The sequence below is a fragment of the Hypanus sabinus genome, chromosome 9, assembly GCF_030144855.1.
Source record: "Hypanus sabinus isolate sHypSab1 chromosome 9, sHypSab1.hap1, whole genome shotgun sequence".
Lineage (NCBI taxonomy): Eukaryota > Metazoa > Chordata > Chondrichthyes > Myliobatiformes > Dasyatidae > Hypanus > Hypanus sabinus.
Window position 1 is genome coordinate 35055781 of NC_082714.1, and position 127163 is coordinate 35182943.

The window sequence follows — 127163 nt, forward strand, 5'->3', positions numbered from 1 at the left end:
AACTTATTATCTCAAAATCACTAAATATTCAGTAAGTTCATCAGATGGATTTTGTGCTTCAACCAGTCTGTGAATGATTTAATTGTAAATTACTAGTGCAATTAATACTTCTATCTAAATGAATTGTATTCTCATTCATTGAAAGAGTGAATGATTTCAGGACATTACAAAGTAGAGAAATAAATTGCGATTGTAACAGGACATTGCAACAAAACCAGGTAGACCTAGTGAAATTTAGTCACCTTTGCAATTTCAGAAGCATAGTATGAAATCTGAACAGCAAATTGCTCCACATACAGCATTGTTATAATATTGACTTAGAAAGTGTCAGGCAGGGGACAAGTTCTCATGACAATCATTTAAAATGGACACAAGTTTAAAGACAAGGTTAAGGTCATGTACATCTGAGTTCAGAAGAATGAGTGGTAACATTATTGTAAGAATATTACACGATAGACAAGATGGATATACTCACAACCATGGACTCTGCTGCAGGGTCTGGGCACCCTCACAAGTGGACAACTGAATGGGTTGCCCTTTTCCAGCCATTTGCTGTTTTATTATGGTTTCCTTTCATTTCAGTCTTGTCAAGTCTTGACTAAAGCACAATGACAGCTACACTCCCTGTTCAACTTAGTTCTCATTCAGGGAAAGAAGATGTCAGGTTAGATCGACGCTGTAAAGGAGCAGAATTAATTTTGTATTAAGTTACAGCTTCTGAGCCACGATATTGGCATTAGGTACAGTTTGAGAGATTTAGTTACTGGCCCTATTGACCTAGCATTTATTGTCTTTTTTTTTGTTCTTCACAGTTCTTCAAATAATCCCCCAAGTTTCCTACTTTTGATCACCATCTGTCTTCACCCTCTTCCTCCTCACCCAGTACAGAGTCCATGGAGGAGCCTATGCAGATGGGTCACATGTACCTATCTCAGGAGGAACAATTTGGGTACAGAATAACAGGTTCCTGCCTTTTCTGTGGCACTCCAGGCCATTTCCATACATTATGTCAAGCCTCAGTAAAACAGAATATCCAGCAACAGGAAGGGAATTTTGACAGTTCGATTCTCCACGCAAGCATCTTCTCCTAATTGTGTAATGCTCCCAGCTTCCTTGTTGTGCGGATCTTAGACCTAATTATTGACTCCAGGGAAGCTGGAAAACTCATGGATATCTCTCTGACTCAAAGATAGAGAGTTCCAACTCAGCAATTGAAAGAGAATATCAATGTCAAGGCTCTGGGTCGCTGCAGGATCCACCTTTCCAAAGAACTCCTCTCACTTGTGCTAGAAGGCAACCATAGGGAATAGCTCTCCTTCTATGCTGTTGATTCACCAGAATTGCTACTGGTGCCTGGACTCCTCCAGCTATCTCAACACAACCCACAGATCCTGAAAGGCCCTCCAAAAATGGGGACCAGTGTGCCCATCTACCTGTCTGGATCCAGCTCAAGCCCCTGCAAGCTTATCCTTCCCATGCCAATTGCTAGTGTGGACCTGTCTTGTGTTCCAGCTGAAAATGTTTCTCTTCTTGAAGTTTTCAATAAAAAGAAGGCTAACTCTATGCCTCCTCATCGGCCATACGACAATAGCACTGACCTCTTTCCCATGCTATTCCTCTCCAGGGCTGCCTGTTTTCTCTCTCCTACCCTGACATAATGGTCATCAAATAATATCTCATGGAGACATTGGCCTTAAGATTTATCTGCTATGCAATTACCCTGCTTGCCTCTGAATTTGAACATCTCCAAGGAGCATCTATACACTTAACGATAGATCTGTGCAATGCTTGCAACCCGCTTTGCATTCAAGAAGGGGATGAGGGAAAAACAGCATTCAGCACCTCCATTGGCCATTATGAGTACCTCGTGATGCCATGTGGTCTAGCAGTTTCTCAGGCCCTGGTCAATGATGTGCTCCAGGACATGATGAAACACGTTGACATGTTTTTGTGCATTTGGTTGACATTCTTATCTATCACCAGGAACATGTCCAGCATGTACGTATGTTCACATACGGCTTCTTGAGGACAACCTTTATGCCCCGCTTGAGAGGTGTGAGATGTACAAAGGGCAGGAATTGTTTTTGAGCTATACTCTCACACTTTTTAGTGTTTAAATGTACCCATGTAAAGTTCAGGCAGTCATAAAGTGGCCAAAATAATCTACATTCAAACAGGTGAGGCACTTGATGGAATTTGCTAACTTTTATTACTGTTCCATTAAGGCACCCATCAGTACACTCACCAAGAAGTCTTCTACAGGATTCCCATGGAATGTGAAGCCAGTCAAGCATTCTGAGAATCGATGAAGATTCACCTCGAGTTCTATATTTCCCAGCAACTTCCTCCCACCTTACTCCAGTTATTTCCTGCCCATCCCCCCCTCCCCACTTGGAGGACGGATCCCCTGGTCTATTTGGTGTGCTGCCTCACTTGGTGCAAGGGAAGGTCTGGTATTTTGTATTTTGTCAATTGGGAAGCAAATAACCCTGAGGAATATTCTTGGGTTCTGGCATTCATCACTACCAGTACAAGCCTTTCATCCAAGATATCCAGCAGACACCGGTCTCTGGCACCACGGGTGCTGTGCCTGGGGAGGGGGTCCCTTTCACCACCATGGACTCTGCTGTGGAGCACAAGTGAGCAATGGAATGCCTTTGGCAAACACAATTGAGAGTATGCATGTTCCAATCAATTAGTGTTTCATTGTGGTTGTACTTAACTCCCTTCTTTTCATTACAGTCTGTCGAGTCTTGACCAGTGCATAACGACAGCTATGCTCTCTGCTTACCTTAGTCCTCATGCCAAGAAAGAAGACTACGATTTAGATTGACACTGTAAAGGAGTGGAAATAATTTAGTGTTAAGTTACTGCTTGCAAGCCATAGTGTTGACATTAGCTTTAGTTTTTTAGTTAACTGCTCTGTTGGCCTAGTATTTATTATTTTTCTTTTTGTTCTGCTCAGTTCTTATTAACATTCAATGAACTGTTCAATCCACTTTAATCAAGTCAAGCATCAAGTGCTGTTTATTCAACAACACACACAGAATGCTGGTAGAACACAGCAGGCTAGGCAGCATCTATAGGGAGAAGTGATGTCGATGTTTCGGGCCGAGACCCATCGTGATGAAACGTCGACATCGTTTCTCCCTATAGACGCTGCTTAGCCTGCTGTGTTCTACCAGCAGTTTGTGTGTGTTATTGTTTGAATTTCCAACATCTGCAGATTTCCAAGTGTTGTTTATTGTCATGTAACTACATACATGTATATAATGTATATAACCATATAATGCCTATAGAAACGAGACACATTTTTTCGAACTCGGGTGTAAAGCACGCTGGTATACATACGCACACAGCACCATGATAACTTATGAGAGTAAGGATAAAATCTACAGATGAATCAGACATAAATAAGAAACTGAAATGCATTAATATTAAATATTGTAAGGTATGGCACAGATTAAACAGAGACACGTCGAATATGATGTGGCCGGGAGTTCAGAAGCCTAATGGCCTGGGGAAAGAAAGAGTTTCTCATCCTGACTGCTCTTGTTTTTATGCATCATAGTCTGATTGTAGAAAGTCAAAGAGGATGCTAGATGGATGGGTGGGATCCTTAATAATACTCAGGGCCCTGCTTATGCAATGCTCCTGATAAATGTCCCCAATGGAAGATAGGGAGACCCCTGTGATCCTCTCAGCTTTCTCACAGTCCTTTGTAGAGAATTCTGGTCCGATGCTCGACTGCTCCCGTACCAGATGGAGGTGCAACTTGTCAGGATGCTCTCAATGGTGCTCCTGTAAAACACAGTTAAGGTGGGGGTGGGGAGCCTTGCTTGCCTCAATCTTCTCAGGAGGTAGAGGCACTGCTGTGCCTTCTTGTTCAGGGAGGTGATATTAAAGGACCAGGTGAGGTAATCCGTGATGTGAACTCCCAGGAACTTGATGCACTTCACTCTCTCTATGGGGGAGCCATGCATTTGCAAAGGGGGATGGTTTGTCTGCATCTTCCTGAAGTTCACAATGATTTCCTTTGTCTTCTCCACACTCAGGCTTAGGTTGTTCCTCTCCACTTCCTCTCTATACTCCGTCTCATCATCATTCTCGATAAGGCCAATCACTGTTGTGTCATCCGCAAACTTGATGACACGGTTTGAGCTGGATCCTGTGACACAGTCATGTCTCAGCAGCGGGCTGAGCACACAGCCTTGGGGAGCGCCAGTGCTTAGCATAATAGGACGAGAGATGTTGCTGCCCATGTAGACTGACTGTGGCCTTACTGTTAAGAAGTCCTGTATCCAAGTGCAGAGTGAGGTGTTAAGACCCAGCAAGGACAGTTTCCCCACCAGTTTCTGGGGTATGATGGTGTTGAGTGCTGGACTGAAGTCTATAAACAGCAGTCTGGCATATGAGACCCCATTTGCCAGGTGGCACAGAACAGAGTGGAGGCAGAAGCTATTGCATCGTTAGTGGATCAATTTGAGCAATAAGCAAACTGGAATGGGTCTAGTGTAGCCAGGAGAAAGGCTTTAATGTGCTTCATGACCAGCTGCTCAAAGCATTTCATAATGATTAATGTTAATGCCATCAGACAATAGTCATTTAGACACATCACAAACAAGAGAAAATCTGCAGATGCTGGAAATCTAAGCAACAAGCACAAAATGCTGGAGGAACTCAGCAGGCCAGGCAGCATCTGTGGAACAAAGTACAGTCAACATTTTTGGCCGAGACCCTTCAGTAGTACTGCCTTCTTTGGCACTAGAATGATGGTTGCCACCTTGAAAATTAAAGTGACAATGGACTCTTCGAAAGAGATGCTGACTATATCTGTCAGCACCACCGTCATTTGGGCAGCACAGTCTTTCAGAACTCGACCCATTATATTATCGGGTCCCACAGCTTTGCATGGGCTGACTCTGACTAGGGTCTTTCTCACCTCAGTTTCAGCCAGACGGAGTGGGCGGCTTCCCTGGGAGAAGGGGTCCCTTCTTCACCAGTACTTTGTTCTGCACATCAAATTGGGCATAGAAGCCATTCGGCTTTCTCTCCCTCTGCACCTGGGCCATCATCCATGTCAGGTAGAAGATCAAATGTCTTGAACTTGGGGGGGGGGGGGTGACAGTATCAAAGTAAGACCAAGATGGAAGAAATGTTTTCAGTGCCAAGATGGTGAATGTTTCAAATTTCCAGCACTGAAGATACAATATTTCCTTATAACATGGGAAGTCACTGGTCTATCGAGGCTCTGGTTGCTCTCTGGGCATTCCCATTCTTTCACTAGGCTTTCCTGTTCTCCAGATGCTGGCTGTTGAGCTTCAGTTGCTATGTCCCTTCATGGCAGACCATGAGAAGTTGTAATTAAGAAGGAATTATGGCATGTGTGATCAGTGGGATCATTAAATGCACAAGTCAACTCCATCTTACTGAATGGTAGAACAGGTGAATGGAGTTGACTTGTGCACTAACTTAGGTCCAATAGCTATCAGACTTAAATATCTATCCACATTGATGTTCTGCATTTTAGATGTTGGTTGTGGAATACTTTTGGAGGAAAAGACCCAACTCTGCTTTAACCCAGTACCATTTGATTTTGTGCATCTCTGTGAGTGAGCAGATAACCATCCAGATTAATGTCTAATCTTAATGGCAGTGTCTCCAAAACAGAATTCCTGCACAGTATGCAGAGAAGTATCAATTTTCACATAAGTACTGGGGCTGGAACCCAGAATCTCAGACTGGTGGTAGAACCAAGGCTAACATTTAGAAAAGATGATAATACTTTATAGAAGTGTGTAAACTTAGGAAAAGCATATATTTTGCTCAAAGATCTAGCTTCAGTTTTCTATCCCTGTTTATAAAGAAGCCTTCAATAATCTGATTACCTTGCCCTTTGTGTGTTTCCAGATTAAATTAGAATATTTTATCTAAAGCAGTTAGTTATTGATCTGTCTGGTTGTTGACATTAAGACATTCACTTCAGCATTTGTTCTAAATGAGAATCTGCCTATTTAAGGAGAAATAATTTAACAATGTTGGGACTGTATAACAAAATAAAAAGGCATTCAGCAAATTAGGAGCACAGCATTATGACGTTTAGTTTTCACACAGATATGAATTATGGATAAAAATGAATCTGCACATAAAGAATGTGTTTTGCTGAGATCAGATAGCCTGAGAATATCATTAACACTTGCAGTAAGATTTGATTACAGAAAATTTATGACATTCATAAAAATGTCAATGATTTTTGATAAATATGACGACAGTTTGGAGTTGTGACGGATAAGAATCCTTTATTTCAAAATCAGAAAATTTAAAGCAATTCATCTTTAACTTACATAAAATATATTTCATTTTCTGTATCTATAAATGTTGCAACATTGACACATCATAGGGATATCTATATATTTGTAGATAAGCCACATGCCTGTGCATCACGTCTTGGTATGGAAACACCAATGCCCAAGAAAGGAAAAGCCCACAAAAAGTAACGGATACAGCCCAGTCGATCAGAGGGAAAGCCCCCCTCCTACCACCTGAGCATATCTACAATCAGCACTGCCACGAGAAAGCAGTATCCATCATCAAGGACCCCACTTTCCTCCAACCATTCAGGCCTTGCTCTCTACTTGTGGCTGCCAACGGGAAGGAAGTAGAGGAGCCTTAGGTCCCACAACACTAGGTTCAGGAACAGTTATTATCCTTTAACCGTCCAGCTCCTGTACCAGCATTGAAAACTTCTGCACCTTAACACTGAACTTATTCCACAACCGATGGACTCACTTTTAAGAAATCTACAACCCATGTTCTCAATATTATTTTTTTTTAATTTTCAGTTTGCCTTCTTTTGTCAGTTTTTGTTTGTGTATAGTTTTTCATCAATTCTGTTGTAGTTCTGTTGCAGAAAAATAAACTTCAGGGTAGTATATGATGACTAAACTTGGCATGACTGTTTTTACTGACAGGAGGAGGAGAAGAAGTAGGTTATCGGTGCCTTAAAACCAGTGACTTCAGGCATGTGGGGTTCATCAGCTGTGGTTGGCAGCTCAACTGGAAGGAAAACACTGAGCGCTACAGCCTCAAGAACTTAAAGATCACAGGAGGATCGGGATAGGCTGATGCCGAGGCAGCATCAGTGTTCCCAGAAGAGCTAAGATGGTTGCGTCTGTACTGAACATGTACAGACTTTTTTCCTTGTCATTATTTCCTAAACAATACAATATAACAGCTATTTACATAGTATTTACATTGTATTAGGTATTATAAGTAATCTGGAGATGATTTAAAGTATACGGGTGGATGTGTGTAGGTTATATGTAAATACTGCACCATTTTATATAAGGGACTTCAGCATCCGCATTTTTTGGTATCCGTGGTGGGGGGGGGGGGGGGCCCAGAACCAATCCCTCGAGGATAAGGAGGGCCGACTATACTGTTAAATGTTGTGAAATTTTATAGTTCTACAGCAGAAGTACAGTGCAAGACAGAAAGATGACAGTAAGTTACAGAACATATTGTAAATAGTTAAAAACGAAGAGTAGCAAGGTAGGCTTCAAGGATTCAAGGACTGTTCAGAAATCTAATGGTAGAGGGGAAGAAGCTGCTCCAAAAACATTGAATGTCTATCTCCTCCCTAGTGGTGGAATGAGAACTGGGCACGTGCCAGATGGTGAGGTTCCTTAATAATGGATGCTGGGTTCTTGAGCCACCACCTCTTGGGGCTGATATCAGTGGTGGAGAGAGTCTTGTCTGTGATGGTGCTGGGTGAGTCTGCAGCCTCTATCAATCCTACATATTGGAGCCTCCATGCTTATCTGAATGCTTTCCACCATATATTGGTAGAAATTTGCAAGTGACTTTTGTGACACACCAAATCTCAGTCAAACACCTAATGAAGTAGAGACACTAGCTTGCCTTTTTCTTGCGTTTATCAATGTGTTGGCCCTAAGTTAAATCACCTGAAATTTTGATGGCCTGGAACTTGAAGCTGCCCACCCTCCCATCGCTACCTGCTTAATGAGAACTGGTGTGAGTCACACATCTTCCCCTTCCTGAAGTACACAATCAACTCTTTTGTCTTGCTGACATTATGTACAAGATCGTTGTTATGACACCACTTAAGCAGCAGATCTGTCTCACTCCGATATGCCTCCTAGTCCGCATTTGAGATTCTGCCGACAGCCATGAATTTATAGAATGGCACTTGAGCTGAATTTGTAGCAACTTCATTACAACAGAGTAAACAACATTAAAATAACATGACACTTAGAATATGAGCAGTTCATCCTGTTCAAATCATTCCCTTCATCTCATAAGTTATTGTCACAATTATATTGTTTATGTAATATAAATACTTAAGGTTTGAAGTTGTCTTCTCCTTTAAAACCTTTTTTCTTCCAATTCATATGATATCATTCAAGGGAAGAGTATATTAACGGGTCAAAATATTTACTGTTTGGAAACTAGATAAGGTATGAACTAGCCTATCATAAAGCTGGTATGATAAAGCCTTACGTGCCACACACCAGGTTCAGAGACAGTTATTACCCTTCAACCATCAAGCCCCCTGAAACAGCATGGATAAGTATAATAAGCAATATTATTATATTTTGAATTTTTTTTATCAGCTAAAACTGGTAAAACCTGAGATATGGGCATAGCCAAGCATGCTCATTTCTCAATTGCTAGGAACTTTCAGATTAGTGATGTTTGGTTTGTAGCTTTCTGACAATTTACGTTAATATTGTTGTGTAGGCCTAATTGTTAATTGCTTTCGTCTAGAGACTTTGGGATGATACCAGTTGTGGATATTGCTATTGGGACAATGTCTACCCTATTCATTGCAGTATTTTTCTGGTGTTTTTCACTTACTGATTTCTGTATATTATGTGTGCTTGGAATGACGATATCTATTAAGTAAGTTCTTCTTGCTTGTTTACCCTGTAATATTATATCCAGATGGTTATTATGGATTGTTTTAATGAATCGGTCATTATACAATTTGTAGGACTTCGACTTTAAAACTGGATTGGCTTGTATTTATAGTAAGGTATGGTGCCTTTTATAAGTTTGTATTTTGAAGCAAGATTTTGGTGAATGATGTTTGTCACACATTATGCCTGTGTAAATAATTAGATTGGTTAAACTGCTACAGGATCCTGTAATGTGTTGGATTGTTTCTGATTTCTCTTAGCATTTTCTGGATTCATCATCCTGAATGTTGTTTTATTATGTACATTTGATGGTATTTTTGTGTTGAACACCTGGTCCTGGATTGGTACAAGGAATCCTTCTGTTTCTGAGAAGAGGTCTCCAACTCTGTGCCAGGCATTCAAAACTTCCTTGTCAACATTAAGTCTGCTAGATCATGGGGTCATCCTCCACAGAGGGATATGTTCTTCCATTGGTTAACTTTTTCTTCTGTAGTGATAATTTCTTCATTCTTCTGGTTTGTGCTTCCATTTAAGTTCAGTGATATATACTTCTTATCAGAATTGCATAGGCTCATATGAAGTGCTGAATACTGTATTTGTTGATGGAAATATATCCTTTAGAAGTTTTATTTGACTGTTGTGTAGTTTTTTATGTCTACCCTTTTCCTCCTTCTGACCCAGGTAGTGTTAACCTAAGTGAGTTCGAGTGCACAGTGTTTTCTAAAATTTATCATTTCAGTTCTTATCTTTCTTTGTAAATTCTCCAGATCAGTTTTGGACCAAGATATTATGCATAAAGGATACGTTAATATGGGTATAGCAGAAGTGTCTATTGCCTTTGTTATATTTTTACTATTAAGCTCTGTTAGGCAGATTTTCTTAAGCCTTGAAGAAAATTCTGTTGAACCTTTTCCCTTTATCACACTATGATCTGATTCTTTGCTTATTGATATCCCAGAAACTACTGAAGTTTTAAATTCATCCACTGGTTGTATTGTATCCTGCTGCTCTGTTTTATATTCTACTAGCTCTATTGCACCTTTCTTTATGTTTAATATTCTGCACTACCCAGTCCAAATTTCATTTGTACATCTTTAGAAAATAGTTCTACTATTTGTATTATTTGCTTTCGCTTTACTGATGAAGGAGCATATAATTTCAAATTGTCCATGTGTAGAATTCATGTCAAGGTATAATTCATTTGGTTGTCTCTGATTTGATATCCTATATTTATCTGATTCAGTAAATTAGAGAGCGAGTTTAAAACTAAAGAAAACCATAATGTGTTTAGAGAGTTGTCATGGAAAATGCCTCGGTTCATTTTGGTTGTTCTATTTTGATTGTTAATAAATAGTGTGATTACGGCATGCCAATGCATCATAAGATCTGGTAGGATTTTCACAAGTATTGGGTGTAGTTTATACATGCTAAGAGCATCCATTAACTGTGAGTGTGGGGCAGAATAAATGATTTTTTGGTGTCATATAATAACAAGAAAGATTGCTTCTTTTCTGTGGGCTCGATTTAGAATTACAGATTCTATTATCACTTGTTCTTTACATCCTTTCATACCCTTATGGCATCCTTTCTACTCTTCTGTAAGTATATTGTGGTTATCTAAGTGAATGGTGTTTAGTTTGCAATCTTTTGTAATGAAATGATTTGTATGGATGGTAAACAAAGTTTTTTTTACTGTACCCGTTTAATTTATCAATACCAGAGGCTCAAGACAGCAAAGTCAGTGAGGGAGCTGGGCAGATAATTGAAGGGGCAGCAGACTGAAAAATTAGTGTTGCCTTTGGATAGTGATCAGAGTCACACAGCATGGAAAACTCTGCACTGGCTATCAAGCAACCATCCACTAAAAACATTTTATTTTCCCATCAATTTCCTTCAGATTCTACCACTCACTTACAGAGTAGAAGCAAGTTACAGTGCTAAATTAAACTATCAACGTGCACATTTTTGAGATGCAGGAATCCAGAAGAGTAAACGGAGAACATGCAATCTCCACACAGACAACACCGGAGGTGAGGATTGAACCTGAGTCACTGGAGCTACAAGACAGCTCCCTATTGCATACAGTCCTTGTTTTCTCACCTCACCTGCTTACTTCTGTAACTTAGCATATGTTTTCTCACTTTCCCAGTTCTAGTGAGGGTCTTGAGATGAAACATTTACCCAATTTCTCTCTTAGATGATGCTCCCTAACATGTTGAATGCCTCCTGCGTTCCTGTCTTTTTCTTGTTTGTGACAAAGCTGTTGAAAATGCAAACTATTGCAATTCTCCTATAGCTGGTAAATTTATTCCAGGAGACAAAGTGCTTGTAGACTGCTGAACAATTCTTCCCCAGGGAGGACTGAAAACAAATGTTAAAATAATAGTATTTCTAGTTCTGCATTAAGCAATTGTATTGAACGGACTGGCAATTAGCTGATCTATGCAAGGAATTAATCAACAAGTCTCTCTGGAATATTATCTCATTTTAAGGACTGGGAGTTTTGTGGTAAACCATGTATATATGTTGTAGCTGGGTTATCTGTCCAGACATGCCTGGACATGCCCCTCTGCTGACTGCTCCTGTGACTCCTCCTACAGACCCCTGAAAAAAGGCGATTGTGTCACTGCTCCTCCCACTGTCCAGGACAGACATACAGCATGGACGTGGATCGATTTTTCTGTTAGACTCGAAATATCTTTCTATGCTGTGTGTGGACTTTTGACAAAGTATCATTCAGCATAATACAGCATATCAGATACATAGATCTGGAAAACAGGGAAAGCAGTGCTGAATCTGACAATATCACACCAGAAAACCTGACAATGCTGTACATTAAAGCAACACACACAAAATGCTGGAGGAACTCAGCAGGCCAGGCAGCAACTATGGAAAAAAAGTACATTCAACGTTTCGGGCTGAGACCCTTCAGCAGGACTCATTCCTGCTGAAGGGTCTCAGCCCGAAACGTTGACTGTATTTCTTCCCATGGATGCTGCCTGGCCTGCTGTTTCCCTCCAGCATTTTTTTTGTGTGGTGCTTGGATTTCCAGCGTATGCAGAATTTCTCTTGTTAATGCTGTACATTGAACCTAGTAATTGAAGATTTTTATATATTATACTATTTTCACAAGCAGCATTAGGATGAAAGAGAATGATATTGAATGCCAAGAATATGACGTGGAGCCCTTTTAATAACATGCATTTTAATTTTTTATGTAACTTATATTACTGTGATAAAAATGTATTCAAAGATACAACAATTAGAGAGCATGATCTCAGTAAATCAAATTTTATATTAAAAAAATGCCTGAAAATTGCCAGAAACCCACTGAAAGATTATTTTGTTCCCTGCTTTGTGGCAATAGCTGGCTCTGAACTGAGGACAGCTGCATGGCAAACTCAAAATTAGGACATTCATGTGTCAGTTTTTTCAATCCTTATCGTGACGTGAATAAGTTTTCTGAACAGGGACTGGAAGTCCTGTGTGTTTCTCATTAGCACAAAGAAACAATGAGAAGGATGAATATGATAGGCAATCATCTGACAGAAGTGTGGAGCAGAGTACTTTATGTCATGTGTTCACCGGGTAGGTAGTTAAACCAAATTCTTGTCTGCCATTCAGATAACTGACATAATTAAAGTGGAGCTGATGAAATATCTGATGCAGCAGAATGGCATAGAGGGCTATGATTAAATATTTAGTGGAGGAAGGATTTGAGTAGGTTTGAGTGAAATGTAAGCTCCAGCACTGAGTGGATGAGTTAAAAAGTCTGCTGATATATATTTGTGTCACATATCTGATATAATTCTTTGACACATTAAATAGAATTCTACTGTCCCATGTCCAATAATTAATAATATTAATAGTTAATAATAATAATTCCTTTTGAATAATTAGTGAACTAAAATATTTAAAAGAAATTATGAGAAGTGTTTTTTCCTTCTGTTGAATATAGCTGCTAGCAATCTCTTGAAAATTATCCTTCAATACGTGGAAGAAGCTTGTTAACCGTGCATGGTCCAGGAACAGCTTGATTCTGGAGATGGTGCAGTATGGAGCAGGCCTCATGCCTCAGTACCTGAAGGCAATGAACTCAAAAACAACCAATTCTTTTGATATAATGCATGGCTTTTCACTTTAGACATCCTAGAATAGAAAAGAACTCAAAACGAAATGATAAAATAATTAAAACCCAGTGAGAACACTACATTGCAATCAAGAAGGAAAACTAATTTCTAAGAAAATCTGACTTTATATTAAGGTATACTTTATAAAAATCATTATTTTAAATTTGGAATATATTTGAAACATTTAAATTGAGAGGCTGAAGTTCTTTCTGAAATTTTCATACTGCATAGAAGCAAGCTGTTGAGCCCAACTTATCAATGTAAACCAAGCTGTCTAGCTGAGCCAGTCCCAAAAGCTTGCATTTTACCATATTCCTGCAAATGTTTCATATCCATGTACCTAAAATGCAATGGTTGCTACTTTGTGCAACAATGTGAAATTGTCAATTTCATCAACTTTGCCTCCAACTTTCACCCTGCTCTTAAATTCACTTGGTCCATTTCTAACACCCCCCCTCCACTTTCTCGATCTCTCTGTCTCCATCTCTGGAGACAAACTGTCAACCAATACCATTCATAATCCTACTGATTCCCATGGCTATCTTGATTATACCTCTTCCCACCCCGTATTTTGTAAAACTGCTCTTCCCTTTTTTTAGTTCCTTCATACCCTCCACAGCTGTTCCCAGGATAAGGCTTTCCTTTCCAGGACTTCAGAGATGTTCGTTTTCTTCAGCGAACATGGTTTCCCTTCCTCCACCATTGAAGCTGCCCTCACACATCTCTTGTCACATATGAGCAAAAGACCTAATGAGCTAATTTTAGCTTAGCAAGCGTTAATAAAATGCAACTTGATCAAGATGTTATAGAAAGTTTGTAAAGATGCAGATTTTCTTCATTAAGGGAAAGTCAGGTACTCCCAGAATTCACAGAATCTTAAGTGTGGAACAGAAAGAGAGCAATGCTTCCATCTTTGAAGGTTCTTCACATTGTCCCAATTATTTCCACTTCCCACCCTTTCCCAAAAGCTCTGAAACTATTCCCTTTAAAGTACCTAAAATATTACCAATAGATCATCTTTTGCAGCCTTACAAGCTTTGTACTCTAGATCATGATATGTCATTCCACAGAACAAAAGATCACTCTTCTCATCTTGGGTTCTCAAGGAATATGCAGGCTGACCACTCCTCATAAACAGCTCCTCCCTGGAGAGAGCTAGAAGACTAACTTCCTGTGAGTGCACGTAACAGACGATCCACCTGGTCTTTCAAGATCACCTCTTTAGTCAAAGGGGGACAGTAGTATCTCCATTTCCTGAGGAGATTGAGATGAAGAAGGCTCCCTCCCCCTTCACTCTAACCAATATTTACTGGAGCACCTTTGAGAGTGTCCTGACCAGCTACATTTCTGTCTGGTACAGGAACTGCAGGGCATCTGACTGCAAGACCATACAAAGGATTACAGGAACTGCTGAGAGGATAATCAGAGATAAACAAGAGAAGATCTGCAGATGCTGGAAATCCAGAGAAACACACACAAAATGCTGGAGGGGCTCAGTAGGCCAGGCAGCATCTATGAAAAAGAGTACAGTCAACATTTCAGACTGAGACCCTTCAGCAGGACTGGAGAAAAAGAGATGTGGAGTCAGAGTTAGAAAGTGGTGGGGGGGGGGGGGAAGAGGAGAGTGAAACACAAGGTGATAGGGCAGGTGTAGAGAAGTGGTGAAATAAAGACCCTCGCCCAGGTCTCATCAGATATGGAGTACCAGAATACTGTTTACTTTTTAAAATATGCTAAATGTCAATCATCTGAAATATATTTTATTATTTATTAATTTATTTGTTTTATTTTATTTAGCGAAACAATGCAGAGTAGGCCCTTCCAGCCCTTTGAGCCATGCTTCCCCAGCAATCCCACAACACCGATTAATCCTTACCTAATTTCGGGACAATATACAATGTCCAATTAAGTACATCTTTGGAAATATGCATTGATCTTGCACAGTCCATGGCAACAGTATGGTTCTAGCAGCCTCTGCCCATTTTCATTCATCTTTCCCACTATCTCTGATAGAGCCACTGTCTGCTAGACAAATCTCCTGAAGGCAGGTAAAGCCACAGAGGCAGAACCACTTGCTCTCAATTGACCATTTGGTTGAAGAAGACAAATGTCATGGCCCAGGGCACTAACTCCCTGCCATCCATCGCCAGTGATAATCATGCTCTAGAGGTGATTGACTAATTCACCTATCTTGGGTCAACCATCACTGTCTCTTGATGCTGGTCTAAGCAACAGAATAACGAAGGGTGTAGATGTTGTGGCTAGGCTAATCAAGAGTGTGTGGAGCAACAGCCACCTGAATGTGATAACCAAGCTGCGTGTGTACCAGGCTGGTGTTCCTGGCACTGTCTTCTACAGCAGCAAACCTTGCACAATCTACGCTAGCCAAGAAAAGAAACTGAACAGCTTTTACCTATGCTTTGTCGGACAGATCCTGCTCATACCTTGGCAGAGCTGGCCATGAACGAGCTGGCTGCCGAGAGAGCTCAATGGAACGAGAAGACTGATTCAACTAGAGACTCTTGGGAAAATCCCATACTTATAATACTGGGAAGACATACAGGGACTCCTTACAGAATGGCACCAAAATGGAATTCCATTTAATGTATCAAAGAGTTGTATCAGATATGTGACACAAATATACATTAACAGACCTTTTACCTCACCCAATCAATGCATGATACCCATTAATATTACGTGTGGTAATATTACTTTATATGTTGTTTACAAATTATATGTACTGTGTTGTGCCTTGGTTCAGAGGAACATTGTTTCATTTGACGGTATGCATGGATATGGTTAAATGACAATAAGCTTGAACTTGGAGATGAGTTTGCTTGGAAATACAGTACATAAGGCAGAGCTGTAGTTAATAAGCAATAGTTTGATGTACGTGCCTTTGCTATTTTGATGTTTCAGAGATGAATGTAGGGCCAAAGAGATTGTCTCTGTCATTAACCTGTTGCAGTGGTAGGTGAGGTTATCTGGAAGGCTAATGTTCTTTTGTGCCATGACCACCTCTTGAAGCACTTCATGATGTTGGATGTCAGAAGCACTGGGCAGTAGCCATTAAGGCACGGTTCCTTGTTTTTATTAGATACCGTTATGATAGATGCGTGGTGAAAAGAATGTTGACTGGTTGCAGCACAGCCTGGTATGGAAGCACCAATGCCCTTGATTAGAAATTCCTACAATAAGTAGTGGATTCAGCCCAGTTTATCATGAGTAAAGCCCCCACCATTGAGCACATTTACACAGAGCATTTTCACTGGAAAGCAGCATCAAGAACAGCCATCAGTGCAATCAGGGAGAAGCTGCAAGAGCCTCAAGATCCACACCACCAGGTTCAGGAACAGTTATTACCCCTCAACCATCAAGGTCTTGAATCAGAGGAGATAGCAACATTCAACTTCATTTGTCCCATCACTAAACTGTTCCCACAACCCATGGACTCACTTTCAAGAACTTTTCATTTCATGTCCTTGATATTTATTGCTTTTAAATGTGTACAGTTTATTGCCTTTTGCACATTGGTTTTTTGTCTATCCTGTTGGGTGCAGTCTATCATTGATTCTATTGTGTTTCTAATTTTATTGTGATTGCCTGCAAAAAACTGCATCTCAGTGTTGAATATAGTTACACATACATGTTTTAATAATAAGCTTACTTTGAAAGTGGTCTTAAAAGCAGGTGGGAACCACAGATTGAAGCAAGGAATTTTAAATATGTTTGTAAATTCCCCTGCCAGTTCCTCTGCACAGAATCTAAATACACGGACAGGGACACTATCCTGAGCTGATGATTTCTGTGGATTCAGTTTCCAGAAGACTGAACTTATGCCTGGTACAGTGATTGTGGGTTTGGATGCATTGACAAATCAAGTCAAGTCACTTTTCTTGTCATTTCAACTATAACTGCTGGTACAGTACACAGTAAAAACGAAACAACGTTCCTCCAGGACCCTGGTGCTACATGAAGCAACACAGAACTACACTAGACTACCTGAAACAACACAAAACAACAATAAACTTCAGACCTACACGGAACTACATAAAGTGCACAAAACAGTGCAAGACAGTACAATAATTAATAAACAAGACAACAAGCACAGTAAAGGGCAAATTACAATATAATAATAAATGATGTAAATGTAAATATAAACAATGTTTTAGCAGAAATTGAGAAAGAAATGAGCAAAAATTGCAAAGGGAGTTCAGTAATGTGTGTGTGTTTGTGTGTGTGTGTGTAAATTGGTAGCAGACTAGACTCTGGGAATTGAGGAGTCTAATGGCTTGGGGGAAGAAACTGTTGCACAGTCTGGTCGTGAGAGCCCAACTGCTTCAGTACCTTTTGCCAGATGGCAGGAGGGAGAAGAGATTGCAATGAGGAGTGTGTGGTGTCCTTCACAATGCAGTTTGCTTTGCGGATGCAGCATATGATGTAAATATCTGTAGTGGCAGGAAGAGAGACCCCGATGTGCCCTTCAGCTAACCTCACTATCCGCTGCAGGGTCTTGCGATCCGAGGTGGTGAGGATGGGGGGCGGTGGGAGATGGAATTTTCTCAGCCTTTGCAGAAAGTAGAGACGCTGCTGGGCTTTCTTGGCTATGGAGCTGGTGTTGAGGGACCAGGTGAGATAATCCGCCAGGTGAACACCAAGAAATTTGGTTCTCCTAAAGATCTCTACGGAGGAGCTGTCGATGTTCAGCGGAGAGTGGTCGCTCCGTGCTCTCCTGAAGTCAACAGCCATCTCTTTTGTTTTGTTCACATTCAGATGGTGGCTTTCGGTGTGGCTGGTGACGTGCCAATCCCCTTCTGTTCAAAATATTCACAGAATATGTTAAGCTCACTGCGAAGGGATGCCCTTGTGTCGTTGATGCTTCCTGTCTTTGCTTTATAGTCTATTATAACATGTAAGCCCTTACACAACTGCAACTTGATTCTAGATGAGTATCCCTGATAACTTTATAGAGGGCGTATCTCAGGTCAGGGTCACCTCATTTGAAAACTACAGCCCCAACCAGGGACTCTTGGCAGTATATACCAAGCAATCTGCTTAGAGGATCTCTCTGCAGTAAGATTAACTCTTCAGACACCCCTGCAGTCATTTAAAGGAGGCAACTAATGAACAGTGAAAATGTCTCAACCTTCCAGTGAAGCCAGTTGGTAAATACTCTTACACAAACATACAGCTTTTATATTTGGTGACTTCCAGATTTTCATAGATCAATCAGAATAGGAGTCAAAATAAATACTTTAATTTAGTAATCAGATTTTACATCACAGACTTCAGTGTTGCACAAAAATATCTGTGTTTTGTGATAGAATTTACTCTCTAACGCCACAAGGTATCCACATTGTCTTCGACTTTCACCCCATTAGAGATATTGCAATCCCTTTGTGGACATGTGAGATATTTTTCTCTGAGTCTTTCCATCAGTTTCTAGGTAAATACTGAAGAAAATAAACTGTCCGAATGCCAATTTTGTATTACAGTGCAAGAATGAAAGGGGATATATTCTTATATTGACTTGATTTGACACAGGGCAAAAGTTTAAAGAATATACTCTGTGTTTGATGTTTTATGTTGTGAGACTGTGTTAAATATAGAACTTGCAAGACTAGTTCACATACTACAATTTCAATAAACTACAGATATATTAAGCCAACCAACAGAGCTTATCACATCGCAGAGACCCAAGTACCTCATTTAATCTGGATGTAAAATATCACCATGAATACTATTTCTTTATTTACTTAGATTCACTTCTTTCTTTTGAACAGAATCAGGCAAATTCATTTGTAATATTAATTCATTTAAAACTCATCCATATTGAACACAGATCAATTGAAACTTGGAAATTGTGAACGCACCATGTCTGATCATGTAACTGAAATATTTAAGAAAAAGCAACATACGGTATCTTGCTCAAAGTAGTATTTCAATGTCCTGGACGATTGTGATGGCAGGAGATTTTGTACTGAGCTGAGAGATGAAATTACATTTTCATTTATAACTAAGATACTCCATGTGTAAAAAGCCCACAGCTTGAAAAATGCAACAAAACAGCTGCTCCACCAGAATGATGTAACAGGACAGTGTCAAAACAATTCACTTGGATACCATTTGAGGATTTTTTTTTCCAAGGCAAATTCAAACACTTTACAAAGGAAGAAATTTTAAAAGCAGCAAATGAATCTGACCTATTGAAATATTAAGTCCTTTTGATATTACAAGTCAAGTCAGTGGTCATGGTTGTCTGTCATGTCCAACAATGACAGGAGACCAGTGCGAGAGAGTGTATGAACAAGTGTCACAAACTGGAGTCTTCCTTGACTGCAGTTGATGACCTTGACTTCTTCAGTGCCTTGTCATGCCCTTCGCTCTCCATGGAGTGTTGCAGTCCCACCTTCCTGGCCGTTGGACCTCATTATCGATCTGCCGGAGGTGACCACATGTTAGGACAGGCATGTCCCTATCTCACCAGGGAATAACGCTGCCGGCTACCCTCACCTGGTTTAGCCCACTTGCCCAAGCAGTGTACCGGGGTGAGGCTGCTGATGCATGCAAGTGGCTACTTGGAGCTACAGGTGAGAGCTGAGTGTCCGGTGGGGACCATAGGTGAGTGTGCTGCCCCAGAATGGACATGACAAGCCCCTTCATTTGAGGTGCTAGCCCTCCCTGGACAGCCAGTACACCCCTCAAAGCAGTGGCAATTTGATTCAATTGATACAAGAAAGCTTTCATATGACAAAGTTCAAAAAGCTACTTAATGCAAAATGCTTATAAATTAAACAAATATATTTTCAAAGAAACAAATAATGATTTTAATTGTTCATAATGGCGAGCACCCTGATAGTGTTGTGGGTACTGCAATGCTATTACAGCTCAGGGCATCAAAGTTTGGAGTTTGATTCCAGCATCATCTGTAAGGAGTCTGCATGTCTTCCCCACTGAATACATGGGTTTTCCCCGAATGCTCTGGTTTCCTCCCACAGTCCAAAGACGTACTGGGTAGGTTAATTGATTATTGTAAATTGTCCCATGATTAGGTTATGGTTAAATCAGGTCTGCCTGGGGTTACTGAGTCGAAGGGCTGAAAAGTCCTACCCCACGCTCTACCATTAAATAAATAAATAAATAAATAAATAGATAAATACATTTGCAATGACAATGAGAAAGGAATGCAAATGAAATAATAGAAAAAATAATCTGAAAACAAATGGTTTTCTGAAAACACATGGTTAAGTGGCTTTTATAAAAGTTATAACACTTGAATGCCCAGTTTAAGATGATTAGATCTTTTTTCTCCGTTGTTTACAGGTACAGATCATGATCCTCAAGGGATTATGTTAACAGGAGAGTGCCACAGCTCAGAAAGAACCATTTGCTCCTTGGAGAATAGTCAGTGCCACACAGCACTTGGACCAAAACATAAACATCATGTAGTTATTTGACTGAACCAGGCAGGCATACTCAGTAATCAGTTTGATTGTTGCTAGAGGTGCACTCATCTGGGAAAGTAAAAAGTACTCTTCACACTCTTGATGGAAAGGCAGAAGAGTACTAAATCTTAGCTGAATGATACTTTGTCTCTCATCTGCTTCTATGAATACAGTATTTATGTGGCTAGTTCATTTAGTTTCTGGTCAAAGACACTCAGAATGGTGAAATTGACAATCTTGGTGATGGTGATATCATTGGACTTCAATGAGATGTTTCTTTAGGTTCTCCAAGTTGAAGACGATCAATGCTTGTCTATATGTTCCACAAATTTTATTTAAGACCACAAGATATAAGAGCAGAATTAGGCTATTTGGCCCGTCGAGTCTGCTCCACCATTTCATCATGACTGATCCAACTTTCCTCTCAGCCCCAATCTCCTGCCTTCCTCTCATATCCCATATGCCCTCACCAATGGAGAATTTATTAACCTCTCTTCTGCCACTTTTCACTCTACTGTCATTTACAATGGAAGACAGGACATCAATGGAAGTGTGAATATGATTTAGTGAAGATACTGATCTCAGACACTCCGGCTGCAATGCACTAAGACTCAGGTGACTCAGAGTTCTACTATTTGAACTGTCTCCCTCTAAATGAACACTTCTGTTACAGAATCCCTTGTACATATTTCAACACACCCAGACACTTTTATCAGTATTTTCTTAACGTCTACTCATAACCACCATTTGTCTAATCCTTGATCAAATCTATCCTGACTTGCTCTAAACTTTGTACATAGAACATAAAACAATACAGTACAGGAACAGGACCTTGGTTCATGATGTTCCACTGAACCAATTAAATCAGTTATTAACTGGCTAACTAAACTGATCTCATCTACCTGCAAACATCCATATGCTTCCATTTTCCTCACACTTGTGTGCCCATCTAAACGTCTCTTAAAAGTTCCTAAAGTTTCTGCCTCTACCAACACCCCAGGCAGTACATTCCAGGGACCTACAATTCGTTGTGTAGAAAACTTACCCCTTACATTTCTTTTGAAATTACTCCCTCTCACCTTAAATTGATGCCCTCCAGTATTAGATGTTTCAACACCTGGAAAAAGATATTGTCAATCTACCCTATCTATGTCTCTCATAACCTTATAAACCTCTGTGAAATCTCCTCTCAGCCTCCACCGCTTCCGAGGACAAACTTGGGTTGTTTGCTATCTCCCATTATAGCACATGCACTTTAATCCAGGCAACAGCCAGGTAAACCTTTTATGCACTCTCTCCAAAGCCTATTCATGCAGTGACCAGGATTGTAAGCACTACTCCAAAGCAGCCTAAATAGAGATTTATAAAGCTACACCATGGCTTCCTGACTTTTTAACTAATAAAGGCAAGCATGCCATGTGGCTTTTTAAACACCCTATCAGCATGTGTAGCCACTTTCATGGAGCTAGGAACTTGGACTCCAAGATCTCTCTGCTGAGCAGCACTATTAAGGGTCATGCCCCTAACAGTGTACCGTCTCTTTTCACTTGACTTACTAAAGTGCAACATATCACATTTGGCTGGAATAAACTCCATCTGCCATTTATCTGCACACATGCACAACTGATCTATATCCTATTGTATTCTTTACAGTCTTCTGCAAAGCACCATCTCTTCCTTTACCCCAAAATGCCCTAGCATATCAATATGCTCAGCTCTGATCTCCCTATCCTCCATGTCTTTCTCACTGGTAAATACTGATGTAAAGTACTCATTATGGTCCTCATCCACATCCTCCGCATCTGAGTAAATGTTTGCCCCTTCATCCTTCAGTGGTCCCTCCTTCTCCCTAGTTATCCATTTTCTCTTGATGTATGTACAGAACGCATTGGGATTCTCTTTAATCCTACTTGCCAAGGACTTTTCATGGCCCTTCCTGGCTATCTTCATTCTTTTTTGGCTTCTTTATAGTCCTCAAGGGCTCTGTTTATCACTCTAACATCCTAAGCTTTACACATTTCGCTGTCTTCTTCTTAATTAAATTCATCACTTCTGTTGACATCCAAGATTCTCTTACCTTACTATCCTTGTCCTTCCATCTGACTGGAACATATCTGTCCTGTTTACTGTGCAGTTGTCTTTAAATACCTTCCACATGTCAGATGAAGATGTGCTCAAAACAACAGTTTCCAATTAGCAATCCCCAGTTCCTGCCTAATGTTCTTGTAATTTGTCCTGCTCCAAGTTACATTTGCCAAAAGGTCCAAACTTTCTTATCTATAGCTATTTTAAAGCTTAAGGAGTTGTCACTGTTCCCTAACTGTTCACCCACTGAGAGGCTAAGCTCATTACACACCACCAGCTCCAAAACCGCCCCTCCTCTTCTTGGACTTGCTACATACAGTATTGATTTGAGAAACCCTCTTAGATACACCTAAGAAATCCTCGCCCATCTTAAAATCTTTCACTTAAAAGGTCCCAGTTTATATTAAGGAAGTTGAACTCGCCCATAACAACAACTCAATTGATTGTACACTTTTCCTTAATCTGCCTGAATATCTGTTGCTCAATAACCTGGTGGCCTGTGGGGCATCTGTAGTAAAATCCCATCAGAATGTTTGCACCCTTCCTATTTTTGAGTTCTAACCATATAGGTCAGTGGACTTCCTTCCATTATGTACCTCAGAGTGCAGTTCTGATATTGTCCCTAAGTAGCAACATAACTCCCCCTCCCCCACCTCTTTTACTTCTCTCCTATCATTACGAAATCATCAAAACCCTAGGACATTAAGCATTCATTCCTGTCCCTCTCTCAACTAAGTCTCTGTTATAGCCACAACATCATAGACCCCTGTACTGATCCTTCTCCAAGTTCATCACCTTTACCCAAAATACTCCTAGCATTAAACTACCCACACTTCCAACTACCCATTCCATCATATCTATTACTTTACTCCTGCTTGTTTTTACTGGTCCAGACATCTACCTTCCCCTCCATCTCTCCAGTTTCTCACCTGGTGCTCTGGTTCCCATCTCCCTGCTAAACTAATTTAAATCCTCCAGAGCAGCACCATGACCTTCAGTTTAGGTGCAACCCATTCCTCTTGTATAGGTCACCCCTGCCCCAGAAAAGGTTCCAGTTATCCAAGAACCTGAAATACTGTCCCCTGCATCAGTTCCACAGCTACTCGTTCATCTGTACTGTCATCCTATTCCTGCCCTGATTAGCACATGGCAATGGGAGTAATCCAGAGACTACCACTTTAGAGGTCCTGCTCTTCACCCTCTTTCTTAACTCCCTATACTCTCTGTGCAGGACATTTTCCCCCTTCATACATATGTCTTTGGTGCTAACATGCACCATAACCTTTGGTTGCTCACCCTCCCCCTTGAGAATATTCTACAGCCACTCTGAGATATCCTGGACCCTAGTACCTGGGAGGCAACATATCATCTCTTTTTCCAGCCACAGAATCTCCTGACTATCCCCCTGCTTATTGAGTGTCCTATCATTATCACTCTATTTGACTTTACCCTTCCCAGCAGACCCTTAGGACTGGCCACAGTGCTACTGGCCTGGCTTCTCTTGTACCCTAATAGGTAATCCTCACTGCAGTTTCCAAAGGGGTATTCTTGTTGTTGAGGGGAATGGCCACTGTCTGTTTATTCCCCTTATTTCTCCATCTCCTATCCGAAACTTGCACTCTAGGTGTTTTCATGTCGGTAAAAGTTACATAATTGATGGTTTCAACTATTTAGATACTCTTGAGTATAGCCAGCTCAAGATCCTTGAGCTTGCCCGTTAGCACATGAAGTTGAACACTCTTTCCACAGATGTGGTCATTAGAGAGACTGTTAGCTACCCTGCAATTCCACAACTTACAGGAAGAGTATTTGATTGTCTTAACTACCACCCTGTCAAGACTTGTTATACCTTTGGCTTTAACTTCACAGTCTTAAGTTCTAGCCTGCACCTATTCTTGCTGAGGCCTGTTGAGCCAAAGCCTGACCACTCTAACAATGGCCCACTGCAACAACGGCCACTCCCACAACAACAATTCTGCTTAAAACTCACTTCTTCTTATTGGCCCTGCATTAGCTACTAATAATCCAAACAATCTCCTACTCCACAGACTAGTTCCTACAGGCCCCACTTTCTTTTAAAAACTGGTGCATAAAGTCTACAAAGAGCCGTCTTCGACTTGCTCCGTGACCTCCCACTCTGCAGACAAGTCCTGACAGGCTGCACTCATCTTTTGCTAACGCAATCCCCATTTCCACTGTTCAACATTCACTCCAACCACCCTTAGAATCCCTTTTTTAACTCTTCTGATGACCCCCTGTTCACATCTCTTTAAAGCACTTTGAGGTACTTCTCATGAATACTAAATAAATATAAACAGTTGTTAACTGGAGAATGCAGTTTAGGTTGACAGGACCTTTATCAATGGCCTGTACCGTTCTTGCAACATGATGAAGTGTTTTTGGTCTTTAAACAGTTGGGATGAAGATGCCAACAGCATTTGCAGTAAACTCTTACCAAACATTGGAACATTGGTAACATTGCAGTAATTATTGTAAATGGCTTCAAGAAACTGTGCTGAACTCAATGCAATGAGTAACCACATATGTACAATATGTAGCAAACCAGCACAAAAATAACAATGCCCAATTTAATGTTGCCCATGTATTGTATCAAGTGAAATCTTGAATCTTCATGAAAATTCTCTTGTCATGCAGTTTAGCAATTTACGCTGGAAGCCAATTTATCTGCTTCCATAAGCTAAAGTCAGGGTAGCTATTTTGTTATGAATTCAATTTACCAGGAAGTGTCCAGGTTCAATACTAGACAAAGCTGACATCAACAGCACCCAGTAGGTTTAAAAGGATCAAACTTCATTTTCATCATTATGATAGGGGAAAAAAAGCTAGCTTTCCCCTTGAAGTATTATATAATGATTACTGTTTGCACTGTGCTTGCAATAAAAGAAAAAATTATATTTATAAAGTGCCTTTCATAGCTATTAGCTGTCCCAAAGCATTTTACAGCCAATGAAGTATTTTTGAAGTATACTCATTGTGATTACACTATACAGAAGCTGGTTACACATGACATTTTCCCAGGAGAACCAATGTAATAAGAAATAATGCAATAACCAGCTAATCTGTTTTTTAATGATTTTGGCCATTGTATCAGAGATATCAGAGAACTGTACATATATCCTTGAAAGTGCCAGGCTTGTTAAGTAAATAGTAAAGCATAACACAGGAGGTGAATTGCTATAAAACATATTTACAGCACAGTGCCATCACAATTGAGGCGGCTTGTGAAGGCAACACAGGGAGTTCAAATTAAAATTACCAGAGTGGCTCTACGGCAAAAGATTTCAATGAGGAAGTTAGACAGGGGAAGCAGGGTTGTTTAAATTTTTTGAAGAGGTACAGAAGATGATAAGTTTACTGTTGCTGGGCTAAATGTGTAGAAATCCATTGAACTGAAACAAAAACAACAAAGCATTACTTTATATTCCTCTCTTATTCTGTCAAGTGAGCTGCAGGAATCATATAAAATGCCCTTTCATTTCAGCTACTGAGAATCAGATGATTGTCTTCCAACCAAACACCATGTTCCATTATGCATGGTAAAAAAGTAGCTAGTGAGGAGACTGAACCCCAATTTCCGTCAGAAGATGATCCAAGAGCAATGAGGAAATTAAGATTTTTTTGTTAAATACAGAAGTTACGAAGATTATAGTGAGTAATTGTGATATAAAATATATTGCCCATTAGATTAGTAGAAACAGAGTCTATCAGGTTCTTATAAAGGAAATAGGATCTGAATTTGAAGGGAAGTAAGTTATAAGTCTCCAGGAAAAAGCAGGGAAAAAGAAATGAGTGGATTGAAAAGTGTATGTAATTATGGATCATCCTGTATTACTGAAGATGCAGATAGTCTTGGGGTTAGAGGGCTTTGTATGTGCTTGAATGCGGGAAAGGAACAGAGCTTGTGTTGCTGTTGTTGTTTTATTGTGTTCTCTGTTGTTGTGTTGAGCATTGTGAGCAGACTATGTTGGCATAGAAATGTGCGGTGATACTTGCAGACTGCCCCCAGCACAGCCTCAGATGTGTTAGTTACTGACACAAACAATGCAATTCACTGTATGTTTCAATGTACACATTATAAATAAAGCTGAATTTTGAATCTTGAATCTTAAATCTCACTGTATGCTCCAGTGTGGAAGCAGGTAAGTTAGCATTTAGACTGGCAAATGTACAGGCAGGGGACGGGAAAGGTATAGACCTTGCACAGATAGATGGGATTAGTTTAAAATGGCATCATGGTCAGCACATTCATGATGGGTCAAAGAGCTTGTTCCTGTGCTGTTCTATATTCTGTGCCTCTGGGCAATAATTCTATTGCAGATACAATATGGGCAATTATCTCGGACAGTGGAATCCAAATTTTTTTGGACTGCCACCACCTTGACTCCCCAACCACATCTTCAGTGCACCACCTCCCTTTCCGAACATTACATAAAAACTATAAAAAATTTAGACTTGCAATGCACAGTGAAGGAAAATAAGAAATGCATGTTGAAAGAATTAACAAATAATTGCAAAAATTATTCAAATCTATTTAAATCTACAAATAGAATTAATTCTTTATTTATTTACTAAAAACAAATTTCATCATCAGTTTTAGATTGTACATTAATAGTACAGCTAGTCACTATTTCATTGCTTTTTCACTGCTTACTGAGATGATGGGACTGGTGCAGTGACATCAGCTTTTCAACATCAGCTGAACGTCACTCCGAAGGAGTCTCAGATCCCCATGTTCAGTAATTTGCAGTCTGTTTCATTGCTTTGAATGAAGCTGGCCATCTGTACTGAAATCGCGCTCCACTAAATATGATGTTGGAAAAGCAATAAAGAACACCATGACCTTTTCCACAGTGCAAGATTGCATTCAGAGATTTCTTTCTGCAACCAAAAGTTTTGATATGTTTTTTTAACCTCGATTTTGTTGTGAGATAAGTTGTTCCTCCATCCTTCCTGTTAAAACCTTAGTACAAGTGTTCAAGAATGGATCTATTACTCAATCTGGAACTTGGATCGAGAGAAGATCCTGAAATGGCTCGGACATGACTTTATACAGCTCCCCCACATGGACACGGTACACTTGAAGATCATCATCTGGTATTCTTACTTTCTCTTCCAACTGAAAGAGGCTCAGAAATTGGAAAAGGTCCGATGGCCAATGGTGCACTTAAATAGGGTTAACTTGGACAGATATGTGGAGGCAACTGATTTGATTTTGATAAGATTCAGATTATTTGTTTGGAATTGAGTGTGATTTCATTAAACTGTGTGAATAATTCTGATAAGTAAGTATTCTTGAGTTGATTACTGATGAAGCATTTGAATACTTAAACAATTTTATCAGTTTCAAAAAGTGCTTTAATGTCCCCCAGGCAGTTTCCATTTGAGAGCCATCTGATTTCTGTGTGTAACACAAAGCATTCAAACTTTACATCATTTTCAATACAAAGCTCTCAAAATAGTCGAGAATTGAGATAATGGGACTTGATTTTATTTACCACTATGATAACTGTATTTAATGATTTGTGCAGCCGATTACTTAGGTTTTTTTGTGACAAGATGCTGTATGTGATGTTAGGTTCAGCTTTTTTCAAGAAAGCAGTAATCCAACGGTGGTATCATTTCATTGACGGTACCCCATCTGTTGTACAAGCAATAATGTTAGTGAGCAGGATGTTCTTCTCTTTGAAAAATTGCTCAACAACCCAAAATATTGACTCGCTCTTTGTACATTTCTAGTTCCCTTGCAAATAACAGCTCTTGAACTATGCTTTCAACTTTCATGAAGCAAACAACAAAATAGCAAAGATTTGTCATCTGGCAAATTTGACTAATCTGACTGCAGAGCAAATTCTGTCATCCCAAGTATGTTGCACAATGTGTCTTCCACATTCTCAGACATGTCATCTATTCATCTTGGAACAGAGTTGTTGCTGAGTGGAATCTCCTTAATTATTTGGTCTGGTAACTTACGCAAAACTGTACTCAGATACACTCCTACTGCTGGCAGAATCATTCTCCAATTTTACGGGTCTTTCCAGATTTCATAATGAGCAATGAAATGTTGCCTGAAGCATCAGTGTTTTGTTGTGAAATGCTGGCACACATGTCTCAAGGTGTCACAAACATGAAAAAATCTGTAGAAGATGGAAATCCAAAGCAACACCAATAAAAGCTGGAGAAACTCAGCAGACCAGACAGCATTCTGATGAAGGGTCTCTGGCTGAAATGATGACTGTTTACTCTTTTCCATAGGTGCTGTCTGCTCTGCTGAGTTCCTCCAGTATTTGAATGTGTTACTTATGTTTCAAAGTCTTTTCTGTTTCTGTAAGTTTTCACAAAGTAACTGAACATAAGCCAGGTTTGTGTTTGCTTCGCCAGACTGTATTCTCTTCAAATCTTGAGGAACCTGAACAGTTTCATTGCTTCATTTTAAGAAGTTTTTTTTCACACATTGGCTGTTGATGACTTCTTGATGCTGGTATCAATCTGTATTTCAGATATTTCACAGTATACTTTCTACATTTCTTTTTCATTTAGTCTGCTTTAGCCATTTTTGTTATGGATGAACGACCACCATCAATCACCTGATGTTTAAGTCCCACCTCAAGCTCTGCAATCAATAAAGAGGAAAGTTATGACATCATCATAGCTCAAGTACAACCTGACTCTCTGCTTAAAGGTACATAAAGTGGGGCAGCAATATCTCAGTTGTGCTGTGGGCTAGAGAAATGTGGTCAAGACCATTCAAAAAGGTAGATTCTGAATTTTAGCACATTGAATGCCATACTCTAATTCACAGGAATTACATCACTGCATGATTAGAGTATGGGAATTGTACTAGCTAATACTGTACAACAGAAGTGAATGGAAATAACACGACTTCTTCTCTTCTGCCAAATACAGAAGTGTCACATTCCTTTTCAGCAACTATAACACATTTTGAACAAAGTCTAAAAAAAATGGTGGGTTTGCAAGGGATGAGGTGACTTACGTGATCATTGTAATCAATTATGAGGCACCGAGGATCAATACATATAATAAATAATTAATGTCTTAAATTAAGCCTGTAATCCCTCATCTTTCGCCCCTTGCTACCAAGTGCCCCCGCTGCTTCTTTTATCTGCATTGCCCCCTTAGAAACCCCCACCAGCCCCCAAGTGGGGATGAGATAGCCCACGTTGGGAACCACTGATCTAGGATTATTCATCCACTAAAAATAGAACAAACTCACTGTATAAATTTGTCCTCCCATCACGTAGCTCTCAATACCAGCAATCTGAAACTGTTTACAAGGCTCTCAAGCAGAGCACCCTCACCAGTAATCAACCTGCTGACACACATTTTGGTTTCTGCACCGGCCAATTTACTTCCACTTGATGTTCAATGTCATTAGCTTTGGTTGAATGCCTCAATATATACTTCTTGCAGTAAATATTACCCAAATATTTAAATGTATTAGAAACATAACTGTAATGTTAGAGGTCTGTAGTGAAAGACATATTCTCTAAGTATCCAAATCCTTTCCATATCTACAAGAAACAATATAGGGGTAAGATAGATAACCCTCTGCTTATTGCATTCAAGAAACATTGAGGACAAAGCAAACTTTTGATTATTCCGTGCTTTTCCACTCCACCTCACTGTCCCCCACCTCCACCTCCCAATACATAAACATTTTAAATAGGCACTGTCTCCACTAATGGTGTACCATGACTGCAGAGTGATAGCATTTCCCATATTCATGACCATTAATGAACACGTGACCAGTAGTATTAAAAGACCAGTTGCTGGTTTTAAGTTAAAAATGTGATGCTCCTATTGGAGTATAAATTTTGCTCAGTTCTGAGCTTGCTATTTGCTATGCATGTATCCTAAGAATGTAAAAGACAATGGTGTGTTAGAGGAAGCTAAGAGATGTAAATTATGTGTCAGAAACACACTGAGTCTCAGCAATTTGCAGAACGGTAAACTTTTCGAGTCTGCAGAGTCGGACCCAACCAGCTCCTGCTAGATTGAGTGCCGAATTACACTTTGCACAGTTTTTTTATACCCTAGTTGTTTACGACTTTGTGAGTTGCACCCATGTGAGGTGCAGACATTCTTCCTTAATCTCATTACAAAATTACAAATGTGACTACCCTTTGGCCCACTTATCAGCCTCAGCGCATTAACACCGTTATTGTTCAACCGTTAAGCATGTCTTCCCGTTACCTGTATCGCTTCTTTAATCAGCAAGCTATTGTTTCATCCTGATTTTGCAAATTGGTTTATACGTTGCCCTGCAAGTTGCTTTGCACGTTCTTTCTGTGTCAGCACATTCTAAATGGACTCCTTAAGAATCATTTCTCTCAATCCACCCTTTTTCTTTTTAGAATGTGCTATCAGTTGGGCTTTTGCCACGGGTTTACATAGGCTTCTTCCTCTAGCTCTATTTCCCTTTGTAGGAGTACCTGAACAGGATCAGCTGGGGCCCCTGGTTGCATGACTTGTCTTGCCACCCGAGCTACTAGCTCCCGCAAGCAGGGGATCAGACATGGTAGCAGAAGGAGGACCATCAATCCCCCTCCTATAACCCCTAAAGCGGTTCGCCACCAGCCTCCTTTCAACCATCCGTCCAGCCAGTCCCAATACCCCAGCGGCTTCCAGGTCTGTACCGGCACGTGGGCCAGTTTCCTTATTTTATCTGATATTTTTTGAACCACCTTTCCGTTGTCATCTATCTTTAAGCAGCAGTTGGTTAGATTAAACTTTCCACATACTCCTCCTTTTTGTTGTAGTCATAACATTTCTCGTTTACATGAGAGTGTGATACAAAGGACCCTGGAAAAACCGTCATGCCCACCCTTACCGTCGTCCTGCACTTATCACATCCCCCTTCAGCGCTTCTCAACAATAGCAGTATATACATTACAGTCCCAAAGTTCATTCTGTCCGTCTTTTGAGCTTTAGCACCATCGGGTCTTCTCCCTGGACGCAAGTCCATTCTGCACCTTCTTCGGGCTTTACGGGTCCCTTGATTCTCGCGGCGTGGGTCCACCCTTTTTCTTTTGTCCTTACTGCAGCTTCGGTGGTCAGTAGCACCTGGAATGGGCCTTCCCACTGCGGCTGTAACTTCTCTGGCTTCCAAGTCTTAATCAGGACCCAGTCACCGGGCTGAGTTCGGTGGAGTGCGAAGTCCAGAGGTGGTGTTTGTGCGAGTAACCCCTTCCTGCGCAATTCTGCAAAAGAACGAGACAGTGCCTGTAAATAGTCCCTTACAAAGACATCTCCCCCTTGCAGGGAAGGATAGCCCTCCACCTTGTTCCAATATGGAAGGCCAAACAACATTTCATAAGGGGATACTCCTATATCTTTTCGAGGAGCCGTGCGGATTCTTAGTAGGGCCAGGGGTAGACACTTGGTCCAGGGTAGCTTGGTTTCCATCATTAGTTTTGTCAATTGCGTCTTCAAAGTACTGTTCATCCTCTCAACTCTTCCTGAGCTCTGAGGGTGCCAGGGGGTGTGCAGCTTCCACTGGATTCCTAAGGCGTCACAGATTAGCTGGTGTGTTTTTGAGGCAAAGTGTGTTCCCCTATCTGAATCAATAGACCCCATTATTCCATATCTTGGGACTATATTTTCTAATAGGATCCGTGCCACTGTAGGGGCGTCCGCTTCAGTGGTTGGGAATGCTTCCACCCACCGAGTGAAGTGATCCACAATTACTAACAGGTACTTCCATCTCTGAACTTGTGGTAGTTCCGTAAAGTCTATTTGGATCCGATGGGACGGTCGGTCGGCTAGTGTTTGTCCCCCCTTATGGGTGGCACGCATCATTTTCTTGTTTACCTTTTGGCAGGTGTAACAGCCCCACACCTCCTGTTGAGCTAGTGTGAATATCCCTTTACAAACATAGTCCCTTAGGATAGTGTCGCACATAGCTTGCACTCCCCAATGGCTTTGTTGGTGTAGTTGTTGCAGTATATGACGAGTTACTTCCTTATTCAGTACTTGCCGTCCGTCGGGGGTCTTCCACTCGCCTTCTGATGTTTGTCGGGCTCCCCTATTGATTCCCCGTATAAGAACTGTGCCGGGTTACAACTATTGTTCCTTTCAAAGCTTACATCATCCCCGACCATCAGAATGGTTTCGTATTTCAGTATGCGAGAGTCCGTCAACCACCGCTGAGCTTTTTGGGCTAAGAGGGTGCTAACGGAGTGCTGGGTATACACCGTCATTCTTCCCCCAAAGGTTAATTTCCGTGCTTCTTCGACTAGTACGGCTGCTGCCGCTACGGCTTGTATGCACGTCGGCCATCCCCGGGATACCGGGTCTAACATTTTTGATAAAAAGGCCACAGGTTGCCGCTTTCCTCCTTTTTCTTGGGTTAGTACTCCTAACGCAGTTCCTTCATTGTTTGTTGCATACAGCTGAAAGGGCTTTTCCAGTGCTGGCAGTGTTAATACCGGGGCCCGAATTAGTTGCCCTTTTATTTTCCTGAACTTCTGTTCTTCTTCTTCGGTCCAGCTGATTATTCCCCGGTCTTCCTTTGCCAATTTGTCGTACATAAACTTCACCAGGGGGGTATAATTCTCTATCCAAATCCGGCAATAGCCCACTAAGCCCAGAAATTGTCTTATTTCCTTCTTTGTCCTGGGAAGCGGTATTTTAGTTATTCCCGCTATTCTTTCTGGGGTTATTTGGCGGTGCCCTTTACTGACTCTGTGTCCGAGATATGTTATTTCCTTCTCGACAAATTGCAGTTTCTTCTTGGACACCCGCAATCCTTTTTCTCCTAGGTAATTCAGGAGTCTTATAGAATCGTCTCGCACTACCTCCTCTGCTGGTCCCGATAGTAGTAGGTCATCGACATACTGTAATAGTTGGTTCTTTTCGGTACAATGGAATCCAGCCAATACTTGCTCCAGTACCTGTTCGAATAGGTTTGGGGACTCCGTGAACCCTTGGGGCAAGACGGTCCACCGGAGTTGCTTCTTCCGCCCAGTGAATGGATTTTCCCATTCAAATGCGAACATATCTCGGCTACCTTCCTCCAACGGGCAACTCCAAAAGGCATCTTTTAGATCTATCACACTGAACCATTCATGTTCAGGAGGTATTTTGCTCATTAATGTATAGGGGTTAGGCACTACCGGGTATCGTGTTTGGACTACCGCATTTAAGCCTCTCAGATCTTGAACCATTCGATACGTGCCGTCGGGCTTTCGGACCGGTAGGATGGGGGTATTAAAGGGTGACATACATTCTTCCAGGAGTCCATCTGATACTAATGTCTCAATTACAGGTTGTAATCCCCTCCTCCCTTCCATGGCAATGGGATATTGCCGTCTTCTCTCTTCTGCTTGTTTGTCCCACTGTGGGTCGTTTACTGGAAATTTCTGGTCCCCCGGTAACTCATTCGGCTGTTCCCTTCCCCAAATTGATATTGCAGCTTGTCGTATCATTTGCCTCTCTTGTGCAGAAAATAGCGTTCCCATAATCGCATGCATTTCTTCCCAAGTGTAAACATTAGGTCCTAAGAATTGATCCAACTGTTCTGCCAGTCCCATTGGATCTTCTAATAAAGTTTTCATATCTTTCTTAAATCCTCGTACTTCGGTACTTGTCAGAGGGACGTTTACAAATCCTGTTCCTCCCCGTTCTCCTCCCATTGGAACCTCTCGAAGGGGACACAGCTGTACCTCTTCCTTTTTTAATTCGTCTTTCTTTTTCTTATCTGCTCCTGTCACACTCCTTGTTTCGATCCTTGCCTTTGCTTTTTCCCTAACATCCCTCTCTTCCCTCTCCGGGTCTATTTCTTCTGTTTTTTCACTTTCTTCACGTCCTCCCTCTGCTCCCGCAAGGGGCGCAGAAGGCTGGACATAGGGAGGGGGTAAATGATCGAGTGGGTCCCACTTCCGCTCCCCTTTAATGCCCAATTTAAAACTCTTTGTTGTTACTCCTGGCCAGGGAGCCCAACAAAAAGCATAAGCAATTTCTTCCGGTTTTACACTTGGTTTTGAATTAACGTAAATGTTTAAGGCTTGTCGTACCCAATCCTCCTCAGACCCAAGCCACGGCCACCAGACCGCAGGTTTTTCTATCGGCTGTTTCGACCAAATTAAACAGTACTGTATCATTTTTTTTCTTTTGTTTCCCTTTTAGTCTTCCACATCCCCAATTCTCAAACATTCTACCGAGGGGGCTATCAGGAGGAACCCCCGGGTATGGTCCCGGTCTTCTCCGTCTCCTCTTTCTTTTTAGAGCCACCCCCTCCCATCTTATTCCGCTCTTACTTAATCCCGCACCCTTCTACTGCAACAGTAGGCACTTTACCCGGTGCGTCCCAAGGACTTTTATCAGGAGGACCCCCGGGTAGCGATCCCGGTCTTCTCCGTCCTTACTTATTCCCGCACCCTTCTACTATAATAGTAGGCACTTACCCGGTGCGTCCTGGGGACTTCCAGTACCAGGTACTGTCCCCTTCTCCCCATTTACCGCTCTGCGCTGTCCGGATATCACTCGCTCAAGCCGCGTTGGAGCGACGAGCAAGGAGTCAGGGACCGCCAAACTCGGCGGGGTGCACCGTCTCCGATGTCCTTCCTCGTGTCCACCGCGGCCGGAGTGTGGATCCCGGACGAGCCCCCACGTTGTCAGAAACACACTGAGTCTCAGCAATTTGCAGAACGGTAAACTTTATTTTTCGAGTCTGCAGAGTCGGACCCAACCAGCTCCTGCTAGATTGAGTGCCGAATTACACTTTGCACAGTTTTTTTATACCCTAGTTGTTTACGACTTTGTGAGTTGCACCCATGTGAGGTGCAGACATACTTCCTTAATCTCATTACAAAATTACAAATGTGACTACCCTTTGGCCCACTTATCAGCCTCAGCGCATTAACACCGTTATTGTTCAACCGTTAAGCATGTCTTCCCGTTACCTGTATCGCTTCTTTAATCAGCAAGCTATTGTTTCATCCTGATTTTGCAAATTGGTTTATACGTTGCCCTGCAAGTTGCTTTGCACGTTCTTTCTGTGTCAGCACATTCTAAATGGACTCCTTAAGAATCATTTCTCTCATTATGTAATCTGAGTTTGCTATTTGCTATGCATGTACCCAATTTAGCAGGAGAATGAAATATTAGGAATGTAAAAGACAATGGTGTGTTAATGAGAGGTAGCTAAGAGATTTAGATTAGAACATGATTAAGTCAATGGGTAGAAACAAGAGTGACAAGATGTACGTGTGGTATGCGTGATATGCAACTATAGCAACTGGACCAGGGGATTGCTATAAAAAAATGCTGTGTCCAAAGATCAGTGGGCAATCACTGACTGTCTCAGCTTTGATTTGCAAATTAAAGTTTAACCCTTCTTGAAGAATCTTCTGCATCTCCTAATCATTTGTGGGGCACGAGAAACCACGACACTCCTTAACAGCAACATGGAAAAACCTGACCACTCATGTCCTAGTAGTATAACAATGTGAATCACCAATATCTTTCCAAAATCAAGCAGTGATGGACAACAAATACGGTATGTCAGCAGCATCTATAAACCAAAAACAAATAGCAATATAAAATCTAAGAGGAGGAGATCAATTGTAGATCAAGTTGTGATTTAGGGCATAATTGTTACTATTTTTTGCTTTCTATCACATGGGAATAACTCTGACTCTGCAGACAATAATGGATCAGCCACAGGATGTATATTTGTCATTTTCATTGCCATTGACTTCAATCGAGGTTATTAATGTACCATGTCTTGGACAAAAAAAAGGCTAGAAGAATAGAAATGCAAGTTGCACAGACTAAATGTTATGAAGAGCGATTTTGAAACAAGAAATTCAGTTACTGAGATAGGCTAACAAAATTTCAAACTTGGCTGAGCATTTTGAAAAAGAAGTGAGCTTAATACAATGGGTGGGATAATTGTAATTACCTCAACAAAATTAATAACCATGCCATTTAATTTTATTATTGATTTTATGATAACTGGTTTAAAGAAGATTAATTATGTTAAATATATCTTGAAATGCACCAGAACATCAAAGGAATTAGATTAGGTGTAGCTAGTGAATCATGAACGGACAATGTTGGGAACATTCAGAAGGTTAATTAGTAACAATTTAGGAAAGTTTAAGTTGCTTTCAGAAATTTATCATCAGACATTAAGTGTGTGGTAGATTTGCATCACCCTCTACATGCTAACTTAACTGTATACCGTGTTTAGTTCCAGCAAATAAAGTTAAACTCCTGAATATTGATGAGATTGCCTTGCTAAAACTGTATAATATTATGGATGAAAAGCATTTATATAGGATCAGAAATAAGATACATGCTTTTCAGGAGAATGTTTGGTTTGAATGAAGATAGATAGAATGATTTTAAGATGATTCAAGAGAACATTTGGGAAGTCTTCATCCAGATATTGTCCTTAAAACAAGAAAACAGCAACTAAGAGAAAACATGCAAAAGTAGATGTCAGGCCTTTGGAGACATGAGGACATGGTACACCAGGAAAAGTTGGTTGAAGGAGGGAAGAGCAAGAGGAATTCATGCTTATCCTGGAAAATCAATAAGATTAGAAAATCTACAATGTCAGGCAGAAAGCTAAAGGAGACTGGAAAATTTTTGTACTTCTCACCGGGCCTTGGGTGGTGTGGTCTTGCCAGCTACATACTGTCCCTTTGACAAATTTCCACCATTTATTGCTTTGTTGTTGCTGTTGTATGGACCAAGAGCATGTGATCAAATCATTCAAATGGATGAAACAACCAAAATCAGTTATAATCCACTCTGTTCAACAACCAAGCACAAGAAATGATGAAAAATCAGAACATCGAGCCTTACTTACATTTAAGTAAAATTACAACCAAAATCAGCACAATGTCACAGCTCTGCTCTCAGAGATTAACCTTGTAATGACACAGTCTGTAAAATGTTGGGGGGCGGTTACTTCATCTCAATTATGTATTTCATTTTTGTTGATTGGAATATTAGTTTCTCACCCTTTGGACAACTGAAATATAATCAGAGCCAATTGTAACATGAACTTGCTGTTCTGTACAAGAATGTTTCAAAATCAGAAAATGAATACATTATACAGTATTGTATCAGAGTTTGATCAAGCTAATTTAGTATCCAACAACAGTGAATATATTGTTGTTGATGATTGCTGTACTTATTAGCTGAGCTAATAATCATGCTCTAAATTAAATTTAAATTAAATCAGAGTAGTTAACTGAATAAACACTCTTCTGAAGTCATCACTGATTTTTTATTATCAAAATATATTCAATATTTTTCATTTATCCATGACCTATTCTTCTCGAAGAATGCTAATGTTAATTATACTGTATAGTCAGTATTTTTTTCTTTCCATGATCTGTTCCACTTAATGAATGTATCCATTAACTGTGAACATAAAAGTAACATTACAAACATGAGAAAATCTGCAGATGCCAGAGATCCAAAGCAACACACACAAAATGCTCAAGGAACTCTGCAGGTCAGGCAGCATCTATGGAAAAGAGCAAGCAGTCAATGTTTTGGGCTGAGACCCTTCATCAGGACTGGAGTATTGATAAAAGTTCTCAGCCCACCCAAAACGTTGACTGTTTGCTCTTTTCTATTGATGCATCCTGACCTTCTGAGCTCCTGTAGCATTTTGTGTATGTTGATAAAAAGTTACATTGTCAAGTTTGGGAAATTGGGTAAAAGTTCTGATTAACAGTCAGAAGATTGGAGAGATTAACACAAGAAGGTATCCCAGATAACATAGGGGAAAACCCAAGCAGATTGTTAAAAGAATTGATGAAAAATTATGGAATAATGGATCATGGACAAAAAAAGATCAAACATAATTGCTATGAGGCACTGGGAAAGTAGAGAGGAAAGTTAGCAATAGGGCTGGAAAGATACAAGGGTGGTGGGTAAAGAAAACTGAAAGAAATGGACACAAAAAGGAGAAGAGACTTCACTAGGGAAAATACAGAGGATTTAGGATCCAGAGCAGTAACCATTGGAACTAAGAATTGGCCTTAGCCCTTCAAATCTGTTTCCATATTCAATTAGATACCTAAATCATGATCTAATTCTGCCATTTTTCTCTTGTCAACTAAAATCTGACAGTCTCACCTTAAACCATTGACAATATGGTCAATCAACAATTGCTATTAATGGAATAGAATTCCAGAATTCTATTACCCAGTGAATGAAAATACTTTACCTGCTTTCACTTTATTTATTGCATGATAACTGACATGAATCTGGATGTGACTCATCAGTGGTCAGCTTTAATAGGCAAAGGATGAACATTGACAGTCAAATGAAAACTGACATTCATTAGCCAACAGCTCAAAACAGAAGAGGAATTTGGGTGAGGGATTTCAATGCTTAACTGTAGATTGCCGCAAAACTGGGTAAAAAGGTGTAAATGGATAAGAAGTATATTTTATAATAATTTTCTAACAAAGTTATGGAAAGCAATCAGAAGATCCACTTAGCTTTAGAGGATCCAATTCTTTCCTACACAGTAACCTGAAAAACTGGTGGGGGGAAGTGAAGTTGAAGAACCTGCTTTATAACTTCTTGTGTAACCTGTTCCATGCAGTGAAACAAGAAATCAAAGTTCAAAGTAAATTTATTTTCAGTATTTCCCTATATACAACCCTGAGATTCATTATAACCCTGAGAGGGGTAATAACTTCCTGAAACTGGTGGTGTAAGTCCTGTGCCTTCTTCTTGATGGCAGCAGCAAGAAGAGAGCATGTACTGGGTGGTGGGGCTTCCCGAAAATGGGGGCCACTTTTCTACAACAACACTTTGTGTAGATGTGCTCATTGTGAGGGGGGGAGGAGTCTTTAACTGTGGTGGACTGGGCTGTATCCATTACTTTTTGTAGGATTTTCCGTTCAAGAGCATTGGTGATTCCATACCAGGCTGTGACGCAGACAGGTCCTCTGAAATAATAACATCAAGGAATTTAAAGTTGCTGACCCTCTCCACCTCTGATCCCCTCATGGACTTTCAGATTATTTCGCCTGAAGTCAATAATCAGCTTCTTGGTCTTGCTCACTTAGAGCAAGAGGCTGCTGTAATGGCACCTCTCAGCCAAATTTTAAATTTCCCTCCTATATGTTGATCCGTCACCTCCATTGGATTAGGCCATCGACAGTGGTGACATCAGCAAGCTTGAATATGGCATTGGAGATATATGTAAAACTTCATATAGTTCAAGGAGAAATAAGTAAGCTGTGATTCAACAAATGAGATTAAAAAGGGTTAGAACTGTATTAATGGAATGTTGTAGATAAGAATATTCAATACAATGAAGGTTTTCCTTCTGTCTGGGTCTACTGCTGTTTTTAAAGGATCGATCTATGTCAGTGCTAAATCTGGAACTATATCAGCACATTACTTCTGAGACTAGAACTGATAGCTTCTGTTGTTTAATGTTTAATACTTGAGGCAGAATATAATCGTATGCATTTCACACTCTGAATGTAGCAACTCTCAGCAGAGTGTCATTTATTTTAGTAGATATGTTTCAATGTAACTTTTATTAACTCTAAAATTCACAAAGCTAATCCAAATGCTGAGTCAATTAAATGTTATCTCAAGACTTCGCCATTACTGCATGGAACAAATAGAGAATAAGCTGCCTTTACTTCAATATGATCTGTTCAATAAAAAGATGAAGAACTATGGTTTTACGAGGGAATTAACATAGCCAAATGTTCTTCAAAATGTCTAGCACCGAAATTTATTGTTAACTATGGGATTCATTCTGAAGCTTTTATTTTGACCCTACAAAAAGCAAATTGCTGGAACAATTTGTAATTATTTAAGTGCATAACTAATATTATTATATTACGGAATTTTATGTGGGGAAGGAGAAATAGAAATGAACAAATGTACATTGCTAAAAGCAATAAAACCGAAAATGGCAAGCAATAGCCTGTAATTGGAGGTATTATTGAAAAGACAGATTTTCAGAAGGTTTTTTAAAAGATAAGAGGGAAGTACAGAGGTTCAAGAAGACAGGAACAGGGAGGAGGCATGTGGCAATAATGCAAGTGGTAAGGTGGAATGTGTCAGGCTGCAGTCAAAAGATCAAAGCAAAGCAGGTAACAAAAGAGTGGAGATATCTGTGCATGTAATGTGAAAAAAGACAAGGATGGCTAATTTAAATTTAGCAAAGGTGAAATTGGCCATTGCTTGTTCCAGAATCAGTTGTTAATATTTTTAAAAATCCATTTCATTTCCAAGGTGGACTCACTGTCTTGCAATTTGTGCTAAAATAAGACTATAAGATATAGGAGCAGAATTAAGCCCTTTAGCCCATCCAGTCAGTTCTGCCATTTCATCATTGATGATACATTTGTCCTCTCTGTGTCAATCTCCTGCCTTCCCCCACATCCTTTCTTGCCCTTTATGGAGTGTAAAGGTTAAGTGATTAGCAGGATCAGGTATTCCGGAATGGTGAACAAATGTAACAATGGAGACAGGAGAAAATAGTGAATAGTGTATTAGCTTTGAGCTGCTGAATCAATGGGCATGTTCATGTTTTGCTTGAAGATGGTTCTTTTTGAGTTCCGGATGAAGAGAGGGGCACTGGAAAATGGTTTCTCTGTGTTTGCTTTGTATCTCAGCCACAACTGGAAGGCAGAGAGGCAATAAAGGGAGTACATCCACCTATACATTGAAGTTAGTCCATTGTCTTTCTGCTGATGATATTACTAAGGACAGCAGATAGTCAAGGAATGAAAGACCATTGGAAGATGATTTAAGTGAAACATAATGCAACACTATGAAGATTTAGGAAATGCATTTCATTCTTCTGGATCTTGCTCTGTAATGTAACTGAGTATAATCATAAATTCAGGCAGTGGAAAGAGTGTGAAGGGCATCTTCTCAACTCTTCAGGAGCAAAGGTAGATTTGATTAAAAAAATGATCCGGTCATGAAGCTTGGTCAAGTCATTTAGAAACTGTTAAATCAAGTAAGTTGATGATTAGTAAATTAAACCAAAAATCTGCTGACGCTGGAAATCTTAAATGCAGATGAAAATACGCAACAAAGGTACGGTTTTCTTTAACAGTAAGAAGCCTGTCAGATAACAACTTTAATCCTGCAGCCACATTAATACTCCTCCCCCTCTATTTGCAAATGCCCATTATATCTGTGCTCCCTGTGTATCAAAGTGAAAGTAGCTTACAGATGCTGTTGAGTAATGTACATCAAGGCACAATGGAAAGGTTACCCTAAATACGTCTCACTGAGAGCACAACACAGAGAAAACAGGAGGTACCTTAGTATTACACTCTTGGAGGGTAAGGTTGGGTGTGCTTGCAACAGGCAGGAGTGGACTGGGGTCAGTTCACCAACCTGGAACAAAATCTGAGGATCTGAAGCTCATTTCATTTCAGTGGGAATTCTAGGTCCAGGAGAAGCAGGCAGAGAGGAAGGTAAGTAATTAAGGAATTTCACTTTATGTATTTTCCTTTTGTTTAAAGCTTTCTAATTATTTCTAAGCTTTTTATGTATTTTCTTAATTTAAAAAAAAACTTCTGAGTTCAAATTTTACAGTTTTTTTATGTTCTTCATTGTGATAGACTCTTCAACACTATTAAATTAATTACAACTTTGACAGAAACATCAGCTCCCTTCCTTAGCTTTGTGTTCTAACAAAATATATTAGTACTGTTCCAAGGACGAGGCCTCGCCCCAACATTGCCAAGGCTTGGTGCAGTGAAGACCTGGCTTTTGTGTGCAAGCATCTTATACATCTTCAGCAGCACAAAGCTCAAAAGTTTGAAGTAAAATTTATTATCTGAGTACATACAATACAGTCATTACATTCATCCCTGAGATTCTTTTTCCTGTGGTCATACTTAGTAAATTTTCAGAACAGTAACTGTAATCTGTAAACACCAGGAATTGTTAACTGTAAACAAACTGTGCAAATGCAGATATTAATAAATAGTAATAAATAATGAGCATGAAATAACAATATAATGAGTCCTTAAGTGAGTGTAGCTAGCCTGTTTTGTTCAAGAGCCTGATGGTTGAGGGGTAGTAACTGTTCTTGAAGCAGGTGGTGCGAGTCCTGAGGCTCCTGTACTTTCTATCAGATGGCAGCAGTGACATATGAGCATGGCCTGGGTGGTAAAGATTTTTGATGATTGATACTGCTTTTCTACAGCAACATTTCATGTAGATATGCTCAAAGTTTGGATGGGTTTTACCCGTGATGTACTGGGCCAAATAAACTACCTCTTGTAGGAATTTCAGCGCAAAGACATTGGTGTTCCCCTAATGCAGCCAGTCAGCACACTTTCCACCACACATCCATAGACGTTTGCCAATGTTTTTGATGACATGCTGAATCTCCACAGATTCCTGAGGAAGTACAGGCATTGTCACGCTTTCTTCACAATACTATTTCTATGGTGGGTCTTAGACTACCCTCTGATATAGTGACATTCAGGAATTTAAAGTTATTGACTCTCTTCACCTCCGATCGTCTGATGACTACTGGCTCATGGACCTCTGGTTCACCCCTCCTGAAGTCAATCATCAGTTTCTCGCTCTTAATGACATTGACTGAGAGGCTGCTGTTATTAGACCACTCAGCCAAGTTTTCAATCCCCCCCCTGTCCACCTTTGATATGGCCTACAACAGTGGTGTCAACAGCAAACTTGAAAATGGTACTAGATCTATTGACGCCCAGGCTTTGGAGTTTACAGATCAGTGTTGAGTGGATGCTGGTGTTAAATGCGAAGCTGTAATCAATAAAAAGTATCCTGATGTATACATCTTTGCTGTCCAGATGTTCCAGGGTTGTCTGAAGAGCCTATGAGCTAGTATTTGCTATGACCTGTTGCTTTGGCAGGCAAATTGGTGTGGATCCAAGTCACCGTTCAGACAGGAGCTGATATGTTTCAACACCAGCCTCTCAAAACACTTTATCATTGGATGTAAGTGCCACTTACATTTCGACATGCTCTTCTTGGGCACCAGTATGATTGAAGCAAGTGGGTACCACACACTGCTGGAGCAAGCGGTTGAAGGTATCCGTGAGTATCTTCGACCAGTTGGTCAGAACAGATCTTCAGTACTCAGGCAGGTACTCCATCTGAACCGGATGCTTTCCTTGGATTCACTCTTTTGAAGGCAGCCAGCACGTCATCTTCAGATACTGAGACCAAAGGATCATCGGGAGACCTGGGGGTGCACGATGGCTCCTCCCAGTTCTGATGATCAAAGCAAGCACTGAAGGCAGTGAGCTCACCTGGAAGTGAAACTCTGCTGTCCCCTCTGTCGCAAGATTTAGCTTTGTAGGAGGTTATGGCATTCAAACCCTGAAGCAGCTCTCATTGATTCCAGTTTAGTCTGGAATCTCCACTTTGCCCTTGAAATGGTTTTCCAGAGGTCATACCTGCACCTCTTGTAGCATTCTTGATCTCCAGACTTGAATGAAGCAGATCTGGCTCTCCACACGTTCTGGATTTTGTAGTTCATCCAGGGCTTCTGTTTGGGGAAAACCCTATAGGATTTTATGGGGGCACAGTCATCCACAGCTGTTTTAATAAAGCCTGTAATGACTCTGGTGTAGTTATTCAGGTCCTCAGATGAGGTATTGAACACAGCGCAGTCCACTGACTCAAGACAATCGTGTAACAGTTCCTCAGCCTCCTATGGTTCTCTTGATTGGTTGTCTTGATCTCCGGAACCTTGCTCTTCAGCCTCTGTCTGTATGCAGGTAGCAAGAGTACAGCCAAATGATCCTAATTGCCAAAAAGCAGTCTCAGGAAGGAACAATAGGCGTTCCTTATCATAGTGTAGCAGGGATTTAATGTGGGGGAGCTCTGGTGCACCTGGTTATGTGCTGGTGATAATTGGGGCAGGGTTTTCTTCAAACAGGCCTGGTGTTGTTTACAACATCACATCTCCTGTACTCAGTACATTGATTTACGAATGCAAATGTGCCAAAAGCTTTCTTTACGACCCTTTCTAACTGTAGCGTCACTATCAATAAATTATGGACCTGTATTTCCAGATCACTTGGTTTCCTCAGTGCCCTACCATTAATGGTGTAAGATTGACCTTGGTCATGTCCTCCTAAGGTGCCACACCTCACACTTGTCTGCATTATGCCATTTTCAATCTGTCATTTTTCGAGCTGATGCTGATACCTCTGCAAGCCATGATAACCTTCCTTGCTGTCCACTGCGCCTCTATTTGGGTGTCATCAACAGATTTACTGATCCAATTGACCACATGATCATCCAGGTCTTTGATGCAGAAGACAAACAACAATGGATCCAGCTCTGATTCTTGCAGCACAGATCTAGTCACAGGCCTCCAGTCAGAGAGACACCCATCTGTTACTACTCTCTGGTTTCTCCCACAAAGCCAATGCCTAATCCAATTTACTACCTCATCTTGAAAGCTGAACAACTGAACCTTTGACCAGCCTCCCTGCAGGACCCTGTCAAGTGCCTTACTAGCGTCCATGTAGACATCTACTGACTCGCCTTCATCCACTCTCCTGGTAGCTTCCTCAACAAGCTATAACATTGGTTAGACCTGACCTACCATGCACAAAGCCATACTGACGATCCTGAATCGGAACATATGTAACCACGTGACCTTTAAATATCATTTTTTATTGTTAAAGTGCACTTATGTATTTACCCTGGTAATGCCAAAATAGCTATTTGTGCCTTTAAGAGAAAACGGTGAAGTTATTTTGCACATGTGGAGTAGAAAGAAGAGTTGTAATGTTCTACAGAGAACAACATTTGAGTTATTTTTCCTGGTTTGGTGAGGAGCAAGTGAAATCTATCAGCCCTGGATTACTTGATTGCTTGATGGCTTACTAATGTGAGCGAGAGGAACTCGTTTCAAGGTCTAGCCTGTATGTGTTTGGAAGTTAAGCACATGTGTGGCGAAGTGAGTATATCTCTTAGTTAAGATGAGATGTATTAATTTATATATTTATGCAGTATATAAGGTCAGATTCTAACATTATTTGTGTTGCTTTTTTTAGAATTGCCACTACCATATGGGTCTTGAATGATCTGTTTTAGTTACTTGCATACTGCATACATAACAAGGGTGTGGTCCGAAATTAAGCATAGATTGTAACAGCAGCAGCTGTGTTTTCTTTTAATTAATTTTGTCATTTTTATTTCAATACCCTCTTTCTGCATTAAAACATCTAAAACAGATAAAGGAATTCAAGACCCAAAAAAGTATTTGTTGTCCTGCATGTGTAATTTTCTCCAGGCTACACGTCTATCCAAATACACTTTTGTATTTATATATTCGGTTCCTTAGAATACCTTCCTCTAACTTCCCCACTACTGATGTCAGACTCACCGGCCTATAATTTCCTGGTTTACGTTTAGAGTCTTTCGTAAACAGCAGAACAACATTGGCTATCCTCCAATCTACCGGTACCTCTGCTGTCACTAAGGATGATTTAAATATCTCTGCTAGGGCCCTGGCAATTTAATTTGCCTTCTGTAGGATAAAAGGGAACACATTATCAGGCCCTGGACATCTATCCATCCTAATTTGCCTCAAGATAGCAAACATCTGTAATCTGTACAGTGTCCATGAAGTTGATGCTGCTTTGCCTCACTTCTATAGACTTTGTGTCCATCTCCTGAGTAAATACAGAAGCAAAAGATTTATTTAAGATCTCTCCCATCTGTTTTGGTTCCACACATGGATTACCATTCTGATCTTCCAGAGGACCAATTTTGTCCCTTGCCATCTTTTTGCTCTTAACTTATCTGTAGAATCTTTTAGTATTCCCCTTCATCTTGTCTGCTAGGGCAACTTCATGCCTCCTTATAGCCTTCCTGATTTCTTTCTTCAGATTTCTCCTCAATTTCTTATACTCTATAAGAACTTCATTTGTTTCTACCTACCTGTGCTTGTTATGCACCACTTGTTTTCCCTTAAGCAGGGCCTCAATATCTTTTGAAAACCAAGGCTCCATACACTTATTATCTTTACATTTTATTCTGACAGGCACATTCAAGCTTTGTACTCTCAAAAGTTCATTTTTGAAGGCCTCACACTTACCAGTACACTTTTGCAGAAAACGACCTACCTACCCCTGTCCACACTTACCAGATCATTTCTGATACCATCAAAGTTGGCCTTTCTCCAATTTAGAATCTCAACTCATGAGGCAGACCTATCTTTTTGCATATTTACTTTAACGCTAATGGCATTCTGGTCACTAGATGTAAAGTGTTCCCCTACACAAACTTCTATCACCTGCCCTATCTCATTCCCTAATAGCAGATCAGTATCACAGACTGTTTCATTGGGAGTTTTAGGTACTGATTAAGAAAACTTTCTTGAACACATTTGACAGACTCCATACCATCTAGTCCTTTTTGAGTATGGGAGTCCCAGTCAACATGTAAAAAAGTTAAAATCACCTAGTGTAACAACCTTATGTTTCTTGCAACAGTCTGCAATCACTCTACAAATTTGTTCCTCTAAATCCCCAGACTAACAAACACAAGAAATTCTGCAGACGCTGGAAATCAAAGCAACATCCACAAAATGCAGAGGAACTCAGCAGACCAAACAGAACCTATGGAAAAGTGTAAACAGTCAATGTTTCAGTCCAAGATCCTTCATCAGAACTGGAAAAAAGATAAGTCAGGGTAACTGCTTACTCTTTTTCATGGATTCTGCCTGGCCTACTGAATCCTTTGGATTTTTGGTGGTCTGTAATATCGTCCCATTAATGTGACCATACCTTTCTTGTTTCCCAGATCCACCCATGATACCTCACTAGATGAGTTCTCCCGTCTCTCCTGACAAAGCAGTGGCATGACGTTTTCCCTGACAAATAATGCTACTCCACCTCCTTTAATCCCTCCTGCTCTGTCATATCTAAAACAATAGAACATTGAGCTGCCAGTCCTGCTCCTTCAGCAACCAAATCTCACTGATGGTTACAATACAATACAACCTATTGAATGGTGAAAGGCCTTGTTAAGTAGATATGGAGAAGATGTTTCCTATGGTGGGAGTGTCTAAGACCAAAGGGGACAGCATCAGAATAGAGGTGGGTCCTTTCAGAACAGAGATGAGGAGGAATCTCTTTTACCAAAGAATGGTGAATCTGTGGAATTCTTTGCCACAGGCAGCTGTGGTTGTCAAGTCTTTACGTATACTTAAGGCAGCAGTTGATAGGTTCTTGATTGTTCAGGGCATGAAGGAATACAGGGTGAAGACAAGAGATTGTGGATGAGAGGAAAAGTGGATCAATAATGATGGGCCAAATGCCCTAATTCTGGTCCCATATCTTATGGTCTAATTTAATAATTCCAGGTGTTGATCCATGCCCTGAGCTCATCTGCCTTTCCAATGATACCTCTTGCATTGAACTATGTACAGTTCAGGACACTATTCATACCATACTCAACCTTTTGATTCATGACTTTGTCTGAAGTCTTACCAACATCTGTCTCCACAACTTCTCCACTAACTGCTCTGGCATTCTGGTTCCCAAATTATTTTGTTCCCCTGATGAACCAGCATGTGAACTATTGTGTAAAGGTCTGTTGCTCCTACCTTAGGAAGGATATACTTGGAAGATAGTAAGTACTGCAAAATCTTGCTATATTGATTCTTGAGGTTATGGCCTTGTAATATGATGAAAGATTAAGCAGACTGTGCCTATATTCTTTTGAGTTTACAGTAATGAAACATAGAAGTCTTATGGATTTAGCAGGGTAGATTTGAGGATGTGCTTCTGAACCAGAGGCACAGTTTCAAAGTAAGGTGTTGTTTTTTCATTGATGAGATTATATGACACTTCTTCACCCAGATGGTAATTAAGTTTAGGAATTCTGAATCCAAATTACATTTGAATGCTGAGGAGATGAATATATTGAAGTAAGGACTGATAACTTCTTAGACATTAAGGAGATCAAGAGATGTAGGATTGGTACAGGAAAATAGTATTGATGTAAAAAAATTAAACTTGAGTTGACAATATTAAATGATAGAGAAGATTCCTATTTCTTATGTTCTTGTATTCTAGTACATTGCTATGTTTGAGAGCTTGCTGTGTATGCTTAATTTCTGTGTTTCCTACATTATCATAATAACCGCTCTTCAAAATTAATTTATAGGTTATACAATAGTTTGGACCATTCCAATGGAATGTGTGATCAATGTGATATAAATGCAAATCTTTCTTTCAAGTTCTTTCTTCATCTGCCATTTCCATCTATCATCTCAGAATATCTCTGATGAACAGTTGGAAAATGCACTCAGATATTTTATTCATAAATCAACTTTTGAAAAATGTGTTCTCAAAGCCTAGATAAAGTGACTTGCGTGTAAGCATCATCATCAATTGATTACTGAATTCTCTGGTATCACAAAACTTCCGCCTCATTAAAAATAGACAGACAACTCATATATAAAATGACTTCAATGTATGATGCTCGCTCTAAAAATATATAGGCCTAGGGAAAATGCAAAATGATCATCATTAAATTAACCAGGAAAAGCCAGTCTCAAATTGAATTATTATTATGGACAAATTGTCGCAAACACATTTTCAAACTTAGAAGGAATAACTTGCTAAATTGCTTTCTGTTGTGGAGATGCTCTCTGATTTATGACTTATAATGCTGGGGAATGAATTATCATTCTCTGTCTTATTCAAGATCTGATATTCAAATTCATTATTTTGTATGTGCTCACAGGAAGATCTACAGTCAGATAACCTGAGCATAATTTTTAGAAACTTTAAATCTTAAAACCGTGCGCACTCAATGGGCACTTTACCTCTGACAATGTCCTGTGCAGAGTGTGGAGACGTGGTTAATTCAAATGTCTCTCACAGAATGGCTAATGGAGCTTACTTTAAATTTACAGGTGTCATCTGACTTCTGCCTTAGCCACACTGGCACAGTGTAGAGAGAGTAGAGCAACAGGCTAAGCATGCAAACTTGAATTGTGCTTGTCTTGATTGTCAGCGAGGAGGAGATGTTTTATCTGAATCACTGACTGTGATCCCCTAATGAGGAAATCAAAAATCCAGTTGCAGAGGGAGGTTTCAAAGATTATTAATAAGTAGTGATGGAATGATGTTGTTGAATGTCAAGCACTATGACAACTTTAATTATTTTGCACTAAAATGGCCTTTGTTCAAACTATCTTTCTTGTAAAATTGTGTATGATTTATGATTAAGTTATGTTTTCCTTCTGAATGCTGCTTAGATGCGCCTATGATGCTGCTTCAAGTAAGTTTTTCATTACACCTGTGCATACATGTAGATCATAGAATATAGAACCGATACAGGCCCGTCAGTCCATGATGTTGTGCTGACCTTTAAACCTACATCAGTGATCAATCCAGCCCTTCCCTCCCACATAGTCCTGAATTCTTCTTTTATCAATGTGCCTAGCTAAGAGTTTCTTAAATGTCCCTATTATATCTGCATCTACTGGCAAATCCAATAGTGAGTTCCAAGCACTCACCAGTCTTTCTGTAAAAAAAAAACTACCTCTGACATCCTGCCTATACTGTCCTCCAATCACCTCAAAATTATGCCTTCTCATAGTTGTCATTTCTGCTCTGGGAAGAAGATGCTGGCTGGCCACTCTATTTACGTATGCTTGTTATCATCGTATGCATCTCTATGAAGTCACTTCTCTCTAGAGAGAAAGGCCCTGGTTCGTTCAACCTTTCCTCAACAGACATACTCTCTAATCCAGGCAGCATACCAGCAAATCTTCTCTTCACCCTTTCTAAAGCTTCCTCATTTTTCCTATAATGAGGTGAACACAATACTTCGGAGCTTATTGAGCTGCAACATTATCTCGCAGCTTTTGAACTGAATCCCCTCACTCATGAAGGCCAACTCACCATTTGCCTCCTTAACCACCCTACCTACTTGTGTGACATCTTTGATCCCTCTGTTCTTCTGCTTTGCTAAGAATTCTGCTATTAACCCTTTATTCTATCTTCCAAAGTAAATCACTTCTCACTTTTCAGGATTGAACTCCATCAATCACTTCTCAGCCCAGCTCTGCAAACTATCAATGTTAACCTACAACAATCTTTTACACTAACACCACCAATACTTCTGTCATCCACAAACTTATTAACCCACTCCGCCATTTCCTCATCCAAGTCACTTACAATAATCACAAAGAGAAAAGGCCTGCAGAACACCACTGGTCACCAACCTACAATCAGAATGCTCTCCACCTACTACCCTCTTAACTCTGTAAGTAAGCCAATTTTGAATCCAGCAGCCAAATTTCTCTGGTTCCCATGCCTCTGACTATTTGAATGTGCCTCCTGTGGGAAGCCTTGTGGAATGCCTTACTAAAATCCATGTGCACCACTTCCACTGCTCTACCTGCATCAATTTGTTCTGTCACTCGCTCAAAGAACTCAATCAAGCTCATGAGGCATGACCTGCCCCTCACAAAGGTATGCTGATTAACCCTAATCATACTCTGCTTCTTCAACTGTTCCTAAATCCTGTATCTAATAATCCAGTCAAATTGTTTTCCCACCGCTTGTATATATGATAATAAACTTGATTTTGACTTTGGTTTTTACTTCATGACATAATACATCTTCAAAATATTGAATATAAAGTAGAATAGAGCATATTATAAAAATAACCTTCTTACCTTGGTGAACAAGACTAACAAACAAATTTCTTTGAAGGGCAGAGTATGCTTCAGAGTTTGAATAGTCAGTTTCATCTATTTATCAATCAATTTTGTCAGGAAGTTACATTGAATAGATTAGCAGGTGCATTCTTTGATATAAAATGCATTCTTTATTAAAACTGCTTGATTTTGTATGTTAAAATATGTAAATGTTTTAAATTGGTGTATGTGATACTGCAGATTAAATTTTTGGAGTCTCCTGGGCACCCACAACAGCTTCCATAAAACTCTTTTCAATTAGTTAAATTAGTGTGCATGCTGTTAGTGATATTTTATGAAAACTGATAGTGGATGAAGTTGCACTGGAGGTGTAGAAACATACAGTTGGTGTAATGGACTCTGCTGATACTGGAAAGAGCTCATTCTCATGATGTTTATGTTCATAATAATAAACTTGAACATCGAGGTTAATGCACTTTTTTGAATATGCATGGTTATAACATATGCCCACTTTGGAAACTATTTTTCAAAGGCATCTTGCACAATTATTTATTTGATAACTAACAGTAATGACCATTCAGACGACTGACTTTCTTGTGGAATTGTATAAGCTTTTTTCAAAAAAAAAATATTTCACTTCTGTTGTTAGCACTAAATCCGTCAGGGGAGCAATGTTCTGTGTACAAGATTTAGCTTCAACAAAGTGAATGGAATAAATTTCAGAGGCAGAGTGCAATGTGCTGTTAAGATATACAGTATACTTAGCCCTACAAAACAAGGAACTTTCAAACAAACACCTTTTGTGATTCTAAGATGCTTCAAAATTCTTGATACTCAATTCAAAGAAAGCATTGATGTAAGTATAATCCTGAACCAAACTGATTTTGAAGATAAGAGATATGAAAACCCTTTGGGTCATATAAAAAGCCATTGACAAATTATATGGAGATGATAGAATCAGAACCAAGTTTACTAATACTGACTTATTTGTGGGAGTTTGTTCTTTTGTATCAGCAGTACAATGCAATAACTTAAAAGTTACTATTAATTTCAATCAGGCTTCTCGCTCTCCCTCTCTCTCTATATATACAATATACAAGCAGTCCCCCGGTTACGAACGAGTTCCGTTCTTGAGTCCATCTTTAAGTCAGATTTGTACGTAAGTCGGAACAAGTACATCCAGTATTATTTAGCTTCAGTTAGTCAAATGTTTGTCTTAGTATATGATATATATTTTACCTTACTATGTATATAAAACATTTAAGAAACATATGTATTTCAATAATTAAACCATTGCGTTGCTTAGGATAATTGTAGCTTTCATTGGGCAGGGCCTTTCACATGCTCCATTGTTCTCACTTTATCCGTTATCCTTTAAAATTGTTCCGATCATCGACCGACTGCAGCCTAATGCTTTTCCAATTACCGATGATGTTTCACCTCTTTCCAAATGCATTATTATTTCCACTTTATTTTCAATCACGATCGCTTCCCGTCAATGGAATAGAAACACTGCGGACGGCAGGTCCCAACCTGCGTCAGCTCCCAAGGTCTGCTGGGTCCTAAGGACCACCACATTGATTTCCCCAGGTCCTAAACTGCACCGCACTGAGACAGGTTAAATGGGACAAGTGGCGGCTGTGCTGGGTTTGGGTATTTGATCCTCCACAATATTCCGTGCAGGAATTTAAACTGGAGGTGGCTGTGTTTTTTTTTTACAAGGTTGAGTTGTGAGTTCGACATCAACCTGGCATGGATGGTACGGGAGTCACTGGATCGACATCAACCTGGCACGGGAGCGGGTCTGTCACTGGATCGAACTCGGGAAACTCCATTCTCGAGCCCGGTGCTGATCTGATTGCACCACCAGCTGACTGGAACGGGGTGGTGGGGGGGAAATCAGGGTGAATCTTACTAAGAAAAATTTAAGCCAAATACAAAGTTAAACACTCAACACAGTGTCAACGACAATGACTTAAAATGGTGGACGGCACCGTGATCCAACTTAAAATGGCCGATGGTGTTCTCCTTCCTCGGTTCGTAAGTACGAGATGTCCGTAAGTCAGATGTTCATAACTTGGGGACTACCTGTATATTTTGAAGAACTTTTAGAATAAATAAATGATTCATGCAGGCATTACATCAACTTCCTCCTGTGTATTCATAGAAATTCACCATGGATATAAGCACTTTGGACTACCAAATCTATGCTCATCATCAAATACCCATTCATATCAGTCCTATACTAATCCCATTCTTCCCACAGCCCCATCTCATTAGTAGAAATATCCTCTATCTAATAAAGTGGTAGGGGGAGGGCAGAAATCTTCCATTACATACTCAGAATATAACTGAAGCACATAATCATGGACCTGAATGCCAAGATGCAAACCCCATGATCTTGAATGCAGTGCCGTGAGAGATTTAATGAAGTCAGACAAGTAGGAAAGAATTAGATTCACATTGACCAAATCCAGGCAAGTGGGATGACCTCAAGTTACCTAAATCAGCATGGATTAGTTCAACCAAAGGAAATGTTTCCAATTTGTATCATTCTAAGTGGTCAAGGTCAGTGAATGCATCCTCAGATGATCCATCCTTCTAACTATACTAAAACTGCCAGCATTCCTCCATTCATCCCATAATTATGTTTCCAAAAAAATGCTGTTGTGGGCTTATACCTGGCATTCATGTGCTCTACTAAACCACATACCTGTTTTAAACCCAGGCACTGCAATGCAGCCTGACTGAGCAGAACATTCGGGGGGGGGGGGGGGTGTGTGTGTGTGTGTGTGTGTGTGTGTGTGTGTGTGTGTGTGTGTGTGTGTGTGTGTGTGTGTGTGCGTGTGTGTGTGTGTGTGTGTGTGTGTTGAGCAGAGAGGTTGCTGGGAATGAAGATGCAGAACCAATATTATAAATTTTCACCCCACGAAAGTTATATTGATTTCTCCTAAATTTTTAGTGATTTGGCATTCTGTTTACTTAACAATAATTTGCATTAAATCTTAAATCAGAGTTTCATTTAACAATGTAAGAGCTTTGTCTATCTTACATTGCCTATTATGTGATATGTAACTTCTATTCTCACAGACTAATTTATCACCCAGTTTATCATGACCAGTCTGAACAATCTTCTGTAAAACAATAGCTATAATATATAATTTTATCCCTAATGTCACAATTTGTTACAGCTTGTAAATGGTCCTGCATAAAAAAATAAATTTTAAAGGTCAATTACAATTCTGATGCTTAGCTTGCTATGTGTTTTTGGGACAAATACAATTACTTGGGTCCACCCTGGGTGTTATTTACTTGGGTGTTAAATATAAACACCCAAGATGCAGGACTTGGGTGTTTATATTTATTCAAATATCTCAGGAAATTCATCATATCTGTAAGAAACCATACATAAGAGGTATATGAAGACAGTGGAAGATATGTAGAACAGGGCAAAAAAAACCTATTTATTGAATCAATGAAACAAGGTGGTGAAATAATGAAGAGATGGTCAAACTTTATGATGTAAATATTCTGCATAATCAAAATCAGGCTTATTATCACTTCGATAATATTTAATGTTTTATGTCATATAACATAAAATGTTCTGTTTTGTGGCAGCACAATCTAGTACACAGACAAAAAATTACTATAAATTACAAAATAAATAAACAGTGCAAAAATGTAATAATGAGATGTGTTCATAGGTTCATGGAGTGTTCAGACATCTAACTACAGAGGGGACGAAGCTGCTCCTGAATCACTGAGGTGAGTATTTAGGTTCCTGTACATCATCCCTGATGGTAGCAAAGAGAAGAGGGCATAACCCAGATGGTAGGAGTCCTTAACTATGTATGCCACCTTCTTGAGGTACTGACTCCAGAAGATATCCTTCATGGTGGAAGGGTTGATGGTGAGGCTGTGTCCACAACACTCTGCAGTCTCTTGCGATCCTGTGCATTACAGCCTGTGATGCAACCAGTCACAGTGTTCTCTGTCATACATACAATATATAGGAATTTGCAAGAGCACGCGGTGCATACCAGTTCTCCTCAAAATCCTAACAAAGTAGAGCCACTCGTGATTGATCCAGAACACTTCCTTGGAGATGCTGACGTTCAAGAACGTGAAGCTGCTCACCCTTTCCAACTTCAACCTCTCAATGAGGACTGGTTTGTGTTCTCAAACTGATTTACGTTTGTGAATATGTTCTCCCCTTCCTGCAGCCCACTATCAACTCCTGGGTCGAGCTGATGTTGTGTATGTTTGTTGTTGTGACTCCACTCAACCAGTCAATATATTTCACTCTTATAAGCCTCCTTGAAATTATCTGAGAATTTACCAACAACGGTAGTATCATCAGCAAATTTACAAATGATGTTTGTACTGTGCCTAGCTATACAATCATGACTGTAGAGAGACTAGAGTAGTGGGCTAAGCACACATTTTGAGATGTGCCTGCAATGATTTTCTGCAAGGAGGATGTCATAAATATGAAAAAAGAGAAATAAACTTTAGAGGTGGAAGAGAAACATATGCAAATTGGATCTAATTTAATTTCTTTTTATTATAAATTAAAATGGAGATCGATTTATACTTTTATAGCTACACTCTCAGTGCCACTCAGAAAAAAATGAGCCTTTCATCCTTTGTTTGCTAAATGAAAGGACAACATTTTTGGAAATTGAGGACAAATAATATCAAGTGTTTCCGTTCTCCAGAGATTCAGAACTAGTAACCATGAGTTGATCAATAAAAGGATTTTTTAGTTAGTAAACAAATCTGAAGCACTTCAGATCACAGTTTTATGTTGACTACTATTGTGCTATCTTAGATACCTGGATTTCTATAGACCACCTATCACAAAAGCAAAGTTACTCCCTTGGTTTTCAAATAAATATTAAAACCTCTGGTTCTTTTGAGTACACAACCATAAAGCTAAGAAAGCAATCAAGGCCCAAACATGTGAAGACATTATGCAGAGACACTGAAAGAGTTTCTAAACATAATTCTCCAACTGAAATTTTGGTCTAGTTGATCCCCTTCCACCTGACCACCCCCATATCAATAGGTCCTTTCAAGAGGTGACCATGTCAGGCTCACACAAGTCCTACTGTCAATGCAATCATAGAAACAAAGAAATACGCTGTTTGGTTTATTTTGCTTGTACTGGTTATTTGAAAGAATTACCCACACAATCGCTGTCTTGTGATAGCACTCTATTCTCTTTTTTTTCAATTAAATACCTTGTTATGTTTTGAACACATTGAATTTATTACCAACTCCAACTTGGGCAGCAACTCACGAACAAAGGTTCAAACTCTTTTTATAGAGACATATTCTTAATATCTTGAAGATTTTGCTGAGTGTGCAGTTAAAGCTCTGATTGTTAACACTTTCCATTAGCACTTAATTAGCACATTGATAAAGCAGAGCATCTGCCATCTTTTAATGTGAAGCAAACTGAAATGTAGTCAATTTGTCAATATATCAGTTCAAGAGAATAGATTCAATATACAGAGGACTTCTCAGTTTGTCTCTTTGGTTAGAAAGATTCTAGGTTCTTTCTTTCTGTTGGGCCTTTTCCTTTGCCTAAGCACAAACAACCGTTTGATAAACTATTCCCAGTACTGCTCAGCATAGATTTACATTAATTTAAAGTGACCTATGTTGGGAACACAACTCTTCCCATTCACTGTTGGTGTATACCACTATTCTTTTCTTTCCCTCATACAGCTGTACTATTCTTCTCGATCACTCCATGTGGAAGCAGATTCCACGTTGCCTCTACTTGCTTGTTAAAGAGATTTCTTCTAATTTCCCCATTTACTTTCTTGGTGATGACCTTACTTCATTTTGCTCTTCCCCAAAACTTGTCTTCTCTTTCAGAACCTTTCAAATTTTATAAAGAATTTCAGCTCAATTATCTTTTCCTTATGAGCATAATTCACATTTGTTAAAATAACTTTTGCTCATTTTCACTGTATCTGTCCAGTTTATTTCATTATTTCGTTATTTATTGAGATACAGCATAGAGTCAACCCTTCCTGCCCTTTGAGCAACACCACTCAACAATCCCCCAATTTAACCCAACCTAATGACGGGAGAATATACAGTGACTAATTAACCTACCAACCGGTATGTCTTTGGACCATGGGGGGGCTGGGGGAAACAGGAGCAACCAGAGGAAGCAAGGAGGGAGAACATACCAACTCCTCACAGGCAGTGGCAGTAATTGAACCCAATTTAAGTTTTATGTTATGATGACATGAATTATATGCAATACCAAGGTTTATCATAACTATTTTTTTATTGTTTTAAATCAAAGTCTTCTGAGATAAGCCCAAATGCTTGGTTTGTTCTCATTATCCCCATTGATCTACATCTTTAATTCCACTGATTTCTAATTTTCTGCTCTCTCTCCCCTATATTTCAAGCTAACTGTGTTGAGACCTCAGGGGTGAACAGCAAACACTAGCCATTGTATCATAGCTTGTCAGAATGCATTGCATGCCTCCAAATGATCTCCATCAATCTTAATGATGATGGTATTTCAGATAATCACCCAACCTGTTCAACAGTGAATAAACTTAATGAACATCAGACAAATGGGTGGATTATAACTAGTAGTAACATTATACACAGAGTGTTACAAATGGTATCATTTCCTCAATGCTAGCTAAATAACCTCTGCTTTATGAACATAACATTTATTCTGAAACTCAATTATTCACTTTATACAAAGCAAAAGAACAGCCTCAGAGAGGATCAAGTAGTTGGACACTGGTTTCAGCCTCTAAGATCTCCAGCTCCCTCCTCCATGAAACCTGTTGGCTGGATCTCCCTCACCAGTTAAAGGAAAGGAATGAATATTTGATCTTTGTGATTTCTTCTGCTTTCATTAGGAAATTAAAATTCAAAAGTGCAAAAATGTTGGCAATTACATATGTTACTTTTAAAGTGTCAGAAAATAGAATGACATTTCAATTAATTGAGCATTCTTTACTAAAAATTAAATCACAAATGCAGATTTTATTGATTCAAGAGTGCTCCTATCAAGATTTTTTTTTGGTTTCAGCAAAATGGCTCTTTCTTTCAAGTTGGCTTCATGACATATTCTGGAAGAAGAAAAACATGCAATATTCTGGAGGCACTATTACAGCATTAGTGACCCAGGTTCAATTCCACTGCTGTCTGTAAGACATCTGTATGGTCTCCCGTGACCATGTGGGTTTCCTCTGGGTGCTCTGGTTTCCTCCCTCAATCCTAAGGCATGTTAGTTAACAGGTTAATTGGTCACTTGAGTGTAATTGGGTGGCATGGGTTCATTGTGCCAGAAGGTCCTGTTTCCATGTTGTAACTCTGAGTAAAAAGTAGAATGGAAAAAACCTTGACGTGGCTAATGTTTAGCAAGGCATTGAGAGTATATTGAGAGATATTGAGTCCTCGGTTAAGAAAAAAGGAGGTGCATAGCAGTTATAGGCAGGTAGGTACAAATTAGGTATTTGAGGAGTGTAAGAAATGCAAGAGTACCCTTAAAGAAAGAAATCAGGAGAGCTAAAAAAGGGCATCAGGTTTCCCTAGCACACAAGGTGAAGGAGAATCTTAAATGCTTCTAGAGATACGTTAAGGGCAAAAGCAAGGGACAAAATTGGCCCTCTGGAAGATCAGAATGGTAATCTATGTGTGGAGCCAAAAGAGATGGGGAAGATCCTAAAATAAATTTTTGAATCTATATGTATTAGGAGACAGACACAGAGCCTATTGAAGTGAGGCAAAACAACTGCAAGGTCATGGACCCTATACAGATTACAGAGGAGGAGGTGTTTGCATTCTTGATGCAAATCAGGGTGGACAAATCCTCAGGGCCTGACACAGACCCTGTTGGAATCAAGTGCAGCAATTGCAGGAGGCCAAGCAGGGATATTTAAATCATCCTTTGTAAAAGGTGAAGATTGTACCAGAGGATTGGATGATAATGTTGCTCTGCTGTTTAAGAAAGGCTCTAAAAAAAACAGGAAAGTATAGGCTGGTGAGCCAGACACCAGTAGTGGGAAAGTCGCTTGGCATTCAAGATAAGGTAGTATGTAGGCCTCTGTTAGTCTCGATAGACCATGGATTTACACCTTGGAAAGTTTCCAGGGCGCAAGCCTGGGCAAGGTTTTTTTTTATGGAAGACTGGCAGTCGCCCAAGCTGCAAGTCTCCCCTCTCCACACCACCAATGTTGTCCAAGGGCATCAGGACCCATGCAGCTTGGCACCGGTGTCATCGCAGAGCAATGTGCGGTTAAGTGCCTTGCTCGAGGATACACACGCAGCCTCAGCCAAGGCTCGAACTAGCGACCTTCAGGTAACTAGACCAAAGCCTTCACCACTCCGCCACGCAGTGAGGTAGTAAAATGGATTAGACATTGAATTTGCAGGAGAATCCAGGTAGTGGTAATAAATAGTTGCCTCACTGACTGGAGGTCTATGACTAATGGAGTGACACAGGGATCAATGTGGGTCCATCTATATCAACGACCTGGATGATAATGTGGTTAACTTTATCAGCAAATTTGTGATGACACCAAGATTGGGGGTGTAGTGAATAACGAGGAAGACCATCAAAGTTTGCAGTGGAATCGGAGCCAGCTGGTAAAATGGGCGGAAAAATGGCAGGTGCAATTTAACGTAGGAGAGTATAAGGTGTTGCACTTTGGTAGGACATACTAGGGTAGGTCTTACACAGTGAGCAGCAGGACACTGAGGAGTGTGGGAGAACAAAGGAATCTGGGAATACAGGTCCTCTATTTATTGACAGTGGCATCACAGGTAGATAGGGTCATAAAGAAAGCTTTTGCCACATTGGCATTCATAGATCAAAGTATTAAGTACAGGATTTGTAATGAATTATGTTGAATTTGTATAAGATGTTGGTGAGGCCTAATTTGGAGTATTGTGTGCAGTTTTCATCACTATCTACAGAAAAGGGTTATAAGGATAGATTGAAAGGTTGGAACTTTTTTCCCTAGAAAGTAAAAGATTGAGGGCAGATTTGATAGAGGTATACAAAATGATGAGTGTTAGAGATAGACTAAGTGCAAGCAAGCTTTTATCCACTGAGGTTGGATGAGATTACAACTAGAGGTCGTAACTCCTCTTTAGATTTAGGTTTTCTTTGTACCATATTCCCTTACTTTCAGCTCTTTTTCTGTAAGTTTTATGGTTTCTTTTTGATGGGAATTACAGTATAGTTTTCGTATTAGGCATTATATATATTTTATATATATATATTTTTTTTTACAGCTCTGTGGGGTCAAACGCTCCGATTAATTGTTTTTTTACATATTGTAATGGTTGGCCTGGAGTTTTGTAGTTGGAGGGTGGGGAGGATAAAAACTTTATATGATTTTATTTTGGGTGCTGTTTCCTTATTGTTATGAATTATATATTTTATATGTTTATTTTGCACTGTATTAATCTTGATTTTATAGTTGGGCTTTTTGTTTGTAATTGTTTTGTAGAAACACATAAAAATTAATTTTGAAAAACTAGAGGTTATGGGTTAAGGATGAAATGTGAAACGTTTAAGGGAACATGAGGGGAAACTTCTTCACTCAGAGGATGCTGAGAGTGTATAACAAGCTGCCAGCACAAGTAGTGGTTACAATTTTGGTTTCAATGTTTAAGTGAATCTTGGATAGCTACATGGATGGGAAGGGTATGGAGGCCTATGGTCCATGTGCAGTTTGAAGGAACTGGGCAGTTTAAATGGTTTGGCACAAATTAGATGGGCCAAAGGACCTGTTTCTGTGTTATAGTGTTCTATGACTCTATGAAAACATTGCTGCATGGCACTCTGTACTTTGTTGAACCAGTTGACCATACATGTTTCTCTTGTCACTATCCCACTGAAGTATATAAAAAATGATTATTTTCTTAACCATCTGAACCATCCCTCAGCAGTAAACATTAATTGCTGTTAGATTATTGCAAGCTGCTGGGTTCCATTGTTTTCACCAGCAGCTGCTTTTATGAAATCCTCATTTGAAAACTTTGATCTTAGGGCCATCTTTCAAATGAGGCTACAATCAAACATTAACCACACCACTGCTTTCAATCAAGTCCATCACAGCAGTGTTATTTTAGGCTTTGATCTGATTCAGAGAATTCTTCCAAAGTGTAGAAAGAAACTACTTGAATAAAAAAGCATCATTCTGGCCGCTTCTTTTACAGACTGAGCACTCAGTAAATTGTGCAGTATCCGTCAGGGGAAAGGAATTGTTGACATTTCAAATCCAAACCCTGCATTAGGACTGATGGGTGAGAGAAAAGATAGCCAGCAAGCAGTATGAGGAGAGGTGAAGAGATGAGACAAGAATTATTAGTGTACTCAGGAGAAGTCAAGGATAACAGGCAGGTGGAGTCAGGTCTGGGATGGAGGGTTGGAGTTGTGAGACAGAGGTTAATGGATAATAAGTGGAGGCAGACAAAAATAAAAGGCAAATGGAGACAGGTGGGAGGATCAGAGGGTGAAGGTGGAGACAACTAGGAGTGCGATAAGCAAGAATGTAGAGACGATACCAGTGCTGGAATCTGATAAGCAGACAGAACCAGAATTAGATGGGGAAGATAGAGGATAGAGTGGATAAAATCTGTGGATAGCAAGTGGATGGAACCATGAGGGAGGGAGTTGGATAAAAATAGGAGGATCAGGGCTGGATTGGAAGAAGAATGGGGGGTGGGCAGGAGGTAAGGCTTAGCAGTGTTCATAATATTGGATTGTAGACCACCCAGGCAGAATATAAGGTGTTCTTCCTCCAGCTTGCATTGGGTCTCACTCTAGCAATGGAGAAAGCAGAGGATAGACAAGTCGTAGCTGAAAGGATAAGGGGAGTTGAAATAGCTGCAACTGGGAGCAAACTGCAAGTGATGAGTATTTGCACTTTCATATCCCCTCAAAAATTGAAGTACAAGTACAAGGCAGCATACCACCCAGAGTTCTTTCAGACAAGTCTGTAACATGCGGTGCGATTACTTAAGAGTCAGCAAAGAATAAGTCATAACTATGCCATGTAAATCAAATGCATGTTCTTTTAAATTCTTTTTATGGGTTTTTGACATCACTTACCAGGCCAACTTGTAATACTCATTCCTAAATGATCTTGAGAAGATAGTGATGAGCCATCTCCTTGAGCAATTCTTGTCCTTCTTCTGAGGATACTGTCTGTCCATAGCGGTTTAAGGTATGATGTGCTAGGATTTAGTCCCAATAATAAATTATCAGTAATACATCCCAATGTAGTTTGCACTCTTCCAATGCACCAAAGAATATACGTGTGTTAATGCTACACTTCATTCATTCCAAGGAAGAAAGGGTGGGAAAATTGTAGCAATATTCCCTATATTCAATGTTTCATACTTACTATAATTGTATTACTTGGTTATTTTTTTCCTTCTACATTATCATGTACTGCATTGAACTGCTGCTGCTAAGTTAACAAATTTCACGACATATGCCGGTGATAGTAAACCTGATTCCGATTAAGTGTTTGAGCGTATTTGCATGATGATTCCAGTGGAATGTGTTCTAGGACTTGAAAGCTCAAAGTACACATTGTACGCTAAAGTATTTTTGATTTCCATCAAGGACATCATTTCCAAGGAAGCACCTATTTTTGGCCTACTGAGAAAGGGCAAGGAGAATATGATTCATTGGATACTTCTTTCAGCCTTACTAATGTGTGCCAATGTATATAAATAGCAATTCGCTCTTCTGATTCAAGTCTCTGATTCACCACAAAACTTTATAAATACTTTTGGTTCCCAGATGATCTCTGTGCAGCCAACAGAAGGGTAATCTTTCTTATTGATTTTGGGAGAGACATAATTATTGCCAAACTAGTACTATGATATCTTTAACAAGCAGTCAAGAGAGCAGATTTAACAATCTTTTTGAAAGGTAGCTTATATGCTGTAGATCCTTTGCCATTCATTGTGAAGTATTTCTAGACTATATTTCTCTATTGATCTTTATATAAGCATTGGCAGGAAAATTATTTAATGTTTTATTGCAGGTGATTTTCCATTGATATTTTATTTGCATTTACAGCAAATGAGTATAAATTATTTATTTATTATTTGACTCTTTTATTCAATGACAAAGCATTTTCTATGACAACGATGTTTTTAATAAGAAAGAAGATTATTATCTCTCTTCACAAGTGAGTGCTGGGAGTATTAAAACTGTGGTTAAGGGGAACATTGGGATAGGGTAGTTGGGTGCTGGCTGGGAAATTGTGGGGATGTTGAGAGGTAAGAATTAGGAGATGAAATGGGGATTAGCAGGAGGAGACCATATCCTGCTGATTAGCCTCTTTTATTACCCTCCACCCCTTTCTAATCACTCACATGACTGAATCATGTGACCACCAGGCAACTTCCAACAGAGCAAATGGTTCAGAACCAATGATCGGCTATTTTGAAAGATGTGATGGGAGTGATAATATAATTCATCTTCATGGCCATGATCCTTCACTAGGACCTGAGAAACCAGAAATGGAGACAAATTTTCAGAGGGAGTTCAAAATCTTGGTTGTTCTACAGCCAAAGCTATGGCCCTGACACGCCCTTTTGTCCTGTGTTTCATTTGCCTTACTATCTTAAAATGAATGGAGATCTCCTATGTTCCCTCTCCTGCAGTGGGAATAGTAGGCTGTGGTTGATTAAAGGAGGAGTAGAGCACCTGAAGTGGAGCTCATCAGATAACAGCAGGTTATTGGCACAGACACCGAGCTTCAATATTTTAACCGTGACCTCTTGTAAGCAATCTCACAGCAGTCGTTCAACACATGGGGCTACCTTAATTTCTTGCTATCATCAGTCAACATCCAAGATGCATTAAATTTAAGTCAAGCCCATCCCCTCCGGATAAGGGCAGCAGAAGAAAAAATTTAATCTTCCATTAACATGGTGTTATATAGAATTTAAATCACAGACCACTCAGCCCATGTATCTATTTGAGATAGTGCTCCATATGAATCTTTGTTCAGATGCTTTCATCCCTTTCGTTTAGTAAAATCTATGATTCATTCCTGTCTCTAGTGGTTATTGATGATCTCAGTGTTCTTTACTTGAAATACTCCACATGTAGTGGATTCCACATCCTAGTTATTTTCCAGGTGAAGAAGTTTGTGCTGACTTCCCTCTAGGAAGATTTTAACTTTTGTTCTTCACAACAAACAAACTATCAATCTTTTGAAACCCTATTGAATCCTTTGGTAATCCCAACGGCCTCTATCAGATCATCGCTCATGCTCACCTTATGTAGAGAAGCCTCTCAGCTGGTACAATCTTCCTCAGCTTGACTTTTTGATGAACTGTACCTCATTTATTTGAAATGAATTGAATTGATTTTACAAAGTATTTCTTACATCCTTCACATACATGAGCAGTAAAAATCTTTACGTTATGTCTCCATCTAAATGTGCAATGTACAATTTATAGTAATTTATAATAAATAGTATGTACAACAGGACAGTCAATATGACATAGAAATGCAATTGTGTCAGCATGAGTTAAACAGTCTGATGGCCAGGTAGAAGAAGCTGTCCCAGAGTCTGTTGGTCCTGGCTTTTATGCTGCGGTACCATTTCCCAGATGGTAGCAGTTGGAACAGTTTGTGGTTGGGGTGCCTCAGGTCCCCAATGATCCTTCAGGCCCTTTTTACACATCTGTCTTTCTAAATGTCTTGAATAGTGGGAAGTTCACATCTATAGATGCACTGGGCTGTCTGCACCACTCTGCAGAGTCCTGCAATTGAGCGAAGCATTGTTCCTATACCAGGCAATGATGCAGTCAGTCAGGATGCTCTCAACTGTGTTCCTAAGGAAAGTTCTTGGGATTTGGGGGCCCAGACCAAACTTCTTCAACCATCTGAGATGAAAGAGGCACTGTTGTGCTTTTTTTACCACAAACCCGGTATGTAATGACCATGTGAGTGAGATCTTTGGTGATGTTTATGCCCAGGAGCTTAAAGCTGTTCATCCTCTCAACCCCAGATCCATTGATGTTTATAGGAGCTCGCCTGTTTCCATTCCTTCTGTAATCCACAACCAGCTTCGTTGTTTTTGCAACATTGAGGGAGAGATTGTTTTCTTGACACCACTGCGTCAGGGTGACGTCTTCTCTATGGGCTTCTTTATTATTTGAGATTAGGTCAATCAGTGTAGTGTCATCAGCAAATTTAGTTAGCAGATTGGAGCGATGGGTGGCAAATCAGTCAGGGGTATACAGACAGTAAAGGAGGGGGCTTAGTACACTTAGTATTTTGCCTCTCCAAAGAGAGGGAATCAGTTTTTGACTTCAGTTGTGTTTGTTAGATTTCATTTAAATTAGAATCTCATTCTGAAATAAAGTAGCTCTCAAGAAAAAAAGGTCTTCCTCCTTCTCTTTTGATTTGCACAGTACTTTGTAAGGATAAAGTGATTGATAATTACTCTGTTGATGATTATCTCTGTATGTGATGGTTTTAAGCAATTCTTAGTAATGTTTCTATGAATTCTATAGCTACTTCCATCATCCAAATGCAGAATTATTTTTTCTGTGGCAAAATTTTAACTCATCACTGTAAGGTGCTATATTTGTAGGGAGAAAAATTTACTTTTAGTAACTAGTCCTCAAATTAGTTAAAATTATCGACCACAGATTGTCCTCACCTGGATAATGAAATCCAATTTCTTCCTCCAAGAGTTCTTCATTCAGTACTTTCATGAACTTAAGGAGACACCGAAAATGCTGAGGACAATAATCCACAGATCATGCAGTATCTGCAAAAAGAGATTTAAAAAAAATAAATTTTCTGGTCAAAGACCCTTTACCAGAAATAAAAAAATAAGAGATAGTGCAGGAGTGGTGACAAGACACTGACTGGCTGAAGTCAGAATTGCCCAATTTACAGAGCTATCTGGCAGGTGGATAAATGATCACAGTGAGTGAGGGCAACAAGATGAAAAATGATGTGTAAAGCAGTGAAAAGAAGGCCTGAGCCATTGCTGGTTTTTGACCAGAAACATTAACATTTTATTCTTGCACTAATACTGCCTCAACTGTAAAGTATTTCTCTAGCATGTTCTGCATCTATTCCAGATTTCCAGATTCAGCAGTTTTTTTGGTTTTCCACTACTGGGAGCAAAGGAGAGATGGGTGCATGTTGGTACATGCCAGACCTTGGCCCAGGTCTCTGAAAGTGAAGAGCTCAGCATGAACCCATTCCACCTCAATCTATTCCCATGATTAATTAAATCTTAAAGCTAAGGTGAAGCCAGCCCAGATAGATTGAAAGGACAGGGTGTCAGTCAGGATGAGGACTGATTTTACCCATTCTCTACAATGGTCCTCTTCTTGGCTCTGAGGCTAGGAAGATTGATGCACCATCAATAACTCTCTCTGAGTCGTAAAGGCGAGATATCGGCTTTTATTGACTGGAAGAAGGAACAAACAGTGGTTGACCACCGTACTACATCCTGGAGACTGAGAGGCTGGGCTCAGGCCTCAATCGCCTTTATATCGGGGTCTGTGGGAGGAGCCACAGGAGCAGTCAGCAGGGGGCGTGTCCAGACAGGTATATGTAGTTCACCACAAAGCCTGCCCCAGCTGCTGCGCTCCATGCCCGCTAATATGATGAACTGATAAGCAAGGCTTTGGGCCTACTCCAGGCTGCTCTGGGGTTTGGACCTGAGGACTCATTTTTGATTTGGAATGCTGTTGTTCACTTGTTTGCGCGACTTGTGTTTTTTTTTTCATTTTCTCTTGTGTATCAAGTGTTGGTCTTTTATTTTTAATTACATTGTTTTTCTGTTTAAATTGGGTTCTTTCAGTTTTCTTGCTTTGTGGCTACCTGTGAGCAAGCAAATCTCAAGGTTATATAATTTATACATTCTTTGATAATAAAAGTACTTGAATCTAGAATCTCTGTTTTTGTATTCTTTAAAGGCCCTGTAACTGTCAAAAATGACATTTTTCATGCACATGCTCATCTGATGTGAAGTACTGGCAGCTTTTGTTCCTGTAACATTCATCAGTAACAATCAAGCCAAACACGTCCTGAAATTTTGTCGATCTAATGCCAATGCTGTCATTTTAGAACTCCACACCTCAGTCTACTATACTCCCATCATCTCAGACATCTGAATACAGCAATAGGGTTATTGCATCCACTTTCCCCCTCCCATTGCCTCCACCCCACTCTCAAGCTCCGCCTTTCTATATTTAGCTAAAGTTTAAATGGACTACACAAGTTGTGTGACACTTGCAAAAGGCCTTTTTTTTAATAAAAAAAAGAGTTAATGACTTCTGCACAGAATGGTTGCTCCCAGAACAGGTGTGAGGCTGAGCTTTCCTCGTTGCATGGAGATGACTGGGAGAATGAGGTCATTCAGAATGTTTCCAGCATTAGCAAAGGGGAAAATTGCCTTTTCACTCTCAGTCCTGATGCAAGATTCCAATGCAAAACACCGCTAATTTATTTCCTCTCACAGATGCTGCGTGACTCATTGAGTTCCTACAGAACACTGCATGTCAGACTGTATAGCTTGCACTCTCAGAGATAGGTCTGAGTTTGGTCTAAAAGACTCACAGGGTTGAAGAAACTAGATTTGAAAAGCCTTTTGGTTTGGGTGTAAGATTGCAACCTTCATGGATGTGGCAGCAGAAGACAGGGAAATCTGTCCTGTGTCAGCCACATGAGATCATTTTCCAGTCCCAGGACAACTCTAAAAGCTATCATCCAAAAACAAGGGTAGATTTGTGTGACCGCAAATGGAGCATGTCAGTGTTATAAATGACCTACTATCATTCCCCTTGCAAGAGTCAAAGTACTATTCTTATCAAAAGAAAGGACATGTAAAAGAACGCACAAGATAACAGATACAAGTGTATCGATTGCAACTTCAACACATAAAAAATGAGTTTGTACTAAAATAACACAAAAAAACCAATCCGAACTGAGATGAAAGATCAGTCATGATCATATTGAATGGTGCGGCAGATACAAAGATATGGAATGCCCACCCTGCTTCTATATTTTTATTTCATTCTTGGGGGAGGCACTGAAAATAGACAGAGGCTAGTTATCAAGCCCTGAAACTAATTGTGCAGATGTGTTTAATGTTGAAAATTGAACTCTGTCATTATTACAGCATAAATCACCAGATGTCAGGAGGGAAAGTTCAGCTTTTCACACTGGAGTTTGTGTGTAAAGATTTATCACAAACGGCGAATTAAATTGCTGATGTGTTTCAGTAAGAGTGATAGCTCGTGCAATTCCATGAACGCACCTTGAGAGGAGGAAGTAGAGCTGTAGCCATAGAGCACCACAGAAAAGGACGCTTTGCCCTTCCAGTCCATAATGAACTGTTATTCTGCCTGCTACATAGACCCACACCTGGACCGAAGCCCTCCTTACTCCTCTTACCTATGTAGTTGTTATCCATAGGAATAAGCAAGATGGGTATCCAAATAAGACCTTACAGCTATCTACAATGGTATGTTTGACCTATTAACCAAAGTGGGGAAATCCAATGGTCATTCCAAGCAACTTTAGGAAAAAGATTATAGATAACATACATCTAGAGGACCAATCATAATTAAGGTCATTACCAGGACTTTGGGCATTGGCTGAACATTGATGAAAAGTTAGAGGAAGCTGCATCGATGTGCACACTCTCTCAGCAGTGTAGGGCAATCCCATCTAAGGTCATGGAAATGGCCAATTTGTCCAATCCAATGAGCCTACATTGACTTTTGCCAAAAATTGCCTCCTTTAAAATAAATTCAACTCAAACACATGGAAACTGGTACAACTTATATATTGAACAATGGGCTTGGATATCTGTGGATGAAATATTAGCAGAATTACTGTTGACAAGTCATTGACAGAAAAACTGTTTCAAGTCATCTAAAAGAACTTCAGGAATGACAGTCCAGACTCCAGACCACCCAGCAGCTGTAAGCTCAGAAGAGTCCACCAATATCTTAGGAAACAGTTGCTGGAGAGGGATGTGGGTAAAACTGAAACACAGGGCCCTATGGCACACTTCCCCACCATCCACCTGGTTAATATACAGTCCCTGCAAAATAAAATTGAAAAGGTCCGAGCTAGACTGCAGAGCCAGAGGGAAATCAGAGACTGCTGTGTACTCTGCAACACAGATAAATGGCTCAACTCCAGCACTCCAGACACCATACTCCAGTCCAAGGGCTTCATCATCAACCACATGGACAGGGATAGGCAGAGGCAATGGCATTTGTTTCATGATTAATTCACTATGGTGCACAGATGTGCACTTCACCTCAGCCCTGCTCCCCGGAGGTGGAGCATCTGGCAGTCAAATGTTATCCAGTGTGGAGAGATTTCTCTTATCTGCTGAGTGAGCTCTCTAACGTCATATGGTGGCAGTGTGCACTCCACCCTTGGCAAATGTTAAGCTTGCTCTGGAATAACTGAGTACCATGCTTAACAGAGACAGTGCATCCTGGTGCCCTCCTAATCATTGCAGGAGACTTCAACATTGTCAGCTTGAAGAAGTCTCTGAACATCTACGACCAGCGCATCACCTGCGGATCACTGTCACACCACCATCAAGTACACTTTTCATGCCATGGAGATCCTATATTTTGGCTAGTCTGATTGCCTAGCCAGATTTCTATTCCCTGTGTAAAGGCAGAAACTAAAGACTACATTAACAATGGTGAAGAGCATGAAGATATGTTCAAGAAAGATGGGAGAGCATTTACAAGGGGGCTTTGAATCAGCAGACTGCAGCATATTCAGGGATCCATCGCCAGATCTATACGAATATAACATGGCCATCACAAACTTCATCAATTATGTGACTTGAACAAGAAACCAAAAGCCCTGGATAAACCACTGCATGTAAGGAGTTGAACGAATGGATGAACTAATTGACTTTATTTCTTACGTCCTTCACATACACAAGGAATAAACATTTTTACTTTATATCTCCATCTAATTGTGCAATGTGAAATCATAGCAAATCATGATAAATAGAACAGTCAATGTAATATTAAATCAGTGTGAGTTAATTGGACTGATAGCCTGGTGGAAGAAGTTGTCTCGGAGCCTGTTGGTCCTGGCTTTTATGCTGTGATACCATTTACCGGATGGTAGCAACTGGAATAGATTGTGGTTGGGGTTACTCAGGTCCTTAATGATCCTTCAGGCCCTTTTCTCACATCTGTCTTTGTAAATGTCCTGAATCATGGGAAGCTCACATCTACAGATATGCTGGGCTGTCCGCATCACTTTCTGCAGAGTCCTGTGATTGAGGGAGGTACAGTTCCCATACCAGGCTGTGATGCAGCTGGTCTGGATGCTCTCAATTGTGCCCCTGTAGAAAGTTCTTAGGGTTTAGGAGCCCATATCAAACGTGCTCAACCTTCTGAGATGAAAGAGACGCTGTTGAGCCTTTTTAACCACACAGCCTATGTGTACAGACAACATGAGGTCCTTGGTGATGTAGATGCCACATCAACCCCAACCTCTCAACCCCAGATCCATTGATGTCAATAGGGGTTAGACTGTCTCCATTCCTCCTGTAATCCACAATCAGCTCCTTTGTTTTTGCAACATTGAGGGAGAGGTTGTATTCTTGACACCACTGTGTCAGAGAGATGACTTCTTCCATGTAGGCCACCTCATTATTGTTTGAGATTAAGCCAATCAATGTAGTGTCGTTGGCAAATTTAATTAGCTGATTAGAGCTGTGGGTGGTGATACCGTCATGGGTATAAAGGGAGTAAAGGAGGGGACTTTGTACACAGCCCCGAGGGGCACCTGTGTTGAGAGTCGGAGGGGTGGAGGTGAGAGAGCCCACTCTTAACACCTGCTGGCAATCTGACAGGAAGCCCAGGATAGAGCTGCACAAGGCAGGGTCAAGGGCGAGGTCTCTGAGCTTCCTGTCGAGCCTGGAGGGAATTACGGTGTTGAATGCTGAAGTGTAGTCCAAGAACAGCATTCTCGCATAAGCATCCTTTTTCTCCAGGTGTGTAAGGACAATGTGTAGAGCAGTGGCCATTACATCGTCTGTCAATTGGGTATGTCGATAGGTGAATTGTACGGGGTCCAGTTTGTGTAGTAGCAAGCTGCAGATGTAGTCCTTGACCATTTGCTTATTATTGACGTGAGTGCGACAGGACACCAGTCATTCAGGCATGTTACCTTGGTCTTTTTTGGTACAGGGACAATGGTGGATAATTTGAAGCAGGACAGCACTCTACATTGGGAGAAGGAAAGATTAAAAATGCCTGTAAACACACCTGCCAGTTGTGCTGCGCACATCCTGAGTATCCGCCCTGGGATGCCGTTCATTCCTGCAGCCTTGCAACTGTCTACTCATTGGAGACATCTGTGTACCTCAGACTCAGAGATGACCAGGTTGCAGGTTATAGCAGTGGCTTGCCTCGGAGGCTGAGAGTTAGCGACATCAACTGAGCGTAAAAACGATGGAGCTCATCTGGGAGAGAGGCTATGATGTTGGCGGCACCACAACGTTTGGCTTTGAAGTCTGCGACGGTATGCAAACCTCACCACAAGTCATGTGTGCTACTTGCAGTGAATCTTGACTTAATTTTGTCCCTTTATTATTGTTTTGCAGCCGTGATGGCTTTGCGCAGATCGAAGCTGCTTTTCTGGAGCTCCTGCTGATTGCTGGCAGTATAAGCCCTGTGTCACATGGTAAGTGCTGCTCGCACAGAACTATTGATCCAGGGTTTCTGTTTCGGCAAGACCCTGGCCGACTTCTGGCAGACAACATCGTTGTTGCACTTCCAGAGGAAGCGCATCACTCCATTTGTGAACTCAGAGAAATAGTCATCATGGAAAACCTTCCAGTCAATGTCTTTGAAGCAGTCCTGCAGCATGGAGACCGACTGGTCAGACCAACAGTGGACAGTTTTAACTATGGCTCCCTCATGTTTCAGCTTCTGCCTGTATGTCAGCAAAAGCAGGATCGAAGAGTGATCTGATTTTCCAAAAGCTGGGCGAAGGAGAGCTTTGTAAGAGTTGTGGAAAGGAGTGTAGAAGTGGTCAAGTGTGCTATCTCCATGAGTGGTCACCTGAGTGTACTGACAAAACTTCAGAGAGACTTTCGTCAGCGAAGCTCCATTAAAGACATCAATGACGATGAAGGCAGCCACTGGGTGTGCAGTCTCCAGCCAGTTGATGGTCTCATACAGTTCCTTGAGAGCCTGGTTGGTATCAGCCACCAGCGGAATGTACACCACTGTGATGATAACAGTTGTGAACTCCCTGTGCAGCCAGTAAGGTCTGCACAGCAGCACCAAGTATTCCAGGTCTGGGGAACAAAAGGATTTAAGGGCATGCACATTCCAGGGGTTGCACCTCTCCTCCTTTACTCTTCCCAGCGAGGTTTTTTTGACCTGTCCGCCCAGAACAGGGAGAACCTAGAGGGTTCGATAACGTAGTCCAGTATCTCCTCCGTCAGCCAGGTCTCCACGAAGTACAAAACAAGGCATTCCTTTGTTTCCCGCTGACAGGAAATTCTGGCTCTCAGTTCACACAACTTGTTGTCCAGGGACTGGACGTTAGCCAGGAGTATGCTAGGGAGCAGTGGCCGATTAGAACACCGTCTCAGCCTCACCAGGTCGCCGACCCTTCTCCCTCGCCTCTGGCACAGCTTCCGAGGTAGTCGCGCAAGAAGGTGAAACCTTGCAATGCACTGGGCCTCAACAGTGTACTGTCAGAAAAACAACTGCCAACCAAATGGCTAGAATGTTCAAGAACTTTTTCAACCCCTCACTGCTTCAAAAGGGCAGCAAACATACAGTGCCCAAGAAGAGCAGAGTGAGATGCCTCAACATCTGTCAAATGGTAGAACTCACCTTTAGGACCTGACTGACCTGCAAGGACCTGGACCTGTTGTAATTAGCCTATTACTGTACAGGTCTACAGTGAAAGCAGACTCATAGGCTCTCCATTCTGTTTGGAAGCAGCAGAGACAGCAGAACATACATCAAGCTGTTGTTTATTGATTACACCTTGGCGTTCCATACCATCATCCCTTCAGTATTAATAACCAAACTTCTAAATATGGGTGGCTGTACCTCCTTCTACAACTAAGTCCCAGTTTCCTCATCACAAAAACGAAGTCATTGAGGATAATATTTTCTCCTCACTGACAATCAACACAGACTCCTCTCAATGGTATATACTTAGACCACTGCTCTTCTCTCTCTACACTTAGTACTGAGTGGCTAAGTGTAGATCAACACTATTCATAAATCAACCAGTAATACCACAGTGGGTGGTAAAATCTAAGATGGTCAAAAGGAGGACTATATGAGTGAGATAGGTTAGCTGGTTGAGTGGTGTCACAACAACAACCTTACATTCAATGTCAGCAAGACTGAGGAATTGATTCAACATTGAGGACATCTTCAAGGTGCAATGCCTCAAGAAGCCAGCATCAATTATTAAGGGCCCTCAACGTCCAAGACTTGTAATCAGAGAGCTTGTAGAACTCCACACAAAGATTTAGGAATAAGCTCTTGCTCTCTGAATAGTCTATGTACTCATAACACTACCTCATCATTCCTTTTTTGCACTAAATATTTTGAGGATTTTTGAAATTTTATGTTTTTGAATTGTACTGCTGCCCCAAAACAGCAAATTTCATAACAGATAAGACAGAGTTTATAAATCTATTCCTGATTATGACTTTGACTGTAAACTATGATTCCTTCTGTACATTTTTTCTGAGATTTTTTGTCAGTTAGTGGCATCTATTTTCTGAAGTTATTTAGTTTCACAATGAATTAAATAGCTAACTTCACCATTCATGTACAATACCAAAACAAAATTGCTTACCCACCTCTCCAAATAAAGTTTCCAGCACATAGTTTTAGGGTTAGATATGGGAGCCAGTTGCCTTACAACTTGCGTCTACTGGATATTACCCAACCCGTGCATCAAAAAATTAAATGCAATTACTCCTGCAAAATTGCTGAAAGAACTCATGCTAGGGTCTTAAAAGACAACTCAGACAATTTACCTTCACCTGTTGTTATTTGATAAGGTTAATTCAACACCTCTGAGCCATCAAGATAAATGCCTTTACCTGATAGCTGCAAAGTAAAGTTAAAAAAAACCTTGTCATTATAAATAGCCTTTCATGATCAGAGTCAATGATCCAAATGGATCTTAATCATTAAGTAAATTTAATCACTGCTTAAGGTGGGAAAAAGAAAAGCCAAATTATACACAACAGAACTCTACAAACAACAATCAAGTGAAAGATCAGATGATCTGTTTTCTTTACTGCTGTTAATTGAAGGATAAATATTGGTCAGAGTTCTTTTGTTTTTCCTTTAACATCAGTCTTACAGGGCAGCAGGCCTTAGTTTTATGTAACACACACAAAATGCTGGAGTAGCACAACAGGCCAGGCAGTGTCTATGCAGAAGAGTGAACAGTCAATGTTTCAGGCTGAAATCCTTCATCGGGACTTGGTTTTATGAATTGAAAGGATCATTAGTTTATGTGGCACAGAAGAAGGTCATTCTCCCAATCATGTCTGGCCTGGCATTTTGAAATTATCCAATTAATGATAGCTTTCTTTCTTTCCATATACCCATGCATTTTACTTCTCTGATATGAAGGCTTCAATGTACTCTAATTCCTATGCTTCCAGGTTTTACTATTCTTGAAATAACAGTGTGACATATAAAACAAGTCTCCTATTTGGTGCTTTTACAATTATTCTGCATCTGTGTCTCCTAGCTACCAAACATCCTGCCAGTTTAGTTAGCCTATCAAGATACATCCAAAATGAGCACTTCCCACAGGGTTGCCCTAAAGTTTAGGTCTAGATTACTTTGCTCAAGTCTCTGGGATATCTTCTTTCTTTGGAAAGGGTCCATAGGTGGCAGAAATAATGCTCGAAGCTCTGCAGTTAGCACTCCTTAGAGACAATCTGAATGATATAATCTGCTGAGCTGCTGTAATTATTAATTACCAGCAACATCAGCTGAAAATGAAGGTACAAGTAGCAAGAGAAATTTACATTCATTAAGATCCTACTTGCCAGTGCATGGCTTGAAGCATTTATTTCATTGAACTTACGGCTCAAGTTAACTAATAGTTTGTGAAGCCTTGGCACCAATCTTAGAAATAAGTGACCTTCTTGAGTAACAAGTGCACTATATTAAGGCACTGATCAATCACTAATGACTTTCTTTGCATGCACAAGCAAGTTTTAAATGCATACGTCATTTGGAAGATTCATTTGGGATGTTAGAGTTCACATAACTCAGGAACTCCAATGCAATCACCATTTTGTAATTATATACAGCCACAGTCACTTGGATGAAAGATTAAATACAGTGATGTAACAGATTCTGTGAGACTAGTTCTCCCTCTAGTCCTGGTTAGTATTTGATCCCCCAACTAAAGTCACTAAAAGCAGATTATCTGACAATTACCTCCACAAAGTTCTGTTGTCAGCACCTTCCCAAATCTACGATCTGTGGGATTGAGCATTGCTGGTGTTTAGAAATGGGTTGACTGAGAGGGATTCATGGAGTGCAAACCAAGAAAGCACTCCCTCCCTCCAGCTGCAGCCTGTCTGTATAAAAACCGACTGGACAGAGATGTACAGAAACTTCTTTGCACAGAAGACTGTAACATTTCAGAATTTGCCACCTCAGAGGATATTGCAAGTGGATATTGAATACCTGTGGATATTAAAAGTGGAAGTAAACAGATCTCCTGATACCAAGGGAATCAGGAAAAAGGAGAGCAGCTAAGAAAATGAACTTCAGGCTCAAGGCATGGTAGGGTCATGTTAAACTGCAGGCCAAGCTTAAAAACATGGCAGTTCTTCACGTACCCGCAAGCATTCATCCATGCCACTTATTACCATGACACTTGGAAATATACAATTTTCCATTATTGCCTGCTTAAATATTGGTACTCCATTTATGTTATAAAAAATGGAATAGGGATTACCATGAAGAGAAAGTACACTGGCTCACGCAACACACACTAAATGCTGGTGGATCGCAACAGGTCAGGTAGCATCTATAAGGAGAAGCACTGTCGACGTTTTGGGCTGAAACCCTTCATCAGGACTAGCTGAAAGGAAAGATAGTAAGAGATTTGAAAGTAGGAGGGGGAGGGGAAAATGCGAAATGATAGGAGAAGACCAGAGGGGGTGGGGTGAAGCTGAGAGCTGGAAAGGTGATTGGCAAAAGGGATACAGAGCTGGAGAAGGGAAAGGATCATGGGATGGGAGGCCTAGGGAGAAAGAAAGGGGGAGGGGAGCACCAGAGGGAGATGGAGAACAGGCAGCGTGATGGGCAGAAAGAGAGAGGGAAAAAAAAGGAGGGGGGAGAAAAACTAAATATATCAGGGATGGGGTTGTCACAATTTCACCTCCCCTTCCTAATTTCAAATCTCTTACTATCTTTCCTTTCAGTTAGTCCTGATGAAGGGTCTCAGCCCAAAACGTCAACAGTGCTTCTCCCTATAGATTCTACCTGACCTGCTGCATTCCACCAGCATTTAGTGTGTATTGCTTGAATTTCCAGCATCTGAAGATTTCCTCATGTTTACACTGGTTCGCTATCATTCTCCAAAAAGAAAATATACATATAGTGGTAACTTTATTATTAAGTACACCTGCCCATTATTTCAAATATCTAATCAGCCAACCATGAGGCAGACATGATCAAAAGGTTCAGTTGTTGTTCAGATCAAACATCAGAATGGGGAAGAAAGTGATTTAAGTGACTTTGACCGTGGAATGGTTATTGGTGCCAGGCAGGTTAGCTTGAGCACCTCAGAATCTGCTGATCTGCTGGGTTTTTCCACACAGAGTTTACAGAGGATGGTGTAAAAAACAAAAATAAATCATCAATAGAGCAGTGGTTCTGTGATAAAAATGCTTTTGATGCGAAAGATCAATGAGGGAGGTCAGAGATTAACCAGACTGGTTCAAGCTGACAGGAAGGAGACAGTAACTCAAATAACCGCACGTTACAGCAGAGGTGTGCAGAAGAGCATCTCTGAACACACCACATGTTGAACCCTGAAGTGGATGGGCGAGATCGGAAGAGAACCATGAACATGCTCTCAGTGGCTACTTTATTGGGTAAAGGAATAAAGTAGCAAATGTGTGCAGATAGGTAATAAATGCAGACCTCACCCTAAATGTGTAAATGCTGTAAATGAATAAAATTAAAATCCTACTGCCTCTTGTTGGAGCTTGCAATTTATAAGTTGGCAGTTGTGATCCTGAAGTTGCTGCACTTTTCGTGAGATCGCAAGGAGACATTGGCAAGTGCCTTGTGGGAGCAGGGACAGTTGGGGCATTCTGCATGCCTGAGACCATGGGGGACTTGGGCACATGGCGAGGTCCAATAAAAAGAAACCAGGTGTATGTGGCAAATGAGGGAATGGCCACTGTGTGAGTGGATCAGTGTGTGAATGGGGGTTTGAGGCTTTGGCGCAAAGAGGCTTAGGTGGATGGAGGTAGAGTCTCTAAGTAGGAGTCCTTTATTTGTCTATTAGTGTACAGCTGGTGCAGTCAGAATGGGTCCAGGGTCATTGGTGTGGTCTTTGTGTCAGATGTAGGAAGTCTGAGAGTACTCCAGTCTCCCTAATAATCACATCTGGGTGAGGTGTATCCAGCTGCAGCTTCTTACAAAATATTTTAAGGAACTGGAAAACAGCTAGATGACCAGAAACTCATAGGGGAGAATCAGGATGAGATAGATAAGATGTAGAGGAAGGTAGTCATCTCTAAGTTGCAGGAGACAGGTAGCTGTGTGACTGGACTGTCAGGAGAGGAAAAGCGAATAGGCAGAATAGGGGAGCACATGTCACAATTCACTACAATAATAAGCATACCACTAGTCACCAGCAGCCAATCAAAAAAAGCCCCCATTATTCACACTCTTTGCCTCCTGTCCGTCAGCCAATCTGGTATCTTTCCGATAATCCCAGGGACATTAAGCAACCTCATGTGTGGCACCTTGTGAAAGGCCATCTGAAAATCCAAACAGCATCCACTGACTGTCTATGCTGTCTATGATTTCCTCAAAGAATTCCAAAAGATTTGTCAAGCAAGATTTCCCCGATGGAAACTGTGCTGACTTTGGCATATTTTGTCATGTGCCTTCAAGTACCCCAAAAGCTCATCATTAATAATAGGCTCCAATATCCTTCCAACCACTGAAGTCAATTTAACTGGCCTATAATTTCCTTTCTTCTGCCTTCCTCTCTTCTTAAAGAGTGGAGTGACATTTGTAATTTTCCGGCCCTCTGGAAACATTCCTGAATCTAGGGATTCTTGAAAGATAACTACCAATGCTGCCACAATCTCTTCAGCTACCTCTTTCAGAACCCTGGGTGTTGTTCATCTCGACCAGCTGACTTATCTACCATCAGACTTTTCAGCTTCCTGACCACATTCTCTTTAATACCAATGATGCTTACTTCCGCTCCCTTAAACTTTCCCATTTCTGGCTTCCACACTTGAGTGGGATCTAGAATTAGCCATGATGTAATGGCAGAGCAGACTCAATGGGCTGAATGGCCTAATTCTGCTCCTATGGCTTATGGACTTATGCTAAAGACAGATGAAAATTACTTATTCAGTTCATCTGTCAATTCTTTGTTCCCATTACTGTATCTGCAGCATTATTTTCCAGCACTCTGATGTCAACTCTCGTCTCTCTTTTACTTTTTATGTATCTGAAAAAAAATTGTATCCTCTTTTATATTATTGGTTGGCATATCTTTTCTCTCCTTAATGGTTTTTAGTTGCCTTCTGTTCTTAAAAGTTTTCTATTCCTCTACCTTCCCATTATTATATGCCCTCTCTTTTGCTTTTATGCCGTCTTTGACTTCCCTTGACAGCCATGGTTGCTCCCAGAAACTCCAGCCATTGCTGAATCTGCTGCCATACCTGCTGGTGTTCCCTTTCAATCAATTTTGGCCAGTTTCTCTCTGATGCCACTGTAATTCCTTTTAGTCCTCTGTAATACTGATGTCTTACTTCAGTTTCTCTCTCTCAAACTCTCTTTCAAAACTCCTTAGATTCTGGATTAGTTCCTGAGGATTGGAGGGTGGCTAATGTAACCCCACTTTTTAAAAAAGGAGGGAGAGAGAAACTGGGGAATTATAGACCGGTTAGTCTGACATCGGTGGTGGGGAAAATGCTAGAGTCGGTTATCAAAGATGTGATAACAGCACATTTGGAAAGAGGTGAAATCATCAGACAAAGTCAGCATTTGTGAAAGGAAAATCATGTCTGACGAATCTTATAGAATTTTTTGAAGATGTAACTAGTAGAGTGGATAGAGGTGAACCAGTGGATGTGTTATATTTAGATTTTCAAAAGGCTTTTGACAAGATCCCACACAGGAGATTAGTGTGCAAACTTAAAGCACATGGTATTGGGGGTATGGTATTGATGTGGATAGAGAATTGGTTGGCAGACATGAAGCAAAGAGTGGGAGTAAACGGGACCTTTTCAGAATGGCGGGCAGTGACTAGTGGGGTACCGCAAGGCTCAGTGCTGGGACCCCAATTGTTTACAATATATATTAATGATTTAGACAAGGGAATTAAAAGCAGCATGTTCAAGTTTGCGGATGACACGAAGCTGGGCGGCGGTGTTAGCTGTGAGGAGGATGCTAAAAGGATGCAGGGTGACTTGGATAGGTTAGGTGAGTGGGCAAATTCATGGCAGATGCAATTTAATGTGGATAAACGTGAGGTTATCCACTTTGGATGCAAGAACAGGAAAACAGATTATTATCTGAACAGTGGCCGATTTGGAAAAGGGGAGATGCAATGAGACCTGGGTGTCATTGTACACCAGACATTGAAGGTGGGCATGCAGGTACAGCAGACGGTGAAAAAGGCAATTGGTATGTTGGCATTCACAGCAAAAGGATTTGAGTACAGGAACAGGGAGGTTCTACTGCAGTTGTACAAGGCCTTGGTGAGACCGCACCTAGAATATTGTGTGCAGTTTTGGTCCCCTAATCTGAGGAAAGACATTCTTGCCATAGAGGGAGTACAGAGAAGGTTCACCAGATTGATTCCTGGGATGGCAGGACTTTCGTATGAAGAAAGACTGGATCGACTAGGCTTATACTCACTGGAATTTAGAAGATTGAGGGGGGATCTTATTGAAACGTATTAAATTCTAAAGGGATTGGACAGGCTAGATGCAGGAAGATTGTTTCCGATGTTGGGAAAGTCCAGAACGAGGGGTCACAGTTTAAGGATAATGGGGAAACCTTTTAGGACCGAGATGAGGAAAAACTTCTTCACACAGTGAGTGGTGAATCTGTGGAATTCTCTGCCACAGGAAACAGTTGAGGCTGTTCATTGACTATATTTAAGGGGAAGTTAGATATGGCCCTTGTGGCTAAAGGGATCAGGGGGTATGGAGAGAAAGCAGGTATAGGGTTCTGAGTTAGATGATCAGCCATGATCATACTGAATGGCGGTGTAGGCTCAAAGGGCAAAGCGGCCTACTCCTGCACCTATTTTCTATGTTTCTAAACTGCAGGATCAAATATATCATATTATTATCACTGCCTCCTAAGAATTCCTTTCCCTTAAGCTCCCTAATCAAATCTGAATCACTACATAACACCCAGTCCAGAATTGCCATTCACCTAGTGAGCTCAAACACAAGCTGCTCTTAAGAGGCCTTATTATAGGCATTCTACAACTTCCCTGTCTTTGGATCCAGCACCAACCTGATTTTCCCAATCTACCAGCATATTGAAATCCCTCATGATAGAAACATAGAAAACCTACAGCACAATACAGGCCTTTTGGCTCACAAAGCTGTGCCGAACATGTCCTTACCTTAGAAATTACCTACGGTTACCCATAGTCCTCTATTTTTCTGAGCTCCAGGTACCTGTCCAGGAGTCTCTTAAAAGATCCTATCAGATCCGCCTCCACCACTGTTGCTGGCAGCCCATTCCACACACTTACCACTCTTTGTAAAAAACTTACCCCTGACATCTCCTCTGTACCTACTTCCAAGCATCTTAAAACTGTGCCCTCTCGTGTTATCCATTTCAACCTTGGGAAAAAGCCTCTGACTATCCACATGATCAACACCTCTCATCATTGTATACACCTCTATCAGTTCACATCTCATCCTCCATCACTCCAAGAATAAAAGGCTCAACCTATTCCTATAAGGTATGCTCCCCAATCCAGGCAACATCCTTATAAATCTCCTCTTTCTATGGTTTCCACATCCTTCCTGTAGTGAAGTGACCAGAACAGAGCACAATACTCCAAGTGGGGTCTGACCAGGATCCTATATCGCTTCAATATTACCTCTCAGCTCCTAAGCTCAATCCCAAGAGTGATGAAGGCCAACACACCATATGCTTTCTTAACCACAGTCAACCTGCACAGTAGCTTCGAGTGTCCTATGAACTCAGACCCCAAGATCCTTCTGATCCTCTGATATTCATAGCATTACCCTTTCTACATATCTTTTCTATCTCCTGATGTAACTTGTAGACCACATCCTGCCTACTGTTCGGAAACCTGTAAATAACACACAATAGAGTCTTTTTACCCTTGCAGTTCCTTAACTCTACCCACAAGAGTTCTACATCTGCTCATCCTATGTTACCTATTTCCAAGGATTTTATTTCATTATTTTCCAACAGAAACATCCCCATCCCTCTGCCTACTTGATGCAATGTGTATGCTTGAATGTTAAGCTCCCATCTATGATCTTCTTTCAGCCGTGACTCAGCAATGCCCACAACCACATACCTGCCAATTTCTACCTGCACTAAAAGACTATCTCCCTTATTCCCTATACTGTGAACATTCTAATACAACACTTACAGTGCTGTATTCATCACCCTTTTCAATTTTGGCCCCTGTTACACTTGAACTGATCCCTCTAACTGCAATTTTGCTCTATCATCTGCCTGACCGTACTTTCACTGCATATTGCGTCTAGTTGCATACCAATTGTCCTATCCTCAGCCCTATCACTCTCGTTCCCATTGCCCTCCTGAGTTAGTTTGTTGCAAGCCTGCCTACAGCAATATGGTGTCTCTCCAGTTCAAGTGTGACCCATCCTTTTTGTACAGGTCATACCTTCCCCAGAAGGGATCCCAATGATCCAGAAATCTGAAACCCTGCCCTCTGCACTAATTCTTCAGCCACATATTCACAACCAAATCATCCTATTCTTATGCAAACAAGAGAAAATCTGCAGATGCTGGAAATCCAAGCAACATACACAAAATGCTGAAGGAATTCAGCAGGCCAGGCAGCATCTATGAAAACGAGTACAGTCGACATTTCAGACAGTCCTGCAAAGGGTGCATGGCATAGGCAGCAATCCGAAGATTATTACCCTTAATGTCCTGCTTTTCAGCTTTCTACTTTATTTCCCACATTATCTTTTCAGGACATCCTACCTATTCCTATCTATGTCATTGGTACCAGTATGTACCAGGAATTCTGGCTGTTCACCCTCCCCATCAATGCTGTGGACCCATCCCAAAACATCCCTAACTCTGGCACCCAGGAGGCAACATACCATCTTGGTGTTTCTTTCATGTTCACAGAATCTGCTGTTTTCTCCTCTAATAATGGTATCCCTGATCAGTACTGCACCCTCCCTTCTCTCCACTTCTTTTCTGAGCCAGAGACAGACTCAGTGCCAGAGATCAGGTCACTACACCTTCCCTCAGTAGGTCGTCCCCCAACAGTAGCCAAAGTAGCATAACTATTGTTGAGGGGAATGACCACAGGGGTACTCTGTGGACGTGGCTGAGGAATTGGTGCAAGAGGAAGGGTTTCAGATCCCTGGAATCTCTTCTGGGGAAGGTATGACCTGGATAAAAAATATGGTCACATCTAAACTCGAGGGGGACCAATACCATGCAGGCATATTTGTTGGAGATGTCCAGAAGGGTTAAGCTAGTTTGACAGGGGGGATGAGATCTAGAGTAATAGGTCAGCCAATGAGGCAAATAGGTGCAGTGTATAGAGAATCTGTTTGGAAAGATATGCAGTTGATTAGGCAAAATTGCATTCAGTGGGATGAGTTGCCATGTCTATTTTAATGCAAGCCTATCAGGAACAAGGGTGATGATTGTAGAATAAGAGCCAATACATGGAACAATGATGTTGTGGCTAATATAGCAACTTGGCTGTCACAAGGGTAGGAATGGCTACTGGATATACCAAGGTTTAGATGCTTCAAAAGGAACCAGAAAGGATGTAAAAGAGGTGGGGGAGTTGCATTGCTAATCAAGGATAGTATCACAGTTGCCAAAAGAGAGGAGGTTGTAGTGGGATTGTCTACTGAGTCAGTGGGAGCTGAAGTCATAAACAGGAAGGGGGAAATCACTCTTTTTGGAGTATTATATAGACTGGCAATATCAACAGAGACACCAAGGAACAAATCAACAGGCAGATTTTGGAAAGATCCAAAAATAACACGATTGTTATCATTGCAGACTTCACTTTCTCTGATATTGTTTGACATCTGCTGAGTATAAAAGACTTGAATGGGACAGAATGTGTTAAGCATGTCCAGGAAGGATTTCTGACTCAATATGACAAGAGGAGAGTACATTTGGTGGTATGCATTAGGTGCTCTTCGAGATTTTCATAAATTACTTGGGTGAGTAAGTTTGCAGATGACACAAATGTTGGTGAGTTGTGGTTAGTTTGGAGGGCTTTGTATGTTGCAACATTGACAGGATGCACAGCAGGGCTAAGAAGTGGCAGATGTAGTTCAACCCAGAAAAGTGTGAAGTGATTCATTTTGGAAAGTCACAGTTGAAGGCAGAATGCATGATTCTTGGTAGTGTGGAGGAACAGAGGGTCCATGTCCATAGATCTCTTAAAATTACCATGCAAATTATAGGGTTGTTAAGAAGGAACATGGTGAGTTTGCCTTCACTGGTCAGGGGATGGAGTTCAAATGCTGTGAGGTAGTGTTGCAGCTCAATAAAACTCTAATTAGACTACAGTTGACTATTGTGTTCAGTTCTGATTGCCTCATTATAGAAAGGATGTTGAAGCTTCAGGGTGGGTGCAGAGGCAAATTATCAGGATGTTTCTTGGACTAGACGGGATTTCTTACAAAGAACAGTTGAGTGAGCTCGGGCTTTTCTCTTTGGAGCAAAGAAGATGACTTGATAGAGGTGTACAAGACAATAAGAGGCATAAATCTGGTGGATAGCCAGAAACTTTTTCCAAGGGCAGAAGTGGCTAACATGACAGGGCATAATTTTAAGGTGATTGGAGGAAAGAATGGGGGGGGGGGGGTTGTCAGGGCAAGTGTCAGGCCTGCATAGACAGGCACCTCCCAGCTAACAGGAATCACCTGCCACCTGTTTGCAAATTATCACCTACAGCCCATTTAAACCCAGCTCTCATCCACAGTCTGAATTCACTCATATGAACCAACCAGCTTTAGTTAGATGTTCCAAGCTTTCAGTTATCTTGTTGTGTTAAGTATCTGGTCTCTCTTATTTTGCTAGTGGCTTATTATTTTGTAGTTTTTGAGTAAAATATCATTTATAGTGAAATTGTCGGCACTGCTCTGCTTTAGGGGCAAGCCTCTTCTCTGAATCTAGACAGGATGAGAGAACCAGATGACCAGGTGAAGTGAGGGTTGTGAGTGGAGAGCTTGGGGTAATCCAAAATGAGAGGAGTGTTGGGTGAGCTGATAAGGAGGAATTGGATGGACTTGTTGTCCTCCTAATGCTGATGTGCACAGGCTGTGTCTATACTCTGACCAGCCAGGCACCAATGTAATCTAGCAATGACCATGAGCCCTAATGCAAGCGAAGTATTCAATCCACTGCCTTGCATCCACTTCTCAGATGGTCAAAATCCTGACACATCAATGGTGAGATCTCCATATTTATTGCAAATGGTGGTTTATTGTCGCAGATAGTGGTGGCCCCGGTCAGAGCTCACCCAGTCTAGAGAGAAGTAACAAAGGCGATTTTGGCTCAGTCCGCGACATACGGAGATGGCTGGAGCCTGAAGTGTAAGATGGACTGTAGCAGGAAGCTGCTGATTTGGGTTGGGGATCCATCAGAGTGTTCAGGCACTGGATTCTGGGGCTCCGAGGGAGGAGGTTAACTGGTGCAGGGCTGCTGTATTGAAACGGAGAGTTGGTTCAGAATGGCAGCAGACACTCAATAGTTCCTGGCTGCTTTGGGATTGTGTGCTCCTGTCAACGGACAACTACCGTAAGCTCTCGCCCTGGGTCATTGGTCCCTTTAAGATTGCTATCACATCAACCCAGTCACTTACCTGAGCAGCTGCATCACTGCCTGGTTCGGAAATTGCACCACCTCGGATTGCAAGACCCTGCAGTGGATAGTGAGGTCAGATGAAGGGATCATCGGGGTCTCTCTTCCCACCATTACAGACACTTACACCACACGCTGCATCTGCAAAGCTAACAGCATTGTGAAGGACCACACACACCCCTCATACAAACTCTTCTCCCTCCTGCCATCTGGGAAAAGGCACCAAAGCATTTGGGCTCTCACAACCAGACTGTGTAACAGTTTCTTCCCCCAAGCCATCAGACTCCTCAATACCCAGAGACTAGACACACACACACACACACACGCACACACACGCACACACACGCACACACACGCACACACACGCACACACTTACTTGAACACCACTCCACTCCCTTTAAAACTTTTGCTCATTTCCCCCTCAATTCCTGCTAAACATTGTTTACATTTACATTATTTATTATTATATTGTAATTTGCCCTTTACTGTGCTTGTTGTCTTGTTTATTAATTATTGTACTGTCTTGCACTGTTTTCTGCACTTTATGTAGTCCCATGTAGGTTTGAAGTCTAATGTAGTTTTTTGTTGTTTCATGTAGTCTAGTGTAGTTTTGTGTTGTTTCATGTAGCACTAGGGTCCTGGGGGAAAGCTGTTTCATTTTTACTGTGTACTGTACCAGCAGTTATGGTTGAAATGACAATAAAAGCGACTTGACTTGAGCTGCTTGACTTGAGCTGTTTCTCGGGATCTCATCTACCTTCCACGTGTCCTGCCTCAAGCCTGTTGTCCGTGGATCACTCAAACTATCTGAGCCTGCATCTCTGGAACCAAGGATGGTGGAAGGCGGTCCAGTGTATACGGTTTACCAATGGGGGATTCACTTCATTGGGAATAGGGTGTGTAGCACCTGGTCAACTCTGACGGATACAGTCCAGCGTAGAGGTTAGGTTTCATCTTGGACACATGGTCATTGAGAAATTCCACTGGACCCTTCCAGATAGCCCTAGACTGTTGGGTACTGGCCACAGACCTACACAGGGAGGCGCCTCCCAGTCTCCACCAAACTCACAGGAATCACCTGCCACTGTTTCCAAATCATCACCTGCAGCCCACTTAAACCCAGCTGTCACCCACAATCCTAGTTCATTCATATAAACCAACCGGCCTCAAACCATTGTTCCTCGCCTTCAGTTGCCTTGTCTACTGAAGTATCTGTTCTCTCTTACTCCGTGACCCCTCATGACTTGTTATTTTGCAGTTTACTAGTAAGATATTGTCCATTGCTGAAATGTCTCTGGTGCTCTACCTTTGGGTCAAGCCTCCTCTGCAAATCCTGATAGTCCTTTGCTCAGAGAGTGGCGGGTGCATGAAATGCCCTGCCAGGGAAAGTGGTAGAGGCAGATACATCGGGGCATTTAAGAAATTCTTAGATAGCCAAATGAATAATAGACACATAGAGGATAATGTAGGAGGATAGGGTTAGAGTGATCTTAGAATAGGTTAAAATACTGGCACAACATCGTGAACCAAAGGGCCTGTGCTGTACTTTAATGTTCTATCATCTTCATCAAGAACATAATTGTTAGAAATGTCTTGAGCTCATGAAAGAGACAGTATAAGGCCAGACATTCTACATTATCAAAAGTTGCCTCCTTTTATTAGATTAGGTGCTGGAATAAGATTAAGTCAGTATCACAAATAATGGGAAGTTGATCTTCAAAAGTCTGAACAAAATCTGATCACAACAGTATTTGAGTGTTTCCTGAATTACATTACAGAGGAGAATTGCTGAGTGAATCATCTTGTTCGGCTATTGATAATGAAATATCCATTAGTGAAATTTACTTTATTATCTTAAGGGTCTAAAATTACGCTTCCTTCACCTAAATGATGGAATATGTGTTCTGCTGTTCATCAAAACTGAAGGAGAGTCATAATGAAAATGTTTGGACAAAGATACAAATACAAAATATAGGCTGTAAGAATAAGAGGGTTATGCCCAGAATTTTAATGTGCCTCCAAATTACTTACGTGGTTTCCTCCAAATATTCCTGGCATCATGTTCGGACTCACAGCATCAATTAATTAGTGATTGACCATTCTCAGAATAATTTATCTATTAGTGTGGTGGAAAAATCAATAGTCAATTAGCATTGCTTCATCTGCTAATGTCTCCTCAAGACATATCTCAGCTGGTTTGCCTACTGACAATATCAGTCTAAATTTAGCATTACATTTTCAGTATCAGATTTAACCCATCTTTAGGAACAGGGTCCAAAGTCTGTTTTATACTACAAAAGATTAATAGCAATATGACACCTACACTGGTGCTTTGTATCCTATTTTGTAATTGATTATGGATATGAGAATATAAGAGCATAGAAGTTGGGTTTAGGTCATACTACACTGTGGAAGTCAATAGCAGTATGTTGGAAGTTCTGAAAGTTCAAGAGTGTCAGGGAGCAGAAGTGTGTGAAGTTGCTATTACTAGGGAGAAGGTTCTTGGGGATAGTAAAAGGTCTGAAGATAGGTAAGTCAGTTGGACTAGATGGTGTACACCCCAGGATTCTGAAGAATTTGCTGAAGACATTGTGGAGACATTAGAAATGATCTTTCAAGAATCACTGGATTCTGAAATGGGTCTGGAAGACTGAAAAATTGAAAATGTCACTCTATTCTTCCAGAAGGGAGAGGGGCAGAAGAAAGAAAACTTTAGGCCAGTTAGTCTGACCTTAGTGGTTGGAAAGATGTTGGAGTCCATTGTTAAGGATGTGGTTCTGGGGTACTTGGAGACACATGATAAAATAAGCCATAGTCAGCATGGTTTTCTCAAGGGGGAAATCTTGCCTGACAAATCTGTTGGAATTCTTTGAAGAAATAACAAGCAGGATTGAAAAAAAGGAGAATTGGTTGATACTGTGTACTTGGATTTTCAGAAGGTGCCACACATAAGGCTGCTTAAGAAGCTACAAGCCCATCGTATTACAGAGAAGGTACTATCATGGGCATTAGCTGATTGGCAAAAGGCAAAGAGTGGGAATAAAGGGGGCCTTTTCTGGTTGGCTGCCAGTGACTAGTGTTATTCCACAGGGGTCTGTGTTGGGACTGCTTTTTACATTATATATTTATGACTTGGATAATGGTTTTATTGCAAAGTTTTCAGATGATACAAAGATAGGTAGAAGGGCAGGTAGTTTTAAGGAAGTAGGGAAGCTACAGAAAGATTTAGACAGATTTTAAGAATGGGCAAAGTGATAGGTTGAATATTGTGTCAGAAGGTGTACGGCCATGCAATTTGGTAGAAGAAATGAAAGGGTTAACTATTTTCTAAATGGAGAGGAAATACAAAAAACTGAGGTGCAAAGGGACTTGTGCAGAATTCCCTTAAGATTAATTTGCAAGTTGAATTTGTAGCGAGGAAGGCAAATGTGATGCTAACTAACATTCATTTCAACAGGATTAGAATATAAAAGCAAAGGTGTAATGCTGAGGCATTACAAAGTGCTGATGAGGGCTCTCTTGGATGTTGTGATCAGTTTTGGGCTTCTTATCTAAGAAAGGATGTGCTGAAATTGGAGAGGGTTCAAAGGAGGTTTACAAAAATGATTCCAGGATTGAAAGGCTTGTCATATGAGGAGCATTTGATGGCTTTGGGCCTGTACTCACTGGAATTCAGAAAAATGAGTGGTGACCTCATTGTAATCTATTGAATGTTGAAAGGCCTAGATATAGTGGATGTTATCAGGATGTTCCCTATGGTGGGAGAGTCTAAGGCCAGATGACAGAATAGGGATGTGGTGGAATTTCTTTAGCCAGAGAATGGTGATTCAGTGCCACAGCAGGTTGTGGAGGCCAAGTCTTTAAGTATACTTAAGGCAGAGGTTGCTAGATTCTTGATTAGTCAGGGCATGAAGGGATACAGGGAGAAGGCAGGAAATTGGGGTTGAGAGGGGAAATGGATCAGTCATGATGAAATGGTGGAACAGACTTGATGGGCCAAAGGGCCTAATTCTGCTCCTATATCTTATGACCTTATACTTCTTTTTATGCATTTCTACAATTACTACGACAAAAGCCCAACTACAAAATAAAGATCAGTACAGTGCAAGATAAACATACAAAAATATAGTTCAATAATATACAATAATATATAATAATAATATACAATAAAATAATGATGAAAAAGCCCCCAGAATAAAGTCATGTAAATTTAGTATCCTATGATCTTATACTATTTTGAGACCAGATCCATTTAATGAGATTCCATTTCTCATTCACTTTGTCAACTGCTCTCACAATGCATGATTCATTTTACGTTCTAAGTCTATCAGTCTAAAACTTACAAATATCTATTGACTGAATATCCACAGCCCCCTGGCAGAGAGTTCCAAAGATTTACAACCTTCCCAAAAAGGTCTCCCACCTCAGTCACTAATTATTAATTTATTATACCAAACCAATTTCCCCAGTTCAAATCATTTAGCCTGTACGAAGTTGCTGCAGCTACAGTTGTTCTCAATTTTTAAATGCCCTTCTCAGGAAGATGAAGTGTTTAGGGACATGAGTGCTCCTAATTAATCAAGCACACCACAATACTATTTTCTTCTGATGTGATATTTCCATGAAAAAAATGTGAATAAAGATGAGGTATGGCCTCTATAACCTTTCAGGTCTTTGCTTCTGCACACACAATGCATCCTGCTCCATCATAAGAAATTCCTCTAATCTCTCTGGTATAGGTTATCTTCCTGCGAGCCACTGCCACCTCAGGACAAGCAGAGAGAATCCGTTAGTGCATTTTACGGTGGGCGCCATCATGCAGGACAGCTTTATGAGTTGCTGTGCAAGACGAGTTTACTTAATCTTTTGAAAATTTGTCAATGGACTCCTCGGATAATGGTCGGGGTCTGTGGCATAAAGTTGGGAACCCCTGGTCTAGAGAATGCTCTGAGAGCCTTTATCACACTGAAATAATTTAAAAGTTTAGCTTTATTTACTTAACGCTTAAAGAAAAACATTGACAAAGCATTTTAGACCATACAACATGGGATCAGAATTAGGCCATTTGGGCCATTGAGTTTGCTCTGCTGTTCCATCATAGATGAAGCATTTTATCCCTCTCAACCCCATTCTCCTGCACTTCTCCCCATTACCTTTGATGCACTGACTAATCAAGAACATATCAACCTCTGCTGCAGATACATCCAATGATGTGGCCTCCACAGCCACCAATGGCAATGAATTCCACAGACTGACTACCATATGGCTTAAGAGAATTCTCCTCAACTATGCTCTAAATGGATGCCCCTCTATTGAGGCTGTGCCCTGTGGTGCTACACTCCCCAATATGGGAAAGCATCCTCTCCACATCCATTTCATCCAAGACTTTCAATATTCGATAGGTTTCAATGAGATCTTCCTTCATCCTTCTAAACTCCAAACAGTACAGAACCCATGAACCCAAAGATGAGAAAATCTTCAGATGCTGAAGATCTAACCAACACACACAAAATGCTGGAGGAACTCAAAGTAAAATTTATTACCAGAGTACATACATGTCACATCATACAACCCTGAGATTCTTTTTCTGTTGGCATACTTAGCAAATCTGTCAAACAGTAACTGCAAACATTAGGAACTGTTAACTATAACCAAACTATGCAAATTCAGATATAAATACTTAGCAATAAATAATAAGCACGAAATAACAATTTAACAGAGTCCTTAAATGAGTGCAGTTATCCCCTTTTGTTCAATAGCCTAATGGTTGAGGGGTAGTAAGTGTTCTTGAACCTGATGGTGTAAGTCCTGAGGCACCTGTACTTCTTAGCTGAAGGCAGCAGTGAGAAAAGAGCATGGTCTGGTTAGTGAGGATCTCTGATGATGGATGCTGCTTTTTCTACGGCAGCATTTCATGTAGATGTTCTCAATGTTTGGGAGAGTTTTACCCATGATGTACTGGGCCAAAGCCATTAACTTTTATAGGATTCTCCACTCAAAGGCATTAGGCTTCCCATACCAGGCTGTAATGCAACTAAACAACAAACTTTCCACCACACATCTATAGATTGTCAAGGTTTGTCAAGGTTTTCAATGATATGCAGAACCTCCGCAAGGAGATGCGCTGAGGTGCTCACTTTGCAATAATATTCAGCACAGGATCACTGAGAGAGTGACACCCAGAAATTTAATGTTACTGACCCTCTCCACCTCTGATCATCTGATGCTTACAGGCTCGTGGACCTTGGGTTTCCCTCTCCTGAGGTCTACAACTAGTTACTTGGTCTTCCTGATATTGAGTAAGTGGTGGTGGCATCTGTCGGTCTCGAGAGACCATGGATCTGCGCCTGGAGTTTCCAGGGCGCAGGCCTGGGCAGGGTTGTATGGGAGACCGTCAGTTACCCAAGCTGCAGGCCTTCCCCTCTCCACGCCACTGAGGTTGTCCAAGGGAAGGGTACTAGGACCCAAGCAGCTTGGCACCGGTGACGTCGCAGAGCAATGTGTTGTTAAGTGCCTTGCTCAAGGAAACAAACACGCTGCCTCAGCTGAGGCTCGAACCAGTGACCTTCAGGTTACTAGTCTGATGCCTTGCCCACTAGGCCATGCACCAACTGAGATATTGAGTAAGAGGTTATTGTTATTACACCACTTGGGCAATTTTCCAATCTCCCTCCTGTATGCTGATTCATCACCCCCTTTGATACAGCCCATAATAGAGGTGTCATCAGCAAATGTATCTGGTGTTGGAGCTGTACTTAGCCATACAGTCTTAGGAGTAAAGTGAGTAGAGCAGGGGGCTAAATACACATTCCTGCAGTGCTCTTGCGCTGACGGGGATTGTGGAGGAGATGCTTTTGCCAATCTGAACTGACTGGGGTCTACGAGTGAGGAAATGCAGGATCCAGTTGCACAAGGGGGTATTGAGGACCAGGTCTTGGACTTTACTAATTAGTTTTGAGGTGATGATGGTGTTAAATGACGAGCTGTAATTGATAAAGGGCATCCTAATGTATGCAAATTTGCTGTCAGGATATCTAAGCAACTAAATGTTGGAGAAACTCAGCAGACCAGGCAGCATCTATAGAAAGGAGTAAACTATCAATGTTTCAGGCCAAATCCTTGCATCAGGACTTGTAATTAACCCTTTCATTCTCTGAGTCATTCTTGCGTGCCTCCACTGGACCGTCAACAATGCCAGCACATCTTTTTCTTAAAGAGGAGGCCCAAAATTGCCCTCAGTTCTCTGTGCCATCTGACCAATGCCTCATAGAACCTTCGAATTACATGCTTGCTTTTAATTTCTAGTTGCCCTGAAATATTGCATTTGCCTTCACTGGCACAACCTGCAAGTTAAACTTCAGGGAATCCTACACGAGGACACCCAAGTCTCTTTGCACCTCTGATTTTTGAATTGTCTCCTTGTTCAGAAAACAGTCTACACCTTTATTCCTTCTGCTTCCATAAACTATATTCCATCTGTCACTGCTTTGTATATTTCCTAATTTGTCTAATCCTATTGCAGACTCTCTGCTTCCTCAACACTATCTGCCCCTCCATCTATCGTCAAAAACCTAGACACATATCCATCAACTCCATCATCCAAATCATTGACATATAATGTGAAAACAAGTGGTCCCAGCATCTACCACTGCAAACACCACTATTCACTGGTAGCCAACCAAAGAAGACTGCCTTTATTCCCACTCTTAGCCTCCTGCCAATCAGCCAATCTTTTATTCATGCTTGTATTTTTCCTGTAATACCATGGGCTCTTATCTTGATAAGCAGCCTCATGTGTGGCACCTTGCCAAACTCCTGCAAATTCAAGTACACAACATCCACTGACTCCTTTTGGCTATGCTGCCTGCTATTTCCTTAATGAATTTCAACAGATTTCTCAGGCAGGGTTTTTCCATGCTGACCTTGGCCTATTTTATCATATACCTCCAAGTACCCTGAAACCTGATCTTTAGTAATAGATTTCAACATCTTCCCAGCCACTAAAGTCAGGTTAAATGATCTATAATTTCCTTTCCTCAGCCTCCCTCCTTCTTAGAGTGGAGTGACATTTGCAATTTTCCAGTCCTGCAGAACAGTTTTGGAATTAAGTAATTCTTGAAAAAATCATTACTAATGCCTTCAGGTAATCTCTTCAGCTACTCTTTCAGAACCCTGGGTTTGAGTCCATCTGGTCCAGAAGACTTATATACCTTTAGTCCTATCAGCTTCCTAAATACCTTCTCTTTAGTGGAAGGAACTGCATTCATGTCTGCCCCATGACACGCAGATTTCTGGCATTCTGTTAGTGCCTTCCACAGTGAAGACTGATGCAAGATACATATTGAGTTCATCTGCGAATTCTTTGTTCCCCATTACTACCCCTTCCGCATCTATTTCCAATGGACTGATATCCAATTGTCTCTATTTTACACTTCACATATCTGAAATTCTTATTGTATCCACTTTTGTATTACTGGCTAGCTTACCTTCATATTTCATCTTTTTTTCTTCTTGTGGTTTTTATAGTTGCCTCTGTTGGTTTTTAAAAATGTCCCTATCCTGTAATTTCCCACTATTTTTTGCTACATTATAAGTTCTCTCTTTTGCTTTAACTGTGTCTTTAACTTCCGTTGTCAGCCACAGATGCATCAACCTCCATTTATAATACTATTTCTTTAGGATGTATCTATCCGTTGCCTTCTTAATTGCTCCAGAAAATCTAGCCATTGCTGCTCTGCCGTCATCTCTGCTAGTGTCCCCTCCCAACCAACTTTTTCCAGTTCCTCTCTCATGCCTTGTACATCTGTTTTAGCTTCTCCCTCTCAGATTGAAGGGTGAATTTTATTATATTATGATCGCTATCTTCTAAGAATTCTTTTACCTTAAGCTCCCTAAACCAATCCAGTTCATGACACAACTCCCAATCCAGAACTGCCTTTTCCCTAGCTGGCTCAACAACAAGCTGATCTAAAAAGCCATCCCATAGGCATTCTATAAATACCCGCTCTTGGAATCCAGCACCAAGATGATTTTCCCACTATACATGAATATTAAAATCCCCCATAACTATTGTAGCATTACCCTTTTTGCCTGCCTTTTCTATCTCCTATTGTACTTTATATCCAACACCCTGGCTACTGTTCAGAGGCCAGCATATACCTCCCAACGGGGTCATTTTACACTTGCAGTTTCTTAACTCTACCCACAAAGATTCTACATCTTCTGATCCTATGTCATCTCTTTCTAAGGATTTGATTTTAGTTTTTAAAGACAGAGCCACCCCACCAACCCCTCTGCCTGCCTGTCTGTCCTTCTGATACAATGTGTATCCCTGGATGTTAAGCTCTCAATTATGATCTTCTTTCTGCCATGACTCAGTGATGCTGAAAATGTTTTTTTTTTCATTTATTGATGAAGAGTACAGAACAGGCCCTTAAAAGCAGCAGCAGCAATTGATCCCAGGTTGGCTGTGCTGTGAAGCGTACTGCTCACCACTACACTACGTGTGTCACTCCAATCATTCAGGCCAATCTCTAACTGTAGTACAAGATCATCTACCTTATTCAGTATACCGTGTGCATTCAAATTTATCACTCTCAAACCATTTTTGATTTTACCCCCATGTTACACTTCAACTCATCCCACTGACTTCAATGTTGCCCTGTCATCTGCCTGTCGCTCCTGGCTGTCACATTTCACACTACCGCTACTTGTATACCAATTACCCCCTCCCTAGCCTTATCATTCTGGTTCCCATCACCCTACCAAAGTAGTTTAATCCTCCCCAAAGCTCCTGAAAACCTGCCTAAACTGGTTTTGGTGCCCCTCGAGTTCAAGTGTAACCCATCCTTTTTCTACTATTCATACCTTCCCCAGAAGTCATCCCACTGATCTAGAAAGCTGAAATTCTGCCCCCCCCTGCACGAATTCCTCAGCCATGCATTCATCTGCCAAATTATTTTGTTCTTACCCTTACTGGTTCGTGGCACAGACAGTAATCCAGAGATTACTACCCCTTAGATCCTGTTTTCAGCTTTCCATTTAACTTCCTATATTCTCTCTTCATGACTTAATCCCTTTTCCTAGCTATGTCATTGCAAGCAATATGTACAACAACTTCCTGCTGTTCACTCTTCCAGCAGAATGCTGTGGACTCGATCAGAGGCATCCCTGACAACAGCACCTGGGAGGCAACGTTCCACGCAGGTGTCACTTCCATGTCCACAGAATCTCCTGTCTGCTCCTCCAGCTGTGGAATCCCTAAAACTACTGCACTCCTCTTCTCTCCCCTCTTCCCTTATGAGCCACAGAGCCAGACTGGGTGCCAGAGACCTGGTTGCTGAAACTTCCCCCAGTAGGTCATCATCCCCAGTGGTATCCAAAACAGTATACTTATTGAAGGGAACAGCCACGGGGGTACTCTGCACTGTCTATCTCTGTCTGTCTCTTCCCTTTCCTTCTCCTGCATCCTCCAAGTTAAGTGTGACCAGCTCCGATCTATCACCTCCTCATTCTCTCAAATGAAGCAAAGGTCATCAAGCTGAAGCTCCAGTTCCTTACCAGTCTCTGAGGAGCTTTGATGCACTTTGTGTAAATGTAGTTATCAGGGATGCCAGAGGTCCCCTAGCATCCTCATGCCTCACATGAAGATCATATCACTCACCCTGGATCCATTCTCAACATACCAGCTATGTACTAGTAAACAAAGAGATAGAAAAAAAAACTAGAAATTTACTTAGATTCTCTGCCTGTTCTTGACAAAAGCCTTCCATTTTAACCCCGATCTTCTCATGGAATTTTTTTGGGAGAAGAAACAATATTAAGACAGAAGACTCAGAGTGAGATGTTGACAGGATGTCTTGTATGGCCAGGAAGAACTTAAGGGCAAGTTCCCATGATGTGGGTCGAATATTCAGGACAGAGTGGAGGAAAAATTTCTTCATTCAGAGGACCATTGGTCAATTTGTGTTTTCCAAATAACCTCACAGAGTTGTAGCATGTATATGTAAATTAGCAATTTAACTTGTCGTTAATCGTCACAGAGTGTTAAGTCTTGTAATTAACAATGCAACCACGCTTTTAAAACTGCACTAATTATTAATAATTGTCAATAAAACCTTCCAACAACTGTACAAACGTTGACAAAACCATGCACAGAGTTGTCATTCCTTCATTTTGTGAATACCTGTTAAAGATTTTTAGTATATAAATCATTTTTTAAAAATATACTCACCCTGTTGATTGTTCTCTTGCTTCTCTTTTTCTTTCCTCTTTATCTCTTTTTCTTCCAGGAATTGACAATTAATTCATACATAGATCATAAAAGACAGAACACACTGTAGGAACAAACCACATCCTATTTGCACTGACAGTAATGCCAATCTAAACTCTTCCTATTTGCCTGCATATGGTCCACATCCTTCTGTTCCCTGCCTGACCATACAATCTGTCTAGGTACTTAAAGTTTCTTTGATTTCCTTCCCTGGGAGAGCCATCCAGGCAGCCACTAATCTCTGTGTTTAAAAAAAAACACTTTGCCTTATGAATCTCTTTTCACCTTTCCCTCTCACACATTAAATTATTTCCCATTTCCATTCTGGGAAAAAGAAACTTCTAACTCTATGCCTCGCATCACTTTATAACCATTTGCTAGGTTGCCATTTTGCTTACAATGTTCCAAAGAAAACAATCCAAGTTTATCCAAACTCTCCTTATAACTAATATACTTCAGTCAACATTTGATGGACTGTCCACAAGACATCCATGTCCTACCTGTGGCGTGGTTACCAGAGCTGTACAGAGTACTCCAAATGTAGCCCAAAATAAGTTCTGTACAACTGCAAAATTACTTCCCAACTTTGACACTCAATGCCCAACCATTGAAGGCAAGCATGCCCTATGTTTTCTTTACCATGCTATCCAATTATGTTGCCACTTTCATGTATAGTCTTCCTCCTCAAGGTCCTCTGTACATCGAAGATTCTTGGGATCCTGTCATTTACTTTCTTCATCCATTTGATCTCTGAAAATGCAACACCTCAGACTTGACCGGATTGAACTTCACCAGCAATTTCTCCAAACTAATCTTGCACTGATCTTTATCCTGTAGCATCCTTTAACATCTATTTTCAGTCATAACAACTCAACCAATTTTGCAACCGCTTGACTTTATTTCCAATAATAATTGGCTACCCAAGTAGGAACAAGCTCTTGCCGTCAATAATCTCTCAAGAAATGTGCAATTTATTATGTCAAGTGACTGTACACACCTAAGCAGAATGTTTTAAGATCTTGAGTTTTATGTAGAACTGCTGCGTTTTCTGAGCTCTATGCTCATGATCTTTGCCCACCCTCCCTTTCCAAAGAAGTGTGAATGGTCTTGGCCTGAAACATCAACTGTTTACTCTTTTCCTGGCCTGCTGAGTCCCTCCAACTTTTTCAGAGACCTGCTTTTTATGTTTTTCAAAATCCACAATCACCTTGTATGCACCTCAGAATCAGAATTAGCTGTATCTGCTCTGATTTAGATGATGGGGGATTTGTTGTTGTGTGGCAGCAGAACAACCTTTCACCAAGCATCGTTACCTTGTGATGGCAGAGAGATTTGTGATTTCCCGAGATCTCGAGAACAATGCCATCAGGAATTTTGCCATCTAGTGCTTAGCTCCTGGTAGGATCACCCTTGGCAGGAGGGTCAAGGGGAAGATTGCGGACAAGGAGCAATCCAACCAAGTCTTCAGCGGTCAAGCTGGCAGAAGAAGATGACATATCACAAGAGTAGTAAAGGTGAAGGAAGCCTGCAACAGTGAAGGGACTCCAGATGTCTGCCATCCCATGCCACTGGATCCTGACTCCAATCTGTCAAGGAACGTGTAGTAGCTGTCAATGCATCAGCCTCCCAACATTAAACAAAGATACCAACAGGCATTCTCTATTCAGGAAATCCACCCTAACATCCGATTAAGCGCCAGATCAGCCTCTACAGCCAGCTGAATACCCACCAATAGAAAACTCCTTAGGAGAACATCATACTCAACTCAAAAGATCATGCTACCACTACAACTAAAGTGGAAATACATAAATTACAGTAAGTTACAAATTAAAATAATACAATAAAAAGAAATAATGAGGTACTGTTCATAGGTTGAAGGCCTGTTCAGAAATATTATGGTGAAGGGGAAGAAGCTGTTTATGAATCTTTAAATGTGGGTATTCAGGCTCCTGTAACTCCTCACTGATGGTAATTAATGAGAAGGCATGTCCTGGGTGGTGATGGTCCATAGTGATGGATGCCAGTTTCTTCAGTATTTTATGCAAGAATGTCAAGACTGAGGAGATGTAAGAAATCTGATATAAAAGTGTTAAGAGTGACCAGGTCAGGCTGTATCTGTGATGAAAGAAAATTTCACAACAATGATCCTTCGTTGGACCCTAAAGAAGTTATATTCATCCAATGATTATGTAGTAATGCCAGCTACACTGCCTGGAAAAGTTGCTAATTATCTGCCTGATCCACTTATTCAACTCAGCCCTAATCTTCTGCCTTCTCCCCGTATCGCTTCATGCTCTGACCAGTCAAGAATTTATCAACTTCTGCCTTAAATATTCATAAAGACCTGATCTTCACAGCTACCTGTATCAACAAATTCCACAGATTCACCACTCTCTGTCTAAAGAAATTCCTCCTCGTTTCTATTCTAAAAAATCGCCACTCTATTCTGAGGCTGTGTCCCTTGGTCTTAAACTCTCTCACCACGGGAAATATCCTTTCTACATGGTGAGGTCTTTCACTATTCACAAACACGTCACCCTTCATTCCTCTGAATTCTGGTGAATATGGGTATAGTGCCATCAGATGGTATTACATATATTCATTTCAGTAAACCTCTGCAGTTTCAGAATGCCCTTTCTAAGAAAAGGAGCCCAAAACTGTTTGCAATACTGCAATTAAGGCAAGTGCTTTATAAAGTCTTAACATTATATTGTTGCTTTTTTTATATTCTTGTCCTCTTGAAATGAATACTAATATTGCATTTGCCTTCCTCACCACACACTCAAACTGAAAATTACTTTTTGGAAATCCTGTACAAATACTCCCAAGTCCCCTTGCACCCAAGTAATGGTAATTTTGCACACTTTATGACCCCTGACAGCTGGAACTTCCACCATACTGCTAGTCAAGACTGATGCAAAATACATTCAATTCACCCACATTTCATTGCCCCCCCCACCATTACTACCTCTCCAGCATAATTTTCCAGCAGTCTGATATCCACTCTCACCTCTGTTACGATTCTGAAAAAACTTTTGGTATCCTCTTTAATATTATCGGCTAGCTTACTTTTGTATTCCATCTTTTCCTTCTTACTGACTTTTTTGGTTGGCTCCTGGACGTTTTTATAAGCTTCCCAATTCTCTAAACTTTGCAGCAGTTTCCCAGTAATCATTTGAGCATTTCTGTGAATATATTGTTTGATTAAGCATTACTTGCTTACTTATATAATTTATTACATATTTTATATAAGTACTGAATGGCATAAGTCTTTATGCCACCATGTCATATGTGAGCACCTCACAAAAAAAGCCAGAATAAAAACTAAATAGGCAAGTGTCCTGGCTCCTGTGTTTTTCTTTCAATTAGTATCTTGAGCTCAAAGCCTAACAGTTATCATCTGCTTTTTCCATATGGTCCTCAGCCATGGTAGCAATTCACAGCATTCAAGCTGAGATACCTGTACAACAAACCAGGTGTAAGAAGATTCTTTACATTCACTTGAATGGAAATGACTGACTCCAAGGAAAATTATAGGTATTATATATTTCTATTTTTATTGAGTGTTTTACATATTTAAACATTATAGGTTTTGGTTAATTTAATGATGTTAATAATGGCAAATTGTTTTATTAAGATTGATAAGTTTTAGAATGTATTTTAATGTTACTAAAAGTCAAAGATATTCCTAACTTTTGATAAGTGTCACGGTGAACCAAATCAAGGAGCATGAGTTTTAGATGGTGGTCATAACTTTTCCAGTTCTTAATGGTACAACTTGCTCCTAGATTCTCTCAGTGATACCAGATTTACATCACATTCCTTTGTTACTACGATTTCATTGCTAAGGAGTGAATTGTCTTTGGTGGGCTGCAACAGGCAAACTGGGTACAGGCTTATGTAAGTCAACACTGAGGGTGGTGGTTTACCACAGATTGGAAGTTCCTGGTCATTATCATTCTACTTCTTGACAAGGTAAACTGAAACTGAAGCCAATTGCAAAACATGTTCCATCAGGTTTGGGTCAGAAGTTCATGGCTTCAAATCTTTCCTCTCAGTTTCAGCATTTAGATGATACTCTGACGCAGTACTGAAGTAGTGCTACTTACCCTCTTGGTAGGATTTTAAAGTTATTTTAATATTGTTTTGCAGATGCAGAAGGGACCATGCCAAATTATCAGGTACATATTTACCACTTAATCAACGTAAAGGGAACAAATTATCTTCCACAAACAAAAGAGTGATGTTTAGACTGTACTGTATGGAAATTTGGTTTCTGCATTCTCCACACTGCAACTGCAGCCTCTCTTCAAGAGCTGATTTTTTTCTTCAATGTAAAAAGATTCTTTACTATAATCTTGAGAGGTTTGAGGTAGTGAAATGAATTGTTTTAATATGACACACTCCAAATGCTGGAGGAATTCAGCAGGCCAGGCAACATCTATGGAAAAGAGCAGTAAACATTTTGGGCCAAGGCCTTTCATCAGCAGTTCTTCCAACATTTTGTGTGTTGGTTTGGATTTCCAGCGTCTGCAGATTTTCTCTGTTTGTGATTTACTACGACATTACAAAGATGCTTCAAGAGATGCTTTCCCTGAAGTAGTTTAAGTCTTCTCTTTGATGGGAGTTCAGTGAAATCCTCCCTCACTGCTCCCCCTTTGTGAAAGTCCCAGTGAAAGGTCTCAACATGAAATGTCGACGTTTAGCTCTTTTTCATAGATGCTGCTTGACCTGCTGAGTTCCTCCAGCATTTTGTATGTATTGTTTAGGATTATTTCCAGCATCTGCAGACTTATTACTGTTTGCTGTTTAATAGTTTTTTTTCACTTCACACTCTATAACCCCATTTCAAACAAGATCTTGTCCACACCCAGACACTGTTAAGTCTCCTGATTTTTGTTTCCACATACAACATATTCGAAACATGCAGCACTGTACATTAATATAATTGTCGAGGAGCAATGTAGCAGTATAGTGTAAAAAAGTACATATGAGTTGGAAAGAAATACCACAGCTGAGCGAGTACCACAACTGTGATGTAATGAAGTTATCTGAAAGATTTCTTCGCCCAAGAAGTGAATAGTGGGAAGAGATCTAATAGTGATATTTAGAATTACAAAGGAGTTTGATAGTTTAATTTTTAAAAAAGGCATAGATATGACATAGTCAAAAACTACCCTAGAAAAATGTTAGAATGAAATCCTTTATGCAAAGACTGAGCAGACTACAACATGTTCGTGCACAGTATCAAATAGCAGGAACATGAGAAAAACTGCAGATGCTGGAAATTCAAGTAATGCTGGTGGAACGCAGCAGGCCAGGCAGCATCTAAAGGAAGTAGTACAGTTGGCATTTCAGGCTGAGACCCTTCGCCAGGACTAACTGAAAGAAGAGATAGTAAGAGATTTGAAAGTGAGAGGGGGCGGGGGAGATATGAAATGATGGGAGAATACAGGAGGGGGAGGATGAAGCAAAGAGCTGGAAAGTTGATTGGCAAAAGGGATACACAACTGGAGAAGAGGGGGTGGATCATGGGATGGGTGGCCTAGGGAGAAAGAAAGGGGGAGGGAAGCACCAGAAGGAGATGGAGAGCAGGCAAGGAGTGATTGTGAGAGGGACAGCGAGAGTAAAAAAGGGGGGGGAATAGATAAATAGATAAGGGATGGGGCAAGAAGGGGAGGAGGCATTAACGGAAGTTAGAGAAATCAATGTTCATGTCATCAGCTTGGAGGCTACCCAGACAGAATATAAGGCATTGTTCTTTCAACCTGAATGTGGCTTCATCTTGACAGTAGAGGAGGCCGTGGATAGACATATCAGAATGGGAATGGGACGTGGAATTAAAGTGTGTGGCCACTGGGAGAACCTGCTTTCTCCAGCGGACAGAGCGTAGGTGTTCAGTGAAATGGTCTCCCAATCTGCGTCGGGTCTCACCAATATATAGCAGGCCAGACTGGGAGCACCAGACACAGAATATCACAGCAGCCGACTCACAAGTGAAATTTTGCCTCACTTGGAAGGACTGTCTGGGGCCCTGAATGGTGGTGAGGGAGGAAGTGTAAGGGCAGGTGTAGCACTTGTTACGCTTATAAGGATAAATGCCAGGAGGGAGATAGGTGTGAAGGGATGGGGTGGACGAATGAACAAGGAAGTTGCATAGGGAGCGATCCCTGTGGAAAACAGGAAAAGGGGAAAGGGAAAGATGTGCTTGGTGGTGGAATACCGTTGGAGTTGGTGGAAGTTACAGAGAATTATATGTTGGACCCAGAGACTGGTGGGGTGGTAGGTGAGGGCAAGGAGATCCCTATCCCTAGTGCGGTGGGGGGAAGATGGGGTGAGAGCAAATGTGCGTGAAATGGGAGAGATGCGCTTGAGAGCAAAGTTGATGGTAGAGGAAGGGAAGCCCCTTTCTTTAAAGAAGGATGACATCTCCTTCGTCCTGGAATGAAAAGTCTTATCCTGATGCAGATCCAGTGAAGACAGAGGAATTGCAAGAAGGGGATGGCATTTTTGCAAGAGGCAGGGTGGGAAGTGGAATAGTCCAGGTAGCTGTCAGAGTCCATAGGCTTATAGTATACATCAGTAGATAAGCTATCTCCGGAGATAGAGACAGAAAGATCAAGAGGTATCAGAAATGGACCAGGTAAATTTGAGGGCAGGGTGAAAGTTGGAGGCAAAGTTGATGAAGACAACGAGCTCAGCATGCATGTGCCAATGTAGTCATCAATGTAGTGAAGGAAAAGTGAGGGGCGTATACCAGTATAGGCTTGGAACATGGACTGTTCCACAAAGCCAACAAACAGGCAGGCATAGCTGGGACCCATATGGGTGCCCATGGCTACATCTTTAATTTGAAGGAAGTGGGAGAAGCCAAAGGAGAAATTATTAAAAGTAAGGACTAATTCTGCTGGATGGAGGAGAGTAACTGGTTAGGTCTGGAATCCAAAAAGAAGCGGATAGCTTTGAGACCTTCCTGGTGAGGGGTGGAGGTATATAGGGACTGGATATCCATGGGCACAATGTCCTGCCCTTCCACTTGCTCCTTCACCACCATTCAGGGCCCCAGACAGTCCTTCCAGGTGAGGCGACACTTCACCTGTGAGTCGGCTGGTGTGATATATTGCGTCCAGTGCTCCCGGTGTGTCCTTCTATATATTGGTGAGACACAACACAGACTGGGAGACTATTTCATTAAACACCTACATGCTGTCTGCCAGAGAAAGCAGGATCTCCCAGTGGCCACACGTTTTAATTCCACATCACATTCCCATTCTGATATGTCAATCCATGGCCTCCTCTACTGTCAAGATGAAGCCACACTCAGGTTGGAAGAATAACGCCTTATATTCCATCTGGGTAGCCTCCAACCTGATGGCATGAACATTGATTTCTCTAATTTCCGTTAATGCCTCTTCCCCTTCTTGCCCCATCCCTTATTTATTTGTCTATTCCCCCCTTTTTTCTTTCTCTGTCCCTCTCATAATCACTCCTTGCCTGCTCTCCATCTCCCTCTGGTGCTTCCCTCCCCCTTCCTTTCTCCCTAGGCCACCCATCCCATGATCCACGCCCTCTTCTCCAGTTGTGTGTCCCTTTTGCCAACCAACTTTCCAGCTCTTAGCTTCATCCTCCCCCTCCTGTATTCTCCCATCATTTCAGAACTCCCCCGCCCCCTCTCACTTTCAAATCTCTTACTATCTGTTCTTTCAGTTATTCCTGGCGAAGGGTCTCGGCCCAAAATGTCGACTGTGCTTCTTCCTATAGTTGCTGCCTGGCCTGCTGCATTCCACCAGCATTTTGTGTGTGTTGATCAAATAGCAGGACATTTTCAGAGACAGATGAGTTCTGATTTCTGCATCGAGAGCTGTCAGTTCCAAGTTCCATCTCACATATCAGTAAAAATTCAAATAAAGCATTCACTCAAAATGAGGCTTCTTATTTTCTAATCTCATCTGCATGTTTCTGCCTAATGCAGTATTAACCTTTTGTACCAGTTACTGAATCATAGAGATTTACAGAGTGATGGAATTGTTCCCACTGCAATTTATGAAATACCGTACTGGAGCTATTTTAGAATATTGATTATTGTGCTGTGGAAGTAGATTGTGCTTCCCTATCTCACATGTACTGCTGACATCTAAACAACCATCTCATGAAAGTATAATGAGATTCCTAACCCACCGATTCAAAGCAAATCGTAATTTGATAACCTGTATATTTCCACTTAGAATGCACAGAACAGGAAAACAGGAAGTACAGCACAGAATTGCACCGTTCGGCCCTTTGAACCTGTCCCAATGTTGATGCTTCCCTCAAAGTGACTCTCTTCCTTCTGTAAATATCAAACACCTCAGGAGAATATTGCTTGATTTTGTGAAATAACCAGTGCTGAATTAGAGGACAGTCAATGGAAAATCATGTAAATTCCAATACTGAAGTGTTTTGTAAAACCTGCATTACTAATAATGGTGCCACTAAACATGGTGCCACTTAATCTGATAAACATCATCATATCCTTTTTTTTATCTCATTTAATTTCCATGAGCAAATAGCTATAATTCCTTTGGTACCATGGCAAGGACTCTACAGTGAAATTTTATCAAATCTATTTGTACTATGTACATCATAGTGATTAATGTTTAGTTATGTATTTATTTGAATTGAATTGAATTCAGTTTATTGTCGTTTAGAAACCACAACTGCCATGCAGTTAAAAAATGAAACAAAGTTCCTCCAGAATGATATCACAAAAGCACACAACAAAACAGACTACACCAGAAAATCCACATAACGTTTGGCAATCCCCAATCCAGAGTCCGGAGAGGCTGCTGCGTATTAATATTGCGCTACCATCTTAGCGCGTTCCCCGGAAAGGAGCTCCAGATCCACCAGACAAAACAAGACTACCCAGACACACCAAGTCAGGAGACCAACTCTACCACCCAACAAACCAAAAACTAAAGCTGCAAGACCTACACAAAACTACATAGTTATAACATATAGTTACAGCAGTGCAAACAATACCATAATTGATAAAAAAAAACAGACCATGGGTACGGTAAAAATAGTCCAAAGATGTTAAAAGACTATAAGTTCAAAAAAAAACACCAAACAGTTTCCACAAGTCCTCAGGGTCCCGATAAAATCATCATCCCACACAGGAGGCAGAAGGGAATACCCCGCTATGAACTTCCTTGGTACTGCCGGACTCAGCCTCGCAGATGCAGCACACAATGAAAGCGCCTTCGGATGCAGCCTCACAGACACAGCGCACAGTGTAAGTGCCCTGACCACAGTCCATCAAACCTCTGAGCCTCCGACCATCCCCTTAGGCTCTGCCAAGCACACTACGACGCCCGAGCCACTGGCCACCGGCAACGCGACCCCGATGACTGGGGGCCTGTTCTTCCCAACAGAGACCCAGACCTCACAACAGCAGCAGCAACAAAGAAGGCCTTCCTGGAGATTTCCAGATCTTCTTCCGTGCTCCCATGTCCATTTTTCTTCAGATTAGGAGAGTGCACGGCACCCCGCTTGACAAATAACAGTTATCAACTCCAGAGAGGCCGCTGCAAACTGCGACACACCACCATCTTGAAGCAATTTGTTTGTTCATTTTGAGATACAGCATAGGAAAGGCCCTTCCGCCCCCTCAAGATGTGCCAACCAGCTAACCCGAAAATATTAACCCTAATCTAATCACAGAATCATTTACAATGACTAATTAACCTATTTACCAGAACATCTTTGGAATGTGGGAGGAAATCAGAGAACTTGGAGAACACCCACAGATTTCATGGGGAGCATGTATACATTTGTTACAGCGGATGCTGAGACTGAACTCTGAGCTCTGGTGACCAAAGCTAAAATAGCATCACAATAACCACTATGCTACCGTGGGGCTCAGTTTGTCTGTAAATTATGATAACTCAAGAATTTATGTAAACAACACTTGATGTGAGATAAGAAACCAACAACTGGGCCCTGGATTAGACCATAAAACGTGGGAGCAGAATTAGGCTATTTGGCCCATTAAGTCTGCTCCATTATTTAATAATGCCTGAATTTATAAACCCTCTCAACCATATATTTCTGCTTTCTTTCCATAACATTTGAAGGCCTTAATAATCAAGAACATTTTAGCCTCTGCTTCAAGTATAACCAATGACTTGGCCTCCACAGCCATCTGTGGTAATCAACTCCACAGGCTCACCACCCTCTGGTGAAAGAAATTCTTCTCATCTCTGTTCTAAAGGGACATCCTTCTACTCTGAGACTGGTCCTAGACTCCCCCACTTTTGGAATCTTCCTCTCAGTGTCAACTCTATCTAGGCCTTTCAATATTTGATTAATTCCAGTGAATACAGGCACAGAGCCATCAATGCTCCTCATACATTAACCCTTTCGTTCCAGGGATTATTCTCATGAATAGCCTCTGGGTCTTCTCTAAAGGCAGCACATCCTTTCTTAGATAAGCGGCCCAAAACTGTTCACAATATTTAATGCCTTATAAGGCCTCAGATTGACTTCCTTGCTTTAATGTTCTAATCCTCTCAAAATAGACACTAACATTTTACATACCTTCCTTACTCAACCTCTAAGTTAACATTTATGCAAAGCTAATCTAGGTCTCCCAACTACCTTTGTATCTCTGATTTCTGAATTTGCTGCTCATTTAGAAAATAGTGTAGGTCTTTATTCCTTCTACCAAAGTACATAACCATACATTTTCCTGCACTGTATCCCATCTGCCTCTCGCCTTCTGTTAAAATCCTTCTGTAAAATCCCTGCCACCTCAACACAGCCTGCCCTAAATTAATGACAATTTCTTGGCTTTATCACATCAAAGATTTTCAAATGATGCAAAGATAGGTGTAGGGCAGCCTGTATTGAGGTGGCAGATATTTTAATTAATTTAATTTTAATCCATGTTTACCACTTTTAAATTACATCCAGAGTAATGGAGGTGAACACCTGTATGAAACCAGTTTGTGAAGCCTTCTATTTCCAGTTTTGCCCTTCTCTGTTTTTTTTTGCTGTTGGCATTAGTATCTTCCCATGTTGGTTAATGTTAGGAACCTATTCAGCTCCTTGAAGTGTTAACATGGACGCAAATAAATGGGTATATTTTGGCTGAAAGTTTAAGGGTCTAGAGTTTCTCTAAAGGACCAGCTTAGAAAGCTGTTATTGATCATATTCACCTTGGCTTTGCCAAGTTGAATCTAATTGAAACTGGAAAATATTGATACTGCTTTCAACGTGACTTGCAATACGCTCATCAGACTGATTTAGTTATTCTTTACTTCTGCAATCCACGTATAAGGCTTTTAAACACAATCTAAGCAGAATTTGATGAATTATTGGAAAACAAAGAACAAAAAGCCAACAGACACTGGAAACCTGAAATAAGAACAGAGAACTCTAAAAGATACTCAGATCAGGAAGGGTCTGTGGAAAGAGAAACAAGTCAGATCAATGACTTTGCAATGCCCTTGGCTCTTCATACAACTATCCCAATATAACAAACTATCACGATGCAGGAGGATGAATGTGATTAAGCCAGAGAGAGTACAAAAAAAATCACAAAGATGTTGCCGAGACTTGGGCACTTGCGTTAGAAGGAGAGAATCAAAAGAGTGGGACTGTTTTCCCTGGAGCAAAGAATGCTAAGCAGTAACCTTACAGAGGTTTGGAAAATCATGAGTGAGATAGATGGCTGTAAGGATGGGGAGTCTAAAATAAGACTACCTGGGTTTAAGATGAAAAGGGAAAGAAGTAAAGATTGAGAGGAAAATTATTCGGAATCAAATTCAGATTCATTATAGGAACATAGAAAACCTACAGCATAATACAGGCCTTTTGGCCCCCAAAGCTGTGCCGAGCACGTCCTTTCTTTAGAGCTGCCTAGGCTTACCCATAGCCTTCTATTTTTCTAAGCTCCATGTATCCATCCAGGAGTCTCTTAAAAGACTGCCGGCAGCCAATTCCATGCACTCACCACTCTCTGTGTAAAAAACTTACCCCTGACATCTCCTCTGTACCTACCTCCAAGCACCTTAAAAATATGCCCTCTTGAGCTAGCCATTTCAGCCCTGAGAAAAAGCCACTGACTATCCACACAATAATGCCTCTCATTATCTTGTACACCTCTATCACGTCACCTCTTATCCTCCGTTGCTCCAAGGAGAAAAGGCAGAGTTCACTTCATCATTGACTTATGTCAAGAAATTGTTGCTTTGCAGCAGCATTACAGTGCAGTTGACCTAAAACAAACAAGGTATCTACAGCTACGTTAGTCATATCGCAGCAGGGAAAATATCATGGAAGTCCTCAGAGGGTACATTGGAGGACTCATCTATTGAGGCACTATAGATGGAAATGAAGAAGAAGAAGGGGATGCACATAAAATGCTGGAGGAACTCAGAAGGCCAGGCCATGGAAGAGAGCAAACAGTCAACATCTCAGGCTCAGATCCTTCATCGGGGAACACTTGGCATCTAGTGATCAAAATCCCATTTGCTTCATGATAATGATGGAGAAGGTTAAAACCGGTCACCAGGTTGAGATTCTAAATTGGAGAAAGGTCAATTTTGATGACATCAGAAAGAATCAGGCCAGATTGGATTGGGACAGGTTATTTTCTGGCAAAGGGGTAAGTTGTTAGTGTGAGACTTTCAAAACTGAAATTTTGATAGTACAGTGTGTGTGTTGGAATAAAAGTAAAGGCTAAAAGGTTTAGAGAGCTTTGTTTCTGAGGGATATTTAGAAGAAGATGGAGATGCATAGCAAGTCTAGACTCAAGAGAAAAATCAGAAAAATGAATTTTGAAAATATTTTCCTTTGGAATATAGCTTATGCATATGCACATTTGTGTTATACTCAAAGTGTTGCCATCCTGTTGAATGGAAGAGTTATGTGGTGGATTGATTTTAACAATGACGGTGACATTAACACTCAATATGGAGCAGGAACCTGAAGATGTATTGAGGTTAACTGTTCTGCCTTGCAAATAAACCAGCACATCATTTGGTGTGTATATGTTATGTCTTCATGCATCTGTCAAGATATTACAGGTAATGGGCAAGATTTAGCCTCCAGGAAAAAAAACACACAATATGTTGTTATTATAATAGGGTATTCAGTTCAATAAGACTAGAGATTGAGTTTGCAAACTGTTGGTGTTTGATAAAGCCATTATCTGAAAATAAACTTGCTTGCCTGTACCAAAACAAAATGGCTGTATGAACTCAGAGACTCAAACAGTATTTGTAGAAGCAAAAGAATGGTCAATATTCAGGACAGGACTTTATATTGTGACTTACATCAAATGGTGATGCCAAAATGAGCTCAGAATATGCTGAAGGGCTTCACATATAATGAAGCTCACTTTAAGTGGTGTAACGCTGAATAAAGGCCAGCTGGTGGTGTAGTGGCGTCAGCACTGGACTTTGAGGTGAGTTCGAATCCAGCCAGGTCCCTACTTGAGCAGCAGCAGTATCTATCTGCATGGAAGGAAGCCCTGGCAATCTACTTTCATATGGAGAACTACATTATCCATAGGGTAATGTATAGAATCACCGTGAGCCAACAATGACTCACCAGCACTCAACAAAACTGATGTTGAACAAAGTAAGTTAGTAAACAGGCTGGTTAAATTGTGGTTAATACACCATGAGATCTCCTTCATCTTTTGCAGAAAAAATACTTTGCTTCTTTTACATCTTCTAGAGAGACTAGAGTGGCTTTTGGTTTAATGTATCTTATGAAAATGGCTGCCTTAAAATTTATCCAAAGTCAGTGGTGCCATTGAGTCAAACCAGAGCACTGGAAGATGCATTTAGCTCTATTTACTAAAAAAGAAATGTTTAAGCAATAACTTCCAACTGCGCAGCAGCATTTAATGTCTGCACTAGAGTCTTAGCCTAGATTTTGTGCTGGAACTCTACAGTGGGAATTAAATCCTCAACTAAGATGTGTAAAACATGACCTAGTTATGTGATCTAAATCTGTTTGGATGATGCATGGACTATCAAAGAAGGAAGGAGTGACCACATGACCATCTACACTTGAATAGTTTATATTAAGAACTCCTGATGGGATTTGTTGAGGAAAAAAAGATCTACGAAACAAGGGAGAGCTCAGCTTATCCAACAGGATAGATCCAACTGTCTTCAGTGCTTCATTTGCAGAATGTTTTTGTTGGTAGTTTCCATGATGCCATCAGCTTAGATCCTGTGGAAATACTGGAGAAATATTTTTCTGGCAATGGACTCAGTTCTAATGTGTCACATGGTACAAGGAAGGTACAGCCACATAAAATATTTGCATTACTCTATTAAGAAACAAATATAGAATGTCGTCAAACCTGATGAAACACTAAAGGACCTAAAGTCATTTTCTGATAACAACCTTACTGACTGACTAATAATTGATGGGAATACAGTTCTGTTCTTGACCAATCCCTGCCAAGTATTTTTCTATCCATTATTCCCAGGGGATTTTGCTAATTGGCTATGAATAATCACATTAGTGAAAATATAATTATGTCCTAAACCATAAGACCAAGGGAACTGACAAGGATTGAATTACTTCAACTCATTTTGCATTTCTTCTTAACCAACACACATGAAATGCTGGAGGAACTCAGCAGTTCAGGCAGCATCTTTGGAAATGAGTAAATCTTCGATGTTTTAAGCCAAGACCCTTTTTCAGGACCAAGAAGGAAGGGGGGAGATGCCAGAATAAAAAGGTAAGGGGAGGGGAAAGAGGCTGGCTGGAAGGTGATAGGTAAAGCCAGGTGGGTGGGAAATGTCAAGGGCTGGAGAAGAAAAAATCTGATAGGAGAGGAGAGTGGACCATAGGAAAAAAGGAAAGGCAGAAGGTACCCAGGGAAGGGGCAAGTGAAAAGAAGTAAAAGGTCATAGTAGGGAATAGAGAAGAGGGGATGGGAAATTTGTCTACCATAAGGAGAAATCAATATTCATGCATTCAAGTTAGAGGGTACCCATATGGAATATAAGGTGTTGTTCATCCACCTTGGCATCTTGGCACAAGGACTGACACGTCGGAACAGGAATGTGAATCGGAATTAAAATGTTTGGCCACCGGGAAGTCCCATTTGTGGTGGATTGTGCAGAGGTGCTCAATAAAGCTGTCACCCAATTTACGACAGGTCTCAGCAATGTAGAAGAGGCCACATTGGGACCACCAGACACAATAGATGACTTCAGTAGATGGGTACTCTCCACCAGACATCTATAGGAATTGGTCAAAGTTTGGGATGCCATGCCAAATCTCTGCAGACTCCTATGAAAGCCGGGATGTTGTCATGTTTTCTTACGAGCTGGGTCCAGGCCATGTCCTCTGAAATAGTAACACCCAGGAATTAGAAGCTAATGTAACATTTAGTTTCAAATTAATTTGTGAATTTAAGATGGGTCTAGATTATATATTACTTATTTCACCTTCTTTTCTTCTTACTAAAATAATAGATTATTCTGTATTATACCTGTCTTGATGAAAAGATAATAAAGCACTTTTAAAAGACGGTCACACTGAGAATGTAAGATTACAGCAGGCAAATTTGTTTTGAATATTGGTATCGCAATATTTGTTAGTATAAATACTTAAAGCTGGTTGTCCAGAAAGGCCGAAGTTGGCTAACAGAGGTAATGCAGCAACCAACATTTGCTTTGGTCCATCAGTAAGTCTTGAATCGACAGCAGATTCATATTCAAGTAGGCTTTAGTTGAACTTCATTATATTATATTTAAAGTAGAAATTGAACATACAGAAGAGCTGACTGATCTTTTAATTTATTTTGCTCTTAACCATTCTGCCAGCAATTTTGAATTCTTTGAGCAATATAATTAAATTTGCTCATAGATGTATCAACATTTTATGATTTGTGAGCTGTTTTAAAGAAGAATGCATATTGAGGACTGTTTGCATCCAGACTTTTTTTTGCATGATTAGCATCACTTCTAACAGAATTGGAAAATGGTCACTTCTAACAGAATTGGAAAATGTGATGGGAAAATCTGAGTGAGTTTACGATGTTAAGCCCTAAGCAGTCTCTGAAGTAAGTACAGCTTCTTGGAACCCTGCTTAGCTCGTTTGTCCATACCATAACATGCACTGTCTATTCAGCAGACTTTTGGATATTGCTACATTGGTTCCTGGTCCATTTGAAAGATCCAGGCAATCCGCTCACTCCAATAACATTTCTCCTTCCCAACTCTCAAATCTACACCTGCCCTAGAACCTACCAATAACTGCCTTCTTCCAACTTGGGCCCAATGGCCATTCTGAATCTTATTGCCCCACCATTAGTGACCATGTTATCAACCCTCAGTGACCTAAATGCTTGTATTTCCTCCCTTAATCATTTCACCTTGCTCCAGGCTCTCTCCTTTACAACACAGCTTTAACCAAGCAAGTATAGTGGTATTGATCAGCATACAATGTACCATTTGATATTACATGCAAAAAAAATGTTTTAGAGATTTGTGAACAGCATAAGCCACAAGTAAAGAAGCAGATCTAAACAGGAGACTTCAGGATATATAGTTCCATAGTGCTGTACCAAGCGGCCAATGCGCATGATACCTTGCAGCCAGGTCCTCCTTTAATAATTCTCCCCCCACCCCCAATCCCAATGGCCTTAGGCCATTGCTTCTATGTTTGGATGATCTCCTTACTAGATTTCAGCGTAAACACAAGTCTTGCTCAGAGCTCCATCTAGATCAGGGGTTCCCAACCTACGGTCCATAGACCCTTCAGCTTATGGTAGGGGTCCATAGCATAAAAAAAGTTAAGAACTTACATGCCTGCAGCAATCTAATTGACTGGCCACCTCTCCCATTCCTGGATATCTGATCCCCCAGCTCTGCTCCATCCTGCAATGCTGCTCTATTTCCTGATGATGCCTAATCGCCAGTGCAATCCTGATGTTGTTTCATTCCTGAAATTCTTCCCAAAGCTGCTACATGCTCCCGACTCTGCCACTTAGATGGATCTTCCCAACCAGTCCATTCTTTACCATCTACCAAAAACTTTATCCTAAACTATTCTGATTAATTACTTACAAACAAGAGAAAATGTGCAGATGCTGGAAATCCAAGCAACACACACAAAATGCTGGAGGAACTCAGCAGGCCAGGCAGCCTCTATGGAAAAAAGTAAACAGTTGACGTTTCGGGGTCTCAGTCCAAAATGTCGACTATTTATTCTTTTGCAGAGATGCTCCCTGGCCTGCTGAATTTCTCCAGCATTTTGTATGTGCTGCTTGATTAATTGCGCACAAAACTTTGGGCCTCAAGCACAATAGAATTTGATTGCTGGAGTTTGTTATACACTTTTAATTATCTCACCCATTTTCATAATATGTGTTTTTCAACATATCCTTCAACCATCATTCCAATTTCTCATTTCCAAATGTCAAAGTTATTCGGTGTTCTGTAAACACATGAATGCTGTCACGTTATTTAAAATACATCTATCCATGATTTGAGTCAATTTTCATTTTTTATCTCAACTGTTTCTCTTCCACTTTCATCTCAAGACTTGGCTGAATAAGCTAAATTGTGTTTTGAGTTTTCTGTGGAATAGTAATTCAACTGCACATAATCTGCAGAGCAATATGTCAGTTTTTTGTAGTTTAGCAAGATATTGCATCATTTTTGCATATATTTTCCAAGTATGGAAATTTCCAACTTTAAATTCAAATCCAGCTTCCTCTGAGAAAGAAAAAAATAACAGTTGCAATTATGGATTTGATTGCGCAAAGAGCTTTTTAGCACCTAAGTACAAGATTGCTGATGATTAAGAATATTTAGCAAAAGATGCAAGGGTTTTTGGTAAAGAAAAACATGGCTTTAAAATATACAATGTCAAGAGAAGTATTCACTTTAATTCAGCACAAGCAATGATTCTGCCTTCCCCAAAGCATTTTACAGCTAATTAAGTATTTGTTGAGTGCAGTCAAGTGATATTAAAATGTGCTCAGCAAGATCCAATAAATAGCAACAAATTGTATCCTGAAATAATCGAAAGACAAAGATTTTCCGGAACAGTGGGGAAATCTCCTCTGCTCTTCTTGGAGATGAGTAGATGGAGCCAGGGTTCAACATCTCATCAGAAAGCAGTCTCAAATCCTCAGTACTGAAAAGAATGTCAACTTAAACACTGCGGCTAGGTCTCTGGATTGCAATTTGCAATATTTTGCAACACATATGTTAGTCCTTGTTCTAAAGGTATGTGTTGCCACAAATACTGTGAAACATTGAGAGGCATAGAGAAGTGTTAAAACACTTGTGTCTTATTTATTCAGCTCATTCTGATTCCTCTGCACCTGTGTTCATGTTATTTAGACAATAGACAATAGGTGCAGAAGTAGACCATTTGGCCCTTCGAGCCTGCACCGCCATTCTGAGATCATGGCTGATTATCTACTATCAATACCCAGTTCCTGCCTTGTCCCCATATCCCTTGATTCCCCTATCCATAAGATACCTATCTAGCTCCTTCTTGAAAGCATCCAGAGAATTGGCCTCCACTGCCTTCTGAGGCAGTGCATTCCACACCTCCACAACTCGCTGGGAGAAGAAGTTTTTCTTTAACTTTGTCCTAAATGACCTACCCCTTATTCTCAAACCATGCCCTCTGGTACTGGACTTCCCCAGCATCTGGAACATATTTCCTGCCTCTATCTTGTCCAATCCCTTAATAATCTTATATGTTGCAATCAGATCCCCTCTCAATCTCCTTAATTCCAGCGTGTACAAGCCCAGTCTCTCTAACCTCTCTGCGTAAGACAGTCCAGACATCCCAGGAATTAACCTCGTGACTCTATGCTGCACTTCCTCAACAGCCAGGATGTCCTTCCTTAACCCTGGAGACCAAAACTGTACACAATACTCCAGGTGTGGTCTCACCAGGGCTCTGTACAAATGCAAGAGGATTTCCTTGCTCTTGTACTCAATTCCCTTTTTAATAAAGGCCAACATTCCACTAGCCTTCTTCACTGCCTGCTGCACTTGCTCATTCACCTTCAGTGACCGATGAACAAGGACTCTTAGATCTCTTTGTATTTCTCCCTTACCTAACTCTACACCGTTCAAATAATAATCTGCCTTCCTGTTCTTGCTCCCAAAGTGGATAACCTCACACTTACTCACATTAAACGTCATCTGCCAAGTATCTGCCCACTCACTCAGCTTACCCAAGTCACCCTGAATTCTCCTAACATCCTCATCACATGTCACACTGCCACCCAGCTTAGTATCATCAGCAAACTTGCTGATGTTATTCTCAATGCCTTCATCTAAATCATTTATGTAAATCGTAAACAGCTGTGGTCCCAATACCGAGCCCTGTGGCACCCCACCAGTCACCACCTGCCATTCTGAGTAACATCCATTCACCGTTACCCTTTGCTTTCTATCTACCAACCAGTTTTCTATCCATGTCAATATCTTCCCTCCAATGCCATGAGCTCTGATTTTACCCACTGATCTCCTATGTGGAACCTTATCAAATGCTTTCTGAAAATCAAGGTACACTACATCCACTGGATTTCCCTTGTCTAACTTCCTGGTTATATCCACGAAAAACTCCAACAGATTAGTCAAGCATGATTTGCCCTTGGTAAATCCATGCTGGCTCAGCCCAATCCTATCACTGCTATCTAGATATGCCACTATTTCATCTTTAATAATGGACTCTAGCATCTTCCCCACTACTGATGTTAGGCTGACAGGATGATAGTTCTCTGTTTTCTCTCTCCCTCCTTTCTTAATAAGTGGGATAACATTAGCCATTCTCCAATCCTCAGGAACTTATCCTGAATCTAAGGAACATTGGAAAATGATTACCAATGCATCCGTAATTTCCAGGGCCACCTCCTTTAGTACCCCAGGGTGCAGACCATCTGGACCTGGGGATTTATCAGCCTTCAGTCCCATCAGTCTACTCATCACCATTTGCTTCCTAATGTCAATCTGTTTCATTTCCTCTTTTACCCTATGTCCTTGGCCCATCCATACATCTGGGAGATTGCTTGTGTCTTCCCTAGTGAAGAGAGATCTAAAGTACATATTAAGTTCTTCTGCCATTTCTCTGTTTCCCATAACAATTTCACCCAATTCATTCTTCAAGGGCCCAACATTGTTCTTAACTATCTTCTTTCTCTTCACATACCTAAAAAAGCTTTTGCTATCCTCCTTTATATTCCTGGCTAGCTTGCGTTCGTACCTCATTTTCTCTCCCCGTATTGCCTTTTTAGTTAAGTTCTGTTGTTCCTTAAAAATTTCCCAATCATCTGTCCTCCCACTCACCTTACTCTGTCATACTTCCTTTTTTTTAATGCTATGCAATCTCCGACTTCCTTTGTCAACCACTGTGGCCCCTTTCCCCCCTTTGAATTCTTCCTTCTCCGGGGGATGAACTGATTTTGCACCTTGTGCATTATTCCCAAGAATACCTGCCATTGCTGTTCCACTGTCTTTTCTGCTAGGATATCCATCTAGCTAACTTTGGCCAGCTCCTCCCTCATGGCTCCATAGTCTCCCCTGTTCAACTGCAACACTGACACCTCCGATCTGCCCTTATCCTTCTCAAATTGCATATATTTGTCTTGTTGCTGTTCGTTGTCCCACTTCTATTCGTCATTTTTCTTCAATACCGTTTTTCTGGACTTAGTATTGGTGCTAGATCTGGTATTGCACTATTCCTGGGAATGAACTTGTATGGGAATTTTCTTGCCTTCACAGTTACTTCCACCTTGCCTTTTGATCAATCGCATTTGTTTCCATCCAGCTCAGGGTAAAGGATCACATACAAATTGGAGGAACTCAGCAAGTCAGGCAGCATCTATGGAAAGGAAAGGGTGAAGTATGTCTTTCTGTATGAATGCACACTTCACTGCTGAGCTTTATACTGTGTTCATGTTACCTGAGCACTTCAGTGGATAGTGAACATTGGAAAAAGCTACTGAGGGTTGCAATCTCAGCCAGTTCTATAATGGGTAGCAGCCTCCCCAGCATCGAGAACAACTTCAAAAGGGGGTACCTCAAAAATGTGACAACTATGTTGGTAAAGAAAAGAATGGCTTTAAACTATGTTATGAAAGGAAAAATATTTGCTTTAATTCAGCACAAGCAAAGATTGTGTCCTCCCCAAAGCCTTTAACAACTAATTAGGTATTTGTTGAATGCAGTCAAGTGATATAAAAAATGTGCTCAGCTGATGGTACTAGACATTTTAGGAACAGATTCTTCCCCTCCATCAGATTTCCCAATGGACAGTGAGACAAACCCATGAACATTACCTCACTATTTTTCCTCTCCTTTTGCACTACTTGTTTAAATTAAATTTGAATATATCTTTATGTAGTTTATAGTTTTGTTTGTACATTACACTGTACTGCTGCCACAAAACAACAAATTTCACAATATGTCAGTGATATTAAACCTAATTCTGATTCTTATATTGAAAGATTGTGTTGTTTTATCCTCATGGCTGTTAGTGTATTATCCTGAATATGCCTCTGGGATGGAGAATTATGAAGCTTCACTACTTTCTGAGTGAAGAAATTTCTCATTATCTCAGTCAAAATATCCAACCCCGTTATCTGAGACAGTGACCCTTGGTTGTTGACTCCTTTTCAGGGGAGTCTTCTCATATTACAGACTGCTCTCCTTTAAACCAGTCTTGTACATTTTTGCTGCACTCCTTCTATTGCAAATGATATATTTTCTTAGGTAAGGAGCCTCCAAGAGGACTGCATCCTTGTCGTGGTTTGGAGGCTCATCTGCTTTATTGACCCAGAGAGCTCTCTTGGTAGAGTCACCCATACCAAACAGGTAAAAGGGTGGAAGCCAGACTGAGAGTGGTCCAGCGGTCCTCTAGATTCAAGTGTTCAGCTCAGCACTAACACCCCTGACTAGTGAAACAAAATTGTTACAGAGCCAACAACGATAAACCCTTCTTCATCGGAATGTGACGGTATTCCTGAGTCTTGACCCAGAATGTGCATGACTGACAGTCGTGAAAACTGGGAAGTTACTGACAGATGAAGGAAGCCCTGAACACTGCCAGAGATGGAGGACCAAATGCCAGTGGTTCAATGGGCAGTAGGTAAGTTAGGTAAGGAGAAAATAAATGTGTATTATGTTCTAACTTTAGTCTCATCAAGGTCCATCACAATTGCTGTCTTTTTTATGTTTTCATATCTCCTTGCATTTAAGAATAACACACCATCTGCTTTTTTTAAAAATCACTTGTTTCACCTACAAGTTGGCTTTTGGGGTAGAAGAATATTTAATCTCTATGAATAAGAGCAGTACCCAATCTCACATCATTTAAGAAATATACTGATTTTCTGTTATGTTCTCTAAAGTGGGTGACCTCTTAGTTTTCACTTTATATTCCACCTGCCACTCTGTCACTCATTGTCTCAGCTTGCATGTAACTTTTCAAAGCCTTTTATATTCTTCTCCATAAACAGAATCTTATCTGGAGATGTTACACTCATTCCCCTCAGCCACATTATTATGAACACTGTGGCCAAAGCACTGATGCCTGTGTACTTCACCACTCACAGTCTGCAAACGTGTGGAAGATTAGTTTCTTCCCACTCTTTGCTTTGTCTATTAACTAATAATTAAATCTGAGTTTGGTTAGTATATTACTCCTTGTTCTGATGCTCTAATTTTGCAGGTCAGCTTCCTGTGTAGAACCTTCTCAAAAGCTATTTGAAAATATGATTAGGAATACTCAGCATGGCTTTGTCAAAGGCAGATCGTGCCCTATGAGCCTGATTGAATTTTTTGAGGTTGTGACTAATATATGGATCTTCACAAAGCATTTGATAAGGTACCCATGCAAGGCTTATTGAGAAAGTAAGGAGGCATGGGATCCAAGGGGACATTGCTTTGTGGATCCAGAACTGGCTTGCCCACAAAAGGCAAAGAGTGATCGTAGACGGGTCATATTCTGCATGGAGGTCAGTGACCAGTGGTGTGCCCCAGGGATCTGTTCTGGGACACCTTTTCTTTGTGATTTTTATAAATGACCTGGATGAGGAAGTGGAGGGATGGGTTAGTAAATCTGCTGATGACACAAAGGTTGGGGGTGTTGTGGATAGTGTGGAGTTTACAATGGGACATTGATAGGATGCAAAACTGAGCTGAGAAATGGAAGGTGGAGTTCAACCCAGATAAGTGTGAGGTGGTTTATTTTGGTAGGTCAAATATGATGGCAGAATATAGCATTAGCGGTAAGCAATATAGCATTGGAGAATCAAAGCTGCTACGCAGGTTGACTCTATGGTTAAGAAGGCATACGATATGTTGGCCTTCATCAATCATGGGATTGAGTTTAAGAGCTGAGAGGTAATGTTGCAGCTAGGACCCTGGTCAGACACACTTGGAGAGCTGTGCTCAATTCTGGTTGCCTCACTATAGCAAGGACGTGGAAACCATAGAAAGGGTGCAGAGGAGATTTACAAGGATGTTGCCTGGATTGGGGAGCATGCCTTATGAGAATAGATTGAGTGTACTCAGCCTTTTCTCCTTGCAGCGAAGGAGGATGAGAGGTGACCTGATAGAGGTGTACAAGATGATGAGAGGCACTGATCGTGTGGATAGTCAGAGGCTTTTTCCCCAGGGCCGAAATGGCCAGCACGAGAGGGCACAGTTTTAAGGTGCTTGGAAGTAGGTACAGAGGAGATGTCAGGGGTAAGATTTTTACGCAGAGAGTGGTGAGTGCATGGAATGGGCTGCCGGTGGCGGTGGTGGAGGTGGAAACAATAAGGTCTTTTAAGATGCTCCTGGATGGCTACATGGAGCTTAGAAAAATAGAGGGCTATGGGTAAAGCCTAGTTAGTTCTAAGGTAGGGACATGGTCGGAACAGCTTTGCGGACCGAAGGGTCTGTATTGTGCTGCAAGTTTTCTATGTTTTCTAAAATCCAAAGACTCCATATCTGCTAGTCCCCTGTTCTCTTTTTATATTAGTGCCATTCTCAAATGACTCTAGCAAATTAAGCAAATTTGATTTTTGTATTCCAAAACCATTTTAAGTCTGTCCAATCATTATATCATTATGTTCTGTTAATACATCCTTCATTAAATTCCAGTTCCCTAGTACTGGTTAATTTGTTAGTAGTTCTGGTTTTTTTTTTCTTTCCCTCCTTTCTAAAGTAATAGGGTCACATTTTTTACCCTCCAATCCACAACAGCAATTCCAGAGTCGATAGCATCAGGTCTAGGACTTGCCCCTGGCTGTGAAACTAATGAAGACCCTGCCATCACTGAGATCTCATCACTAGGAGAGTGAGCCGATTATGGTTTACCTATGCTACACACTTCACATGCATTTTGAATTATATTTTATTAACTTATTTGTGTAATATTTTCTTTTATGTGCTGTGTGTGATGTACATATTATAGATGCACCGTGGTTCAGAGGAATGTTATTTCATCTGGTCGTATATATAGTCTGTACAGTCAGATAATAATAAATTTGAACTTGAATCTTTTCGAAACTATGGGATACAGATCGTCATATTTCAAGATTAATTGGTTTTCAAGTTCACCAACTACACTAGTACTATTTTTGGCAGGTAATTTTCTTCAATTTCTTTTGACTTTAAATCTTCAGTTCTTTAATATATTTGTTAGTTGTTTCAACATCTTCCTCCGTGAAGACAGATGCAAAGTAATTGTGTAATTCTTATGCCTTTTATTGTGCACCACTAAAAATATTCCCTTCAATTAAACAGTACATTGACTGCCATATTTACATTATGCCTAGATGCAGTTTCACAGCTCTGCAAAAGGGCAAAGAAAACAAGACACTGTGTAAACCAAGTTATTGATTCACTACAAGGTCTTCCGAGTAGTCCAGTGTATTTTTTAAACCAACAGATATCAATTTAATAACTATTGTTGCCCTGACTGTAAATAAGATCCAAATGGCAGAAATAAAAAATAAAACAGAATGCTTGAAGCTCTCAGCAAGTCTAGTAGGATCTGTAGAGATTTGGACTCTGAGTCAGAAACTGATTTAATGTAGCTGTGCCAATAATTCCTGCATTGCATTGACCCAATGTGTTTCTGATTAGGTGACTCCAAAAAGAAGAAAGGGATAAAGAGACTAATTAGTTAACTCTTTCAAAGGACAGCTGGCAAGGGCATGCAAGGCCAAACAATATCTTTTCTTACCATTTCTTTCAGCAATTCATCTAAGCTCTTAAAATCCCACTCCACAAGTGTTTTAACAAAGTTGGCCTGGCACTCAAAATGACAGTCTCAACCGAGCAAGGAATGCCCAAACTCCATTGCTCTCAGCACATTCGTCAGCTGCAGCATGACAGCACAATACTATTTCTTCTTCATATTGATGGAACGTACACAGCCAGTCTTAACGTAGAACTAGTTACCATTGTAAACTGTCAAACTGTGCAGGCAATAACATGTTCATCAAATCAATCAGCTGTCAACAAACCAGAAGCTAGTAAAAAGCCAACTGCTTCAATCAAGGTAATTAAATCAATCTGCACTCACTTCCTAATTCTTTGATTGGTGAGAGTTGAGTACGATGTAATTAAACTATGGCTTTGGCGCTGATGATGAATCTTAATTTTTAAAGCAGAAAACTGATAGAAATGCTGTAAACGATGAATTCATATTAAATCATATTATTCAGCAGTTCAGTAATTTCAAGACACAATGCAATGAATCTGAAGAAAAGGAAAAGTCAGCTTCTGATGGCTATTAGTGAGAGAAATATTTATTACAGGTGCTATTTAGACAGAAATGGGCTACCAGAAACAAGGCTGAAATTACACTCCACTGCCCTCTACCCAATAAATTCCAACCTAGGAACTGGAACACACTGGTTTTGCTTGTATGCTAAATAGCCCAAAATTGATCTGACTTGGAGAAAAATACATAAAAGATTATTTCCACATGACATCATTCAAAAATTGGACCATTCATATTTGGTCCCAATCACTGTAAGCATGCCTGACCTATTGATTATACACTGAGAAACTGTGTAATCCATGATTCCACCCATACCAAGTGTGTGGAGTTCAAAGCTTTGCTCAGCAATTATACTGCAACCATGTCTATAGAAATACGAAAATGGTTTCTGAAGTTTCTAGTTTATTTTGTTTTTGAAAGACTCACCCTGCTGTCATCAGGAAACCTAACTGGCCAGTATCATAGCTGACTGCAGTCTACTTAAACACATTTTAAAGTTAACAGAGTGCATAACAATTAACAAGGAAGATTCTCTAGTATTTTGCTGCTCCGCTACTCCTTCAAGCCCCAGTGACAAAACGGGTACAGCCTCACAGGGTTAGTCCAACTCTAAGGAAGGCATGCAAGGACATTGCATCCCATTCCTACACAGCCTTCAGAGACAATGCATACTACTAGACATTAAAAAAATCGGAAGTTCTGAAAATGGTCAGTCAGCATTTGTTGCTGAAAAGACAGGATTAACATTTCAAATTTCCAGCATCGTCACCAATATTTTGCTTGGCTTGACCAGTTAATAAGCAATGTATTTGCATGCTGAGGTTTTTAATAAAATCAATGTGCTGGTTTGTGGCATTCTGTAGGACAGAGTGCTTTCCTCAAGGAGATCAAGATGACAGTGATAGCCAACCTCCTAGCCATTGTAACACTCCAGCAGGCTATCTTTTAATTTGCTGTTCCTCCCTAAATATCTCTGTTTCCTCTCAAAATAGAAAAGGGCATTTTAGCTTCTTGAGTCTATGCCAAATCATGGAGCAAAGCAATTAATCCGTTAATTTCCCCAGTGTTTTTTTATGATCTATTATCCTCCCCAGATCCTATATTCAAACACACTGTGGACAATTTAAAGTAGTCAAACTACCACAGCAACTCACCAACTCTTTGCAATGCTGAAGGAAACCAGAGAATCTGAGGGAAATCTACAGTCGCAGGGAGAATGTGAAAGCTTCACGCAGATAACAGCAAATGTCAAAATTGAACCTGGGTTAATGGAGATGAGGAGAAATAGTTCAACTGGTTGTGCTGTCATTTAAACCCTGCTCTCACTGGGTTGTTCCCTGAGCACAATGGAGGATTTCATCTTTTGTGGCAATGAGGCTTGCAAGCATTACTGGGTTCCCACTGGTGATTATGAGAGCTCCCTTGGCAGGCTGAATCTTCTCATCAGCAGGAAGGGTTTCCACAACATCAACTTAGAAGACTGAACATTGTGGATCAAATCAAAGAGTACGTAGTATTAGTGAAAAATATTTAGTCAGTATACCTGTCAGATTCCATAATGCCTTCATTTGAAGTGTGGTTTCTACTACTGTGGTCCACTACACATGACATGAGGGGCACCTGTTCAGGTCTGAAGAGATGCTGCACTCTCAAGGGGCATCATCCTTTCCTTATTGTTTCAGTCTGAAGGGAGAAGATTTAAAAAAACACTGAGCCACTTTTTCCCTCAGATTATCCTGTCTTTGAGGACTGGATCTCTCTGTGAAGTTGGAGAATTCCAACATTCAGTGGTGAAGTTTGAGAGTATGTGATATGTGAATGTACATTTGTATGTTTAGTAGTTTGTGTGAGTGAACGTGTGCACAGGGGTGTGTGCTTAGCACTACTGCACTACCCTCTATATACACATGACTGTGTGGCCAGGCATAGCTCAAATACCATCTGTGACTCTCGGTTCAATTAATGGCTTAACCTAGGGAAAGACAGCGCTCAGTCTGACCAAATTTAAGAAATCTCGTTTGGGTGGATGCTGTACAATGTGTCCCCTGTTACAAATCAATACCACAAAATAACAAACAGTACACAATATGTGATTAAACGATTGAGCTTTATAGTTCTTAATTTGACTCTATGGTTAGTCGAGAAACAAAGGTCCCATCCTCATGAAACAGTCTGATGTGCAATGCTGGAGCTTACAGTTCAGTCCTCTGGGTTCCCATCAACTTCCTCTGAATGTAGCAACCCTCCGACCCTCACTCCAAGTCCACTCCATCCGGCGGTCTACCAATTCTCTCCATTCACATCTTCTCTCCTCATCACTCCCCTGCAAAAGACCACAAAACCCCTCTCCCAGACTCAAAGAGAGAACAACATCCCTCCACATCCCCATTATCTCTAGTCATAACCCAAACACTGTTGCTACAGAGAAACTATTACATTAGCAGTGAAAGCTTACAGCACATTACACTTCTATAAATTTGCTGACGATACAAACATTGTTGGTAGAATCTCAGGTAGTGACAAGTGGGCGCAGAGAAGTGAGAAATGGCAACTAGTGAAGTCGTGCCACAGCAACAACCTGGCACTCAACGTCAGTAAGACAAAAGAGCTGATTGTGGACTTCAGGAAGGGTAAGACGAAGGAACACATACCAATCCTCATAGAGGGATCAGAAGTGGAGAGAGTGAGCAGTTTCCTCAGTGTCAAGATCTCTGAGGATCTAACAGGGTCCCAACATATCAATATAGTTATAAAGAAAGCACGACAGTGGCTATAGTTCATTAGGAGTCTGAAGAGATTTGGCATGTCAACAAATACACTCAAAAACTTCTGTAGTTGTACCGTGGAGAGCATTCTGACAGGCTCATCATGGTCTGGTATGGGGGGTGATGGGGGGGTGGCTACTGTACAGGACCAAAAGAGGCTGCAGAGGGTTGTATATTTAGTCAGCTCCATCTTGGTTACTAGCCTACAAATTAACCAGGATATCTTCAGGGGACGGTGTCTCAGAAAGGTAGTGTCCATTATTAGGAACCTCCAGCACCCAAAAACTCCCTTTTCTCACTGTTACCATCAGGTGGGAGTACAGAAGCCTGAAGGCACACACTCAGCGACTCCAGAACAGCTTCTTCCCTTCTTCCATCCAATTCCTAAATGGACATTGAACCCTTAGACACTACCTCACATTTTTTAATATACAGTATTTCTGTTTTTTGCATGTTTTTAATCTATTCAATATACATATACAGTAATTGATTTACTTGTTTATTTATTACTATTTTTATTTTTTTTCTCTTTTAGATTGTGTATTGGATTGAACTGGTGCTTCTAAGTTAACAAATTTCACGTCACATGCCGGTGATAATAAACCCGATTCTAATTCTGACGATATGTGTGTCTCCAGCACAAAGCAGTTTTTCACATTGACAAGTATGAGAAAATCTGCAGATGCTGAAAATCCAATGCAACGTACACAAAGTGCTGGAAGGACTCAGCAAGTCAGGCAGCATTTATGGGAAAGGGTACACCGTCGACGTCTTGGGCTGAGGCATTTCACCAGGACTGGAAAAAAAGGTGAGAAGTCAGAGTAAGATGGGTGGGTGAGGAGAGGATGAATGTGCAAAACGGTAAGTTGTAGGTGAAACTGGGAGAGGGAGAGGAATGAAGTAAAGAGTTGGGAAATTGATTGGTGAAAGAGATGAAGAGCTAGAGAAAGGGAAATCTGATAGGAGAGGACAGAAGAGCATGGAAGAGCAGGAGCTTCAGAGGGAGGTGTTGGGCAGCTAAGAAGATAAAGTGGGAGAGGGAAACAGAAATGGGAAATGGTAGGAGTGGGGGTGGGCAATTACTAGAAGTTTGAGAAATTCACGCCATCAGGTTGGAGGCCACCCAGATGGAAAATAAGGTGTTGCTCCTCCAGTCCAAGTTTGGCCTCATTGAGACAGTAGAGGAAGCCATGGACTGACATGTTGGAATGGGAATGGGAAGTAGGATTGAAATGGCTGGGTACCAGGAGATCCTGCTTTTTCTGGCAAATTGAGAATGGGTGCTGGGCGAAGTGGTCTCCCAATCTACGTCAGCTCTCATCAATATACAGGAGGCCACACTGGGAGCACCAGATACAGTAGATGATGCCAATGAGCTCACAGGTGAACTGTTGCCTCACCTGGAAGGACTGTTTTCACATTGATATTTTTGCAAATTCTGGGTAGTTCCAACATTTTCCATTGTCTTACTCCCAGAGGAGACTCTTCCAGACACCTTCTACTAGGCTATATTAACAGTGGTTCTGTAGGTATTCTGTCTCCTCAGCTCACAGAATCTCCTTCTTGATACACTTTGCATGTGAATTTCCATGTTCTCCCTCTTTCAGAGGAGCTGCTTTACTCATCAGCAGAATTCTCTGCTAATACAAACTTAACTTCCAACACTCATTGACAATAAATTAATAATAACAAAATACAGAATCTGGT

General features: G+C 40.7%; 1 long non-coding RNA gene across 1 annotated transcript; it reads right to left on the reverse strand.

Annotated features, from left to right (window-relative positions):
* Positions 1-27024: 27024 nt before the first annotated feature.
* On the reverse strand, positions 27025-91659 carry LOC132398808 (uncharacterized). Its single transcript, XR_009513801.1, has 6 exons — positions 90319-91659; positions 87687-87771; positions 85656-85712; positions 65986-66096; positions 62400-62524; positions 27025-29230 (listed from the first exon to the last, which is right to left on the reverse strand). It is a non-coding gene; the product is annotated as an uncharacterized LOC132398808 (long non-coding RNA).
* Positions 91660-127163: the final 35504 nt, after the last annotated feature.